This window comes from Malus domestica, chromosome 14, assembly GCF_042453785.1.
Source record: "Malus domestica chromosome 14, GDT2T_hap1".
Lineage (NCBI taxonomy): Eukaryota > Viridiplantae > Streptophyta > Magnoliopsida > Rosales > Rosaceae > Malus > Malus domestica.
This window is the reverse complement of record NC_091674.1, coordinates 1,203,895-1,339,620: the sequence shown is the minus strand read 5'-3', so window position 1 is coordinate 1,339,620 and position 135,726 is coordinate 1,203,895. Positions and strand designations below refer to the sequence as shown.

At 39.2% G+C, this 135,726-nt stretch overlaps 16 protein-coding genes and 1 long non-coding RNA gene across 30 annotated transcripts; 12 read left to right on the top strand and 5 right to left on the bottom strand.

The window, feature by feature from the left end:
* Positions 1-6,556: 6,556 nt before the first annotated feature.
* Positions 6,557-7,159, top strand: LOC108175232 (uncharacterized). The gene is made up of 2 exons (XR_011575344.1): positions 6,557-6,656; positions 6,857-7,159. It is a non-coding gene; the product is annotated as an uncharacterized lncRNA (long non-coding RNA).
* Positions 7,160-8,032: 873 nt separating this feature from the next.
* Positions 8,033-12,462, top strand: LOC114821002 (uncharacterized). Its single transcript, XM_029092551.2, has 2 exons — positions 8,033-8,278; positions 9,751-12,462. Exons 1-2 carry the CDS (start codon positions 8,272-8,274, stop codon positions 11,838-11,840), a joined length of 2,097 nt encoding a protein of 698 aa, XP_028948384.2. The 5' UTR covers positions 8,033-8,271; the 3' UTR covers positions 11,841-12,462.
* A 12,906-nt stretch (positions 12,463-25,368) lies between these two features.
* On the bottom strand, positions 25,369-54,205 carry LOC139191514 (vacuolar histidine transporter YPQ3-like). Its single transcript, XM_070812398.1, has 13 exons — positions 53,906-54,205; positions 53,371-53,419; positions 52,922-52,948; positions 52,713-52,799; positions 52,349-52,398; positions 51,731-51,902; positions 51,535-51,642; positions 51,048-51,167; positions 50,925-50,945; positions 50,729-50,787; positions 50,463-50,553; positions 50,167-50,271; positions 25,369-25,548 (listed from the first exon to the last, which is right to left on the bottom strand). The coding sequence occupies exons 1-12, from the start codon at positions 54,157-54,159 to the stop codon at positions 50,197-50,199; spliced, it is 1,113 nt and encodes a 370-aa protein (XP_070668499.1). The 5' UTR covers positions 54,160-54,205; the 3' UTR covers positions 25,369-25,548; positions 50,167-50,196.
* On the top strand, positions 26,919-30,166 carry LOC139191515 (uncharacterized). The gene is made up of 5 exons (XM_070812399.1): positions 26,919-27,117; positions 27,322-27,808; positions 28,667-29,122; positions 29,783-29,904; positions 29,991-30,166. The coding sequence occupies exons 1-5, from the start codon at positions 26,919-26,921 to the stop codon at positions 30,164-30,166; spliced, it is 1,440 nt and encodes a 479-aa protein (XP_070668500.1).
* On the top strand, positions 33,354-38,110 carry LOC139191356 (uncharacterized). Of its 3 annotated transcripts, none has more exons than XM_070812120.1 (4): positions 33,354-36,978; positions 37,062-37,159; positions 37,424-37,521; positions 37,697-38,110. In XM_070812120.1, the coding sequence occupies exon 1, from the start codon at positions 35,611-35,613 to the stop codon at positions 36,283-36,285; it is 675 nt and encodes a 224-aa protein (XP_070668221.1). In that variant the 5' UTR covers positions 33,354-35,610; the 3' UTR covers positions 36,286-36,978; positions 37,062-37,159; positions 37,424-37,521; positions 37,697-38,110. The 3 variants fall into 3 exon arrangements, with proteins under 3 accessions (XP_070668221.1, XP_070668220.1, XP_070668219.1); XM_070812119.1 differs by having other exon boundaries at positions 37,243-37,521; XM_070812118.1 differs by having other exon boundaries at positions 37,062-37,521.
* On the top strand, positions 40,372-41,398 carry LOC139191357 (uncharacterized). Its single transcript, XM_070812121.1, has 2 exons — positions 40,372-40,471; positions 40,552-41,398. Exons 1-2 carry the CDS (start codon positions 40,451-40,453, stop codon positions 41,203-41,205), a joined length of 675 nt encoding a protein of 224 aa, XP_070668222.1. The 5' UTR covers positions 40,372-40,450; the 3' UTR covers positions 41,206-41,398.
* Positions 54,206-56,386: 2,181 nt separating the features above from the next.
* LOC139191355 (protein PLANT CADMIUM RESISTANCE 10-like) lies at positions 56,387-67,376 on the bottom strand. The gene is made up of 4 exons (XM_070812117.1): positions 67,209-67,376; positions 66,414-66,630; positions 57,398-57,624; positions 56,387-56,817 (listed from the first exon to the last, which is right to left on the bottom strand). Exons 2-4 carry the CDS (start codon positions 66,583-66,585, stop codon positions 56,650-56,652), a joined length of 567 nt encoding a protein of 188 aa, XP_070668218.1. The 5' UTR covers positions 66,586-66,630; positions 67,209-67,376; the 3' UTR covers positions 56,387-56,649.
* Positions 67,377-68,266: 890 nt separating this feature from the next.
* LOC103421046 (chaperone protein dnaJ 72-like) lies at positions 68,267-70,220 on the top strand. The gene is made up of 3 exons (XM_008369089.4): positions 68,267-68,901; positions 69,585-69,654; positions 69,842-70,220. The coding sequence occupies exons 1-3, from the start codon at positions 68,498-68,500 to the stop codon at positions 69,902-69,904; spliced, it is 537 nt and encodes a 178-aa protein (XP_008367311.3). The 5' UTR covers positions 68,267-68,497; the 3' UTR covers positions 69,905-70,220.
* A 524-nt stretch (positions 70,221-70,744) lies between these two features.
* LOC103430928 (membrane steroid-binding protein 1-like) lies at positions 70,745-72,593 on the bottom strand. Its single transcript, XM_008369073.4, has 2 exons — positions 72,001-72,593; positions 70,745-71,469 (listed from the first exon to the last, which is right to left on the bottom strand). Exons 1-2 carry the CDS (start codon positions 72,357-72,359, stop codon positions 71,190-71,192), a joined length of 639 nt encoding a protein of 212 aa, XP_008367295.1. The 5' UTR covers positions 72,360-72,593; the 3' UTR covers positions 70,745-71,189.
* Positions 72,594-72,960: 367 nt separating this feature from the next.
* Positions 72,961-76,876, top strand: LOC103430926 (C-type lectin receptor-like tyrosine-protein kinase At1g52310). Of its 2 annotated transcripts, none has more exons than XM_008369072.4 (5): positions 72,961-73,508; positions 73,624-73,675; positions 74,341-74,760; positions 74,843-75,413; positions 76,081-76,876. In XM_008369072.4, exons 1-5 carry the CDS (start codon positions 73,419-73,421, stop codon positions 76,604-76,606), a joined length of 1,659 nt encoding a protein of 552 aa, XP_008367294.3. In that variant the 5' UTR covers positions 72,961-73,418; the 3' UTR covers positions 76,607-76,876. The 2 variants fall into 2 exon arrangements, with proteins under 2 accessions (XP_008367294.3, XP_008367293.3); XM_008369071.4 differs by having other exon boundaries at positions 73,112-73,508; positions 73,624-73,681.
* A 1,611-nt stretch (positions 76,877-78,487) lies between these two features.
* Positions 78,488-81,546, top strand: LOC103413479 (uncharacterized). 2 transcript variants are annotated; one of them, XM_029093213.2, is made up of 6 exons: positions 78,488-78,739; positions 78,872-78,993; positions 79,265-79,441; positions 79,812-79,910; positions 80,000-80,242; positions 80,926-81,546. In XM_029093213.2, exons 2-6 carry the CDS (start codon positions 78,928-78,930, stop codon positions 81,367-81,369), a joined length of 1,029 nt encoding a protein of 342 aa, XP_028949046.2. In that variant the 5' UTR covers positions 78,488-78,739; positions 78,872-78,927; the 3' UTR covers positions 81,370-81,546. The 2 variants fall into 2 exon arrangements, with proteins under 2 accessions (XP_028949046.2, XP_028949047.2); XM_029093214.2 differs by lacking the exons at positions 78,488-78,739; positions 78,872-78,993 and adding an exon at positions 79,000-79,166.
* A 591-nt stretch (positions 81,547-82,137) lies between these two features.
* LOC103453983 (uncharacterized) lies at positions 82,138-85,939 on the top strand. The gene is made up of 3 exons (XM_029092952.2): positions 82,138-83,758; positions 83,910-84,078; positions 85,534-85,939. The coding sequence occupies exons 1-3, from the start codon at positions 83,699-83,701 to the stop codon at positions 85,728-85,730; spliced, it is 426 nt and encodes a 141-aa protein (XP_028948785.1). The 5' UTR covers positions 82,138-83,698; the 3' UTR covers positions 85,731-85,939.
* A 3,155-nt stretch (positions 85,940-89,094) lies between these two features.
* Positions 89,095-94,627, top strand: LOC103453982 (uncharacterized). The gene is made up of 2 exons (XM_008393573.4): positions 89,095-89,490; positions 89,592-94,627. The coding sequence occupies exon 2, from the start codon at positions 89,644-89,646 to the stop codon at positions 94,333-94,335; it is 4,692 nt and encodes a 1,563-aa protein (XP_008391795.3). The 5' UTR covers positions 89,095-89,490; positions 89,592-89,643; the 3' UTR covers positions 94,336-94,627.
* Positions 94,628-95,204: 577 nt separating this feature from the next.
* Positions 95,205-98,054, bottom strand: LOC103453922 (uncharacterized). Of its 2 annotated transcripts, none has more exons than XM_070812116.1 (6): positions 97,800-98,054; positions 97,530-97,700; positions 96,964-97,134; positions 96,590-96,679; positions 96,137-96,251; positions 95,205-95,452 (listed from the first exon to the last, which is right to left on the bottom strand). In XM_070812116.1, the coding sequence occupies exons 1-6, from the start codon at positions 97,989-97,991 to the stop codon at positions 95,376-95,378; spliced, it is 816 nt and encodes a 271-aa protein (XP_070668217.1). In that variant the 5' UTR covers positions 97,992-98,054; the 3' UTR covers positions 95,205-95,375. The 2 variants fall into 2 exon arrangements, with proteins under 2 accessions (XP_070668217.1, XP_008391737.3); XM_008393515.4 differs by having other exon boundaries at positions 96,132-96,251; positions 97,800-98,053.
* A 1,525-nt stretch (positions 98,055-99,579) lies between these two features.
* Positions 99,580-109,782, top strand: LOC103453921 (uncharacterized). The gene is made up of 8 exons (XM_008393514.4): positions 99,580-99,802; positions 100,385-100,494; positions 101,489-101,736; positions 102,183-102,338; positions 102,445-102,601; positions 105,720-105,859; positions 105,963-105,998; positions 108,560-109,782. The coding sequence occupies exons 2-8, from the start codon at positions 100,413-100,415 to the stop codon at positions 109,409-109,411; spliced, it is 1,671 nt and encodes a 556-aa protein (XP_008391736.3). The 5' UTR covers positions 99,580-99,802; positions 100,385-100,412; the 3' UTR covers positions 109,412-109,782.
* Positions 109,783-111,750: 1,968 nt separating this feature from the next.
* Positions 111,751-122,529, top strand: LOC103430925 (uncharacterized). Of its 4 annotated transcripts, none has more exons than XM_008369069.4 (11): positions 111,818-112,067; positions 112,499-112,654; positions 112,763-112,865; positions 113,352-113,464; positions 114,047-114,115; positions 114,694-114,809; positions 114,922-114,976; positions 121,484-121,604; positions 121,765-121,907; positions 121,993-122,106; positions 122,258-122,529. In XM_008369069.4, the coding sequence occupies exons 2-10, from the start codon at positions 112,520-112,522 to the stop codon at positions 122,092-122,094; spliced, it is 957 nt and encodes a 318-aa protein (XP_008367291.3). In that variant the 5' UTR covers positions 111,818-112,067; positions 112,499-112,519; the 3' UTR covers positions 122,095-122,106; positions 122,258-122,529. The 4 variants fall into 4 exon arrangements, with proteins under 4 accessions (XP_028949054.2, XP_008367291.3, XP_008367290.3 ...); XM_008369068.4 differs by having other exon boundaries at positions 122,241-122,280; XM_029093221.2 differs by having other exon boundaries at positions 111,751-112,067; positions 121,993-122,280.
* A 265-nt stretch (positions 122,530-122,794) lies between these two features.
* Positions 122,795-127,998, bottom strand: LOC103453920 (protein DETOXIFICATION 21-like). 6 transcript variants are annotated; one of them, XM_008393513.4, is made up of 9 exons: positions 127,576-127,998; positions 125,778-126,091; positions 124,634-125,175; positions 124,366-124,452; positions 124,221-124,277; positions 123,798-124,036; positions 123,465-123,583; positions 123,169-123,255; positions 122,795-123,056 (listed from the first exon to the last, which is right to left on the bottom strand). In XM_008393513.4, the coding sequence occupies exons 2-9, from the start codon at positions 126,057-126,059 to the stop codon at positions 122,985-122,987; spliced, it is 1,485 nt and encodes a 494-aa protein (XP_008391735.3). In that variant the 5' UTR covers positions 126,060-126,091; positions 127,576-127,998; the 3' UTR covers positions 122,795-122,984. The 6 variants fall into 6 exon arrangements, with proteins under 6 accessions (XP_008391735.3, XP_008391733.3, XP_017177972.3 ...); XM_008393511.4 differs by having other exon boundaries at positions 127,430-127,915; XM_017322483.3 differs by having other exon boundaries at positions 127,378-127,904.
* Positions 127,999-135,726: the final 7,728 nt, after the last annotated feature.

Below are 135,726 nucleotides of genomic sequence, written 5' to 3'. Positions count from 1 at the left end.
TAGTTAATTATTTGAAAACAAAGTTTAAAAAAGGGTGATTTTATGACCTAAATTAAGAAAAACGAAATTAATTTAAAAAGTTAACTGAAATCTGCAATTTTAAAGAAGGAAAAAGGAAACAATTTTTAGAATTCAAAGTGAGAAAGTACTAGGGTTCCGCCGTCATCCTAATAATCTTGTGTAGTTCTTCTAATTTCTTATGAATTACACATGCATATTTTGAAGGTTAGGTTTTCGTAAAATATATCCTACTTGGAACCTCCAACATAGAACATATATCTAACATGCAATCCGTCCGTGACGTCGTGCACATGTAAGACTTATTAAGTTTTGTGAAAACCTTTTGAAAAACTATGTAACCCTTAAGATGTGTTGTCCATCCTAAGAAGTTACACATATTAACCACAATAAGCCATAGTCAATTTTAGGGACAGCCCTCCGCCAAAATTGCATCAAATTACTTTTCGAAATATCCTAATGGTCGTGAATCACTAAGACAAATAGATAGTTTAAACCGATGATTAACAATCCAAAACTTGCATGCATAAATTCATAAGCAAATTAAAAAAATACTTCATATTCTTGCTAAGGATCATGGTCTCACCCTAGCAAAGAGAATTAGTTACGCATATTTATAATTAAAAATCACAAAGTCTTTATTGAAATAGAAAAAGAATGAAAACACCTTGAAAATATAAGTCTTGAAATCTCTAAGCTTTGCCCAAAATCTTCTCCCAAAAATTGCATGATAAAAACCCTAGGGCTAGCCAAAAAGGCTTATTTATATGCTAATTAAATCCTCCTAGTAAAATGTCTTAGAATAAGACTAGGAAACCAAATAAATTTAAATAAATTAGGAAACATAATTCTAAATTGACTTGGTAAATTTGCTCAAAATTCTGCACAACCACATTTTGGACCTATATCAGCTTCAAAAATGGCCCAAAATAGCTGGATTTAAAGCTTGGACTATTATGAACACTTCTCCAGAAGGCCACGAACTCATTTGAGGTCATTTTGAGCTCCAAAAATTGCATTTAAGCCAAAAAACATCAATTTCCAGCAACTCGTACTGCTTCTTTATTTAATCGCCAGAAAATAACCGCTTCGTAGAAATTGCTAAAATTTTGATACAAACAAGCTAAGGAACACACGAATGTCCTCCAATTTGAATCACTCCAAAATTCATCCGTTTGATTACGTTTCGCTCCGGATGAAGTCGAATGTCCAATGTTGAAAATATAAAGCACAATATCAAAATTCTACCAAAATAATTATCAAATTATACTAAGAATATGATAAAACATATAATATAATATTAACTCATCAAAATACCCGCAAACTCAGCTTTTTGCTTGCCTCAAGCAAAACAAAACTAGAAAATAAAAGAAAAACTAAAAAACTTAAACAAAATTAACTAAGACACACAAAAAAATTCACCTTCAAATTGTAATCCATAAAAAGCGTTAAAAATTAAAACATCTTTCCAAAAGTTCCAACCAATCCCACTACAAAGTCTAAGCCATTTATATTCAGTTAGAATTCATGAGCTTCCCTTGGTGTAGAGTGAACCAACATAGTTAAAGAGACTCGACTAAAATTCTTACCTCTTGTCCTTTTTATTCACTACTTCACACATACTAACCTAAAAAATATCTATTATCATTGGATCACGATTAATTTTTTAGTCAAATATGTCACGTCACAAAAAATGAGTGGCATTTTTCAAGTCATTCTCGTCTTTTTACTCGACTAAGGTATCCAAAGCCATTTGAAAGACCATTTTTCTCTTGACTCTTTGGTTTTTGCCACCATTTACTCGATAAACATATACAGAAGCTGAAAAGCCAACAGTCTCTTCTTCCTCTATAAATTGACAGACAAACATTTACAGAAGATGAAAAGCCAGCAGTCTCTTCTTCCTCTATAAACCGACGACACCATATGTTACTCGGCAAAATTGCTACTTGTTACGTCATTGCTTTGAACAATGGCTGATGAAAAGTTATGTAAAAACGAGCATCAATATGACAGGGATGACGGCGACGATGATGGCAACGAAGACACCGGAAGCGATTGCGGCCTTTCTCTGGAGAAGCTAAACATAGGATCAAGGAAGAAGCTTGTAATCTTTAGCCTCAATGGGTTTATAGTCCACAGGGTTTCCATCCACAACAAGACAAAAATTCCGAGTCAATCGTGCTCCTGATGGCACATATGGAAGCTATCTAGGTACGTACCACAATCTTTGAATTAGAGTGTTGTTCATAGCATTTAAAGGTAATTTACATTATTTTTTGTAAACCTACAGTGGTTGATGACGGTTGATGACGTGTCACTCCAGCGGTCAAAATATACTTAAATTACTTGAAAATTCAAGATTACAACAATGTAACGGATACTGCTGAATTTAACTGCTAGGCATTTATTGCAGAATTCCAGAAAATTTAACTAGTGAAACTGCACCACGTAAAAGACAATGCATGCTATACATCGATGTTTCGTAAAAATCTTGTCCTTGTTTAATTGAAATTCACAAAAATTCAAGATTAGAAAAACACTTTCAAACAAACGTGCCAAGAAATTTGGATTTTCAACGAAATTTGGTGTTCTGAACAAGATGGTCAATGTCACTTAATACTACGATCTAATAGTATTCTTCTTTACTTCTAAGTGAAAGGTTCTAGGTTCGATTCTTGCCAATGATAAATTTGAACCGCATTATTGCTAGTCCATTATGAGGTTAAACTTATCGTCTCTCTCTTAATGTACATAATATCATTTGTTATAAAAAAATAAAAAATAAAATAAAAAAGGTGGTCAATTACTAATCTTAGCTTCAGATAGGGAGTCCAGATATCACGAAAACAAAATACTGAGACGATGATGAGTCAGACACTTAATCCATAAGATTTTTTTTGGGGTGAAATAATCCATAAGTTTAGAATACGGAAAGTGATGTAAAAAAGATTATAGTGTGGCATTAATTGGCTTACTTTTTGCATATGGTTCAATATTTTAGTGAATGAGTTCCAAGTTAAAAATTTTTTCTTTTTTTATTGTTGTAATAATTTTGACTTTTCTATTCTCTTTAATGATAATAATCATATAATAACAACAACAACAACAAAACTTTTTCCCACTAAGTAGGGTCGGCTATATGAATCTTAGAACGCCATTGCGCTCGGTTCTGTGTCTTGTCCTCGGTTAAATCCAAGTACTCTAAGTCTTTTCTTAGAGTCTCTTCCAAAATTTTCCTAGATCTTCATCTACCCCTTCAGCCCTGGGTGTGGCATTACTCTTGAACTTCCATGTTGGACAAGTTAATGCTTACGAAACTGTTGCATGGGAGTGATGTGATGAGCTGGGTCACCATTTGGGTTTTATCAATTAAATACTAGAAGATCGCTTCATTTGATTAAGGCCTTAGCTATTGAACATGATCTTTGTTATAGAGTATGATTCTCACTTCTTCAAAATTTTATTTTCTTCGGTCTCCACCTATTTGAACTGCCACAATTAAGCCGTCAACATCTTGTGTTGACTTTTTTATAGAGAGTAAAAGAAGAAAGTGAGGAGAGAGGAGAGAAGGGGAGGATAAGGCAATAGGAGGGGAGGAGATTGGTTGAACAATTTCTTACATGACCCCGTTAACCCGACAATAAATGACATAAAAATAACAAATTTTGAGTCAACCTAATGAGAAGTTAGGCCCTTATCAAGTAACCCATTAAGAACCTGTTAACATATTGAGTTACTATCATGTCACCGGTTAAAAGCCGAATAAGATATCATTTGTCAAATTTAAACATCAAGCATGATAATTTCTCACACAACCCGTTAACCTGACATAAAACAACACGACCCGTTGAATAAGATCCTTATTAGGTCACATGTTAAAAACACATTAAACCTATTACGATAACAATTATAACATGAAAATAACACAAATAAAACAAACACAACTCGTTTATCAAACCTTAAAAAAGGCATCTAGACAAGCATAAAATCAACAAAGAGGCTTGAGGATGATTTTAAAGGTCCACATGATCTGTATAAAGACCATATGGGTGCCTTAGGCCGAATTTCGTTGTTTAAAAGCCCAAAGCAGCATATTTTAAGTTTTAAGTTTTTCATTCAATACTACATTTAATAACGTTCTTCTTTTTGTATGCGAAAAATCTTAAATTTGAAGTTTTTTGTATGCGAAAAATCTTAAATTTGAAGTTTTGATACATTGTTACTAACTTATTATGAAGCTTCTTAATATAAATAATATCGTTTCTTTATAAAAAATAAAAAATAAAAAAAAATAAAATAAAATAAAGGAGATGGATGTGCAACACAAACCCGAAGGCGCAGAACATGCTTAATATAAGCCCACACAATTTGATCTTCCACAAGATTAGGTACCAAAATTTAGAAAGTGAAATGTTATCATAAAATTCAATACAAAATTAAAGCATATTTATTAAAAGAAAGCATACATAATTTTTCATGCAAAACCAAATAATTACACGCCAGACAGGTCACAACATTTTAATTTTAGTAAGCTCTTCTAGTACACCGTTGCGTTACAAAGACTTAGGTATGGCGAGAATTTGATACATTTATTATTTTGGAAGTGATTACCGCATTTTCATTTTCTCCTCTTGTACTGTATATTTTTAGCACACAATGAACATGCGTGTTCGGATATCATCTCCCTTGAGAATTAATATCTGAAATTCTACCACTTGCTTAACCTAAAAGCCGATTTTTCTTTTTTCTTGGACTGTTGGAAATAGATCCAAAGGGGGAACTTGGGAAGTATTTGGATGGCCTTGCAGATGCAAAAGATGTGCAAATTTATGTGAAGGGAAGCCCTTTTGGACAGCCTGCAATTTCACCTACTCATCCGGATTGGAAATTCTACTCGAATGTTCTTCGTAGACTCCAAAAGCGGCACAAGCGTTGAGAGACTCGGCTTTCATGTTTTAACATGAACTGTTGTCAACTTTAAATTTCAACATCTGCTTTTTGTTTGCAGCACCTGAACTGAACATGTTTATCTTCTGCTACCTTCTGTGTTTGTCTAGCTGTTACTCTTGTTGCAATACTTTCTGTTGGATCGTTCGACGCTTTCGCGTCCACGGAATCTTTCTTTGATAATTTTGTTCCAAGTTATTTCTGATTCATCAATGTATGTACAAAATCGCCAGTGTTTATTAACAACTCCGATACGAAGGGATATACCTCTTTTTAAATTTCAGAAGAAATAAATTGGGAAATTACAACGAAAGGTAACTTGAAGAGAAAATGTAGCCTGTTGCCAAGCAGTATGGGCGTGGCAGAAGTATAGCAGCTCAAGCAATGTCGTTTTTTACAGGATTGAATGAATAATTTATTTTAAAATCAAATCTTAGTTAATTATTTGAAAACAAAGTTTAAAAAAGGGTGATTTTATGACCTAAATTAAGAAAAACGAAATTAATTAAAAAAGTTAACTGAAATCAGCAAATTTAAAGAAGGAAAAAGGAAACAATTTTTAGAATTCAAAGTGAGAAAGTACTAGGGTTCTGCCGTCATTCTAATAATCTTGTGTAGTTCTTTTAATTTCTTATGAATTACACATGCATATTTTGAAGGTTAGGTTTTCGTAAAATATATCCTACTTGGAACCTCCAACATAGAACGTATATCTAACATGCAATCTGTCCGTGGCGTCGTGAACATGTAAGACTCATTAAGTTTCGTGAAAACCTTTTGAAAAACTATGTAACCCTTAAGATGTGTTGTCCATCCTAAGAAGTTACACATATTAACCACAATAAGCCATAGTCAATTTTAGGGACAGCCCTCCGCCAAAATTGCATCAAATTACTTTTCGAAATATCCTAATGGTCGTGAACCACTCAGACAAATAGATAGTTTAAACCGGTAATTAACAATCCAAAACTTGCATGCATAAATTCATAAGCAAATTAAAAAAATACTGCATATTCTTGCTAAGGATCATGGTCTCACCCTAACAAAGAGAATTAGTTACGCATATTTATAATTAAAAATCACAAAGTCTTTATTGATATAGAAAAAGAATGAAAACACTTTGAAAATATAAGTCTTGAAATCTCTAAGCTTTGCCTAAAATCTTCTCCAAAAAATTGCATGAGAAAAACCCTAGGGCCAGCCAGAAAGGCTTATTTATATGCTAATTAAATCCTCCTAGTAAAATGTCTTAGAATAAGACTAGGAAACCAAATAAATTAAATAAATTAAGAAACATAGTCCTTAATTGACTTGGTAAATTCGCCCAAAATTCTGCACAACCACATTGTGGACCTATATCAGCTTCAAAATTGGCCCAAAATGGCTGGATTTAAAGCTTGGACTATTTTGAACACTTCTCCAGAAGGCCACGAACCCATTATGAACACTCCTTTTTTTTCGGACTCCCGTTTTCTCCCTCTGCACTTCATTTTTTCCTAGGTTTTGGATTGAATTTTTAAGGGGAAACAAATGACAGAAACGGAAGGAGTGCAGAAGGGGAAAATGAAAGTGCGACAATGTCTATCCTTAATCATTCTAAAGTTGCTTTCTTTGTTTGATGTCGCAGCCTAACACAGGTATCTTCTTGGAGTCATATGATGCTGAGAATGACAACGACAAAGAATTAGGTAATGATGAGAATTTGATACGTTTATTATTTTGGAAGTGATTTTCGCATGCTCATTTTCTCCTCCTGCATTATATATTTTTAGCACACAGTGAACTGGCATATTCGGATATCATCTCCCTTGAGAATTAACATTTGAAATTCTACCACTTGCTTAACCTAAAAGCTGATTTCTCTTTTTTCTTGGACGGTTGGAAATAGATCCAAAGCGAGAACTTGGGAAGTATTTGGATGGCCTTGCAGATGCAAAAGATGTGCAAATTTATATGAAGGAAAACCTTTTTGGACAGCCTGCTGTTTCATCTACTCATCCTTATTGGAAATTCTACTCGAATGTTCTTCGTAGGCTCCGAAAGCAGTACGAGCGTTGAGAGACTCGGCTTTCATGTTTTAACATCTGCTTTTTGTCTGCAGCACTTGAACTGAACATGTTGTCTTTTGCTTCGTTCTGTGTGTTTGTCTAGCTGTTACTCTTGTTGCAATAAATCCAGTTGGATAGTTCTACGCTTTCGCTTCGACGGACGGAATCTCTCGTCGTTAAGTTTGTTCAAGTTATTTCTAATTCATCAATGTATGTCGTACAAAATCGCCAATTTATATTAACAATTCCGATACGTAGGGATATATCTCTTTTTAAATTTCAAAAGAAATAAATTGAGAAATTACAACGAAAGGCAACTTGAAGAGAAGAATGTAGCCATTGCAAAGTAGTATGGGCGTGGCACAAGCAGATGATGGCCCTAGGTTCTAGGTTTTTGAATGGAAATAACGCATCAGTTTGAAGTTAGATTCTCTATAGATGTCGAAAAAATATATTGAAGAATTGGCAAGAAAAACCTTTTTATAAGTAGTTGTGGGAGTGCTTTTGCATCCCTAGTAGCATAGGCAATTGGGTGAGCTGAGTCAATTCTAGAGTTTCAAAATTAGGTCATTTTATGATGAAGATAGTTTAGATTTTTCAATAACTTCTTAAGAGCATATGAAAAATTTAATAAACTTTATATGTAAGAACACCTTGAACAAACTAAGTGACGTGAAATATGTATGACCGTTGAAAAAGTTTAAGATTCCATCATTCACAATAAATAAAATAATTCAAATACTTATAAGCACGTACTTTTTGTAAGAGATATTTCTTCGCCGTCGCTTATAGTTTTAAATTCTAGGCCCTAGCCGGCCGTATTCGTACTTATTATTTTAGTTTTATTTGAAGAAAAAAGATTGACAAATAAATATAAAAAAATGTAAAAATGTGCAACCCAATAAAAAGCAAATGTGAAAAAAATGGCAGTAAAAACAAAAGATAAAATAAAAATACGTGTACATGGTGCGGGCGGGGGCGGTCGAATAATCCAAGGTCGGCCGGCAAATGAGGACATTTTCCAAAAAAAAAAAAAAACGATCCCAAAAAAAAAAAAAAGCCTTGATATTCGGATACCCGATTAAAAAAAACAAAACCAAAAAATAAAGAAAAGCAAAAGAGAAAATTACCAGCAGCGAGCGTTTGATCGGCGCAGGAGGAGGAGGCGCAGACATGGTCGGTCAATGAGCTGCTGCGTTGCACTGGACTGCGTTGGACTGGATTGCGTTGGATTGGACTGTTAGCCCTAACCGCAATGGAAGGTCAGCCTTTCATCTCTTCCATTCTCTCTCTCTCTCTCTCTCTCTCTCTCTCTCTCTCTCTCTCTCTACTCGGAAAATTTGGCTGTTTCCTTTAGTCTTTGTCATCTCTAGGGTTTCTGTGTTAGGCAATTTCTTATTTTTTCAGTGTTTTTTTGTGCTCAATTTTGAATTTTGAGTAAATTCAAGAGCTCGATTTTGTATTTTTAAAGTGAATTCAAGAGGTTCTTCCTCAAAAGGAAGTAACATTAATGTGGCCAGCTGAGTGTTTGGTGGATGAATTATGGGTTTCATTGCACAATGACCCCAATTGTGTGACTGTAAAATTTATGAGATGAATTGAATGTCCAAAGGCAATGGGTGATGGGTTCACAATGTCATTGTTGCAACTGCTCGAGAAGTTGGTGGAACTAAAGCCGGCCCTGTCGCCGTAAGGACTTAAGATGGGTTTCCACTTCAAGAATGTTTTTTTTTTTTTTAATTTTAAATTTTCCATATCTCTAATGTGTTTGTGGAGTATATTGGATCGGTGAAGGGGCACAATGGGTGATGAGAATATTTTATCTGAAATGTTAAGATTAATGAATTCGCACGTTCGATCATTTGATTGGTGTATTCTAATCCGAATTAGTGGTGGTCATGTTTATGATTCTCTTGTATAAGCATTTGGTTTATATTATACCTAATTTGTTATGATAAAAAAAATGATCGAAATGAATATGCGGATGGAATGTACATGGCACCTTGTTGTCACTGCAATTTGTTGCAGAAGAGAAAATAGCTAAGATGTATAATAGAGAGACAATTATTTATTGGGGAGATTTGGAACCATGTAAGTCTGTTGTTGGAGGAGGAGAAGGAGGACATGGCTAAGTGAGGAAAGGTATTTCTTTTGGTAGAACTTGGGGATAGAATAGTGGATGAAGATGAAATGTAAAACTAGTTGGAAATTGAAATACAGCATACTCGAGAAAGTCAGCAAGGATAAAAATTAGGAGAGTGGTGTGAGAGTAGGAGTAGGGCCCAAGGAATCACAACCATGAGAGAATGCATTACATATGTCATATAAGGATGACCAAGAGCGAAAAAAAGAAACAAATATTAAGTGCTAACGCGGATTTTAGTAGGGTACGAAAAGTCTTATGAGTCTTTGATTTTTTGGATTTATGATCAATTTTATTTCTATTGTTCTCCGTTCTTCATAATAAAACTTGTGGTTCTTATAAAAAGTGAATAGAAAGAGGTACAAATGGACTGATGGTCAAATTTTGGTAACTGCACAGCTTTTCTATAATTTTTAAAGTCAATCAGTAACAATTGTTTCTGTCATTGGTATATATCAACTGTTTGGTATATATCAACTGTGTGGATGCACTTGTTAAGAAATAGTACACAAACACACACGTAGATTCATGTGCATATTCTTGTTTCGGACCCCATTTTGCTGATCTACATTATTATACTTTCTTTGGCAGCTGTGTCGCCAGACCAGGAATCAGTTGGGTCTGGGACAAGGAGGTCTAGTGCATCATCTGGCAGTAGGTCTCGTAACTGCAAGGAGTTTCTTCATAGATTTGTAGACAGTGGCATGCTTACTACACAATTAGAAGACTGGTTTGAATCTATATCCAACAAATCAGAACCAATGAAACCGGCCTTTGATGTGCCTTTTGAGTTGATAGAACTTCAAAAGTTTGACTATGCATTGGAAGGGATTTCATTTCAGCAGGTGATTAGGATGCCCAATTCCGTTTATGCTTCAACATCGGATGCTGTTGAAGCAACTGCTTATCTTGCCATTGAAGATTTTTTACATGCCGGTGCGAAGGGATTGTGGGAAGCATTCTGGAATCAAGATGAGCCTATGCCTTTCTCTGTTGCTTGTCTATACAATGAAAACTTGAAATTCTACCAGGCTGAGAAGGCAATTGGGGATGGTAAGCTTGGAGGTCTTTGTGCTACCGGTTTATTGCTTACAAACCCTAGACATCCCCGCGGGAAGTGGGATCATATTCTTGAACTGTCTCTTTTAAGGCCTGATATCAGAAACTTTTCCATGGATAGTGACAGGCAGCTTTCTCTATCTGTTTTAGGCGAGGCCCTTTTCTATGCTCTTCGTGTACTATTATCAAGAAGCTTGAGCAGAATGAACTACTCTCAGAGTTCAAACTCTGTGTTTATTCTTCTTGTTGATTCTCAGTATGGTGGGGTAGTAAAGGTTGAAGGAGATGTAAATAAGATGGTGTTTGATGTCAATAATGTTTACGAATGTGCAGCTGAATGGATTACAAACCATTCTAGGATTGCAGTCTCGTCCATTGATAGGATCTGGAACAAACTTGGAAATGCCAACTGGGGAGACATTGGTGCTTTACAGTTACTCTTTGCTACCTTCCATTGTATTGTGCAATTTGCTGGATTTCCCAAGCACTCAATAGAGGATTTAGCTGCTGACCATGGTCCTCGCCTCCAAGCAAGAAGGACTGAGAGGCAGTTGGGGAATTCCCGGGCAAATGGAAATGGTCTGTGTCGGTTCCAGCAGCGCAATGTATCCCCAGAAATCGTTGAAGTTGAGGATGATTCTGCTAAAATTGAGACCGAACAGTTAATGAAGCTAGAAGCAGGATCTGTATTATGGTTGGAGGATTCTAACTGGCAAAAAGGTTACCAGATCAATCAAGTCTTGAATAACAGTGAACATCCATATTACATTGCTTCTCCGGTTGAAGAACCTCAGAAAAGTTTGTTTCTATATGTTGGTTCTCATCCTTCCCAGCTGGAGCCCGCGTGGGAGGATATGAATCTGTGGTATCAAGTTCAGAGGCAGACGAAAATATTGACTACGATGAAACAGAGAGGTCTATCTAGCAAGTATCTACCTCAGTTAAGTGCTTCTGGCAGGATTATTCACCCTGGTCATTGTCAGAAACCCAGCTCGGGTGGAAACTGTGATCACCCCTGGTGTGGCACCCCGATTCTTGTGACCAGCCCAGTTGGTGAAACAGTGGCTCATATGACAAGTGAAGCCAGATTTGGTATGGAGGACGCGATCAGATGTTGCCATGATTGCTTATCTGCACTTTCAACTGCTGCTTCTGCAGGAATTCGCCACGGAGACATCAGGCCTGAGAATGTGATTTGTGTCAGGTCTGCCGAGAAGCAACCTTATTTTGTTCTTATTGGTTGGGGACGTGCTATTCTTGAAGATAGGGACCGCCCTGCAATGAACCTTCATTTCTCTTCTACTTATGCTCTCCAGGAGGGAAAGCTCTGCTCAGCTTCAGATGCAGAGAGCCTTGTTTACATGCTTTATATTTCGTGTGGTGGGGTTCTACCTGATCTGGATTCCGTTGAGGGGGCACTGCAGTGGAGAGAGACTTCTTGGTCCAGGAGATTAATTCAACAGAAGTTAGGTGAGGCCTCAACTGTGTTGAAAGCATTTGCCGATTATGTTGATAGTCTATGTGGGACACCATATCCCATGGACTATGATATATGGCTAAGAAGGTTGAGGAGAAACATTAATGAGGATGATTCTGGGAAGGAAATTGATACGTCGGGGTAAGACTTTTTTCAAGGGCCACTGAATTAGAAGTGATCCCTTGTGGATCATCTGGGTCATAAACGGTTCTTGGCTGCAATAACGTGAAATTTTGTAAGAAGTTTTTGACACCTGATGTCGGTTGTCCAATGTGATGGTCATCTGAAGTCTTTTGTTTGGAAGTTGGAACAGAATATTTGTGTAAAAGGACGGTGACATACGTTGGAACAGAATGTGATGTTTGTGCTGTTCCTTGCTCTGGAAACTATTTTGGGACTGCTTCACAGAATCTGTGCAGGTGAGCATCATTTTCGCGAATTTTCTGAGCTTTTAGGGTTAGAGTGTGTTCATGGCGGACCTGAGTATTTAAAATTATATGGATATGTTTGCATACAGCTCCCTAGTAACAGTAGGGGATCGAAAAAAATCATTGATTTCTGGACTCGGAAAGAGTTTTGGTTAAAAGAATATTTGCTGTATCTATTTATTACCATTCCTTTGTAAAGATAGATTCGAAGTTCGCCGGAATATTTTCGAATGCTAAGGCGCGAGTGGACTGAAGTATTCCATTGTGTCCAGGGAATCACACTTTTGTGTAAATGTATGAGCCTTTTTAAGTGTGTATTGAAATGTCATTTTAATGCAATTATCTGGTATTTTGGTCTTCCTCTAATTTCCACTAGTGGCTTTGGTCCCTCTACTCCTCACATCAACTAAAACGCTACCAAAACGACCAAAATTATTGATCTAGTGGTACTTCTGTTCTCAATGTTGGAAGAAGTTCCAAATTGACTCGTTCCGGTTGATTAAAAATGGCTGGGTGGGGATTCTCCCAAAATATGCTTGACAGAGATCTCAAAGGAGTTAGCCAAATGGTGGATGTCTCAAATAATTGCGCGGGTTTAGGCGCCTCGCAAATTATGGTTGCCTAACACTGTTTCCTCTCAACTAGGGTGGTTTAAAACATGCCGGGCGCAACAAAGGGTATTCGACAACATGTTGCTGAACTTTACATCAACCGTTAAACCTGTGTGTTCGGACCAAGTTGGTTGGGACAATGTGCCTCTCTTCTTGGCATTTGGACTCACACTTCCTGCAATTTGTAAGAGTTGGCAATTCGTGCATTACTAAGTATGAACATTTGTAGCCACTTAGTATTACGGTTTAGTGATATTCTTCTTTACTGATAAGAGATCTTATATTCGATTATCGCCAAAGGCGAATTTGAACCACGTTATTGTTAGGCCATTGTGAGACTAAACCGGCTGTTTGGGTTAAAACTTAAACTTTGAGCTCAGAAGGGAGTTGGCCCAAAAAGAGGAGAAAAGCCCGAAGCACAGCCCAAGCCCAGAAGGCAGAAAAGGCCTTTCCCGACTAGGTGCAGAGCATTTGCACCACTTGCTCACCTACCCAAGGGCCAAGTGGTATAGACCAGCTAGTTAATCAGCCCAAAAGTACTTTACAGTGGCAGTACAAGTAAATAGCTGATGAGTCACTATCCTTTAAACTACATTCGGGCATGATTATTGCTACAGGAGGCCAAGCCAAAGTGTCTATAAAAGAAGAAAGAGAAATCAGAGTTAAGGACACTCAAACAAACCAACAAATACAAGCACAAACTCTGCTCAAAGCTAGATTTGCCTTTAAAAAGAAGCTGTAGTCAGCCCAAGCCTTCATCCCTTTCGGGATAAACCCTTTGTAATAGCTCTGCTACCCTATTCAACTCTTCTTTCTGTAAACTCATCTCCCAACCCTTTTTCTAAGCTTTCAAACCTCCTGATAAACCACAAAGATAGGAAGTCGCAAGACGATCAACCTTGCCCGACCCTCTTTGTTTTTGTCTTTTCATTCATTAGCCTAGCAATATGTTGTATACTACAAGTAGTATCCAAGTTATTTTTAGTAATATGGCTATTAAAAGACTCTCTCAGCGCTTGAATCTGATTTGAATATGTCTTCACAGTTCAAGCCAGATCTAAGTTCTAAGCCCTCGGGCATGTAAGATTTGATCACTCAAAAGTCCTTGGCCTCAAGGCATAAAAAAAGAACCTTATGTGGACTTAACCTATCCACGACAAGCTTTGATAAACAAGAGGTCCGAAGTTACTTGAGGCGCAAGTAATCGACCTGTCACTTAGTTTTATTTCTATTATATTATGATTACCATAGAACGTTTGAGCACAGAATAAATTCTGATGGGAAGCCTCAAGGCCTATTCAAGGCCCTACAAAGGCACCTATTTGGATTCATCCTGTTCCTCGGGCTAGAACGTTGAGTATAGAAGGAGTCTTGATGGGAAGCCTCAAGGCCTATCTAAGGTCCTACAAAGGCACCTATTTGGATTCATTATGCTCTTCGGGCGCAGGTAATCAGAAGTATAATGGTTATAAGACTCATATAACCAAGAAAATGAACCTTATGTATTCGAGTACTAAGTTAGTTATTAACGGGAAATCTCAAGGCCTACACCTAAGGCCCCACAAAGGCACATGTCATAACTAACGTAGTCTCTTGAGTATATATATAATTAAAACTCAACATCCGTTTTACATCTGCCATGCTGAAGATGGCAGTGGCACACCTGAGCACTGAAAAGTTAATCTTGATTGTGAGCCTCAAGGCCTACACCTAAGGCCCCACAAAGGCACATTTCAAAGTTAACTCTGTCATTCTCTTTCAGCCTTGCCCGACAAGCCTGTCAGTAAAGCAGAAGCCCGACAGAAAGCATCAACCGGTACCGACCTCTCGGGGAGCTGTGTGCTCGTCGGCTAGGAAGCATCCCCGACGGAAATTCCTGCCACGAACATAGTTTTGGCACGCCCAATGGGACTTCATTTGTGTTGATCTTGCATGTCCAAGAAGAAAGGCCATAAACTTTGCAGAAAGAATACGAAGGACGGTTCTTCTCAACTTTTGCTACCAATGACAGATCAATCGGGAAATCCTTCTTCCTTATCAGGACAGGTGGTCCTAGAAAGCCCATCTTCATCTGGAAAGTCGGAAAGGAAAGGAACTAATGAGGAATTACAGGCTACTATGATACAAGTATTGAGAAGTATGGAAAAAATCTCTTTGGAGACCAAGGAGGAAGTTAGTAGACTATGTACCTTAACAGGGAATTTATAGAGAAGACTAGATTTGGAGTTTTCCACTCCAAAAGGCGCTCAAAGGAGTGGGATGAGCTAGGTTACCATCAGAAGTGAGCCAGTCACTCCCATATTTCCATTATTAGAAGAAGAAAAGGATAGGGGAAAGAAGAAAGCAGTTCCTGAAGGAAGTCAACCCGTGATAGAGCCGGTCATGGAGAAAGAGTTTCCTAGCTTCGCATTATTATCATTTAATAACAGGAAGCAAAGCGAGCAGGAAAGGACAAAGTATGGGATGCCTATGATAACAGGAGAGTCCAGCCAAAAAGAAAGTTCCGCAGCTTCGGATAAACCTCTTCCTTATAGGCCACCCTCATTGGCACATAAGGGAGGGGGAACCAACTGGAGAAAGCTTGAATCAAAGAAAGAAGCATTCACAGGCAATGACCGAAGCCTGAAGAACGAGTCCGCCCTTCTCTTCCAGAATAATAATACAGCTACTCAACAACTAAGGGATGAGTTGGCTGAATTGAGGAGGGCAATGGTTCAAAATGCTCAACCACGAGCTCGCCCAGTGTTTAGGATTACTTATCAAAAACCTTATCCTGAATACATTGATAAGCAGAATCCATTTCCTCTCAACTTCAAGATGCCCGCATTCCTAACATTCACAGGTGAAGATAGCAGTGTGTCATCCAGATATCACATTTTCAAATTCTCTAATCACTGTGTGGCATATGAAGACAACCCAAACTACAAGTTAAGGTTGTTTGGGAATTCGTTGGCAGGACTAGCATCCCAGTGGTATTCTCTATTACCCCCTAACTCTATTGCCAACTGGGGGCAAATGGAGATGGCTTTCCATGAACAATTTTACAGAATAGAACAAGAAATGACTATTAATGATTTGGTTGAAGTCAAACAATACGAGCATGAGTCCACAGAAGACTTCATGATGAGGTTCAGGAAGATAAGGATGAGGTGCCAATTCCATGTTAACCAAGCTCAGCTCATATCAATTGCTCAAAGGGCTCTGAGATTACCTTTGAGGAAAAGATTTTATGATACACAATTTAACGAGCTACAGGAATTAGTCATTGCTGCCACAAAATATGAAAGGCTATTGCTAGAAGAACAGCAAGTGAAGCATACTTCCAAAGCTCATCCCTTCTACAAAAACAAAGCTGCAATTCATCGTGTGGAAGTAGGAGAAATTGGGCCAGAGCAGGAGGATGGCCATGACAGAGAGGAAGTCGAGGTGTGTGCTGCTGAGATGATTACGCCTTTCAAACCATTGACGGTGAAATGATTAGTTCAACCCATCAAGGACCAGAAGATTGCAATGAACGATGGAGGCTTTGTTCCGATGAAACCTCCCAAGTACCAGAGCTATTTGTTCGATCTGGCCAAAGCACCTGAGATTTATGAAGAGCTGGTGCGGGCAAGAGTGATTGTGCCCGACAGTACGAAAAAGATGCCCAACTAGAAGAGCTGAGGGGAAAGAAGTATTGCAAGTTACACTATACCTTCAACCATTCTATAACCAATTGTGTCCAGTTCAGAGACTGGATACAAGACCTTATAGTGAAGGGAAAGTTGTTACTTGACAAGCCACAAGCTAGTATGATGGTTGATACCAATCCTTTCTCGGAAGCTCCTATCAACGCGATCCATCTGGTTTAGATGGAGAAGCCAGTGTCATCAATTGTTACGACGGAGGGGAAAGATGGATCTCAAGTTGTCATAACACCCTCGCTCAAATAAAGAAGAAAGTAAACAAGGGGGCAAAGAGTTGCCCGAAAGAAGTTCAGACAAGGGCCAGAAGCAAAGCAAGCAAAAGACAAGTACATGTTCATTCCACTAAAAGAGGGATTACAAGTAATCATAGTCTAATAATTTTACATCTTCACTCAGGGTGATTATTCGAGAATGATATGTTTGCATGATTGTAAAAATCCTACTAGGTTCGGCCAGGACAGTGTGGCTATTTGCAAGTTGAGATCTAGAATGCTTTAACTCCGAGTTTGTCTTCTTCACTTATTCGATTTGATTTTTGAGGGTGTCAAGAAGAGTTGCTTGCTCAACCTTGAGAACAACCAGTTGTTCCTCCAGTTTTTGGATTTCAGAAGTCACCACTCCAATCATTTCTTTCGTTAGTGAACCATCATTCATCAACCTTTCTACCTGAGCAGAAGTACTTGATTCCTTCTCCTGGAAGCATCTTACACGATTGGCTTGTCTTTCTGCTCTCTTATGTTGGTCCCGAAGAGCCTTCAAATTCTCAAAGAAAGAGAGAAAAGAATCATACTGGGTTTTGACAGTTGGCCGGCTTTGAAAAGCTCACTCGTAACCTTTTCCAGATCACAAAGAGCCTTAAGGTTAAATGAAGCGGAGAAATCCTTCCTTGCCCATTCTTGGAAAACTCGTTTCTGCTCTGGAAAGCCGGAAGGTGAAGAATGCTTCGAAGATTTCAGCCTTGTCTCGAGCTGCCCGAATTCTTCAAACAGTTCGGGCAACTTAGCAATTTTTGAAAATGGAGAAGCAGGAGGGGGATTTCGCACTCCAGTTTCCTCTAATGAGGTAGTGCCTACTAATGGGGCAGTTTTTAGCTCCCCGGCCTTCTCAATTTCAGGATGAGCAATCCTGGCACTCCCAATAGTTAAATGAGGTCGGGGGAGCTTTGACTTACGAACCAAGCGAGGAGGAGAAGTTTCTTCAAGAACTTGCTGCAAAGACCAAAAGAAGATCAAATTGTCAAATATACAGTTTGAAGTGAAGGGAAGTTTTGGGAGGAAGAAATATACCTGACTAAGCCCTAGAGCCTCACAAGGAAGAGTACCAATTCCTGGTTGAGGAGAAGACTCCCTACCACTGACAGGGGAAGAAAAAGTTGCGCCTGAACCTTCACCAATACCTTGGAAGTGCCCAGGAATAGCAGCAATTGTTAGTAAGCAGATGGTAAGAGAAGAGCAGGAAGAAAATATCTCCTTACCAGAGTTCGACCCTGAGGAGATGAAGGAGGTTCATCAAGGGTAACTATCGGGCAGGCAAACACATGCAAAGTAGTTGCTTCTGAAGTCACAGGAATCTCAGGGACTATGGGTTCGTCACATGTTGCCACTGATGGATGTTGTATTGAAGAAGGCTAAGGAAGAGGTAAATAGAAGTTGATATCGAAACAATGTACGGGAAATCAATGTAAGGATGGTTACTCACCAAATTACTGTCCTCATTCACGAAGTGCAACATTACTCCCGTGGATGGATCAAATTGAGAAGATGGAGTTGCCTCCAGGACAGAAGGAGAAATCAAATGAGAGTCTTGACTAGGCAAGGGGGCAGATACCCCGACCTGGATGAAGTCAGAAGAAGAAAAAAGAGGCATTAGGCCCAGAAATTATAAAAGTTACCTAAGGTTCAAGAAGAAAGGGAATGTACCTCCGAAGGATTAACCTGGGGGGAGAGAGGTTTGTTTCTCGGGCAAGTGGTGAAGAGCCCTCGGGCGGATGAAGCTTTTCCTTTCTTTCAGCCTGACTCAAGTAATCATGCTCAGGGTTTTGTGAAAACAGGAAAGACTATGCAGATATAAAAGTAGACTATACCTTAAATTCTTTAAGGGTGATATTTCGCAATTCTGCAGCCTTTTTATACATTTCAACTCCTAATGGTTCATCCTTGGAAGCGATGGTTGGTTTCTTTGATGCTTGAGGTCCTGTGTTCAAGAAAAAACATAGGTAACTAGATAAAGAAGAAATGTGGCAATCTGACAGAAAAGAACACAACTCACTTGAAGATTTTTGCTTCTTTATACCCACCTCAGAAATTGGAGCAGGTGGGTCTGAAGACTTGAGAGTTTGGACGGTTCTGGTTCTTTTACTCTTTCTAGTAGGAGTAGGAATTCGTCGTTTAGTCTTGGGTGGGGATGCAGGATCATAATCTGAGTTCTCAATCACAACTGCTTTCCTTCGCTTAGACACTTGGATGGTGGCTTCAGGCGCTTCTTTTTCAGCTCCTGAATCTTCTAAAACATCCCCACCTTCTCCAGCTTCTCGCCTTTCAGCCTCCGCCACAGCTCCATGAAGAACTGCTGCATCAACTGAGTCATCCTCAGACTCAGTAGGTACCGATTCAACATCTACTTGGGCTGCAGGGTTAAGTAGGGAAAAAGTTAAAAGGTTTCAAGAGAAGGGTTACAGAATCAAGATAAGAAGAAGAAATACCTATCAAAAGAATCCGATTCTTCTCTTGAATAATCTCCTTCCAATTTTCAAGTTCGCCCGAACTGGGGTATGATTTGAGAGAAAGTTGATTGAAAAGGCGATCATGAGTCTCTCTCAAGTCTCCTCCATATTTCTTGGTCCATTTGTCTTCCCACCAAGAAGAGAAGAGTGAAGTGCATTCAAAATTAAGGATGATGGACTTTCGGGCAGCCTGACTCATGACTTCAAGACTGCGTCGGGCAGCTCTAAAGGTCGCATAAGAGGGAGATGATAAACGAAAGGAAGTGCCACAATGAACATAGTCAAAAAATGGGATGGGGGATGGTTTGCCTAAAGCCTAATTGCCTGCTGCAAAAGTTAGGGTGATACACCTTCAACCCTCGATCATATCGATTGCCCCGAACTCCCCATGCCATATCTCTCGATTGAATGCAACTAATAAATTTTTCCCAACAAGAGGAGGTGGCATCTTCCCCAGGAGCATCTTGAAAGGCTTGATCAGAGAACCAAGGATATCTTCTCAAGACTGACGCACCCCATTCCAGGTCTGATCGAGTCCTACAAACCTTGAAGAAATAAAAGCAGGCGAAGGTGGAGTGATCAGTAGGAGCAGTTTCGGCTAGGATTCGGGCGGGGGCCACACCTTCTGGGAACTCTAATTTGGCAGCCCGAAACTCTGGAAAGTACCATTGGAGCCATGTTTGTATCATCCATATGGGTCTATTCAGGTTAGTCTCAAATGGCTCACTTTGAGTCATTTCGAAAAGAAGATGGTAAAGATGAGAAAGAAGGAATGGACCTATTGCTACATCATCGAAGTTATGAAGAGCTTCCACCAAGGGGATCCGTTCAACCTTCACTCCTTTAGATTTATTAGGGAAGACATGTTTGTTGAGCCAGTATAAGAGGAAATACATGTGCTCTTGATCTCTATCAACACGGGAAGAACCTGCTCCAAAATTTTCTTTTACAAAAGGGATGAATCCCTTGAACGAGGTCCCGTAACTCTTGAAGGTTGCAAAGTTATATTCCAGGGAGAGGAAGGATGTGGATGAACCTGAGCTTTCAACAATTGAGGGGAGAGCCCAGTCTTGAGTAACATCTACTATCCTGCCCGATGGCCTTAGCCCGAAGACTTGAGCCATATCTAGAATAGTCGGAGACATGGGACCCATGCGAAAGTCAAAAGTGTTTGTGCCCGAATTCCAGAAAAGAAGAGAAGAAGCAAGCAGTTCGGGCTTGGGAATAATGGTGGTTTTTGAGCGCATTATCAACTCGTAAATGCCATTATTCATCCATTTCTTCTTAAAAGTTGGCTCTAGTTCGTCAATCCATTGAGCCCAAGCCAGATCATTCATCAATGGAAAGCCTCGGCGATATGACGACCACTTGGATGAAGAAATGCCTGACTTAGCCAAAAAGGGATTTGGGGAAAACCAGTTATCCTTGGGCATATTGTCCTCTATCATTGCAAGGACCCGAGAAATCCATGCGGGACCCAATGATTGTACCCTATGTACTTCAAAGAAAAGCTCAGAATGCAAACCTGCTCGAGGGCGATGCAGGCCGTGAGTAAACGGCGCAAAGTGGTGATGCCTTCGCCAGATTCGTATGATAGTTGGATTTGGCTGGATCCTGAAGCCATTTGATGAAGTTTGGAAAAGGAACGGCAAGGAAGACGACAAGGATAAAAGATGTCGGGCAAAAAACAGCGGAGAGTTTAAAAGATTTAGAAAAGAAAAACGACTGGGGAGTTAGGAAGTTTTCGATTACAAAGATAAAGAAGAATGCAGGAGATTCGGAAATGATGGGAATAACCGTATAAATGCGGTGATTTCTTTTGAAAAGTGTGCAAATTCCGAGAACGAAAGACGTGGGTATTAATAGAGACCTATTCAATCAATATTGGCGCTAGGGGTGGGTTCGGTTTAAATCGGTTCGGTTCGGTTCAATTTTTTTTCGGTTCGGTTTTTTCCGGTTCGGTTTCGGTTTTTTGTTTTTATTTTTTTTTTCAAAAAATGAAAAACATTGAAATTTTAAATTTTAACATATCCAACACAATCATAACATAAACATTCTAACTAGAATCAAAGACAATGAAAATAAACATTTAAAGTTGAACTAAAATCATCAATCAAGTCTTTCAAAGTCCAAACTAACAACCTCACAACACAAAAATCACACAAAAATCGTACAAATGACTTAGAAAAGGTAAATTGTATGATGTTGTTCAAAGATCAGTGTTGTTTGCTTGTAACTGCATGTTGACAACTTGATTAGTAAAGGTAATGCGTGGGTGGATTTATTTAGTGTGTGTTGGATTCTTTTCCATCACAAATTACCCAAGTAATCTACCCGAAATTAATGTTTATGGATTATGTTACATGTTATATGAGAGTAGATTTGGAAAAGAAAGCTGGCGCAGAAGTAGACAGTGCTATGGAGATGGATGTAAGTACTTTGGGAAGAGGTTTGGTTCCGGAACCTTATATGGGGGATAAATAATAGGTTAGGGTTTAGAGTTTTTATAGGCCTTTTTTTAATATTTTGAGCTTAAAGTTTGGCAACACATTGGGTTAGCACATTTTAACTTACAAATTGGGTTTAGAAAATAATACCCAAAACAAATAATTAAATAAAAAAAATAATTTAATTAATTCGGTTCGGTTCGGTTTCTAGATCACTAAAACCGAACCGAACCAAAAGAATTCGGTTCGGTTCGGTTTTTTCGTTCGGTTCGGTTTTTTCGGTTTCGGTTCGGTTTGGTTTTCGGTTTTTTGAACCCACCCCTAATTGGCGCCTGGAATTCCAGTCTGAATATTGATTGAAGGGGGCACTGTTTGGGTTAAAACTTAAACTTTGGGCTCAGAAGGGAGTTGGCCCAAAAAGAGGAGAAAAACCCGAAGCACAGCCCAAGCCCAGAAGGCAGAAAAGGTCTTTCCCGACTAGGTGCAGAGCATTTGCACCACTTGCTCACCTACCCAAGGGCCAAGTGGTATAGACCAGCCAGCTAATCAGCCCAAAAGTACTTTACAGTGGCAGTACAAGTAAATAGCTGATGAGTCACTAACCTTTAAACTGCATTCGGGCAAGATTATTGCTATAGGAGGCCAAGCCAAAGTGTCTATAAAAGAAAAAAGAGAAATAAGAGTTAAGGACACTCAAACAAACCAACAAATATAAGCACAAACTCTGCTCAAAGCCAGATTTGCCTTCAAAACGAAGTTGTAGTCAGCCCAAGCCTTCATCCCTTTCGGGATAAACCCTTTGTAATAGCTCTGCTACCCTGTTCAACTCTTGCTGTAGTATCGATTTCTTTCTGTAAACTCATCTCCCAACCCATTTTCTAAGCTTTCAAACCTCTTGATAAACCACAAAGATAGGAAGTCGCAAGACGATCAGCCTTACCCGACAAGGTTAAACCTTGCCCGATCCTCTTTGTTTTTGTCTTTTCATTCATTAGCCTAGCAATATGTTGTATACTACAAGTTGTACCCAATTTATTTCTAGTAATATGGCTATTAAAAGACGCTCTCAGCGCTTGAATCCGATTTGAATATGTCTTCACAGTTCAAGCCAGATCTAAGTTCTAAGCCTTCGGGCATGTAAGATTTGATCACTCAAAAGTCCTTGGCCTTAAGGCATAAAAAAAGAACCTTATGTGGACTTAACCCATCCACGACAAGCTTTGATAAACAAGAAGTCCGAAGTTACATGAGGCGCAAGTAATCGACCTGTCACTTAGTTTTATTTCTATTATATTATGATTACCATAGAACGTTCGAGCACAGAATAAATTCTGATGGGAAGCCTCAAGGCCTATTCAAGGCCCTACAAAGGCACCTATTTGGATTCATCCTGTTCCTCGGGTTAGAACGTTGAGTATAGAATGAGTTCTGATGGGAAGCCTCAAGGCCTATCTAAGGTCCTACAAAGGCACCTATTTGGATTCATTCTGCTCTTCGGGCTCAAGTAATCAGAAGTATAATGGTTATAAGACTCATATAACCAAGAAAATGAACCTTATTTATTCGAGTACTAAGTTAGTTATTAACAGGAAGCCTCAAGGCCTACACCTAAGGCCCCACAAAGGCACCTGTCATAACTAACGTAGTCTCTCGAGTATATATATAATTAAAACTCAACATCCGTTTTACATCTACCATGCTGAAGATGGCAGTGGCACACCTGAGCACTGAAAAGTTAATCTTGATTGTGAGCCTCAAGGCCTACACCTAAGGCCCCACAAAGGCACCTTTCAAAGTTAACTATGTCCTTCTCTTTCAGCCTTGCCCGACAGGCTTTGCCCGACAAGCCCGCCAGTAAAGCAGAAGCCCGACAGAAAGCATCAACTGGCGCCGACCTCTCGGGGAACCGTGTGCTCGTCGGCTAGGAAGCATCCCCGACGGAAATTCCTACCATGAACACCCGCCCATTCCCCTTAGTGTAGATAATATCAATTGTTCAAAAAAAAAAAGTACGAAGATTTGTAGTTTTTTTTTCTTGGCTTATTAATTGAATTGTCCCCATAAACTACCATTTAGTCTCAATTTACTCTCTGATACGAGAAATTTGGATAAATGACCAAAATTTGAACCCTATATAGAATTATAGCTTCACTTTTAAAATTATGATAATTATAATCAAAAGTTGATGAGAAAGTACTAATATACCTTATTTAACCATATGTGTTTGCAATGTCTCGAGCTTTTCTTTTCGTGTCAAGTGTTGTCGCTGCGTTGCTCTGCACTCGCACTGCAATGGAGACACAAACTTCTTTCTTTTTATTCATCAAACACAAGGACAAGTTGCAGTACCAACAGTAGCACCTTCTTCCATATAATTTCCTCTTCAACCAATAACGATGCCATTTCATCCCCAAACCACTGCAGGTAGCCTCTTTCTTGAATTTTCTCCAAAATCTGACTGCATTTTGTTTAATTTATGGTGTTTTGGGATTGAAATGGTAGTTGGGTCATGATCCTTCCGAAGACTCAATCGTGCTAGAGGCCAATTAAAAGCCAAGGTTTGTAAATTTGTAAAATTTCCAACTCCTAGGCTTTCATTTGTTTATAGTATCTCACTGGCTGCTATGGCGCTTTAAGTGTTGGTACGATGGCGATACGGAGTAGGAGTTGGTCAGGGCTTCTTGTAAAGGACCTGGATTGTCTACTCTCTTCCATCCCATACCCTTCTCATCCCCTCTTATTTATGTGAACACGGTTAAACCATGTCAACATTTTATATTGATTTTTTATTATAGAAACTTCTATTTCTATGATCACGGATAAGCCACACCAACATTTTATATTGATTTTTTTATAGAAATAATAAGACAAAAAATAATGGAAATATAAAATGTTGACGTGGCTTAACCGTGATTACAAAAATAGGATTGGATGGGAAGGGTATGAGATGGGGAGCCCATGATTTGCTCCATAGCCGCCACAAATTGCTGCGTTTTTTGCAATGGTTGGACCGTACAATCTATATGATGGAAATCATCATTTGCGGATTTTTTTTGTATTACTTTTTAAATTTAAATTTTTATGGGTTTTTGTTGGGTTTGATGAGACTGGAACTTGGAGACTAGTACTAACTTGGTTTTGAGTCTGAAGCACCTGTTGTCTTTTTGGATCTTCTGAAAACCTTATTTTCAGCGTATATTAGTATTTTTATCTCAACTTTTGATTATAATTATCATAAACTCGAAGGAGTGGCTATAATTCTATATGGGATTTAAATTATGGTTATTTTTCAAAATTTCCCTCGTGATACTGGTTTTGTCTCACTTTGGTCTTTGAAACTACTATATTCAACTCATTTGATCTCACTTGACCCCATTCTATTAAAGAAACGTTAAATTCAAACATAATAAATTATTAAATTCCTTTATCTTCTTCCGTGAACCCTTATTTGTTTCACCAAGATGATCAGTCAACTAAGGTGAAGCGCATGAAAGAGGCAAGACGAAGAGATGTGTAAAAAGTGAAATGTCTAAAATACCCTTGAATTTAACATTTCTTAAAGAGAATGGGGTGAAGTGAGACAAAAAAAAGTTGAAAATGACAATTTCAAGGGGTAAATTGAGGCTAAATGGTAGTTTCATGGAGCAATTCAATTAGTTTTTTTTTTTTTTTTTTTTTTTAAGATAAAAAGAAGTTATGTTCTTTGTTGTCAATTCACACCAGGGTAAAACTGGAAAGTCTAAAGATAAGTAGCAACAAAAATAATATTGTATCTAACTGCTCAAAATTCCAGACACCGATATCGTTTGCTAATGTAAGGGTGCAAAATCGAAGCACAAAAATGGCATGTTGGTTGCTGAATACTTCATATGACTGGATTAGATTAGTTCGGATGAAATCCTGAAAAGGCAACGACGAAGATTCATTTACATGCCTGGCTCCCTGGAAAATTCTGTATCCTGATTCAGAGAAAGTGAAGTAAATTAGATTATAGCATTAACATATGGACAACAATGAGATGAATACTATTCATATCTTGAGGAATTCCACGTGAAAAACAGAGTGCTGGCTGTCGTATCTATCCAAGATTCTTTCCACCATACATGTGCATGATTCAAAGTTTCTAACTTGTATGGGAAGCAACATATTGAGAATTTAGGACAAACGGTTTTGTTTCCGTGAACTACAGAGGTTTCGTTGTCTCAGCAAATATTGCAAACCTAGAACCTCTTATGAACGTCAGGTTCAAATCTCTGTCTTCTCCTACAAGAACTATGTAACACAACATAATGATTTGTAGAATATCTAAGTCAACCCCGCTAAAGACCAATGTTTCGAGAAGAAAATAAAATCTTCATCTAAGGTTTCTACCATTCTTTATACGAACTTGTTGGGGTTGTATGTTTATTTAAGATTTAGGATTAGTCAGATAGGTTAACGTTGGATTCCTAATTTTATGGAGAATCCTTTTTTTCTCCAACATAAAGTTTTGTTTTATTTAGAAGACCTATTCTTTCTCAACTAACTGATATTGCTTCCTGATTTAATGGTCGGATTTTGTGAGCATTTTCTCCTCAATTATCCCAACGTTAATATCTCTCTAAGTAGTATATAAATGCTAGGGTTATAGTCTGGTATATAACACTGAAAAAACCTAAGAAATACTTGGAGAACATTGAGTTGTTGAGTGAGTGAAGGCTTTGGATCTTCCTCAGTGCAAAGGAAGATCTATTCAATGGTGATACTGGGCTGTTTTATCTTGGGGACGACGTGGCATTTGTGACTGCTTGCACACCTTGGGCAGAGTCGCGAAACGTCTTAAAGAAAGCGACATTGTCCGCGACTCAACCCAAGATATTTTTGTGTTCTTTAGTTCATCAATTTTCCTGGTAAACTCATTCCCTATCTTTGAGTTTGTGAAGTGTTTTCATCAATTTTAAGACGATTATTTTTTGCCATGGACACTAAAATCACTCTCTTCGTCACTGATTTGAACAAACCTGTCAAGTTTGAAGGACTTCACTTTAAACGCTGGAGACCAAATATGTTATTTTTCTTAACCACCAAGAAAATTGCTTCAAACTGTACTTCTGAGATGCCACTACTACCTGATCAACCAACTGCTGAACAATTCAAACTATTTCAAACATGGAATTAAAATGACTTTCTCTGCAAAAACTATATCTTAAATGATTTATGTGATGATTTTTATGATTGCTACTATTCCTGTAAAACAACTAAGGAACTCTAGGATGCACTCCAAAAGAAGTATGATACTGAATAAGCGGGAGCCAAGAAATTTGTAGTCAGTCGTTACCTCAAGTTCTAAATGACGAATGACAAGTCTGTGGAGGCCCAATCACATGAATTGCAAAAGATTGCTCATGAGATCATATCTGAAGGAATGAATCTGGATGAACAGTTCCAGGTTGCTGTGATCATTGACAAGTTGCCACCAAGCTGGAAGGAGTTCAAGAAGGATCTGCGACACAAGACAAAAGAGTTTTCTCTTGAAAGCTTGATTACTCGTCTTTGAATCGAGGAAGAAGCCAGGAAGCAAGATATGCGAGAAGAGGTCATTGTCATCTCGAATACCAACAAGAAGTCATACTTAAATAACCATGCTGCTGTTGTTCTCAAACCTAATGGTAAGAATCTGAAGAATGTCACCAAGACTCGCTCAATAACAAGAACCCTATGAAGGTACAAAACACTTATCGCAATAACAACAGAAAAATACCCATACTCAAGAGATGAAACAGTTGAGCCATTTTTGTGTTATAACTGTGACAAGTGTGGACACCTTGCTTGTAACTGTCGCAACAAACGAAGAACTGCTCCTCAAGCCAATCTCACAGAGGATCAGCTTGTTGCAATGGTCTTAGAGATCAACTTGGTTGATGGATCCGAGGGGTGGTGGGTGGACATTGGTGCTTCGCGCTATGTCTGCTATGATTGTGGACTTTTTAAGTCCTACACTGAAGCGGAAAACAGAAGGGTTCTATTGGGTGACTCTCACTCAACACATGTTGCTGGAGTTGGAGAAGTGGAGCTCAAGTTCACTTCAGGGAAAACTGTAATATTGAAGGAGGTGATGCATGTTCCAGAGATCAGGAAGAAATTGGTCTCAGGTTACCTTATCAATAAGGCTGGGTTCACACAAACTATTGGGGCTGACTTGTATACTCTCACAAAGAATGGTGTCTTTGTGGGAAATAGGTATGCCACTGATGGAATGTTCAAACTCAATGTTAATGTTATGAATAAAACTGTTGTTTCTGCTTACATGTTATCTTCTTTCAATATGTGGCATGCTAGGTTATGTCATGTAAATAAGAAGTTAGTAAATTAGATGAGTAGTTTAGGACTAATTCCTGAAATCTCAGTAAAGGATTTTGAAAAATGTGAATATTGTAGTCAGGCAAAGATCACGAGAAAACCACACAAATCGATACATAGAGAAACTGAACTACTTGACTTAATCCACTCTGATATATGTGAGTTTGATGGTGTAATCACAAGAAATGGGAAACGTTACTTCATCACCTTTATCGATGATTGTTCAAACTATTGTCTTGTTTACCTGATGAAAAACAAAAGTGAAACACTTGACATGTTTAAACTTTTCTTAACTGAAGTAGAGAATCAATTTAATCGAAAAGTTAAAAGGCTTCGTAGTGACAGGGGACTTGAATATGAATCTGCTCCTTTCAATGATCATTGTAAAAATCTAGGCATATTACATGAAACAATTGCACCCTACTCCCCAGAAATGAATGGCAAAGCAGAAAGAAAAAATAGGACACTTTGTGAATTAATAGTGGTTGTGCTTCTTAACTCTGGTTGTGCTTCATATTGGTGAGGTGAAATTATTTTAACTGTCTGTTATGTTCTCAATAGGGTTCCCTCTTCAAAAACTAAAATTGTATTGTATGAAATTTGGAGAAATAGGAAGCCTAATGTGTCCTACTTAAGAACATGGGGTTGCTTAGCTTATGTACGAAAACCTGACCCAAAAAGGTCAAAACTAGATAGTAGAGCTTTTGAGTGTATTTTTATTGGTTATGCATTCCATAGTAAAGCATATAGATTTTATGATTTAAAGAACCATGTTGTTATTGAATCTAATGATGCTGATTTCTTTGAGAACAAATTTCCTTTTATGTCAAGGAATAGTGGGGGTTTAACCTCAACTAATTTAAGTAAGGATGGAACGAGCAACCATGCTCTAAATGATTCAGTCGAAACTAGTTTCGAACCAAGGAAAAGTAAGAGAACCAAATTCACCAAGGATTTTGGGGGCGACTTCCAAACTTATGCACTAGAAGAAGATCCTACAACACTCCAAGAGGCATTGACTTCATTGGATACAGACTCATGGCAAGAAGCCATAAACGATGAAATGGATTCACTAGAATCGAATGGAACTTGGCACTTGGTTGAGCTACCTCCAGGTTACAAAACCATTGGCTGCAAATGGGTGCTGAGGAAGAAGCTAAAATCCGATGGCACAATTGACAAGTTTAAAGCTAGGTTAGTAGCTAAAGGTTTTAGGCAAAGAGAGAATGTCGATTTCTTTGACACTTTCTCACCAGTCTCTAGAATTACATCCATTCGAGTCATGTTTGCATTAGCTTCTTTACATAATCTTGTTGTGCATCAAATGGACGTTAAAACAGCTTTTTTAAATGGAGAATTAGAGGAAGAAATTTACATGGATCAAACTAATGGTTTTGTAATACCTGGGCAAGAGCATAAAGTTTATAAATTAAATAAGTCACTTTATGGTTTAAAACAAGCACCTAAACAATGGCATGTTAAATTTGATTGTTTACTTCTTGATAATGGCTTCAAAATTAATGAAAGTGATAAGTGCATGTATATTAAAACTGAGAGTAATCTATGTGTTGTAATATGTTTATATGTTGATGACATGCTTATTTTTTGCTCTAATATTCACCTGGTAAATGAAGTTAAAACCATGCTATGCAATAACTTTGATATGAAAGATTTAGGAGAGGCAAATTTAATTCTTGGAATAAAGGTTAACAAAACTGAGAAGGGGTTTTCTCTAAGTCAGTCACATTATTTAGAAAAAATTCTGAAGAAGTTCAAATATTTTGATTGTAAGCCTGCTTGTACACCATCTGATCCTAGTATGAAGTTGTTTAAGAACACTGGTTAAAATGTTAGACAAATTAAGTATGCGAGCGTCATTGGTAGCCTCCGATATGCTACTGATTGCACTAGGCCAGACATAGCCTATGCAGTTGTGTTCTGTGTAGGTACACAAGCAGTCCCAATATGGAACATTGGTATGCAATTGAAAGGGTAATGAGATACCTTAAGAGGACCATCAATTTTGGTCTATGTTATGAAAAGTTTCCCGCTGTTCTTGAAGGATACAACAATGCTAATTGGAATACACTATCAAAAGACTCTAAAGCCACGAGTGGCTATATTTTTAATATAGCTGGAGCTGCAGTCTCGTGGAAGTCTAAGATACAGACCATACTTGCTCAATCAACAACAGAATCTGAAATGATTGCCTTAGCAACAGCTAGTGAAGAAGCATGATGGTTGAGAGATCTTTTGTCAGACATTCCATTGTGGGAGAAACCAATTCATGCTGTGCTTATTCATTGTGATAGCACAACAGTCATTGCAAAAGTGAACAATCGATATTATAATGGAAAGAGACGACAGATTCATCGAAAACATAGCACGGTAACATGGTTTCTTTCCACAGGGATTGTCAGAATAGATTATGTCAGGTCTGAAGATAATCTTGCTGACCCTTTGACGAAAGGATTAGCATGAGAAAAAACTTTGGAAAACCTCTAGCGGAATGGGGTTAAAGCCCTTGATAAGTTGAGTCACTTGTGATGGTAACCTAACCTTTGGACTGGAGATCCCAAGAAATTGGTTCAACAGGTAATAACAAGTTATGATGTGATATGGACTCATGCTATACTTTTTGTAGAAGTTGTCTATAAAGGCATGAAATCTTGTAGCACAAGTAAAGGATGGGTTATGAAACTCTTAATGAAAACTATACTCTAGTTGAGTAGGATATCCAGTTATAAGAGTATCCTTGATAGTTTCACCTTTGTGATAGTAAAGGTGAGGCTGCCTACTATGAAGTTCCTATGGCTAACTTCTAGTACTATCACTAAATTGGGATACAAGTAGGGGTGGAAATTTTTCCCGAAAATCTCGAACCGTCTTGAACCCGTCCCGAAATTTGATCGAAAAATGCCCGAACTGAATTTCCCGAAAAATTCAGTACCTGAAACGGAACTCGTTCTGAAAGTTTCGGTTTGGGATTCGGCCACAGCTTTGAAAACGTTCGGTAATCCAGAACCGAACTGAATATTATATATATATATATATTTATTTATTTATTTATTTATTTTTAATTTATAATTAGAATTTTCTTGGACCGTTGGATTGGTTAAGATCTAATCCAACCGTCCATTAGTTAGGTAATTGCTTATCCTCACAAGCTCTCTCAGTCGCTCACTCTCACTCAATCTCCCGAACATTGCTCGTGCTCCCGCCGCTCGCTTCTCCATCGATTCGAGTGACGCCACTCCTCCATTGAGTCACGCCGCTCCTCCCGTCCTCCGTCCACTTCAACGACGCTCATCCAACCAGCCACACACATAGAGACGCAGGAAGACGCGAATCTAAGACCAATCGAGTCCCAAAATCCAGGTAAGGGTTTTTTATTTTCACTGGGTTTTTGTTCTTTAGTGTTTATAGTCAAATTTCATGTTGATTAACTTGATTTCTGAGTATTTTGTCGAATGTGTGAGGGTTTGAGGACTGTGGGTTTCGAATTAGGGTGGGTGCAGTGCAGGACCTGCATGCCTTTGGGAGGGTGGGTGCACGAATTTGTATATGCATTTATTTTCATATAAGGTGCAGCGTGCATATAAGTTTGTATATGCATGTCTATGTGGCGGGGAATTCTAATTTTACATTCTTGTATTGTTGATAGATTTCGCTTCAAGCATAATGGTATTGGTGTTTGTTCTCATAGACACATCCTTCTCTCATAAAATTAAATTGATTTGGCTGTGCTTGCTAGTTTTGTGAGAAAAGACATGTGCATATCAATTGTAGGTGGTTGAATAATATATTTCGTAATGGTATGCTTAATGTCTTAAATGTGGATAGACGAGGCAAGCCAAGGAAAAGAAAATAGGGGACAATGTAAAATTATGATCTGCATAAGTCATAACGTGTCTGTGATGTGCTTAGATTAGTTGGTTGTTTGCAGGAAGCTCACCATTCCTTGATTGATGATTCTAAAGTTATTGTTGATTACAACAGACAGCAGTTGATGCCTATAGAGGTTGATGCCTAAAGTTAAGTTTTCGTATTCTTCTACCTTCAGTTTGCATATGCCTATAGAGGTCTAGTTCATGTGATTTTTTTGTTTTACCAGGAGGTGGTTTCTGTGGTAAGAAGGAATCTGGACAACTTCGTTTTGGAGGACGGGAAAAACCATTTCAAGCTCCCCTGTATGCATAACTTTCTTAATTATGTAATATATTTCGTAAACTTGCAGTGAATTAGATGTACCGACTCTATACCTTTTATTTATCTTGGTAACCAGGTGTCCAATCCTGTATGACGAGCTGGAGAGACTTGGGAATGAATTGAGGCGAAAGGGAATGAACTTACTTAAGCTTCATTTTGGTTGCATGCACTTTTTTGCTTATAAACTATGATTTGCTTTTGGTTTGTAACTTAATCTAAATTCATTCAGAAGTTTGGTTTGTAAAACTTAACTTATTTCATTTTGGTTGCATGCACTTTTAATTAACTAGTTTGGTAGACAATTGTGAACTTAAGCTTAACTTGTTAGTTGTTGCTTGCTTGGTATGAAAATTGAAATTATGAGATGAGATTGTGGTGAACTTTGATTGAATTGAATTTATGGGATTGTGAAACAGGTGGGCTGCGGGCTGTGGGCTGTAAGCCTGCAATTGTTAACTTTTTTTTTCCTGAAAAATGGGTGGGCTTACTGTTTAAAGGCTTAAAATTGTAAAAAGTTTAAAAGCCCAACATTTTGGGCTTCAAGGCCCAATCCCAAAGTGACCCGCAAAATCCCGAAATAGTTTCGGGAATCCCAAATTTCAGGAAGTGAATAGTTTCGGTTCGGTTTTGGGATATAAAATTCCATCCCGAAATGTTTTGGTTTGGGATTCGGGTTGGGGGTTTTGGTTCGGGATCCCGACCCGAACCAACCCTAGATACAAGCACAAGGCCGAATTGTGCTGGCTTCGAGCTTCACCCAAGAGGAGTCGTGTGTGCTTTGTTGTTAAAGATTGTGTTGATGCACAAAATCAGCGAAGACTTTGGTACAACAGAAAGTGTCAGGTTTTGTGACCTTCGCTTGGTTGCTTCGGTCACTAGTGAGGATAAGTACGTAAATGAATAGAGACAGAGAAGCAAACACAGGATGTACGTGGTTCACCCAGATTGGCTACGTCCACGGAGTAGAGGAGTTCTTATTAGTAGTGAAGGGCTTACACAAGTACAAAGGATCAAGCTCTCAATTTAGTGAGTTCTTGTGAATAATTTAACACAAATGGCATTAGGCAATATTGTGGGGGAATGACCCCTATTTATAGAAAAACTTGTAGCTTTGTCACATTGACATGTGTCATGTTATGATTGGTTCTTGATGTTGACACGTGCTGCGCTCTGATTGGCTTCTAATCTTGACACGTGTCGAGTAGTGATTGGCCTCCTGGTCAGCGGGGAACTCTTCTGGGTCCTTGACAGTATAGCGTTGGCCGGTGCTCGGTAGTTTCGGGATTGGTCAAGTATGGTACAAACAGTGCTCCCCTAAGTTCCCGAGTGAGGGAAACTCCTCGGTTGGGGACTTGCAAGATCCAATCCCTTGAGTAATCACGAAACTTCTAAGTACCGAAGTGTGGTCTGATTTTCATCTGCCCTTCTCTGGAAGTACCTTTCCTCCATCCGGGAATGGTGTATTTAGCTGATGTTGACGCACAAGGTAATGTATCAATTTCACTTGAAGCTTAGTTGTAGTTTCGGGCTTAGTCAAGTGTGATACAAACCCTATAGTAGGAGTCCCCCAAGTCGCCGAGCTAGGAGATCTGCCGAAAGAGGTGACAGACAAGGTAAGCAGTCAAACTTCCAAGTAAGCAACCCAGGATCAGAGGTTTGACTTCGGCTTCCGGTTGATTGTTCTCCTTCTCCTTGTCTCTCATTCAACTGCCAGGATAAGGAGAAGCAAATGGATAAGAGATGATATGAGATACTTTTGCTTTTGAAGAAGTAACTTTCCACAGGCTTATTCTTGAACTGTGCTGGAGGGTTTTCTGGTGCCCTTCAGAGTATAAGGCCGATTCAAAAATTTGAGGGTCAAAACAAGTCCATCAAATCTAGAGTACGTTCGACCTTGATGATATGGGATACTTTTGCTGTTGACGGAATAATGAATGTGGTATGGAAAGGTGTCGTGTTGTAGTGATCTGTTTCAGCTCACCGTTGAACCTTCTGCTTCAATCTTTTGCATGGCAGAAGTGGTGTGCAACCTTTGCATTTAAATGGTCCTTCAGAACATTCCTTCATAGTGACTCATCCACGCTTGGCAGCTTCAGTGTAAAGAGCCAATATCTGATCAACTGTCATGAGGTATTTGCCGGTGGAATTCGTGACCTTGACAGCAGTTGAGGATGAGTACTCGAGAGCAATGCTAAGTAAGCAACCAGGCAAAGGCTCCAGGCAGTCAGTTCCAAATTGGAGGTTTGATTTCAGGTTCCGACTGACTGCTCTCTTTCTCCTTGTCCTGCAGGTGTGGACAAGGACAAAGACAAAGACAGGGAGAAAGCATGATATGGGATACTCTTGCTTTCGACCCTGATGATATGAGATACTCTTGTTCTTGGTGTGGCTTATTTGCTGAGGTATTATCGGGGGGAAATAAAGCTGAGTATTTCGAGAGGTTATGTTGAGGGTGTCTTTTCGAATGCGAGAAAGGGTTGAGCATTTTTGCAGGTTTGCCTGTCCGTTGAGGAGGGAGGTCAATATATATAGGGATTTCCCAATAACAAGTAGTAATGCTATTCCTTTACCCTTCTTGGTCACAGCAATGTAGTGGGAGCTGCCAGCTTCACGTGTTTTAATTTTGTCAGAGCACTTTGAAAAAGTGGTATGTGGTATCTGGAAAGCTGATATTACGTGTGAAGATTACAGACAAGCTTTATCTAAGGAAATCTGGCTCTCGAAGTTCTGCCTCTTCGGTTTTCGAACAAGCAATCCCGTCGAGGATCTGACTCTCGAGATTCGGAAAGCGGTGCTGCTCCGGTTTTTGAGAAAGTAATTATGTTGAGAGTCTTTTCTCGAATGTGAGTAAAGGTTGGACGTTCTTGCCAACCTGTCTTGCCGCAAAACACGGAGGTCGACACACATAGGGACTTTCCAGTTGTCAAGCAGTGGTGCTGTTCCTTTACCCTTATGGGTAATAGTAGGGTAGCTGGAACTTCGAAATTCTCGTGCCTAAACTTTGTCAGAGATCTTTGACAAAGTTATATGTGGTACCCGAGGAGTTGATGGTGCATATGGAGAGCGGTGATTGAACAGTAAGATTCACGTGCTTTCTACTTCACCAGAAATCTTCGACAGATTGCCCGTAATTTCCGCAAAGCTGATTGTGCATGTGACAGGTGCTGACGAGGCTGCAAAAGCAGGTGCTTCTTCGATTTCTGAGATCGGCCCTCGTGGTCTCTGAGCAGCCCAGCTTTTGAGAAAACAAACGCCTCTTCGATTTCTGAGATCGGCCCTCGTGGTCTCTAAGCAGCCCAGCTTTTGAGAAAGCAAACGCCTCTTCGATTTCTGAAGCTCCGTCGAGTGCAGATTTTTATAGAGGCTGGCATTAAGTTCCACAGCACACTTGAATCTCTACCAGTAGAAGCTCATTTCTTGCACTTCTAAGATCTTGATTTGTCTGACCTCTTCCTTCTTCAACACATTTGAAAATGTCTGGACCCTCTGACCGTCGTTTTGACTTGAACCTTGGAGAAGAGACAGCCACGCCTTCTCCAGACAACATATGGCGCCCATCCTTCATATCCCCTACTGGTCCTCTTACCGTTGGGGATTCTGTGATGAAGAATGATATGACCGCTGCAGTGGTAGCCAGGAACCTTCTCACTCCCAAAGATAACAGACTACTTTCCAAACGGTCTGATGAGTTGGCTGTTAAGGACTCTCTGGCTCTTAGTGTTCAGTGTGCAGGTTCTGTGTCTAATATGGCCCAACGCCTATTTGCTAGAACCCGCCAAGTTGAATCATTGGCTGCTGAAGTGATGAGTCTCAAACAGGAGATTAGAGGGCTCAAGCATGAGAATAAGCAGTTGCACCGACTCGCCCATGACTATGCTACAAACATGAAGAGGAAGCTTGACCAGATGAAGGAATCTGATGGTAAGGTTTTACTTGATCATCAGCGGTTTGTGGGTTTGTTCCAAAGGCATTTATTGCCTTCGTCCTCTGGGGCTGTACCTGGTAATGAAGCTTCAAATGATGAACCTCCAATGCCTCATCCTTCTGGGGTTTTGTCAAGTACTGAGGCTCCGGATAACCACCCTCCGGTGCTTTCTCTTTCTGGAGCTCTACCGACTGCTGAGACTTCCCCTAAGCAACCTTTGTGAAGGCTCCCTTTTGTTTGTTTATTTTGACTCATGTATATGTACATATTTGTGGCTTATCGAAAATATTAATAAATAAGCTTTGCTTCATTTCAACATATTGTGTTAAATACACCAAAGCCTTCTTCATAAAGTTCTTTGAATTTTTGCTTTTGTTGAAACCTGTATTGTTGAAGCTTTGTGAGTGAAGCATGTAGTTTGAGGTAGTGTTCCCTTAATTTCCCGAGTGAGGAAAACTTCTCGGTTGGAGACTTGAAAAATCCAAGCCACTGAGTAGTCACGAACTTTTGAGTACCAAGGCGTAGTAGCATATGGTGGGAGTCCCCCAAGTCTCTAGTCGAGGGAGTTGACGAATGAGGTGTCTTGCTATAGGGAGATACACACACATACTGCTATGATAGAGGGTGTAACCGTTGGTGCATTACAATCATAATGGAAGCATCACAATGATGGAAGCATCACAATGATGGAAGCATCATAATGATGAAAACACCATAATGATGAAACATCATAATGATGTTTCTTTGGTGGAATTGTTTTTCATTTCCCCTAACACCCTGAATTGGTTTTCAATATAAGACCATCATATGTAGCTCGAATCACAAAGTTGTCTTCATGAAAGTTGTTCTTTAATTCCTTAACTACAACATATCCAAATTTGAGAGCCATCAGATCAGTACAACTCCAGAAATCCAGGTATGATGAGTGACTGTTTATCATTTGTCTGTCAACCCGTCAGATTTGTTGTGAGCTTTGAAACTCTATTTTCTCTTGCTCAGATCAGCATGCTTTCTTCATTGAAGTTGTTCCTCAGCTTGTGAACTACAACATATCCAAATTTGAGAGCCATCAGATCAGTACAACTCCAGAAATCCAGGTATGATGAGTGACTGTTTATCATTTGTCTGTCAACCCGTCAGATTTGTTGTGAGCTTTGAAACTCTATTTTCTCTTGCTCAGATCAGCATGCTTTCTTCATTGAAGTTGTTCCTCAGCTTGTGAACTACAACATATCCAAATTTGAGATCCATCAGATCAGTACAACTCCAGAAATCCAGGTATGATGAGTGACTGTTTATCATTTGTCTGTCAACCCGTCAGATTTGTTGTGAGCTTTGAAACTCTATTTTCTCTTGCTCAGATCAGCATGCTTTCTTCATTGAAGTTGTTCCTCAGCTTGTGAACTACAACATATCCAAATTTGAGATCCCTCGGAGCAGTATAACTCAAGAAATTCAGGTATGATGAATGACTGGTTATTATTTTTCTGTCAACCCGTCAGATTTGTTGTGAGCTTCGAAACTCCATTTTCGATTGTTCAGATCAGCATGCTTTCTTCATTGAAGTTGTTCCTCATCGTCTCTTTCATAACATATCAAAAATTTAGAATGAACTAATGGTTAAATATTTCCAGATCTTCGAAACATCACAGCAACTTCGAAATCTGCAAGAATCCGACTGTCATGCTTGGAGCTTCAACACTTTAATTTCCGTGGCTCAAACAGAAATGGTTCCTTCTTGAAAGTTGTTCATCTGCTCAAGAACTAGAGGGTGTCCAAAATTCAGCTCCATTGGAGAAAAGCAGCAGCTGCAAAAATTTGATAGAGAAAAGGAGGCGAAGCTTTGTTGGATTTCTAGGCTGGGGAAGATTTCAGTTTTTGTAGCAACTTCAGTACTGGTGAATTGCTTGTATTTTTGTCCACAACTAAATTTTGGACTTTGAATTATTATTTGATCTATCATAATATGTTTGGGAACATATATAAGTGAAAAAATAAGAAGGAAAATTTTGGGCCCTTGTGGGTGTAAAACAAAAAATGTTTATGTTTACCCAAGTGTTTTTGTACAAGTTCAAGGGCATCTTGGGTTTTGTGAACAAAATTTGTTTATTTGGAGCAAGGTTTTGTGTTGAAGCTTTCTAGGTGAAGCTTTGATGGTGAAGCTTTGATGGTGAAAGTATGTAGAGGGAGCTTTCTAGGTGAAGCTTTTTTAGGTGAAGCTGTGTAGGTGAAGCTTTTTTAAGTGAAGCTTTTCGGGTGAAGTTTTTTGGGTGAAGCTTTGTGGGTGAAGCTTTTTAGGTGAAGCTTTGTGGGTGAAGCTTTTGTAGGTGAAGCTTTGATGGTGAAGCTTTGTGGGTGAAGCTTTTTAGGTGAAGCTTTGTGGGTGAAGCTTTTGTAGGTGAAGCTTTGATGGTGAAGCTTTCTTAGGTGAAGCTGTGTAGGTGAAGCTTTTTTAAGTGAAGCTTTTCGGGTGAAGTTTTTTGGGTGAAGCTTTGTGGGTGAAGCTTTTTAGGTGAAGCTTTGTGGGTGAAGCTTTTGTAGGTGAAGCTTTGATGGTGAAGCTTTGTGGGTGAAGCTTTTTAGGTGAAGCTTTGTGGGTGAAGCTTTTGTAGGTGAAGCTTTGATGGTGAAGCTTTGTAGATGAAGCTGTTTTTTTTTTTTTTTTTTTTTTTTTTTTTTTTTGGCGCTTGACACGGTCTTCATTTGCTTGTTTTGTAGTGACTGTGGAAGACGGATTGCTTTCTGATTGAGAAGGGTTCCGGCATCGCTTTGCACCATCTTCATGTGGGTAATATAGGAATTTCCTTATGTGTTGATCATGCATGTAGTGATAGAATTTGTTTCTTCTTATTGTAGATGTCAGAGCCTGGAAGTTCTAGTGATGAGGGCTCTTCTAGCTTTAGCTCTAAGTCTGAGTCTGCAATGTCGGAGTCTTCAGGGTCTTTGTTAGAGTCCTGTACTAGAGAAACATTGGATGATCTTCCCAACCGTCGAACTTTAGCTATTGCTAGTTCTTCCTCCATGGCGTTGGGTGAGGGGGTTGTTTTTGATGCCATACCCATAGTTCGCTCTGAGTTCACAGCAGACCATCTAAAGAATAACTTGTTAAATAATGAGAAGCAGGTTGAGGCGCTAAGGCAGTCATGTAATATCCCTCGTAGTGTAGGGATACGCTTGGTACATGATGAAGAATGGCCTTCTGAGCCTCCCCAGGGTCATGTTATGTTCTACACCCAGATATTACTGACTTTAGGGGTGAGACTACCTTTACATCCGTGGTTGCAAAAGATGTTATCTTTGATCGGATATGCACCTGGGCAACTCAATCCTGGTTTCTGGGATACTTTGATTGGATTTTATATCATTTGGATGGAGTGTGGGTTGTGTGAGCCTTCCTTCCATCAGTGGCGTTACTGTTACAAGATGCGCCCAGCAAAATCATGCACTGGTTATGCCGAGTGTGCATGTCGGAGTGAGAGAGAGCGTATTGTGTATGGTAAGAAAAAGGCATACTACACATGGAAAAACCGTTGGTGCTTTCTGTATAATGATTGGGAGTATGATAAGGGTGTCACGCCTGAGCGACGTGTGCTTACTCACTTCCAGACTGTAGGTTGTAACGTATCAACCGTTCGTACTATTTGCTATTTGTTGTGGTCTTTTCTTGCTTCTAACACTTTGTTTCATGTAGTGACGCGGGGCACCATCCAACTGTTTGGGCAGGAGCTATCTGACATAGAGAAGGTGTTGAGGGTGCCCAAAGAGGATAGACACTTAAGCAAGCTACGACCCTTATTTCGTCGGTACGGTTTCCAACCCTTAGTTTCCGAGAGCCAGGGACGGTCGAGTAAGTTGTATCCTTCATGTAAACTTAGCTCAATTCCTTACTTTATTTGGAAAGTTGTATTTCTTATTTTGATTTTCCTTATGCAGTGGAGAAGGTAAGCAAGAAAACAGGGACTAGCACCCATAAAAGGAGAGCACCAGTGTTAGTTCCTTCGGAAGACATCCTACCGCATAAGAAAATTCATAAGTTCCGAGGGGAACCATCCGTTAGACCTAAGTCCCAAGATGGGGTCCTTAAGGGGCCTGCCTTTAGGAAGACTGGAGTCGAGGCCGTTGAAAATGCTGCTGCCGTAGTTGTAGGAGAAGGGAGCCGACTGTTGCCTCATCCTCTTACTATGGAGCACACTGTCCAGGAAAATGATCCCGGTTCCCGCCATGAGGGGAAAGGCAAGGAAAGAGCTGGCAGTGTCCCGTGGAAGGACTTGAGGGTTGCCACGCGGCCAAAGGATTTTGGGGATATCAACAATTGCTTGGCAAGGCGTCGATTCGCCTTCGATGAGCTCGGAGAGCCCTTAGCTAAGGATGAATCGGATTGCGACCGGATGTTGAAGCTGTCTTCATATGTGAGTGTTACTTTGTCATTTCCTTACTTTTTCCTCTTTATTATCATTATTTAGGTAGTGATGATCGTCTTGCCATGCAGGTCATGGCCGAGTATCACGACAGACTGCAAGAGGTTGAGCGGTACAAGGCAAAACTGAAGGAGAATAAGCAGCTTGTGGACGAGGCCCGAAGGAATAAGGGACTTTTGACTCAGGCTCTCCAACTGAAGGACGAAACCATGGAGAGCTTGAAAAGGCGAAATGGTGAGAACCTAAGGCTTAAGAAATTGTTTGAGGCAACTAAAAAACAGTTGGAGGTGGCTACCTTGGAGGTATCCAAGGTTAGGGGAGAATTGGATGGTGCCTTAGTTGAGATTTCTGAACTGGAGAAGAGCATTCCAACTGAAAGGGAGGCTGCTGTGCAAGAATACTTAAGTTCTTCGACCTTTCATCTTGCTATTAAACCCCACTGTGCTCAAGAAGCTCGCTTTGAAAAAAGGAAATGGATGGCCGTCCTTGATCGTTATGATGATGGGAGCATTCTTCGAAAATACCACGAAGATATAGATGAGCATCATCGAAAGGGCGAGACATTTGTCCTTGCTGTTGATCCTAGCAGCGAAGATGAGTCTGATAATGAAGGTAGTGCTGATGCACAGACTCAGCATGGTGAAGAGGGTCTTGGGGATGCAGAGGATGATGGTAGGACGCGGAGTGATACTGCCAGGGGTTCGGCTTCAGATGAGAATGAATAGCAGTGTCTTTACTATCTGCATGTATTCTGGATGTAGTAGTCTGATGTGTGTATAACATGTGCCCATGTTATAAGCTTGAGAGTTTTGGATTTTAGGTGTTTATGAGTGTTTGCACTATTATTAATGCATGTTTGGCTATGTATGAATAGATCTATTGTTTGGATATAAGCCCTTGTTTGGTTGTTCCTTTCTTTGTATAGTCTTGTCGACACATACTTAGATTTTGTTTCGTGTTGGATATATCTGCTTTGAGGTTTCAACACTTGAGTGTTCCATTGCTAGGAATGTAAAAGAGTGAGGGCTGAGTTGGCTAAATTACCTCTTTATTGAATTCATTGCCAAATGGCCTTCATTACATAGGATGCCGAACGGCTATAGCTCAACACTTGTACATCGTGAGTCTATTTGTAGTAGTACTTCAAGTGATCAGCGTTCCATGGATGGCCAAGGGTCTTGCCATCGGAGCTTCTAAGTGTGTAAGAGCCAGGGCGACTGATGCCAATGACTTCATACGGTCCATCCCAGTTTGGACTAAGTGTGCCTTCACTCGGGACTCTGTCGCAGAGTAATCTTTTCTTTAAGACCCAGTCTCCTATTTTGAAAGAACGAGGCTTGACCCTAGAGTCATAATAGTTGGAGATGCGCTGCTTGTAGGCGACATTCCTCAAGTGAGCTTGGTTTCTGTGTTCCTCGACTAAATCCAAGTTGAGGGTGAGTTGCTTGTCATTTTCACTTTGAATGTAGTTCTGGACTCGGAATGTTGCTTGCTCGAGCTCAACAGGGACAACCGCCTCTGTGCCAAAGGCAAGTGAGAATGGAGTTTCTCCTGTTGAAGTCCGATATGAAGTGCGATATGACCAAAGAACTTGGGGTACAAATTCTGGCCAACAACCTTTAGCTTTGTCCAAGCTGGTTTTCAAAGTGCGCTTGATTATTTTGTTGATGGCCTCAACTTGTCCATTAGACTGGGGATGAGCTGGAGAGGCAAAGCATAAGTTGATGTTGAACTTAGAGCAGAACAACCTGAACTTCTTGTTGTCAAACTGTCGCCCATTGTCAGTGACTATCGCATTGGGAATGCCGAATCTACAAAGGATGTTCTTCCACACGAAGTCTTCTATCTTTGCCTCAGTAATGGTTGCCAAGGGTTCTACTTCGGCCCACTTTGTGAAGTAGTCCACTGCAACGACTGCGTAACAGACTTTGCCCTTCCCTGCCGGCATTGGGCCGATCAAATCAAGTCCCCACTGGGCGAAGGGCCAAGGGCTGATCATAGGAGTAAGAGGCTCTGGAGGGGAATGAGGAATAGTTGCATATCGTTGACATTTGTCACATGAGCGGGATACTTTGATGGCATCCTGGTGGAGTGTTGGCCAGTAATATCCTTGGCGAAAAGTCTTGTGTGCTAGGGACCGAGATCCAGCATGATCTCCACAGACTCCCTCATGTATTTCCCGAAGGACGATTTCCGCCTCGGCAGGCGTAAGACACCTTAAGTATGGCAGGCTAAAACCTCGCTTATAGAGTTGATCATTGATGATCAGGTAGCGGGTAGACTTGTATCGAATTTGCTTAGCCTGGACTTTATCATTTGGGAGGGTGCCATGAGCAAGGAAATTATAGATCGGGGTGATCCAACTATCCCCCTGTTGTAAGTTGCATACTTCTGCGGCCATGGTGCTTGGTGTTGTCAACAGTTCGACATGAATTTTTCTTCCAATCTTGTCTTCCACAGCTGAGGCGAGGCGAGCCAGGGCGTCTGCATGACTGTTTGCCGCTCGAGGAACTTGGGTGATCTGGTAGTGGAAGTGCTTGAGCAAAAGTTGTGTTTGCGCAAGATATGCTGCCATGGAGCTGTCCTTAGCATCAAAGTTGTTGGTAACCTGGTTGACCACTAATTGGGAGTCACTGAAAATATCAATTTGTTTAACCCCGAGGTGTTTGGCCAAACGTAATCCTGCTAGAAGGGCTTCATACTCGGCCTCATTGTTTGATGCCTTGAATTTGAAACGAAGAGCATACTCCATTGCTACTTTGTCGGGCGTAGTCAAGACTAGTCCCGCTCCACAGCCCTGTTGGTTGGATGAGCCATCAACATACAGACTCCATGCTGAGGTCGTTGATTCTACTTTCTGAGCTTCCGATGGTAATGAAGCTACTGCTTCAGGTGTAGAAGCAATGTCAACAGGATATGTGAAGTCGGCGATGAAATCTGCTACTGCTTGGCCTTTTTCGGCTGGTTTTGGTTGGTAGGAGATGTCAAACTCGCCCAATGCTATCGCCCATTTGATCATTCGTCCAGACGTGTCAGGACTCTGGAGTATCTGTCGAAGAGGGTGATTGGTAAGCACGATGATGGCGTGTGCTTGGAAATAAGGGCGAAGTTTCCGAGCAGACATGACCAATGCTAGAGCTAATTTCTCAATGTTGGAGTATCGTGTCTCCGCATCTTGTAGGGCCTTGCTAGCGTAGTAGACGGGCCGTTCGACACCACTGTCCATTCGAATAAGAACAGAACTGACTGCTGAAGCCGAAACCGATAGATAGATGATGAGAGTGTCACCAACTTCTGGTTTGGAGAGCAGAGGGGCTTTACTCATGTACTCTTTGAGGTTCCTGAATGCCTTGGCACACTCCTCCGTCCATGTAATGTACTTCTTATTTCCCTTGAGTGCTTTGAAGAAAGGAGCACATCTGTCCGTGGCCTTAGAGATGAATCTGGTTAAGGCTGCCACCTTGCCAGTAAGGCTTTGGATGTCTTTTGAAGTTATTGGCTCTTTCATGTCGAGGATTGCTTTGATCTTTTCAGGGTTAGCTTCAATGCCTCGTTGGCTAATCATGAAGCCTAAGAATTTGCCAGAGCCCACGCCGAAGGCACATTTGTTGGGGTTCAACCTCATTCGATACCTCTTTAGAATGGTGAAAGTTTCAGATAGGTCGGTGATGTGTTGGTCAGCATGTTTGCTTTTGACTAGCATATCATCAACGTAAACTTCCATGTTCTTCCCAATTTGTTCGGCGAACATTGAATTGACCAGTCTCTGATAAGTTGCTCCTGCATTCTTTAGGCCGAAAGGCATGACTTTATAGCAATATAGTCCCCTGTCTGTAGTGAAGGCCGTGTGTTCTTGGTCTGAGGGGTTCATGAGGATTTGGTTGTATCCTGAATAAGCGTCCATAAAGCTCAAGAGCTCACACCCTGCCGTAGAGTCTATAAGCCTGTCAATAAGAGGAAGAGGGAAACTATCTTTCGGACACCCTTTGTTTAGGTCGGTGTAGTCAACACACATCCTCCACAAGACCTTTTGAAGCGAAAGACTTTCTTTGGTCGGATTTTTCCTAACAAGGACCACATTTGCTACCCATGTTGGGTAATTGACTTCGCGGACAAAGCCTATGCCTTTGAGTTTTTCAACTTCTGCTTTCATTGCCTCGTATCGTTCAGCGTCATAAGATCTTCGCTTCTGTCTCACCGGCTTGATCTTGGGGTCAATACTCAAACGATGACAGATGACATCGGGAGAGATGCCTGGCATGTCCTCGTATGACCAGGCGAAGACTTCAGTGTTCTCTTTCAAAAAAGATATCAATGCTAACCGAAGGGGTGGTGACAATGTGGTGCCAATATTCACCATGCGGTCTGGATGATCTCTTGAGATAGGTACCTTCTCCAACTCTTCAGCAGGTTGGGCTTGCCGGGTGAAAGAGTCATCTCGAGGATCATCGGGTTGATTGTTGCTATCAGGAAGATCCAAGGTCGCTTCATCTAGGCTGGTCTTTGTGACTTGGTCATGTACAGACAGGGTTTCCTTAGGTCCGGGCAAGTGTTGTTGCTTAACTGAAGTGTTGTAACATGATCGTGCACTAAGCTGATCTCCTCTGATGTAGCCGTTGCCATGGGGGGTTGGAAATTTCATCAACAGCATATGCGTGGATACCATAGCCTTGAGATCATTGATGCCTGTGCGCCCAAAGATGACATTGTATGCCGTTGGGCAGTCAACCACTAGGAAGTTAGTGGTAATGGTAGCCGTGTAAGGGCCTGTACCAATAGTAAAGGGTAAATGTATGCTCCCTAAGGGTTGCACGATATCACCGGAGAAGCTTATCAGAGGAGAAATCGAGCGATCGAGCAAGTGTTCAGCTACACTGAGTGCCCTGAAAGCTTCGGCAAACATGATATTGACCGAAGCCCCTGTGTCTACGAGGATTCGTCGAACATCAAAGTTGGCTATGTGAGCCTCCACGATCAATGGGTCGTTATGAGGGTAGATGATGCCTCTTTCTTCCTCAGGGTAGAAACATATCGGATCCCAGTTAGGTTTTTGATACTTCCCTCCCCTGATGTCTTCCACGTGAAACACTTGGTGACCAGGCCTCAGACTTCGTTCACTGTTTTTCATGGCCCTATTGGAAGATTCAGATATGGGTGTGCCGCCGCTTATGGAATATATGACATTCACCTGGCGTTGGTTACGGTTATCCCTTTGAGGGTGAAGAAGGAATTGATCAATTTTTCCTTCTCGTGCCAAAGCTTCAATACGATCACGGAGGATGATACATTTCTCGCTATCATGGCCGTTATGCTCATGGTAGCAACAAAACGTGCCCGCGTTATTCGGGGGCGTGTAATCTGGGTGCCTCGGCTTTGGCTTTGGTATCAGGTGAGCTATGCTGGGGTAAATGACCGCGCATGTGGCATTCAAGGGCGTGTATGTCTCATACCTTGGGGTAGGGGGTATCTTGACGCGGGTTTGACCCACTGCATTGACTGCCTGGGGGCGAGCGTTATTGTGGCGATACCCTTGGTTATCGGGATAGTGTCCCTTACTCTTTTTACTGAAAGGAGAGTGGTGAGGATGGAAATCCTTCCTCTTGCCTTGAAATTGATATGTCTGTTGATTCGGTGAAGCATTATGCAAGGCATGGGGAGGTGCCACTGCTGTTTGGGAAGTCGAGGTCTTCTCATTTAGGTGAGTCTGGCTTCCACCTCCCACTTGTTGATAAAGGATGGTTGTAGGGGGTTTCTCCTGATATGTATTTGCCTCGGCGGAGGCATGGTTATAAGCCTGCGCCATCACCTCAGAGTAAGTCTTCCAAGTATTGGCATTGATCATGTATTTAAAGAAACAATCACGTAGGCCTGCCGTGAAGGCTTTGAGGGCAGTCTTGTCGTCTGCCTCGGCACACCGGGAGTATTCATGGCTGAAGCGGCCAGCATACATACGTAATGACTCGTCTGGCTTCTGGCGGATAGTGTACAAGTCATCTGCAGAGTGCAAGCGATCGGTTTGGAAAATGTGTTGGGAAACAAATAGTTTCCTCAATTCCTCAAATGAGTCTACCGTCTCAGGTGTAAGACGACAATACCAATTTAGAGCTCCGCCAGAGAGGGTGGAGGGGAAGAGAAGACATCGCTCTTCGTCGGTGTGCATCCGGTATGCCATGGTGGACTCAAAGAGGTTAAGGTGCTCAATCGGGTCCTCTTTCCCAGTATAAAGTTGCAAGCCAAGCTTCTGCTTTGTCTTTGCTTGAAGGGGGGTGTTGAGGATCCTCCTTGTAAGAGGGCCAGGCCTGGGTTGGTTCCAGTCAGGTATTTCAGCCTGACGTTCAGCCTTCAACTTGTTTACTTCCTCAAGAAGTTGTAGGACAAGGGGGTCCTGAGTGGAGTTATGTGTCACTGGAGCTTTCTTTCGTAAATCTCCATCTCCTCTTGGAATTAGGAAGGTTTGATTAAGGGCATGTGATTTTTCCCTGGACTCGCTGTACTGGCTTCCAGGGTATGTCTGTCGGAACACCTCTGAGTCCCCTGTACCCTCATGTCTCTCTAGGACTTGTTGCCCATTCCCCAAATTGGTGGCCGGCTTGGGCCGTGGCAGGGGACCGAGTCTCTCAGAAATCCTTGGGTCATTAATCTTTGAGCTTATATGGATGGAATTCTCTCGACGTTGCTTCAGGAAATCCCGACAATCGCGAAAGACGGCTTTCGATCCTTCTGCCCCTTCAGCAAAGAGGTGTCTCCCTCCACTTCTCATGGTTCGGGTCGAAGCAACTGGGTTAAGAGAAGCCTCATGTTGATTATCAAGTCGAGGGGTAATCTGTTCCCTATCAGGGATATCTATGTCGAATGCATGTGACCCTCCATGTTGGAGGGCACCCAGTTGATGGTTGACTTCCACGGGGGCAACAAGCTCGCGTGTTTGAGCTTGCCTAGCTTCGTGGAGTGTCTCGAAGAGCTTCTCATATTGCTCCTGGAGGACCTCATTCCTCATTGCTATCTTGTTGTTCTGAGCTTCCAACTCATCGACTTTAGCTTGAAGAAGAACTCGTTTTCCTTCCTTCTTTCGTTGTTTCGCACTATGTGCAAGGGGGGTGTCATTCTGTGTGCTGTGGCTTCCTTCGCTTCCCATGTTGGAGAGGGATGCCTGGTCAAAAGAAAGTGTACGAATGATAGAAACCAGCTTGACACAGCTGAAGAGAGTAGGAATAAGTGTCGGTTCCCACAGACGGCGCCAAATGTTGATGCACAAAATCAGCGAAGACTTTGGTACAACAGAAAGTGTCAGGTTTTGTGACCTTCGCTTGGTTGCTTCGGTCACTAGTGAGGATAAGTACGTAAATGAATAGAGACAGAGAAGCAAACACAGGATGTACGTGGTTCATCCAGATTGGCTACGTCCACGGAGTAGAGGAGTTCTTATTAGTAGTGAAGGGCTTACACAAGTACAAAGGATCAAGCTCTCAATTTAGTGAGTTCTTGTGAATAATTTAACACAAATGGCATTAGGCAATATTGTGGGGGAATGACCCCTATTTATAGAAAAACTTGTAGCTTTGTCACATTGACATGTGTCATGTTATGATTGGTTCTTGATGTTGACACGTGCTGCGCTCTGATTGGCTTCTAATCTTGACACGTGTCGAGTAGTGATTGGCCTCCTGGTCAGAGGGGAACTCTTCTGGGTCCTTGACAGTATAGCGTTGGCCGGTGCTCGGTAGTTTCGGGATTGGTCAAGTATGGTACAAACAGATTGAGTTCAAAACTAAGTGTTACTCTTGTTATTATGAAGCGATGTCACTATGTTTTGGTTCAAGTTGAATAACACCATCATTTATGCACGACTCTATTACAGTTTACTTAAAGTTCCAAGTTTAAATAACCAAGTGGGGGATTGTTGCGGTTGTATGTTTATTTAAAATTTAGAATTAGTCAGATAGGTTAACGTTGGATTCCTAATTTTATGGAGAATCCTTTTTTTCTCCAACATAAAGTTATGTTTTATTTAGAAGACCTATTCTTTCTCAACTAACTGATATTGCTTCTTGTTTTAATGGCCGGATTTTGTGAGCATTTTCTCCTCAACTATCCCAACGTTAATATCTCTCTAAGTAGTTGTTTGGACCCAAATTTTCATCATCGGCCTATGTAATCAAGGTCGTTGAGTAAGCATAGTTCTCAACCGTCAGATGGAAAAATGGAGATAATTTTTGTTATTGTTAAAGGATAATATTATGATTTTTATCATAATATTATCTTTTAATATGAATTATCTTGGCATATTCTTAAACGGGATAGATAGGATGCAGATTATATCCCCAAGCAAGTGGTACAGTTCAAATTGATTTGAGATATCTGGCGTGTGGTGATGATGACAGATTGACAAGTAGTTAGAAATGAATTTAAAATGGTTTGAAATTCATTAAATGGGATCAGGATGCATGGATGGGTGATGGAATTATGACAAGAAAAGAAAGCCTAGCTAGGCTAGGCTTTTAATTACGATGGGATAAGTCAAGATGGGCTTTTATTATCTTTGAAAAGCCAGCCATATGGAAGATAGGCTTTAACCTATGCCATGGATCAGCCTTAATTTTATGAGTTTGAGTTTCAGTTGGTTTCTACGGAATTATGCTATAAATACAGAGTCGCAGGCAACAGAAAGTTCCCCTCCAATTCAACATACAAACTACCTTGTGCAAACTCTCGCTCTACGCGAAGCTTCTCAACAACCTTGAGATTTTTATTTTCTTTTTTGCCAACACATCTTCAGTTTGGATAAACAGCACTGTGAAGGCAACCGACGAACACCTTCAGTTTGGATAAACAGCATTGTTGCCGTAGAATCAGCCGAACGCGAAACACCTTCAGTTTGGATAAATAGCACTGCGACGAGACCGACTGGTTATCTATCCAAGTCTCGGTCAAGAAGGATTTTCAAATCCTTATTGGCAGAAGTCATCTCATTAGCCTTCTCGGCGAAGTGAGGTGTTACAGGTTACTACATTTGGCACGTTGAAAGCCGAATTTGATAATGAACTTCGCAGAACTAGCAGCCTTGTCTTCAGGCTTTAAAACTCGAAGGCCGAGACATGTTTCTTCCTCAGCCGTAGTCGCAAGATTAAGAAGTCAGCAGCGCGCTCAACGCAACATCAACTCATTTTACTCACTAGCCGAGATCGGCCGTCGAGTTGGCACGCCCCGCACATAACCGAATGACGTAGTTAGCTCATTAGTTACACTGCCTGAGCGCCATGTAGGCTTGGTAGTTTTTAGGGTCAACAATAGTATATAAATGCTAGGGTTATGGTTTGGTATATAACACTGAAAAAATTGGAGAAATACTTGGAGAACATTGAGTTGTTAAGTGGGTGAAGGCTTTGGATCTTCCTCAGTTCAAAGGAAGATCTATACAGTGGTGATACTGGGTTGTTTTATCCTGGGGACGGCGTGGCAGTTGTGACTACTTGCACACCTTAGGCAGAGCCACGAAACGTCTTAAAGAAAGCGACATTGTCCGCGACTCAACCCAAGATATTTTTGTGTTCTTTGGTTCATCAATTTTCCTGGTGAACTCGTTCCCTGTCTTCGAGTTTGTGAAGTGTTTTCATCAGAACCTAACAAAGTTTAAGCGAAATGATGCAACGAGAGAGAGAGAGAGAGAGAGAGAGAGGGATAGGTACCTTCAAATTTTTATGGTATTCCTTCATTCACTAGGCTGCATTGGAGTGTCTATCCGTACCCTCTACGTCTTGGCGTCTCCAGTATCGGAAGAACTGAAATAGTATCTAAATGACATTAAGGTACAAGAATTTCATATTGTTCAAGATACTGCACTTGTTCTGCAAGAAAAAAGTTCAACGTTCGAAGGAAACTGTAATAACGAATCTTTGCAGTATGTAAAGCATGTACTATGTAAAAAAGTATGCTATATTTGTTTGAAGAAACATATGAAATAGTGACGATATAATAAGGATACAAAAATATCCAGAAGCATGCATCCTCCAGCATCCACCAGCCACGCAAGGTTCGGTCTGACATTCGACCACTCCATGCTGTTCACCAAAATGCTGCACAACAAGGAACCACAATCGTTCGTGAAACGGACTAAAACTAACACTTGAAATATTCCCACTTTGGTAAGAAAATACATCAGTAACTTTCGAGCTTACGCTAAAGTTAATGGCTGTAAACCAAAAGGCTAAACAGTAGAAAAAGAACTATGAAGGGTTAAGCAATATTCACCTTGCGATGTAAGTGGTATTGCCAACAATAGCAATGATGAACATGAAAGGATTAAGTCCCTGCAAATTATAAAGGAAAATTATATCCCTCCAACGATTCTCATAACCCTGATGCTCGATCTTATGCCTAACATAAACACAGATTAATTATTTTTCCACCCATTACTGACTCCAAAAAAGAAGGTGAAAATGCTTACGTCAACATTGCCCTTCCGGATCTGCAAAAAAAACAATTGATCAAGAATCAGAAGTTAACATTGCTCAGACAACTAAGACAGAAGACGCAGAAGAAATTAACTACTGTTAAGGATACTACTCACATTTAAGTAAATTTGAGGAAGCCGTCCGCCAATGTAAATAGCTGTCATTCCCCAGCCAAGGAAACTTCCTATCCCACCGCTATCTTTAGTACCCGTTTCTCGCAGCAGCCCACTACTCACCTGAATTCAAATAGCAGTTCAACAGAAAAGAATAGAGCTTAATTTTTCAGTCTTCCACGTTGGAAAGGTTTATACAAAAAAAAAAAAAAAACCTATCAGAAAACTGGAAACATAAGTATAATGAGCAAGACATTGACCGAAGCTTAAACCTTTTGTCCAAACTCGAAAGTTGAGAAACATAATGATGACGATGATGATGAGAAAAGATAAAGTGGCAACCGAAAGCGAAAACTGCTTAACGATAAACTGTCTAATGGGAAACACTAGTGCTCTGTGCAACAAGAACAATGCTGCTTAACCTGTTTTCTTGATAGAATCTTAAGATTAATAAAATTGAAGTAAATTAATACTTTGGAATGTCAACTACCTGCAACCGCCGTCTTCCTACTTGTATCACTACTCCTCGATTTGGATTCTCAACACTTAAATCAACTGATCGGTGATTAAAAGTGCCAAATAAGGTCATCAGCGAGACCTAAAGTCAAATAGACAAAAGTTTACATCGTAAGATCAATATTATAACAACAGAATATAAATGTTACAATCAGCAGTATAGAGCTCACCACACATAGCGTATTCTTGACATTATTAGATGGTGCAGATTGTGTAGATGCAAGTGCACCAAGCAAGGGCTCTTCATTGGGATTTCGATTGTGATTCAATGTACGAGTTGTTCTTTGTGCCGCATGAAATTCTTCTGTAGAGGCGTAACTCCTTGATAAAGATCTTGCCGATCTGATGAATTCATAAGAAAAAAGTATCCAATTACATGATCATGATTGTCAACAATGAAAAGTTGATAGATCACTACACTGCAAATTTAAAATTTCATGTCAGAATGCATCTGATTATTGTTTCAGACGTTCTGTAAAAATGTTGCCAACTATTTCAGCTAGCAACATTTTGTTTCAAGTTTTTAAGCTTGTATATGTAGCAAGGGTGAGCAATTGACCAAAAGCTCTATCATGAAAATCAGACGCACTTGAGAAAATGCACATTTTACTTTAGTGAGCCAAATCGAATTCTCCATCAGTTAAATTATTAAAAGCAAGACTATAAGAGAATAATTTATGACTGATGGGAAAAATCAGTTACATGTAGTATGATTCTCGTCCGGGAGAAATATTGGGACAAAGAATGGGTGAACTTGAAACATTTCCTGCAGAGGGGGTGTCAATCACATCCTGCCACTAGCTTTTCCTGGAACCTCAGCCGGATTGGACTTGGAACCCTAAATTACAGATAAGTACATTAGATGTATTCGCTTGCTTTTTGATATAACGATCGTAGGTAAAAGGAAAAAAGAAACCTAAATCATAAAGTAGTTCAATAAGCAAATATACCGGTCATAAGTAAATTACGTGCACCAGTTATATAATACTGTTGTATACTTCAGGGATTAGGATATTCAAGTCTCTCTGAGATGAACTTGAACATCTCTCTGAACCCGAAGTAATAAACTTGAAATGAACATAAAAGAAAACATGAAGGAGTGCCTAAAGACTGCACATTATATAAGAGGAGACAAGGACGCCAGATTCTAACCTTTTTCAAATTGTACTTAAGATGAGGATATATGTAACGATAGTATATGGTCTGTGCAGAAAGAACTGATGTGGTTGCTGTATAAAACTGCATACCAAGAAAACAGTGAAAGATCACATCAACTTATTTGTTAATGACATGAAGTAAATTTTAATTAAAAAACCTATGTTGGTTGGTTATCAAAGTGCAGCTTGAGTCGACATTCCTACCATTGCTGTATAGTATTGTGTTGGAAGCTGCATAAGCAAGTATACAAAGGCAGTTAGTCACCAAACGAATATAAACTGCCCAAATGAGCGCGCATTACACAACGCCGAGATAGACCAACACAAACTTGTCCCTGAGTTAATCGTGACCATAAAGAAAAACCACGACGCTACCACACCAATGGAAAGGAAAACAAAATGTCGTCTTCTTTGAAGCCATGTCACAAGTATTGGTCTTCCCATCAGCAATTAACGAAACTAATAGTGACTAAAGGAAACATGTCTACCGCATAAGTCCTAACGAGCACTGGAGAATGTGTACTGCATATGTGCTTTGGTCGTAAAGTTGACACAAAATCATCAAGAATCATACATTTCCATGCCAACATTAAGTAAAAGCTAAAAACCTTAAACAAAGTTTCGAAAGCTATGAAAACAATGAAACATTAAACACTCATAGTAGCTGGTTCTAACAGGCAGCCAAAAAGGTTAAACAGGTCTCTGCAAAAGAATTTGATATAAAATTAGTTACAGGTCCAAATAAGAAATTTAAATTCCGGTTTGATAATGTAACGAATGATCCAAACACATTCAAAAATTCAAAAAGTATACAAAATCATCAAGAACAAATGGATTGGTGAGAGTGAGATACTCTTGGACTATTACAAAGCAATTAATCTTACATCAATATCAAAAGTGCAAGGACCTACGAAAAAGAAAATCGTAGAAAAACACAATCCCAGGTTTGTCATTTGGCCAAAAAGATAAACTACAAGAACTTCAAGGTTGCATTTGGATAGTATAGTTTGACAAAAACACTTATAATTCAAGTGGTAAATAATATTTATGCATACACCGAGGTTTTGTGTTCGAAAGTATTTGGAATGACATTGACGTAACTAGTAGATAGACCTGCGTTAAGCTAGTTGGTTAGTACACTGTAGTCCGCCTCTTAAACCCTACACCCTAAACCCATTAGAATATTACCCGAGAATCCAAGTCATCAAGAAAGCAAGAGAGAGGCCGTGAGTGGATTTGACTTTGTAGTTGGTGATGATTTGGGGAATCTCAGCGACACCCCAAGTAAGGACGCTGATTACACCCAGCGCCAACGACATGAAGTCCTTCACGCTGCAGAGTTCGTACCCCAAGTACTTCCGCCCCCATTCCCAGCAATGCTCGCTCACTACTCCTCCCATTCCCAGTCCCAATGGGATCGTTGAGCTCCCAAGAAATCCCATTCCCGTTGCTTCTCTCTCTCCTCTTTACTTCTCTCTCACTTCCCAGGGTGTTTGAGTGGTTCTATATGTTTGAGTGGGAGAGAGAGCTTTTTTTATATTAGGGAGAGAGAGATTATATTAGAAGGAAATTTTAGGGTTTTAAAAGATTTTAAAAGATTTATAAATTTATGGTGTTTAAGGGAGTTTTATAGATTCCATGTGATGTAAATTTTAATAGAAATATTTCGAATTTTAGGAGAGACCTCATTTCTTGAAGTCTAAAAAAACACTATAAAACCCTTAACCAAAAAAAAAAAAAACACTATAAAACCACTCCACATTCATTAAAATCCTCCACCTTTTAAAATGCTCTAAAATCATATTTTATTGAATATAGAGTTTTATGAAATACTTTAAAATCTTATAAACTCTACGCTCGGAAATTTATAAACTCTTGTAAAATCTTGATTGAATACCCATAGGCTTCCACATATTTAATTAAAATCTTGATTGGATAATTATGAATTTGTACTCTTTTAAAACACTTTAAGCTCTTACTTGAATAATAATTTAGGAAATAGTAAACATTCGTCCCATAACTTTGATCTTATTCCACTTTATCCTTTGAATTTTAAATTTTGGTCTTGATTTCCGGTGAACTTTTAATTTGTGTCAATATCTTTCTAACCGTTAATGCTATCACAACCTACTCTTAGGAACGTGATATGTCAACGAAATGCTCTATTAACTTAACAAGACAAATTAGGAAAATATGGTGTTTTAAACTTTTAATACTTGATTTGGGAGGAAAAAATGTACACATCTGCAACAAACTCAAAGTTGTATTGTACAATACTGGCAAAGATAACTCTAAATTCAATGAAAGATAGGTTTATAGTTTAAACTAACATGAGAAAATTTGACACGATTTGAAAGTTTAGAGACTCAAAGTGGAATGTCTATAATTTGGGGGCATTCATAAAGCTTCCTTTACAAACTGGGATATTGATACTCCTGAATAATCACACACAAAAAAGGGTTGTTATTCAAAAAGTTTATGTCAATCTTTGTTTGCTTAAGAAAAACATATCTTTGAATATCTTTTTATTTATTGAACAAAAAAACGAATATCTTTTTTATTTAAAGAATGATTGGAACGGAAAGTTACTGGCAATTTTTGCCGGTTTTGCGAAACGTTGAATCGCTCGAAAATAAAGGGAGGATATTATTTTCCCTCTTAAATTGCAAATTTGCAAAAATTGGTTAAATCGTCCTTGTAATTATTATTCTTTTTTTTTTAATAAAAATTATTATTTATTTTCCGTTTTGTTTTATTTGCCATCACTCTAAAATTGTCTTCACAATCAATACAGACACCAACTGTGTTACATTACATAGTCGTTTGGAAGTAATTTTAAAATAACTAAAAACGCTTTTGGTAAAAATATTTTTGAAACTAATTCTTAGTAAAAATGTAAATGAATCCAAGAAAAACACTTTAATTAGTGCTTCTTGCACAAAGCGCACACTTTTAACCAAAACTAGTTTTTTCTAAAAGCGCTTACGGTCGTTTCAATTAAGTGGTGCATTTCAGTTTGATTTGAGCTAAAAATCGAGAGAAGAAACCAAATCACTATTGGGCGGTCTGATTCGAGGGTCTAGGAGTGTCATACTGGCTCTCCTAACGCAGCACCAGTACAAAACAAAACCAAAACGAAAACGAAAACGAAAACGAAAACTAAAACGAAAGAACATGAAATATTGAAATGGCAAAGTTGATCCCAAGTTTCGCTTCGTCCCAATCCACAACAATGTCTTCCATACTCAAGCAAAGGGTTAGACAACGAAAAACGAAACGAGCTATAAAGAAGTAAAACCTGTAGCAACAACATCCGCGAGAGAAACCTTTGCCATCACTTCAAACTTGGATGCAACTAACCTTTCTGGAGTAAACCAACAAAAATCATGCTCATAAACGTTTTCACATATAAAAGTATGGAATGAGACGGTGTGCGGGCAGACAATGGGAGATTAAACTAAATACATGACGGATTCCGCCCCTCGTTCCAAAGAAGCCACATCCTTAGTTGAGGTGCTCATGAAAATAACTAGTATCTTCACTATAACAGAAATATAACAACAATAAAATACTCTGTAACCATGTGTAGAAACAATCCGTGAAACATGATCACAAAAAGCGTGTGTGCTTGCACGAAGAGTGAGAGAGAGATAAACAAATACAGGGAGAGAGAGCAATGTTGTTCATTCCATAATATTCATCCTGCACTTCATAATGGAAAGTAGCATAGGTTCCAGGTTGAAGCAAAAACACCGAAAAAAGTACATCATGCTGATAACGTAAAAAATCAACCCAGGAACAGACCAAAGAAATTAAGTGAAAATAAAAAATAAATTGTGGAAGGCTTCAATAACATTACCCACTGAAGAGCACAAAGAAGGTTTTGTAACCTAAACCAAATGCTGATCCTACAAGAGTATTAAAATTGTGGTTTACTTTTGGAGACCTGGTTCCATTGTCTGGACTGGTGGGGCTGTAACTACAGCCAGACTCAGGTCAGGAGGGCTGGAATCCAACTTTTCGCGGATCTCCCGGTACTCTTGACAAAGTGCACACAGATGGCAGAAAAAATGAGTGACGAAGTCTCCACATGGTGCTTCCTACAAAATTCATGGACAAAAAATGATAAGCCCTAGTGAAGTAATAAAACTAAGAATAAGCAGTTGTCCCACAAAAAGTTTCGGGTAGTTCATGACCTCCCGCAAACAAATATTTCGAAGTAATCAAATAAATTATTTTCCACCAATGAGCACAATATAAAGTCACATTCCCTATCACATGAATGATAATTACATCTTCCCTTAATGATATTATAATCCCACATCAGCAACTTGAAGCCTTTCATTACTATATATGAAGAACCCTTTTTTTTTAATCTTAGAGTGGTAAGCCTTATATATGGTGTCATGCAGGGGCATGAATTGCGGTTGGAAGCTCAAACTTTAACATGGTATCAAAGCACTCAATCGACGTGTCAAACCCAACTTCTACACCAATAATTAATCACATTTTTGGTAGTCATTTCTATTTCTCAAACAGTCAAACGCAGATTGAAACTCAGATGAAAAGTAAAACAAAATTCAAGAAGGAACTGAAAGAATAAAAGCACAAAATCAAAACTTTTCTACTCTTATAAAGTTAACAGACTTTAAGCCTGTAAATTGAAAAACGATGTTATACCTGAAGATTATACTTTGTTCTTAGGGCACTGCGGTAGCCACAAGCATAACATGCAACAAAGCATCCCGGTATGCCCAAAAACAGGCCCTCAGTCAATAAGCAGCAGGCGGTATTAACAAGTGCCCACAAAATAAAATGAGTCATGCATGATCCTAATAATGTCCCAGAACCCAGAAATTCTGCATTCTTACCAAACAGAAAGCAAGGACAAAATAGACCTACACAACCTGTAAAAAAAAAATCAGCAATCAGATGGTCGTTATTGGTTTGAAAGTCATAATCTGGAGACATGATGAATGAAGCTGCTGCTACTGTTACGAATATATTTAGCAATGGTTGTGTACCTAACAAGCAAATGTTAGGACTTATCATGATAAACAAACACAACAACAACAACAACAAAGCCTTTTCCCACTAAGTGGGGTCGGCTATATGAATCCTAGAACGCCATTGCGCTCGGTTTTGTGTCATGTCCTCCGTTAGATCCAAGTAATCAAGTCTTTTCTTAGGGTCTCTTCCAAAGTTTTCCTAGGTCTTCCTCTACCCCTTCGGCCCTGAACTTCTGTCCCGTAGTCACATTTTCGAACCGGAGCGTCAGTAGGCCTTCTTTGCACATGTCCAAACCACCGGAACCGATTTTCTCTCATATTTCCTTCAATTTTGGCTACTCCTACTTTACCTTGGATATCCTCATTCCCAATCTTATCCTTTCTCGTGTGCCCATACATCCCACGAAGCATCCTCATCTCCGCTACACCCATTTTGTGTACGTGTTGATGCTTCACCGCCCAACATTCTGTGCCATACAACATCGTTGGCCTTATTGCCGTCCTATAAAATTTTTCCTTGAGCTTCAGTGGCCTACGACGATCACACAACACGCCGGATACACTCTTACACTTCATCCATCCAACTTGTATTCTATGGTTGAGATCTCCAGCTAATTCTCCGTTCTCTTGCAAGATAGATCCTAGGTAGCGAAAACGGTCACTTTTTGTAATCTTCGCTAGATTGCTCCGGTCATTAGTGTGGATAAGTATATAAATGGATAGAGATAGGAAAGCAAACACAAGATGTACGTGATTCACCCAGATTGGCTACGTCCACGGAATAGAGGAGTTCTCATTAATTGTGAAGGGTTTACACAAGTACATAGGTTCAAGCTCTCCTTTAGGGAGTACAAGTGAATGATTTAGTACAAATGACTTTAGGAAATATTGTGGGAGAATGATCTCGTAACCACGAAACTTCTAAGTCCCGGAGTGTGGTATCGGCTTGACTTTCCTTATCTGTCTCATAGGTAGATGTGGAATCTTCTCTGGAAGTACTCTTCTTCCATCCAGGGGTGGTATCTGTAACTGGTGGAGATGCACAAGGTAATGTATCAATGTCACTTGAAGCTTACTTGTAGTTTCAGGCTTGGTCAAGCGCGATACAAACCATGTAGTAGGAGTCCCCCAAGTCGCCGAGCTAGGGGATCTGCTGAAAGAGGTAACAGACAAGGTAAGCAATCAGAGCTCCGGCTGATTGTTCACATTCTCCCTATCTTGCAGGCAGCATGAAGGATAAAGAGAAGAAAAATGAGAAGAGATGATATGGGATACTTTTGCTTTTGAAGAAGTAACTTTCCACAGGCTTATTCTTGAACTGGGCTGGAGGGTTTTCTGGTTTCCTCCAAAGTATAAGGCCGACTGAAGAATTTGAGGGTCAAAACAAGTCCATCAAATCTAGAGTACGTTCGACCCTGCTGATATGGGGTACTTTTGCTTTTGACAGAGTAGTGGATGTATCGGCACATGTGCTGTTACGCTTGTCTCCACATGCTTCCTTGTATCCTTCTCACTTGCCCTATCTGTTCCTCAGGCAGATGCGGTATCTTCCTTGGGAGCATAAGATGTTGAAGATGAGTACTCGAGAGCAATGCCAGGGTAAGGGGTTCCAGGCAGTCAGTTCCTGGTTGGAAGCTTGATTCCAAGTGCTGACTGATTGCTCTCTTTCTCCTTGTCTTGCAGGTAAGAACAAGGCCAAAGGAAAAGACAGGGAAAAAGCATGATATGGGATACTCTTGCTTTTAACCCTGATGATATGAGATATTCTTGCTCTAGTATAGCTTGTTTACAGAGGTATTATCGGGGGGAAAGAAAGCTGAATATTTCGAAAGGCTTCGTTGGGAGTGCCCTCTCAGATAAGAGGAAGGGTTGAGCATTTTTGCAGGTTTGCCTGTCCGTTGGGGATGGAGGTCGACATATATAGAAGTCTCCCTAACATCAAGTAATAATGCTATTTCTTTACCCTGCTTGGTCATAGCACGGTAGTGGGAGCTGCCAGCTTCACAAGTTTTAACTCTGTCAGAGCACTTTGAAAAAGTGGTCTGTGGTATCTGGAAAGCTGATGTTGCGTGTGAAGATTACAGACAAGCTTTATCCAAGGAGATCCGGCTCTTGAAGTTGGGAAAGTGGTGCCTTTTCGGTTTTCGAACAAGCAATCCTGTCGGGGATCTGGCTCTCGAGATTCGGAGAACGATGCCTCTTCGATTTTTGAGAAAGCAATCATGCTGGGGGTCTGGCTCTCGAGATTCGGAGAACGGTGTCTTCGATTTTTGAGAAAGTAATCATGTTGGGAGTTGGGAGTGTTTTCTCGAATAAGAGTAAAGGTTGGGCATGTTTGCTAGTCTACCTTGCCACGAAGCACAGAGGTTGACACACAGGGACTTTCCAATTATCCAGCAGTGGTACTGTTCCTTTACCCTCTCTTCGATTTTTGAGAAAGTAATCATGTTAGGAGTCTGGCTCTCGAGATTCGGAGGGCGGTGCCTCTTCGATTTTGGAGCAAGCAATCTTGTTGGGGGTGTTTTCTCGAATGTGAGTAAAGGTTGGGCATGTTTGCTAGTCTACCTTGCCACGAAGCACAGAGGATGACACACAGGGACTTTCAAATTATCCAGCAGTGGTACTGTTCCTTTACCCTCTCTTCGATTTTTGAGAAAGTAATCATGTTGGGAGTCTGGCTCTCGAGATTCGGAGGGCGATGCCTCTTCGATTTTGGGGCAAGCAATCTTGTTGGGAGTGTTTTCTCGAATGTGAGTAAAGGTTGGGCATGTTTGCTAGTCTACCTTGCCATGAAGCACAGAGGTTGACACACCGGGACTTTCCAATTATCCAACAGTGGTACTGTTCCTTTACCCTTGTGGGTAATAATATGGTAGCTAGGCCGTCAAAATTTATGTGTCTAAACTTTGTTAGTGTTGTTTCTTTGCTATTCTTTTACCCTTCTTGGTCAGAGCGATGTAGTGAGAGTTGCAAGCTTCACGTATCTCGACTTTGTCAGAGAACTTTGGCAAAGTTATATGTGGTACCCATGAGCTACTGTTGCGTGTGGGAAGTGGGTGATTGAACAGTACGATTCCTGTGCTTTCTACTTCGCCAGAAATCTTCGATAGAATGCCCATAATTTCCGCAAAGCTGAGTGTGCGTGTGACAGGTGCTGACAAGGCTGGAAAAGTAGTCTCAACTTTGTCAGAGAACTTTGGCAAAGTTATATGTGGTACCCATGAGCTACTGTTGCGTGTGGGAAGTGGGTGATTGAACAGTACGATTCATGTGCTTTCTACTTCGCCAGAAATCTTCGACAGAATGCCCATAATTTCCGCAAAACTGAGTGTGCGTGTGAGGTGCTGACAAGGCTGGAAAAGTAGGTGCCTCTTCGATTTCTGAGATTGACCCTCGTGGTCTCTGAGCAGCCCAGCTTTTGAGAAAGCAAACCTCTTCAATTTCTGAGATCGGCCCTCGTGGTCTCTGAGCAGCCCAGCTTTTGAGAAAGCAAACCTCTTCGATTTCTGAGATCGGCCCTCGTGGTCTCTGAGCAGCCCAGCTTTTGAGAAAGCAAACCTCTTCGATTTCTGAGATCGGCCTTCGTGGTCTTTGAGCAGCCCAGCTTTTGAGAAAGCAAACGCCTCTTCGATTTCTGAGATCGACCCTCGTGGTCTCTGAGCAGCCCAGCTTTTGAGAAAGCAAACGCCTCTTCGATTTCTGAAGCTTCGTCGAGTGCAGATTTTTATAGAGGCTGACATTAAGTTCCAAAGCACACTTGAATATCCACCAGTAGAAGCTCCATTCTTGCACTTCTAAGATCTTGATTTGTCCGACCTCTTCTCTTTTCTACACCTTTGAAAATGTCTGGCCCCTCCGACCGTCGTTTTGACTTGAACCTTGTTGAAGAGGCAGCCCCGCCTTCTCCAGACAACATATGGCGCCCATCCTTCGTCTCCCCTACTGGTCCTCTTACCGTTGGGGATTCCGTGATGAAGAATGATATGACCGCTGCGGTAGTGGCCAAGAACCTTCTCACTCCCAAAGATAACAGACTACTTTCCAAACGGTCTGATGAGTTGGCTGTTAAGGATTCTCTGGCTCTTAGTGTTCAGTGTGCAGGTTCTGTGTCTAATATGGCCCAACGCCTATTTGCTCGAACCCGCCAAGTTGAATCATTGGCGGCTGAAGTGATGAGTCTCAAACAGGAGATTAGAGGGCTCAAGCATGAGAATAAACAGTTGCACCGGCTCGCACATGACTATGCTACAAACATGAAGAGGAAGCTTGACCAGATGAAGGAATCTGATGGTCAGGTTTTACTTGATCATCAGAGATTTGTGGGTTTGTTCCAAAGGCATTTATTGCCTTCGTCTTCTGGGGCTGTACCGCGTAATGAAGCTCCAAATGATCAACCTCTGATGCCTCCTCCTTCTAGGGTTCTGTCCAGTACTGAGGCTCCGAACGATCCCCCTCCGGTGCCTTCTCTTTCTGGGGCTCTACCGACTGCCGAGACTTCTCCTAAGCAACCTTTGTGAAGGCTCCCTCTTGTTTGTTTATTTTGACTCAAGTATATGTACATATTTGTAATTTATCGGGGATATCAATAAATAAGCTTTCCTTCATTTCAACGTATTGTGTTAAATCACCAAAGCCTTTTTCGCTAAGTTCTTTGAATTTTCTTTTGTTGAAGCTTGTATGTTGGAGCTTTGTGAGTGGAGCATGTAGGTTGAGGTAGTGTTCCCTTAATTTCCCGAGAGAGGACAACTTCTCGGTTGGAGACTTGGAAAATCCAAGTCACTGAGTGGGATCGGCTATATGAATCTTAGAACGCCATTGTGTTCTGTCCTGTGTCATGTCCTCCGTTAGATCCAAGTACTCTAAGTCTTTTCTTAGGGTCTCTCTCAAAGTTTTCCTGGGTCTTCCTCTACCCCTTCGGCCCTGAACCTCTGTCCCATAGTCGCATCTTCTAATCGGAGCGTCAGTAGGCCTTCTTTGCACATGTCCAAACCACCGTAACCGATTTTCTCTCATCTTTCCTTCAATTTCGGCTACTCCTACTTTACCCCGGATATCCTCATTCCTAATCTTATCCTTTCTCGTGTGCCCACACATCCAACGAAGCATCCTCATCTCCGCTACACCCATTTTGTGTACGTGTTGATGCTTCACCGCCCAACATTCTGTGCCATACAGCATCGCCGGCCTTATTGCCGTCCTATAAAATTTTCCCTTGAGCTTCAGTGGCATACGGCGGTCACACAACACGCCGGATGCACTCTTCCACTTCATCCATCCAGCTTGTATTCTATGGTTGAGATCTCCATCTAATTCTCCGTTCTTTTGCAAGATAGATCCTAGGTAACGAAAACGGTCGCTCTTTGGTATTTCTTGATCTCCGATCCTCACCCCTAACTCGTTTTGGCCTCCATTTGCACTGAACTTGCACTCCATATATTCTGTCTTTGATCGGCTTAGGCGAAGACCTTTAGATTCCAACACTTCTCTCCAAAGGTTAAGCTTTGCATTTACCCCTTCTTGAGTTTCATCTATCAACACTATATCGTCTGCGAAAAGCATACACCAAGGAATATCATCTTGAATATGTCCTGTTAACTCATCCATTACCAACGCAAAAAGGTAAGGACTTAAGGATGAGCCTTGATGTAATCCTACAGTTATGGGAAAGCTTTCGGTTTGTCCTTCATGAGTTCTTACGGCAGTCTTTGCTCCTTCATACATATCCTGTATAGCTTGGATATATGCTACTCGTACTCCTTTCTTCTCTAAAATCCTCCAAAGAATGTCTCTTGGGACCCTATCATACGCTTTTTCCAAATCTATAAAGACCATGTGTAAATCCTTTTTCCCATCTCTATATCTTTCCATCAATCTTCGTAAAAGATAGATTGCCTCCATGGTTGAGCGCCCTGGCATGAACCCGAATTGGTTGTCCGAAACCCGTGTCTCTTGCCTCAATCTATGCTCAATGACTCTCTCCCAGAGCTTCATTGTATGACTCATTAGCTTAATACCCCTATAGTTCATGCAATTTTGTACATCGCCCTTATTCTTGTAGATAGGCACCAAAGTGCTCGTTCGCCACTCATTTGGCATCTTCTTCGTTTTCAAAATCCTATTGAAAAGGTCAGTGAGCCATGTTATACCCGTCTCTCCCAAAACTTTCCACACTTCGATTGGTATATCGTCTGGGCCTACTGCTTTTCTATGCTTCATCTTCTTCAAAGCTACAACCACTTCTTCCTTCCGGATTCTGCGATAAAAAGAGTAGTTTCTACACTCTTCTGAGTTACTCAACTCCCCTAAAGAAGCACTCCTTTCATGTCCTTCATTGAAAAGATTATGAAAATAACCTTTCCATCTGTCTTTAACCGCGTTCTCTGTAGCAAGAACATTTCCATCCTCATCCTTGATGCACCTCACTTGGTTTAGGTCCCTTGTCTTCTTTTCCCTTGCTCTAGCTAGTTTATAGATATCCAACTCTCCTTCTTTGGTATCTAATCGTTTATACATATCGTCATAAGCCGCTAACTTAGCTTCTCTCACAGCTTTCTTCGCCTCTTGCTTCGCTTTTCTATACCTTTCACCATTTTCATCGGTCCTATCCTTGTATAAGGCTTTACAACATTCCTTCTTAGCCTTCACCTTTGTTTGTACCTCCTCATTCCACCACCAAGATTCCTTTTGGTGTGGGGCAAAGCCCTTGGACTCTCCTAATACCTCTTTTGCTATTTTTCGGATACAACTAGCCATGGAATCCCACATTTGGTTAGCTTCCCCCTCTCTATCCCACACACACTGGGTGGTTATTTTCTCTTTGAAAATGGCTTGTTTTTCTTCTTTTAGATTCCACCATCTAGTCCTTGGGCACTTCCAAGTCTTGTTCTTTTTTCTCACTCTTTTGATATGTACATCCATCACCAACAAGCGATGTTGATTAGCCACGCTCTCTCCTGGTATAACTTTGCAATCCTTACAAGTTATACGATCCCTTTTCCTCATTAGAAGAAAATCTATTTGTGTTTTTGACGACCCACTCTTGTAGGTGATCACATGTTCTTCCCGCTTCTTAAAGAAGGTGTTGGCTAAGAAGAGATCATATGCCATTGCAAAATCCAAGATAGCTTCCCCATCCTCGTTTCTCTCCCCAAAACCATGGCCACCATGAAAACCTCCATAGTTGCCTGTCTCCCTGCCCACGTGTCCATTTAAATCTCCTCCTATAAATAACTTCTCCGTCTGAGCAATTCCTTGCACCAAGTCTCCAAGGTCTTCCCAAAATTTCTCCTTCGAACTCGTATCCAACCCTACTAATCTTGATTGCCATGATTCTATCTCCTACCCTCTTGACATCTACAACATCTTGTGTCAATGTCTTGTCCACGATGATGCCAACACCGTTTCTCGTTCTATTTGTGCCCGAATACCATAGTTTAAACCCTGAGTTTTCTAGATCCTTTGCCTTACGCCCAACCCACTTAGTTTCTTGTAGGCACATAATATTTATCCTTCTCCTCACCATAACTTCTACTACTTCCATAGATTTTCCCGTCAAGGTTCCTATATTCCACGTTCCTAAACGCATTTTGCTCTCTTGAACTCTACCCTTCTGTCCTAGCTTCTTCACCCTTCCCCGTCTAATAGGATCAAAGTACTTCTTTTGTGTGTCCCGTGTAAAGTTGATAGGAGCATATGCTCCCAAACAACTTTGAGTGGAGTCGTTCGAAAAGAAGTTTCTATAGCCCCCTTGCTCATTTAACACTGCATCCGGGTGCCGATGGAGATACAGCGACCCTTGCTCACTTATCACTGTGCTCGGGCCACACAGCGCGCCACTTACGGGTGACGCCCTAGCTTTAGCGCGATTTCGTTCTGGATTCATTTTCATAAGGATTCGACGTGATCATGGAGTGCCGACTGTCGACTACCTGACGCCCTCCCCCTCCTCCTTTATCCTGACTTTTTTTTTTTTTTTTTTTTTTTGTTTATCATGAATATCATTATCACTTATCATGATAAACAAAAAAAAAAAAAAAAAAAACAGTCAGATTAGCCTCTTCCCATGCACATCCTCTAACGTATTCAAAACATTATCATCTATTTATTCACCACTAACAACACAGAGTATATACCAACAACCAATGCTTTACCTCACATCAGACTGGATATCGCGTCCTTAAAATGAGGTTTAAAGTACTTAATATATGGATCTTTATCCAAATTTTGTCCATGAAAAATTCAAGGTGTTAGTTTATCAGTGTAAACTTCATAAGTTCTGTTATTCTAACCTACTGTTCTCTTCATGTTCTCGTCAAGTTTGATGGGATAGTATATACTGTTTGATCTATAAAAAAAATCCGCGCATGGTTACTCGCCTAAAATCTAGATATTGCAATGGCTTCTAACTAACATAGAATGAATACCAATCACAAATTCAGACATAAAAGAGGTCCCCCACATATTGAAGAATACTCAGAGAACATTAATGCATAAAAAATAAGAGGCAAGCATATAGTAACCTATAGGGTTAGTTAAATAATTCAAGTCCTCTCCTAGCCTTGCTTAAAGAATCCTCGTAAAATTGATGTATAATGACAACAGGCTAATTCTCGTTTTCCCTACTCAAGAAGGCACCTTCATAATTTTCCTTCTGATAAATCAAGGTCACAAAGCAGAAAGTAGCGTACAGCTCTGCATATCGTCACAGCAAGCGCAGATTCCAGAAGACCATTGTTTGGGCCCATCAACGCTGTTCTGCTGATTAGGCGGGTCTTCATTTCGCAAAACAATCGCTGATTCAGAATCTGACATTCCCAACGGAATGTAAGCAGGTGGAGCGTAACTGCTTTGGCCTTTCATCTTCTTTCTGGTTACGCAAATGATCTATACCAGTGCCCAAAAGCACTAGAAACAGATAAAAAAGAAAAAGTAACAGAGTCAATGAATGTGCAATCCCATAGATCTCAACCAGTCACAAAAACACTTCTATTAAGAATTACCCAACAAACACGAAAGCGAAACAAACACAATGTGAGAGGGAGAGAAATCATCGGTGGGGCAGCGACGCTTTTGTCAAGATTTCGAAGAGTCAGACCAGCGGCCCACTACTAATCACGCAAACTTATGGGGCTTCATCACAAAAAAGCCCCGGTATCATTAGGAGCGGAAGCATTCGTTACATACTGTAATTTATTTTGTCAATTTTCGATGTGGGATTCTTGTATTCTTCAACACATACAAATGCTAAGATTGAAACTCTTGAGTAACAAATTCAACGAATTCGAACACAAAACAAAGCATCACATCAAAAGTTCGGATTTTGGACACAAAATTTGAGATTCAGAGCTAGGATTTAGATAAGAAATCAAGCTATATGCCATGCCCAACATAATTACAAATTAATTAGGAAAATAAATAATTAAGAAAATTGAAAGCGAAGAACAATGAAGAAATGGATAGAAATCGGAAAATAAGATTCTTACCGGGCCGGCTGAGTTGGTGGTGGAGGAAGGAATAGTAGCGCCGAAGATCCGCCTGTTTGTTCGGTGGTTGAGAGAGTGGAAATGACGGGAGCTAACCGGGTCCGAGTCGATTGGAAGAGAACCACAGGAGTTGATCCGTTGCTTAAATTAACTTTTTGGGCTTTGACTACATTAACCTTTTTTCTTGATTGAAATTTAGATATACGGCCGTACTATTTTTTAACGAAACTCTTCATTTTTAAAGAAAATGATATTTTTAGTTTTCGGTACTCTTCATTTTTAAAAAAAATGATATTTTTAGTCTAAAAAGTTACTCTGTACTATTTACTTACAACATTTTTATTTTTTTTATATTAAAATTCAAAGTTTTCAAATCATTTTCATTAGTTTTCCTTATAGCTGTGTTTTTTGAAATATTTTTATTATCTAGTTGTATCATCAATTATAACATTTCTCTAATAGAGATAAAACATGCGTTGATGAATTATATATGATAAAGATGAAGATCTTAGTGATTCATCAATCATGTCTGTTTATCATATATTAGAAATTATTTTAAGCATTTTATCTAAAATTAAACACAACCAGTACTTGATAAAAATTGACCACATGATGTACAATGAATAAACACGATTCACGATTCACGAATCCCAAAGTACTTAGAAACAAAGATAGCCTTCATGTTCAAGATAGGTTTTGACACATATTCACATATCCCGTCAAGTAAGTCAAAATGAAAACAACGAACTTTTCAGGAAAACAAAATAATAAACACACAAAAAAAAACATGAATATATAAAAAGAAAAAAAACACGTATTTAATCATCATTTGTCATGCATTCTTTTATGGGCACTAGAGTAATTAAACCCTTCTTTTATTCTTCTCTTTTTTTTTTAATTTTTTTTATCAAAATAACCTTCTCTTTTTCCCTCTTTACATAGAAGCGAGACTTCTTTAGATCTAATTATCTTCAAAGTAAACTTGATATCTTTTGTTAAAAAAATAATAATAATTAATAAATAAATAAATAAAAAGGAGAAAATTCGGGAGGGTATAATGGGGAAAGGGGAATTTTCTCCTGAAAATGAACTGCGAACCGCGAAGCATGAAGAGAAAGCAAGCGGCTATGGCGATGCCAAGACGTTGAATAACCCAACCCTTCATTCACCAAGACGAAACGAATTTATAAACCCTAATTCCTCAATCCCCAATTCCCAACTGAAAAATCGAATCCTAATTACAAAGAAACCGAATTGATCGATCGAGAAAAATTATCAAAAACGAAATCATGGATCACTACAAGGTATTGGGGCTGGCGAGGAACGCGAGCAAAGCCGAAATCAAGGAAGCGTTCAGGAAGTTGGCGGTGAAGCTGCACCCAGACAAGCACTCCGCATCCCCCAAGGCGGAGAGAGACAGAGCCACCGTCCGATTCAAGCAGGTCTCCGAGGCCTACCAGGTCCTCATCGACGATCGCAAGCGCGCCGACTACAATTTCCAGAGCTCTCACCGCCCCCACAACAATTACAATACCTACACTCGCACTTACAATTACGGTTACGGATATAGTGGTGGTAATAGTTACAGAAGAGGCGGTGGCTCCGGAGCCGCCAGTGGAGCTTCCTCCGCCTTTGAGAATTTTCTCCGATATGTCACCACGCGCGCTTTCCTTCTCAATGTCTCCGTCGCAGGGTAGGGTAATCTTTTTTTCCTATTCACTTGTCTGTAAATTTCCGCGGCTGATTTTTACAGTTTTTCTATTGAATTAAAATGATTGAAAACCTTTATAGATAAAATGTTTTTGAGTTCTAAAAACATTAATTATGTGCTTTTTACTGAAAGTATTTAAATATTTTTTCAAGATTTACTTGCATTTTAACTAAGAATTGATTTCAAAAATATTTTTACTAAAAGTATTTTCAGTTATTTTAAAATATATATAAAGTTCATTTGAAACAAATATAACGAATGTGAAAAGAGTGATGGTTGTGCACTACCTAACTGTCTCCTTTTTTTTTTAATTCGGTTTAAGATCGGCAACATAAGATTGTACGGGCAGAGCTTATTTGTAATATTCTATGCTATAAAAAAAAGAACTTTAACGAAAAGTTCTGGTACGGTTCACTTTAACGAAAAACCATATTTTTACACTAAAAAGTCAATCTTGATACTATTCACTTTATTCTGTATTTTGTTCTTATCATTAAAACTCAAAGTTTTCAAATCATTTTAATTAGTTTTCGTTAATAAAAAACCATACATTTGCCCGATGAGGTGAACATGGTATTACACAATTCGGCATTTGGTTAATCAGTGCAATATGTTGGGTAAATTTCTCTTTGGAAATGCTTCATTGGAAGATAAATCTTATGCAGGGCTTGCTTAGGTGGTATAGCAGTTGTTAATTTGGGCTGGGATGCCTTATGGAAGATGCATAATCATGAGGTACGTTGCTTCTTCTTGTTCCTCTTTCGCCCTGGTCTTTCGTTTTCTCAATTCAAGCTTTCTCTAATTTTCGTTTATATAATGCTGTCGGTATCCGTCGATTGTATGTCTATAGAAATTGAGCCTAAAATCGTCGAACGAATCATTCCAACATTGTGTCACTGACATGCTTTTAATTTGCATTCAGAAATCATTTGAAGAAGCCATGAAATCCGTTCGAAAAGCCAAAGCACGTACAGAGAAGCCGTAGGAGCCGTTTGCTGAAATCACCACAATTACGTGCAGATAAAATCAGAGTTCTGATTAGTTTTTGAGGCCAGAGTATGTCTCATTCAAAGTATTTGTATGATATATCTATGCTTGATTCGTTATTTTTTTGTTCTTCTCCGCGATAATGTACTTTGTTCGTGTCGATAGAAGATACATTACAATAATCGGAACACTTCAGTTATGTATTCGGGTTATGTATCATATATAGAAAATTTTCCTGAGGTATCATTGTATGCATAAACCAAAGTGCTCTTGTACAAGCACAAATAAAAGCAAAGTTCTTGTTAGTTTCTGAAGATCAAGTATGTCACTTTAAGGTAGTTGCATAATCTATCGACGCTTGATATATTGTTTCCTTCGATTTTCATTTTTACTCTTCGGTGTTGAATTTATTTCCGTTCATCTTTAGTTTATACCAATCTTTTATTTGGTTGTACTGGTGTAATTAGCTTGTTATGTTATTACAATTGTATGAGGATTGGTGGACAAGTGATGCCAATTTTGCCGCTGGCGGCCTTGCACTCTTGGTTTCTTGGGGTACAAGAGTCACTGATGTCACAGGTATCCAGTAGATCTTATTTGATGCATTCTCAAGGTTAGTGTTTTTAAGTTTAGTTCTAATCGTCCTTTTTCTTTCTTATTATCTTCCCAGCCAACCCGAGAAGGATGAATATGTAAGGATCGAGGCAGCAAGAGTCGAATGGACACTGATTCAGGAGACAAGGTTTTTACTTACCATGTACTGTTATCATTTCTTGTGCTTGTACAAAAGACAGGAATGGGATACACAGGAAACTTTAATGAAAAATTCCTGGTACTATTCACTTACAACACATTTTTGTCATTTTCATTAAAACTCAAAGTTTTCAAGTCATTTTCATTAATTTTTCTTACATATTTGTGCTCGGCTAGAAGGAAACCCTAGCCCGAGCACGTGCAGTATCTTGACAGACTATGCTCTCCTCTGCTCTCCTGTATTCTGCTTGTCCAATCGTCCTTTTTCTTTCTCCTTAGTCCTAGTCGTCCTTTTTCTTTCTTGTTACTTTCCCAGCCAACCCGAGAAGGATGAATATGCAAGGATCAAGGCAGCAGGAGCCGAACGGACACTGATTCAGGAGACAAGGTCTATATTACCTTACCATATACTGTTATCATTTCTTGTGTTTATACAAAATACGGAAATGAGATACATATTTGCGCTCGGCTAGAAGGAAACCCTAGCCCGAGCGCGTGCAATATCTGGACAGATTATTCTTTCCTCTCCTCTATTCTGCTTGTCCAACTGCTTGCGGTTGAGCGTCATCGGCAGCGACCTCAGTTTTCTCATCGGCATTTGTAGTTGTTTGCTCTGCTACAAGCTGCCCGACCTTGTCATATTTTTCGATGAATTTATCTTCCCAATCCTGTAGTATGCCAAGTTCATCAGGCCCCAGACCTTCGAGATTGCCGTTTATGTCTTGGGGTTTAAAGGACAGAAGAGCCAGCGCTCTGCTTGCTTCCCTTCCAGCAAACATGGCGTACGCTCCTCCCGGTCCGTAAAAGTTCCTGCATTGCATGTTGTAATTTGCTTCAAATTATGATCTTCATTTGCACTGAAATTGCCAATTTGTGTTCGCTTTTCTAAAATCTGAACAAGCTATTAGAGGATAAATAATAACAATATCTCCATAAAATTTGGATACTCGGATTAAAAATCCGTAAAATTTGTTCGAATTCAACAAAGGAAGTGATTTTTGCACTCTCTTTTATCTTCATGCTGAGGAAATTGGCGAAGTGCGAAAATCAATTTCCTTTGACTAAGTGTGTAGCTTTGGCCGTTGACGTTAATACGAATTTCCGTCAAATTAAGCACAAGTTGTCACATGATTAAAAAAACATGTGCAGTTATAAGATTTGACCGCTTGGTAACTATTTCGTTTTCAATTTTTATGTGTACTGTTAAATGGCGAGTTACTGTCCTTATTTTTGACGAAAATTCTAGCGGAATTGGCGTGAAAGACCAAAAGGTCCCGGTTTGTTTTTATAAATTTCAATTAAGTGCAAAATGAAGGAAGGAAAGAGAAGCAGGGAAATTACCTGGAGGAAGAGACGTCGTATATCTGAGCTCTGATAGCCATAAGCAGCGGCTTATTGGGGTCGGACCCGTCGTACTCTCTCAGCTGCTCCTCCGTCATGTCTCCCATTTGGACCGACGAGCCTCTCGCCGCCCCCGCGGAATTGAAGTATTTATTCACAAAATTGGATTTGGAATCAGAATCGACGGTGTCGATGGTCGCCGCCACCGGAGGCTTGTTGTAATCTTCGGGACCCACAAACATGCCGGTGACTATTCTGTAAACCACGACCATCATCCCGGCGATTGTGAAGAAGGCCGCCGGTGATAGTCCGGTGTACCGCCCTATCTCCTCCATCACTGCTCCGTATAATCCTTCCATTTCTTTCTCCCTCCTCTCTCTCTCCTTCTACTTGGAATTTGTGTTTGTGTTTGTTGCTGCTCCAACTTCTTATTTTTGGCCAATTTACTACTACAACTTCACCTACCAATTTCAGGCTCACCCACCTACTCCTCTACTCCTGTACTTTTTCTTTAGTTCTACTTTATTGTAGATTGGTGGTGTTGAAATCAATTTTCTTTTTGAAACTTAAAATAAAAGAAACCGGATTTAGTACTACTATATAATGATATTCTTCTTTATTTATAAATGAAATGTCATAAATTCGATTCTCGTTAAAAAACGAATTTAAAACATATTATTAATATCTTACGCATCTCATATTCCTTAATATAAATAATATCGTTTATTTCAAAAATAAAAAGTCGAATTATCTATTAATATTGACCACAAGCTACATTCTATACTAATTTAAGTTAACGGAAATTGATTTCAACTTAGAGCGTAACGGGTTGAAGAATAAAATCCTAACTAGCAAGGCAATCCACTTGTTGCTAACTTTATTACTCAACGAACCAAATTAATTTAGAAATTCTTACACTTGGTTGATTACTAAAAGAAAACTTTTAGTAAATGAATTTGAATAATAATTGTAATCGTTGGATCAAATTTCAACAACCTAAATCATTTAATCATGAAACTCAGATTTTTTAGATCCGAAAAGGATCTGATTCCATTTTTACCAAACCTATTCCATCCTTCATAAATTCTATGAAGTAAATTACCAAATTTCCGTCAAATTGACTTTAAAAAAAAAAAAAAAAGTTTTCGAAAAGAAAAGTCTAGGGAAAAATCAGAAGTATACAAGTACATGGGTGTTTCCACTGTCTACTCTAAATTGAATGAAGAGGGAGAGGGACAAGCTCACAGATTGACTTGGCTCGGAAGAAGAACAACTTCCTTGCTGCTGCGTAGGGCTGGGACGACGGTCTGAAGTGAAAGGCCTCAAATTTACAGAGCATGGTGTGGTGTGAAAAGGGGCCGTGATATGTGAGAACTGAAATTTTACCTACTTACCATTTTTTCTAGGGTTTATGAAAAATGGGTTTGATGGAAGGGAATCTGATTGCTCTGCAATTGGTTGCGCCTCTGATTGTTTGGTTTCTGCTGGGTGCATGCGATTCACAAAGGGTAAGAAAAGTATGGTAATTTATTTATTTTTTAAATATTTTTCTCTTTAATTTCAACTGTTAAGATGCTTTACGTTGTGGATTCACGTATTGAAAGCTACACTATCATTGTTTAGGTGCATAACGAGCCGATTCGCAGGTATTTGGTTACTTCTGGAACTGAAGAAGGTAAAGGTGTGAGTAACCCTTTTCAGCTCAAGTTCTAAATTTTATTTTAGAAATCCTAATTGTTTATAGAAATTTCACTTTTTCGCTTTGCGGAAATGGGTATTTTGAGTAGATAGTAGACGATAGTTGAACAAAAACCAGCCTTCATTTGTGTATAATGTGGTACCTTTCGAAGGATGGAATATTGTTTATCACCGTTAAAAGTAAAAATGCTTCTCGCGAACCTCTAACAATGCATTTGGTTGACGAAGTTTAAGATTCTAACGAGGCATTCAATATTATGTTACTTGTATAGAACAATTGGAGCTGTGACTGCTGAGGTCTGAGATGCATAAAACATGCTATTCTGATAGATAGGATACTTAGGATATAGAAAATCAGCTGAGTTATGCAAGGCACAAGAAGATGCATGTAATTTGTCTCTAGAGACGAATAATCTTAATGCTCCTAAAACCGACAGCGTACTGTTATACCATGGAAATTAAAGGTGTTGGATATATTGTTACCTTATAAGCTGCGTTAGTGAGCATTCTATTTGACAGCATGCTGGTAGTGAGCATGTTGATCATGTTTCGTTGTGTCAAGGGTGTTATTGTTAAAAGAGATTGCATTATAGTCTATATGCGTTTATAATCAATATATTATGTTCAATTGCTTGTGAACAGAACCATGCCCTGCTGGTTGGATTCTTGGACCTAATAGGAGGAAGTGCTTTGGTTATACGAGAAGCCCCCAACCATGGAATGAGTCAGAAACCCATTGTAAAAGTTATAATGGCAACTTAGCAGCATTCAAAACATCTCAAGAACTTGCGTTTGCCCAAAATCTATGTGCTTCCAGTGGCTGCTGGGTTGGAGGCAGAGGTGTGAACTCTACCATTGGTCTTGGCTGGAATTGGTCTGATAATACTTTGTATTGGAATGGGTCTCTCTTTCATGTGCAACCTCTTCAGTCAATTTGCAGTAACATCTCTTGCCACACCAATAGTTCGGTCAATGTATGCATATTGGTGACTAATAGATCCACGTCTCTCTTGGCTGAAAGCTGCAATACGTCTCATGCTTTTATATGCATGGTTGATTTAGGTATATTTTGTAATTTTTTATTACGAACTCCAATCTTGAATTATCTGTCCAGCTAATTTAATTTTGCTCCTGTTGCTTTCAGGGAACAGATGTTACCACATGCATTGCCACAGAGAATATCTTATTATCCTTGGAGTAGTAAGTGGGTTGATTCTCTTCACAACATTAGCTGTAGTGATTTGGCTTCTTGCATACAAGCGTAACAAGAAGCGCAGACGTTCCCGCAAACTATCTAATCCAGCAGAAACTGCATTAGTCGCTCCGTCATGGAAAGTCTTCATGAAAGAGGAACTAAGGTCAATTACAAAGAACTTTAGTGAAGGAAACCGTCTTCTGGGAGATGCCAAGACGGGAGGCACGTACAGTGGAATTCTTCCTGATGGCTCAAGGGTGGCTGTTAAGAGGTTGAAGAGATCTAGTTTTCAAAGGAAAAAAGAGTTCTACTCTGAAATTGGAAGGGTTGCAAGGCTTCACCACCCAAATTTGGTGGCTGTGAAAGGCTGCTGTTATGATCATGGTGATCGCTTCATAGTTTATGAGTTCATAGTTAATGGACCCTTGGATAAATGGCTGCACCACATACCTAGGGGTGGTCGAAGCTTAGATTGGGCCATGAGAATGAAAATTGCCACAACTCTTGCTCAAGGAATTGCGTAAGTTATACATCACTTTTTCCTCTTGGTCTTAGGTCAAACAAAGATCTAAAATCTGAGACTGATTTGTTCACTTAGATCTTTTATCTCTGTTGCATCTATTTCAAGGCATCTTATGTTCGTGATAGTTCTCATTTCTCCGAGAGGTCACTATCATTGTTCACGTAAATTAGAAATCATAATATTGTGTAGATTTAAATCAAATGGGAAATTCTCAAATTACCTCCTGAACTTTTGATCGAGTTGCAATTTTTCACCTGGAAAGGAAAAGATCTGTTAAAAATATATAAAAAATTGACATAGGTTATTGTTTATTAGGGATTTTTCATGGTTAGATTAGAATATATCTCGACTCTCGCATCTATTTTTTTCGGAAACATTTTGTTTCTGATATGGCTTTCCCATGGCTGCTTTCATACATTAGTGTTAGCTTGGACGTTTGCCATACATTTCTGATGTGGATTTCCCTTGCTAGTTTACTTCAGTGCCTTTAGTGTTGGTGGTTATGCCATCATTGTCAATCCTCATTTTTGTTTCTTGTTTCGCTGAAAATTGTCAATCCTTATTTCATTAGTACATTTCTACCTTGGAATGCAATGGGAAGGATTTGAATGATGCAGAATGGATTGTGTTTAATTGGTGGTTCATCCGTTCATATGTCAAACAGGTTCTTGCATGACAAGGTAAAACCGCATGTCGTGCATCGTGATATCCGTGCCAGTAATGTACTGCTTGATGAAGATTTTGGAGCACATCTAATGGGGGTTGGTCTGTCAAAGTTTGTACCATATGAAGTGATGCACGAGAGGACAGTGATGGCTGGTGGCACTTACGGGTACCTTGCTCCAGAATTTGTCTACAGAAATGAGCTTACGACAAAGAGTGATGTTTATAGCTTTGGTGTGCTGCTGCTTGAGATTGTGAGCGGACGTAGACCTGCACAGGCCGTTGATTCGGTGGGTTGGCAGAGCATTTTTGAGTGGGCAACACCTCTGGTGCAGGCTCATCGCTACCCGGATCTCCTGGACCCTCATATAACTGTTTCTTCTCCTGAGATTCCGGAGGCTGGTGTCATTCAAAAGGTGGTCGACCTCGTCTATGCCTGTACACAGCATGTCCCATCAATGCGCCCGAGGATGTCTCACATTGTTCATCAACTTCAACAGTTAGCCCAGACTCCTGTTCTAAAGTAGTTTAATTTAGCTTCGGGCTAGTATTTATCCGTAATTCTGTACAATAATGAGAGTTTGTAATTTGTAATTTGTAATTTTTATTCTCCAGTTGGTTAGGAGCCATAACCGGAATATAAGGTTTAGGGTTTAGCACTCTAGAGGCCATAAGTTCTATGTATTCAGTATTTAATCATAATTATCTGTCTCTGGCAAGTTTTGTTGATATTTAACCAATGTCGGAAATATCGACAAAATCTGTCGATTTTAGTCGAAATTTAAGAGTTTCTCTGACGTAGGTGTGAACACGAATTTTTCCTAAAACGAAAGAGACAAGAACAACGTGTACAAAATAATATTTGTATTAATGATTTAGGGGTTACAATCTCTCTCAAATTTGATCCTCTAATTCGATCTCCTTAAGGTGTTGATTTGTGGATTGTGATGCTGATCCAAGAGCCGTCGAGGCTTGATCTCGAATAAATGGTTGGAAGTTTCTTCAAGGGGGCCTTTTGGGCTTGATCATGAAGGTTGATGGATGGATCTTCAAGGGGTTTTGGGCTTGATCTTGAAGAAATGTTGATGAACGGATCTTCAAGGGCCTTTGGGGCTTGATTTTGATGAATAGTTGATGAATGGATCTTCAAGGGCTTTTGGGGCTTTATCTTGAAGAACGGTTGGATGTGTGGATTTGTTGATGTTGTTAATCTAAAGGGCCGTTGGGGCTTGATCTTAGGATGAACGGATGATGAACGATGAACGCTTTCTTCAAGGGCCGTCGGGGCTTGATCTTGAATTGGTGGAAATTCTTCAAAGGGCCGTTGGGGTTTGATCTTGAAGGTTGGGTTGACGAAGAACGAAGAGAGCTTTCTTGATCCTTCGGGATTTGTTTGGGAGCTTTGGAGTTTCAAAGCTTCAAGGTTTTGGTGTGAGGTGAATTGGTTATCAATTCCTCCCCCAAATGAATGCATTGGCTTCCTATTTATAGAATTTTCCAAGGCCTAATTTTGAATATAATATGCAGATGAAATAAATCGTTTCTGCCAGGTGTTGACATGTGTCCTATTTGATGACTTTTTCGATTTATTTTGATTTTTCGTGTAGTCACGCGCTACGTGTAAAATTTATGTGACACGTGAGCGTTGAAATTGTAACTATTGGTCAACATTTATTTCACCGAAATTTCGATGTCTACAGTAAGGCTTAAGTCCCTTTTCATATCTTTCTTTAATTTTTCCAAAATTTCCTTAGCAATGTTGACCGTTTCAATGAAATTTCGAACATTGCTTGCAACAAAACAAGAACTAAGCTTATTCTTGTATTGTAGTAGCAGGAAGCCCCTAACGTCAATCCACGAGGAAATTCGACAAATCAAACTAAATATGTAAATGAATGTTTCCACTCCTATAAACACCAAGGCTTTTTGCATAAAACCTCATGCCTGACTATGGAAGCGATTCGGTTTGCGACAATGTCGGTGTTGGACTAATTAGCAGTTGGTGGCTAGATAGCCTATGTGAAAGTAACTGTATTCCAAGTCTATGTTGTCACGTGTTTAATTACCCACATGACACCACAAAATAAACCATCATTTTGACATTTCAGTTGCATGTAAGTTACTTACGTAATTACGAGGTCACAATCGCTAAATTTTGGATTATCAAAATGTGGCCACTCATTCCCCTAAAGGAAAAAAAGCCGTTAAAAAAAGAGAAGAAATTGTAATATTGAGTTTGCTTGAGGAAAATTTCAACTAACGGTCCTAAACCTGCTCTCCGTCCACCATCGTAAATCCCAGACGCTCGTCTCCAATTCGTCCACGTACTCACCTTTCTTCTCACCTGACATCTGCTGGTTAATTTATAATAATTCAGGCCAAAATAATTCTTTAGAAATAAAATAAATAACTAATTTGAAAAGAAAAAAAAAGAAGAAGAAGAAAAGATTAGAAGGGATAATGCTAATACGTTATTGTTCCTTTTTTTCCCCTTATTTATCGAATCCAAATCTGTTATTTTGCCATCATTCTATAAATAATATTATTATTATTAAATAAGGAAAAAAAAGAGTGATAGGAATTTTCAGATGGGGGAAATATTAAATGGATACTGATTTCGATATTTGCCATGAGCTCTGAGTATTTGCCCGGCAAAACAGGTACTAGTTCTTTTATTTCTGTTTTAATTTTTATATAAATTTTCTTATCGATCAATTTCTCCTCCTCGTTGTTTTTTTTTTTTTTTTGTTACAATTTTATATAATTTTTCTTATTTGTTTTGAATTTTGCAGTTGATTTTTGGTGATCGATTGCGTTAAAATTTAGGGTCATTGAAATTTTTTAAAAGATGTCATTCAAAAAAGGAGAAAGCACAACAGATAAAGCATTGTCACATGGAGAGCAGCTAGCCAAGGTATAGATGAGGTTATAAGATTTTGATTCATGGGAAAGTTTTCGCGCAACCCTATGCATGACGTTTTGATTGAAGCGAGAATCGACGGAAAATCAAGGGGCAAAAATAAACAGGAGCGTGCAGAATGGGAAAATGATGTGCAGAAATTATTTTCTTTTTGTTTCATTGTAGCGGTGATTGGGAACGTGGATATAGTAGTAAAGTTCTATGTATTTTTGTTTATTTTTTAACCTTTTTTCATGGGAAATAATTTGGCCCTTCTGTTCTTCAGATTTATGAAGTAAGGAAGATGATGGGTCCTATTGCGGATAGGCTACCAGCCATTTGTTCAGAAGCTTCAATCTCAAGGTACCTAAGAGCGCGGAACTGGAATACGAAGAAGGCGGGCAAGATGCTGAAAGAAACCATAAAATGGAGGTTGGAGTTCAAGCCCGAGAAGATCCGATGGGTAAGCAATGTGCATGCATCTTTCAAAGATCTGAACCGTCAATTTCTGAAAGTTTTGATGCATAAACTGTTCTTGCAAAAAAAAAAAAAAAAAAAGCCAAATTAATAGACGAATGTAGCGTTTCCATGAATATGAAAATGCCGTGCTGATAATCATATGATTACATGATTTTTAAATTGATAGATTTTTAGCAGAATGATCTTTGAGCGAAACTTTAAAAAAATAGGCAGTTCGGATCTTAAAAAAATTGGTTCATTCTCGTAAAGTTGCATGTTGTTTGTACTTTGTAGTTCAACGGTTTAAACCGTCTATTTTTCAAAACTTCATGGAATAATCCCATTTGAAAGTGATTTATTCTTATCTTATATAGGAAAACATTACTCAAGAAGCGAAGACAGGAAAAATTTACAGAGCCAATTACCATGACAAGTGCGGAAGGACAGTTCTTATCCTGAGGCCTGGTTTTCAGGTAGTTAAATCAAACCAAAAGCATCTACGTTAATGTTAGTAGTTGTTAGCATTTGTCTGTTTGACTGTGAAATTCTTTCCTCGTGTCAGAACACAAATGCGGTAAACGAGCAGATGATGTATTTGGTATACTGCCTGGAGAATGCCATACTGAATATGAATCCAGATCAGGAACAGATGGTGTGGCTAATTGATTTTCAACGGTGGAACACGTCGAGCATATCGTTGAAGGCGACTAGGGAAACAGCTAAGATCCTGCAAAATCATTACCCTGAGAGATTGGGAATTGGCATCCTCTATAATCCACCAAAAATATTTGAGTCCTTTTGGACGGTATGTCATTACGCATCTATCTGCAATTGTTATTGTTTTCTTGTCTAAACCTAATAATTCTTCAAGTTTTATGATATTACTCATTGCATTTGATATTAGGGTTAGTGTAGTGAGGTATGTTGGAAACTTGGAACGTAAGCAAGAGCTTCACGATTAACGTTTTGTTCAATATATATGGTATGAAGACAATAGTAGGTCCGGGTTTCCTTATGGATTTTCTGGGACTAGAGTAGATACCGGGGTAGTTGGATGACGAAGAACAAGAACAGGAAGGTAGAAAACTACAGAGAAAAACCGGGGCGCGGATAATCTGGCCACGGAACTAGTTTCTGTAACCAGATTTATCTGCCAGCAGACTCTAAAGACGAAAATAAACAACTCAAACTAGGTTTTTAAAGACGAAAATCTCTTGCCAACTGTTTTATGGCATACTTGGTTTATTAGAATTGTCTGTCATTTGTCACCAGTTTTGCGATTTAAGAAGATCACATCAACTTTAAGTACTCATATTCTTTCCCTTGTGTTTTCTGCGTAAAAACCGACCACAATGCTCCTCCTAATTTGGTTTGAAATCGTTATTAAATGATCGTTTGCTTAGCTTTATCTATATTGGTTTTTAAGTATTATCGAAACCTCTTTGTAGTAAGTTCGAAAAATCTGGTGAAACTTTCTTTGAATTGCAGTTGGTAAAACCATTTCTTGAGCCAAAAACACACAAGAAGATGAAGTTTGTGTACTCGGACAACTCGCAGAGCCAGAAGATAATGGAAGATCTTTTCAACATGGACAAGTTGGAATCCACATTTGGCGGGAGAAGTTCAGTTGGTTTCGACTATGAAGCTTACGGACAAAGAATGCGAGAAGATGACAAGAAAATGTCTAGTTTTATCGATTCAGGTTGTTCGCCAGCCTATTCGCCAGCCTATTCGCCAGCTTATTCGCCATCAATCATGTCCGAGTTGCAGCAATTGACTTCTGACCATTGTTCTGAGGTCTCCGATGAAGGCGGCTGCTCGTCGTGCGATGAAGCAGCTTCGTCGAACTTGGAGGTCGTCGATGAGAAGGTACAAGGACAACCGCACGACAGCAAAGATGTTGCAAATGACGGCACAAAAGTGGCTGCATGATGAGCACTAGGTTTTAGGGTTTGGTTTTATGATATTTCACCTTATGTAATGAAACATTTAACACAGTTACTTTTACAGCTCCTTTTTTTTTACCCTCTTTGGTTGAAAAGGTTTTCTCTTGTTTGCTGACACGTTGTTTAACGATCAATATTTCTACTGAGATTGGAATTTCGAGAATGTGATGCCTTGAATCCCACACATCAGCAATGCACTGAGGAAATCTTGATAAGACATTCATACAAATATTGTCTTCAGCGTCGGAGTACCTTTCACGAATTCTCTTATTTTACTAATCCTTGGGGAAGTTTTGCAACCACATATATTTTGTTATCAAACAATCTCAAGAGATTTGCAACCACTTATGTTTTGTAATTTTTTATTCACACACCAATACATTATCGGATCGGGATGTTATGGTGGAATTGTTGCCATGTAAGTCTTCCTCGACATGGAAAATCAAATCGGGTGTGAACTAGAATACAACATATTATTCGAGAATTTATATTACGGGGGTGAAGAATTTAGATTAAAAACAATGACCAACTATAATAATTTGAAATCGAATTTCCCACCCACAAAAATCGAATTCAAAACGTTCTTACTTACGAATTAACGAATAAAGCTAAATATCACTAGATCAGCAACAAGCTGGATATCAAATTGATCTTATGGATCAAATTCAAACCCGAGAGGTAGGAACCTTAAAAAAAAAAAAAAGATTGTGCAAATAAATTGGTAAGCTCTTCCTCCAACCACAAATCCTAACTTTGCAAAGCTTCAACCGCCGGTTCCTTGCTTAGGCTTGGGCCGGCAGCAACCCCTCCCACCCCATTCTAGCATCCCATTCCTCCTAGTCTCTCCACCCCTTGCTTCTTACCCTCTGTCCTCTTGCTGCGACCCACACATTTTTTTCCTTTCTTTCTGCGGCCCCAACCCTCCCCTCGCTGCTTTCTCTTTTTCTTTGTTCCTTGGTCTGCCCAGCACCTTCTCCCCTCACTCTTCTGTGCGCAACCTGTTTTCATGGCTTTGTTGCGAGCCTCCGACCCACTTCCCTGATTTTATTGCCATACAAGGCTCTTCCCTTGTTTGGAGCTTAGATATGCGGTTTTGGGTTGGTCTTTGGGTTGTTTTTGTGGTATTTGACTTACTTTTTCTGGTTTTTTGCTCTTCTTGCCTAGTTGGTGGCTGTCATGCCTACCGGAGGCTTCGTTTATTTGGATTTGTGCAGCTTATGCTTCCTGGGTGGGGTTGCACATGGAGTGTTCTCGGCAGTGGCTTCCTGGGCACCCACAGTGATGGTGTGCATATTTGCTAGCAGAATTTTCTCTAGGTTGTTTGGACTTTTCCGAGGGCTTTGCCCTTGGAACTATTGTTTTGTCCTCTTTGGGTTTGTGGTGGTGGTGGGGATGGCAGTGCAGTCATGTGGGTGGTCTTGGCTTGGCAACCCCTCTACCATCCATGTCATTGCCGCTATTTCTTGCCATAACTGTGACCAACACCGATCAGAAGAATTTCTGGCAACTCTTGGTGCTATCATGTTTTATGCAGGTTTTTAGATTGTGGTGGCGTTCCGACGACTTTGGTGGCTCTGGCTAGATCCTCTTCCACTCACCCCTTTGAGTTTGTCCCGACTACAGTTGGCCTCGCACACCTCTTGACATTTTTGCATGTGCCTCTGCCTCTGCTACCCATGCCTACTACCAAATTGCAACCGCATCTCCATTATGGACACGTCACCTTGTTCTTTTGTTCTTTTAATTTAGTTTTTATGACTGGTCTGTGTTGCTTCGGCAAGTGGTTTGTGTCATTTATGAGATTTTGTAGCCTCGCTGTCTCGTAATGGTTTTGGTGAGGGTTTCGATGCTTTGTATGACACTTCTTGTCCATGGGACATATCAATATCGGGATTCCTTGTTCTAATGGTGTGATTTGAGTGATGGCCGTATAGGGTTTAAAATCATTTGTAATTTGAGCTTATTATCTCCATATCAAGAAATTGATCATTAAAGCATATGTACCATTTGACATTCTTGTAAGTGGTTAGTTATGGTAATGAAAATTATATCTTTTTGTTATATTAAAAAAAAAAAACCCGGGGAGGTGCGAACTGCGAAGTGAGTGCCAATTGCGACCCGGGTTGTGCCTTTGAATCTCTCGACCCACCCCGATCAGACCTCCCTACTCCTGCCTCCTCTCTCTCTCGCTCTCCTCCGCCAATCTTCGCTGCCTCCGCCCCGATCTGCCCTCGGTTTCAAAGGTTTCAATTACCTTCTTTGAATCAAGAGCCTCTTCCTCTTCATTTTTTCGTTTTCCGAAATAGTCCTCGGAAATGGCAGCAATTTACAGCCTCTACATCATTAACAAATCAGGCGGCTTGATCTTCTACAAGGTAACAAAAACCCCAAATCTTTCAACTCACTTTCTGTTTGTTTCTCAAAAAAATTCAAGGATTTTGCGTCCATTTTCCTCCGTTTTCTCGGCAACCAAACAGGAAATTAACCGATTTTGATGTGCCTCTTTGTTTGCTTGGACAATCTTAGGACTATGGGTCGGCGGGACGAATGGACACGAATGATAGCTTGAGGGTTGCAAGCTTGTGGCACTCAATGCACGCCATTTCTCAGCAGCTGTCGCCAGTATCAGGCTGTTTCGGCATCGAGCTCCTCCAAGCTGACACTTTCGATCTTCATTGCTTTCAATCACTCACCGGTACGATTCGAACTTTGATTTTATCAGTTTTCAAAGAATTTGTACTTTAGTTTAATCGGTATCAATCGAAAATTCGACAATGCACTGGTGTATAGGATGCAATACTTCAGTGGATGACTGGATTTGCGTGCTTTAATCTAGATATTCCAATCTAACTGTTGATAAAACTGGTGCATCACATACACCGGTGTATTGTAGGACTCGGGTTTCAGTAACATTCGTAGAATTTGGAAAAAGCGGGTGTTGAACAAGCTGCAGAGATGATGTAGGTGATTTTGTAACTCAAATAGTTGTTGTGTGTTAAATATTGTTAGATATCCATATGAACTATTGCAGCCAGCATTTTAATTGTAAACTGTAAATTTGGTGAAGTTCTGAGGAGGTTTGTCAGATTAACACAACTCTGTAGCTTTTCAATCTGGTGAGATTAATTTGTGTTCCGAAGAGATAAATTGGGGATCGATCTGTTGCTAACCTAGTAAGCCTCATCTACTTGGTTTGAACTTTTGAAGCGAGTCTTGTGAATTGCATTAGTTTAGGCTGTAATGTAGTGAATGACAGATAGTTATTACGGAGGGATAAAATGATATCTGAGGTGAGTGCTAAAGATTGTCATTGAGCGAGTTGATGTTTGAGACTAGTATTAAGGGTGGCGTTCTTAACGTATAAGCAGTTTCTGTACGATTTAGGCAAGAACTGTCTCACTCTCAGCTCACAGTTCTATGTGTTTTTGTATGCCTCAATGTTTGAGACAGGGTGGTGTCTGTAAAGTTTTAGGCAACAGCTGTCTCGGGGTTACGTATTTTTGAAGATGGATTACACAAAGAGAATTTCGGTCTACTTGATTTGGTGTCATGTTAATGATTTCCATACAATTAGGATCTTGTTGTTCTGGTTAAACAAAGTATGAACGGTTTGTTTCCTCAATCTGGTCATCATATGTAGCAATCCCCTTGTTCCCTGCATCACATTCTTGCGGTAAATGTAGGAATTTTTAAGTTCTTTACTTTCTTCCAGCGAAGAAAATATGCTAGATTTTAGCAAATGGCTCAAATAGTACAAGGAATACGATATGCCAGATTCAACACTGTACATAGTAGTAGGCATTTTGACAAGTGTTATTACTTGAGTTGCATCACTCGGATGAGTTGTTTTTATAACCTGGATGGCAAGTCAGATCCATTTGCCGGTCTGAGATTTCCCCAGCACGAAGTTAATGTTTGTTTCAGCGTTAATATCTTTTGCTTTTCATTTTCACAGAGTAATTGTGTCTGCTTTTTCTGGTTTGGCCTTTTTTCCTTCCGAATTGAACCAGTATTTTAGAGTTCGACGTTGGTTGCACTTTTTCCCCCCTCCCATGACAGTTCAAGAAGCGAACCCTGTACTTGAAATTTTGCAATAATGCATGGGATTGCAAAAATGGTGCTTTTTGATAAGATAGTTTCGGTTTTGCAGGGACAAAGTTCTTTGTTGTGTGTGAGCCTGGGACGCAGCACATGGAAGGTCTCTTGAAACATATCTATGAGTTGTACACCGATTACGTCTTGAAGAACCCCTTTTATGAGATGGAGATGCCAATACGATGCGAGCTCTTCGAAATCAACCTAACGCAGGCAATACAGAAGGATCGTGTTGCCTTGTTGGCCAGATGATCAATTTACCTTCATTCATACATACGAGATACATACGAGATACTCTCTGTGTACGAAGTCCAAGAAAAAGATAGTGCGGGGAAGAGTCTCGTTCTATTAGTCACTCAGTAATCATAATCAAAATACAGTCACCTACCATTGGATTTTTTATGACGTGTTATAATTTGAGAAGACTTGCAATTATAGATCGAATGTCGTGTGGTTTTACACTTTTATTGTCGCCAGAATTAACCTTACGAGTAGCCAATTGTAGATCGAAATTACAGAGATTACTCCGATTCCGAATTTAAAAAAATAAACGTTGTTTCTAATCTAGTCTGAAAATCACCCATATCCTTGACCGTACCAAACATAGGACTATAGTCCTAGCCGAAGCTAGTCCCCTCTTAAAAAGACGTAACAAACGGGGTCCTATATCTAAACAAGAACTCTATATACTCCTCTCATCACTAGTCTATTCCATTTCCTACTCCCATCATTACGAATATACTTGTAAATGAGTCGGATTTATCGAGTTTGAGTCGGGTTCAATCTGACCCGTTAAGTTAACGGATCATCCGAATTCAACCCGTTAAGCTAACAGGTCATCCATTAATAATAATAATTATTATTATTATTATTATTATTTTTGCATAGTGTTTATTTTTTGTTATTAAGACTTTACTGAAACTATTAAAACATCCTCAATTAACGGGTGCTAACGGATTGACCCAAAGTGATCCGTTATTTAACGGGTTCACCTGTTAGCGACCTGACCTGTTAAAGCATCCACCTAAATACTAATATTAACGGGTCGGGTCGGATCAGATTGGGTTAATGGGTCGGGTCCAAAATGCCAAGTCTAATTACGAACCCTCCTAGAGCCACCAAATTCCCCATCCAGTCGAGAAGGTCTCGTGCGAGGTCACCGTTTGATGGTGAGTCGTAAGTGTTATGTGAAAAGGGGTAAGACGCAAATGAGACGGATGAATCTTGCAAAATCAAAAAGACAAGTTAGGGGAAATTTTTGTGTGCCTTGTTTTGTAGGAACATCTGATTTGGCATTCGGACCGAAGAATTTCCCCATCAGGCCGTTCATGACATTTTACCATCAACATTCTCTTTTTTAATAATTTGTTTTTTTTATTCGAATTTTTAATAAAATAATTTGTTAAACAGAGACTATGAGCTCCCACGACATGTGAATATGATAAAGAGATGAACGGTAGGGATAGGGGTATCACAAATGTCAATGAGCGGTCAAGATGTCATAAATTTTGGGATGTGATATTCACACACATTTTTTACTTTTTACACACTCTTATAATTTTTAGCCGTCGAATCAGATGGATAAAAATTAACAAGAAGTGTGTGAGAAGTAAAAACGGATGTGTGGATAACACACCCTTAAAATTTTAATATAAAATTTCCAACATGCTTATGCCGCTGTAAAACAGAAACTCCAAGAAATGAGAATATCATAATACAAATTACTTACTACTATAATTTGGTAACATATTTCTTTGTTTGTAAATGAGGGATTTTTTATGTTCGAATTAATAAATAATAAGTTTGACAACATATTAAGTCTTCTAATTTAATTTGAACTATAGGGGGAATTAAATTATGGTGCACAAGAGAATTTTGAGTATGGTAGTTTGACCAGCTTCCAAGAACGACTTCTTTGGTTCTTCCAAACCTATTTTTTGGTTGTCATCGCTCGATTACTTTTTATTGTCACGGGTGATTGTTATAATGGACGATCGAGATAAATAGAGAAAATTTTAAATAGAGGAAATGGGAGGAATGGTCCCTGAACTATGCTCGAATTGTAGATTTGGTCCCTAAACTAAAAAATCATTAGATTTGGTCCCTGAACTTAACAAAATGTATAGCATTGGTCCCTCTATACTAACACCGTGAGATTTTCCGTTAGTTTGATGACGTGGTCTTTGTGAGCTCCATATTTTTGTTCACTAAATGCCATGTGGCTTAAAAATTCAAAATAAAAATAAATACAAACATAGAAAAAGAAAAAAAATAAAAAAGTAAAAGTTATCTCTCTCTCTCTCCCGTCTTCCCTTCTGCCTCGCCTCCTCCAAACCCCAGCCACACGCCATTGATTCTGGTGCTTCCGTTTTTTTTTAGATTTCATTTTTAGTTTTATTTTCTCTTAAGATTTTCTTGAATTTTTTGTCTAGTTCTTCGCCGACGTCGCCGATTTCAACTGGGTCCGGATTAGAGTTGGGATTGCGGATCTAGATCGGGATATTTGAATAACGGTGTACCAGTCAGGTGGGTTTTGATCGGTGACGGCAAGGAAAGAAGATGGAATGTCGCCGACCTCACCACCGCCGAGCGCCGTCTCTGGGTGATCACCACGGCGACATCATGCCATTTGATCTGGGCGCCAAACTCCCTCGCCGACTTCACCACCGCCGAGCGCCGTCTCCTCCAAATTCCAGAAAGCTCCAAGAAACCATGGCGTCGGACTTCTTGGTCTCCCTCGCCGCCATCCTCTTCGCTCTCTCTCTCCTTCCCGGGAGCACCTCGCTGTTCACCACCTAGCCATGATCCGCGCTCTGACTCGACGCCTCCGACCCAGCCATGATCCGCGCCTTCCTCCTCTCCTTCTCCCTCAAGGCGTGCTCGATCGATGCGACCTCCCTCTCCGTCGCAGTTCGTCGTCGCAGAAGGGAAGAAGGGAAGACGGGAGAGAGAGAGAGAGAGATAACTTTTACTTTTTTATTTTTTTTTCTTTTTCTATGTTTGTATTTATTTTTATTTTGAATTTTTAAGCCACATGGCATTTAGTGAACAAAAATATGGAACCCACAAAGACCACGTCATCAAACTAACGGAAAATCTCACGGTGTTAGTATAGAGGGACCAATGCTATACATTTTGTTAAGTTCAGGGACCAAATCTAATGATTTTTTAGTTTAGGGACCAAATCTACAATTCGAGCTTAGTTCAGTGACCATTCCTCCCATTTCCTCTTTTAAATATGACAACCTAACCCTTAACAATAAATTGAATATATGCATTAAAAGTTACACTTACGCAAAGTCAAACGTTACTTTACTTGCAGCGAAATTCATTTCTTTGCAAGAGTAACAAATGATATTTAAAAAATTCACGTATATTACTTTGTGGGAGTACAGTGAGTATTTAACTATCTAACTAGTCAAACTACCTTACATAAATTTCTCTAAAGCCTACGAAGAATTTATTAAATAGCACGGATATACCTACACGAAAGAGTTGATTTACGTACCTTTATTTTATTGGTACAAAACGTCACGTACCTAAGTCGTTCACCCCATGTGTAGGAGTGAGACCGTTATCTGCTATGTATTTTATTTCAGACAAAGAAGTTGGTGTCGTGATTGCGATTGACTTTATTGACTGGGCAGGCTTCTTTTCTTCTTCTCTTTCTGTGCCGCCCCATTTTCCTCTCTGTGAACACTAAAAAGTCATATCAAATATACCCAAAAACACAGGCATACATTCATGGAGATATAGAATTATAGATACATACATACATACATACATACATACAGCTTTCCTTAGCTGCTTTCCTTCAAAAGAAAAAGCTCAAGAGATTCCCATTGCCCTTTACTTTCTATGGTTTTTCATCTGCCCTCTCAGTCTCCATTTCTCTTTCCCTTCCAAAAAAAATCTCAACTTTTTTCCATTTTTTTCTCCAATTTTTCTGCTTTCAGGTTCTGGATTGATCTTCATCTGATCGCTTTGAATTCCCATTTGGTTCTTCTCTGAGGTGGGTTTTTCTTTTCTCTGATTATTTCCTACTTAATTTACTAGTTTTATGCTTTTGCTTTTAGTATGTTGATTGATTGGTTTAATTTTCTGTTCATACAGATTGGAACTGCGATTAGTATTTATACCCATAATCCACTGAGAAAGTTAAAAAATGGGGTTGGGGTTGGAAATTGTTGTTAATTTCCGGAAAATTGTGATGATTTCACTCAGAGCATGTTACAGATCAATTTGCAGTCATCCTTTTCTTGCTGGGTTGCTTCTTTTCCTGCTATTTCTGTACAGATCGTTTCCTTTTGTGTTTACCCTTTTGGTTTCGACGTCCCCGGTTTTAGTCTGCACTGCGGTTCTTCTAGGAACCCTTTTGAGTTTTGGCCAAACCAACATACCCGAAATCGAAAGGGAAGAGAAGGTTACCTGTGATGATGTTGCTTCTCTTAGGACTAGGAGTATAGGGGATGACACTGTTGTGCTTGAGAGAGATGGGAGCTTTTCCGCAGAAAGGTTCATGGGAGAGGCTAGGGATGTTGTTGATGCATCCGTAGACAAAAGTAGCAATGTTGAGGATCGTGATGGTTTGGGTGTTTATATGCCACTTATTAGTGAGGGTTTGCAAAACACTGATAGTGAGAAGAGAGTGAATGAGGATCGCGATGGTTCGGTTGTTTATATGCCACTGATTGATGAGGATTTGCTAAACACTGGTGGTGAGAAGAGAGAGATTGAGGATGTGGAGAGAGAATTAGAAAGTTCTGACTTAGGAGAGCGGAGAAAGATTGATAATGATCACTTGGGGATAGAAGGCATTGACTGGGATGTGGGAACTGTTAATCAGCAGTACACTTTTTTTCAAAAGATTCGAGATGAGATTCGTCGAGTGGAAGGTGATCATATATCTCCTCGAGGGCCAGGCTATGCTCATGAGGGTGATCGCTTGTATTCTTCACTGCTTGGCAGTGGTGGTGGTGACGGTGAGGCTGTTGAGCAGCAATATACTTCTTTTCAAAAGGTGCGAGGTGAGATTCATCGAGTCAAAGATGAAAATATATGTCCCCGAGAGGCAAGCTATGCTCACGAGGGTGATCACTTGTATTCTTCGCTTCTTGGAAATGGTGGTGATGATGAGGCTGGTGAGGATGTGGATGACGATGCTTCAGATTCTGAGTCAGATCGAGCAGAGAGTTCCTCACCAGATGCTTCAATGGCTGACATCCTTCCGATGCTTGATGAGCTGCACCCACTTTTATACTTTGAAGCTCCACAGCCAGCTCGTGTGTCCCATGATCATGAGCCTGATGCTGCTTCAGACCAGTCTAAAAGGAACAATGCTGGCAGTGTTGAGTCTGATGTGGAAAGTGAAAACCAAGGCGGAGAAGTAGCAGAGGATGGGAATGATTATAATGACGGTGATGAGGAAGAAGCACCGGGTGGGAAGGATGATGAAAGCAAATCTGCGATCAAATGGACAGAGGATGACCAAAAGAATCTCATGGATTTGGGGAATCTGGAGCTCGAAAGGAACCGACGGTTGGAGAACCTTATTGCAAGGAGAAGAGCAAGAAAAAGCTTCAAAATAACTGCAGAGAAGAATCTTATAGATTTTGATAGAGTTGATCTTCCGTTTAATGTTACACCAATCTCTACCGCAAGACACAACCCATTTGATCTGTATGATCCCTTTGACAACTTGGGTTTACCCATTCCTGGGTCTGCTCCATCAGTAATGTTGCCAAGGCGAAACCCCTTTGATCTTCCGTATGAGTCAAATGAAGAAAAACCTGATCTAAAGGGAGACCCTTTCGAGCAAGAGTTTGTGCCATTTCACGCCAAGGATGCAATCTTCCGAAGGCATGAAAGCTTCAGTTTGGGACCGTCAACCTTAGGGCAGGCCAGGCAAGAGAGGCAAGATTTTAAATGGAGACCTGTTTTTGTATCAGAACGGTTGGCTTCTGAAGGACCAAGCAGTTCCTTATTTCAAAGACAACTAAGCGAAGTTAGTGAATCAAAGTTGAGTTCTGTTCCCGATACCGAGTCAGTGAGTTCTGCAGCAAATCTGGATGAAAGGAAGTTCAATGAGCAGGACTTTACTAAAGAAACAGAAGCGATATCCAACATTTACCATGCTACTGATGATCTTGTTGTTGAGCACGGAAGTCAATCATCTGAAGACGTAGATTCTCTGGAAATGGAACAGGCCGGAAAAAGAGATAGTCAACATGATGAACTTGAAGTAAAATTGCTTGAATCGCAAGACCTGGAACCGAGCTTGTCTGGTGCAACGGGTTTAGCTACTCATGGGGAACATATTACTAATGAAGTTCATGTCAAACAAGATCCGATTGAAGAGGACAACAGCAGTACGTCAAGCTTGTCATCATTGACAGAAGAGGATGAAAAGATTGCAGATGCAGTGGAAGGAGAATCAACCAGTTTGGAGGCTAGACGTGATATCGCCAAGGAGTTTGTAATTTCGCCGCAACCTTCACTGAAGGAGTCAGAAGTTCAGTTTATGAGCAGGAGGGTGAATGAAGATGAACATGATGAGCCAGTCTATGACTCAACCCCCCTACCAACTGAAAAGATCCTTTCCTTCAATTCTATTTCTTCTGATATACAAGCAGATATATCTGAAATGGTTACACCTCCAGGATTAGCTGAAGCGCAAGTTCCGTCTGTAGACCGGGATTCTGAAGTGTATGGTGAAAGCACAGACAAAGATACTCCAGGTTTTGTAGAGATAAGTGGTGCCACCTCAAAAGTACATGCATCAGATGAAACTGATAGAAGCTTGGGGACAAGCAACCAAGTTGGCTTAGTGGGTTCTCATTCAGAGGATGATATCTATCTCCCTAAGATTTTTGACACGAAGACAGCAGATTGTAGTCATCAATCCGTTCTTTCTGAAGAACTGCCGCCGTCAGAGCACGGAAAAGTCCTTTCCTGGTCAGATAAATCCATGGTTGAACCATATGTTGATCATGTCGAAGCACTTATTATTAAAGAAGAAGTAGGTGAAGTAAAGGAGATTGATGCGGGGCTGCTGTCGGAGTTAGATGCAGTTGGGGACTTCAGTGTGAATGAGGTTATCAGCGAGCCATTCCATACAGATGAGCTGATACCAGAGGAAGCAAATGTTTCAAGCACTGAATTTGGTGATTTAAACCTGTCAGAATTGAACCAGGAGCTACCAGTTCTTGATATTGACACGTATTTTAAGCAAATTCATAAGGGACTATCTGGTGAGGAAGTTGTTCTTCCCAGTGTGGTTGACGATCAGCTAGAGGTGGAAGCGCCTGAAAATACTGTCCAGACCCGTTCAGAGTTGCCAATTGTTGAAACAAGATGCTTGGAAGATTCCGAGTTGCCAACTGTTGAAGAGAGATGCTTGGAAGCATCCGAAAATACTGCCCAGACCAGTTCAGAGTTGCCAATTGTTGAAGCAAGCTACTTGGAAGATAATGTCACTGGTTTAAAGCAAGATTCAAATGGGAATGTTAATGAGCTGCCTCAAGTGTTGGAACCTGAGGATGGATCAACAGAATTACCGCTGGAATTTAATCATACTCTCTTGAAGCAAGTCTCGGATCATAATAATGTTGGTGAGCTTTCCAATGGGTCGGAAGAAGTAGGAACTACTGCCGTGGATTCTACAGAGGAGATTGCATCAAGCAATACAGTATCAAGTGTTAAAGAAGATATCAATGCAGATACTGCTTTGGAGCAAGTCTTAGGAAGTCATGTTGATGAGTTGCCAAAAGCGACATCAATTTTAAATGATGGGTCGGAAGAAGTACAATCAAATGCCATGGGTTCTGCGGAGGAGATGGCATCAAGCAATATACTATCGAGCTTTCAACAAGAAAATATCATTACTCCGAAGCAAGTCTTAGACAATCATGTTAATGATGGGTCGGAAGAAGTAGGAACTGGTGCGGTAAGTTCTACGCAGGAGATTGCATCAAGCAATACAGTACCAAGTATTCAAGAAGATATCAATGCAGATACTGCGTTGGAGCAAGTCTCAGAAAGTCATGTTGATGAGTTGCCAAAAGCGGCGTCAGTTTCAGATGATGGATTGGAAGAAGTAGGAATTGGTGCAATAAGTTCTACGGAGGAGATTGCATCAAGCAATACAGTATCAAGTGATCAAGAAGATACCCATACAGATACTGCTTTGGAGCAAGTCTCAGAAAGTCATGTTGATGAGTTGCCAAAGGCGATGTCAATTTCAAATGATGGGTTGGAAGGAGGAACTGATGCAATGGGTACTGCGGAGGAGATTGCATCAAGCAATATGCTATCGAGTGTTCATGAAGATATCACTCCTCTGAAGCAAGTAACAGAAATTCTTGTTCATGATGGGTCGGAAGAAGTAGAAACTGGTGCAAAAGGTTTGGTGGAGGAGATTGCATCAAGCAATATACCATCAAATGTTCAAGGAAATATCACTACTCCAACGAAAATCTCAGAAAGTCATGTTAATGATGGAGCTGAAGAAATAGGAACTAGTCCAATGAGTTCAACGGAGGAGAATGCATCAAGTGATATACTATCAAGTGTTCAAGAGAATAGTACTTTGGAGCAAGTCTCAGAAAGTCATGTCGACGAGCTTTTAAAACCAACACCACATTTGAAGGAGGGATCGGCAGAAGTAGGAATTACTGCAATGGCGTCGACTGTGGAGAAGATTGCATCAAGTACTACAGAACATGGTGTTCAAGAAACTATAACTAGTCCTATTGCTTTAGAGCAAGTCTCAGGAAGTAATGTTGATGGTGAGCCGCCAAAACCATCAGTTACACAGGACAGATTGGCAGAGGTTGAGAATATAAAACACGAAAACTGAAGAATGTGTTTGGTGGATTGCGACTTCAAGCTCTTTGTTTTCTCCGGTCTGGTGTGGATATAATCATATTTTGGTAAGTGGCAGTTTCGTTTGCTGATTTTTTATGGATTGGTTTCTTCAAGAATGAGTTTTTGGTTTGATTTCTTGAAGTGTGAATTTTTCGTGTTTTATCCTACATTTTGTGAGAGTTGGGTGAAAGATTGGCTTTGATCATCAGCATTGTACATTATGTTTTGGATGTAAAAGTTGAGGTTCTCGTATTGTTTTAGCTATGAATCCGGGTAGTTTCTTCTGTCCCGTTTTCTTTTACATTTCTTATCAGATCTCGCCATCGATTCAAAAATTTTCAACTACTAGGCTGCCTTATGCATTCTGCAAGTATCCGAAAGGGAGCCGTTTTTCGTTTGACACTCCAAAAAACTCATCATGTGCTTCTTTCTCGCGAAAGAAAACAAGGGGGAAGAAGTGCGTGATGATTATTTGTAGCGTTAATAACAAATCCCGTTTGAAGTTGTAAATCAACTTTGTTAAAACCGACCAACCTGTCACTAGCAAAGCATCCGAAAAAATGCACAAGAGTGGAAGAGTTTGTTGGTCTCTTTTCAAGTCGTCTGCCGACTTAGCTACTTTTTGGATCAGCTGACGTTGGTCGGTTCCTTAAAGAATAAGAATAATGAATACATACGAGCGTATGAACGATTGTCAATTGTAGATGTGTGTGAAACTTACACGCATCAACTGAATGCATTTAATGGTTTGATTTCACTCCAACTTCTAAATAACGGAAAATGCTAGCTACCTTCGCGTTTGTGAATGGAGACGGCAAATGCGTCCATCTTACTAATGTTTCTAAAGGACCAAAAAATAAATAAAACAAAATAAAATCTTATACACGAATCCAAAACTCTCACTTAGTAGCTGACATATAAAAGTGTATCACAAAAGAAAGTACAGTAAGAGTTTTGTATTCACTGGTCACGGTGAAGAACAAAATCTATTTCGCTTAGTATCCAAACATATCGGGATGTTAGACGTGTTAGCTATACATTTAACGATATCAAACCAAATGATCCGATTGCTTTTGCTTCTTCTGTGATGGCCCCGAAGTTCCTCCGACCTGAAATAAATTTTCGACAACAGAAGCTCAGATATATCGTTCTGCAATAAGGTAAAGAAGCGCGACACCTAAAATTCTCACATCAATGTTGATGTACAACTATTTGCTGAACTATCTGTTAAAATATTTCGTTTGATTAGCAGAAAAATACCTTCTCAAAGAAAAAATATACATCTAAGAAAATAGATGCGTTTTCTCGGCATTTCTAATGTTTCCAGTATAAAGAAACTTTCGTATTTTCCACAAATTTTGGAAACTAAAGTTTTCCGGCAACCAGCAGAGGGTGGTCAGTTCTTGGCAGCACCAACCAAAAGGTGACCACTTATAGGAGTATTTGGGAGTTTTATATGAAGCCCAAATATGGCTCTCTTATAAGGCAAATCAGGTCCTCGATGTTTTTTGACGCTTGTTGCTTATGTCCTTTACCTTCTCGTCTCTTTTCTCTTCCGCATTCTTCTCCATCTATCTAATTCCACAAAAATCAAACGAATCCTAAAACTTCTGTTCTATATACATATCCTGTTTGCTAAAAATTCTACCATCTAAAGCTGCCTGTGATCCTAAGGGAACAAGGACCTTGTGAAATCTTTCATCATCCCTATATCTCTAAAGTTCAGATGAAAATTTTGGGTAGAACGAAGGCCAAATGCTCAAATAAGTTAGAAGAAAGCATGCCTACCATGCTTGAGAGTTGTTCCTTAATGTATGTCAGTGATCTCAGCATAGCTTCCAGAGTGTCCCTAGTCAGTTGAAACTTCACCTCCGTTTCATCTAACGGAGATTTGGTAAAATCTTGCAACTGCAAAAGTAATAGTAAAAATAATTAAATAGAATAAAATCATGTGGCCGAACAAAGCCGATTGAACAAATTTATGAGACTGTGAAAGGGATGAGAAATAGATATGCACGCACTGATGCGCGCACACACACGCATAGATATTAACATACATCTTGCAGTTGATTAGATTTCACTAGTCTTATCAAACATGAGATTTTAAGGGCTTAAATTTTTATGTGTACCTTACGTCTGGCATATATTTATACGTATATACACAACACAATTGAAACCTTCATAATGTATTTCAACTGACTTGTTCAAAACTCTTTTGGGAAGAATCCTTCTCAGAATTTGCCTACCTTTAGAGTGATGACGGCCACTTTATTAGCCGGCCCTGAGTTACAGTTCTCCATGGTCCAAGTCATTGACTTTAGGCGAGGTAGAATTCCCTATATATTGAGGAAATCCATTAGTTATATCATTTACCCCTAAAGGGAAGGGGAGGAAGAAAATGAAAATAATGTTCCGCGGTTTAAATGTTCAGTGATATATTTGAAAGATAAAACAGGTGCATACTTTCCACAACAAAAAACAGCTTTGGTTTGGAATCTGTTGAGAAACCAAGATCATATAGAAAACAAGAAACTTCCCAAATCCTACGAAATATCATTAGAACAAAAGGTTCCAAGCATAAGTAATTAATTATAACCAATGAACGCCAAAGTATACCCACCACCAGGTTTGCAGGAGGCATGGAAGTGAGTTGAGATGCATCAGTAGCAGAAACAATCGGCGTTGTTGAAGCTCCAAAATCATTTAATGAGCCAGAGGTACCCAAAGAGGTGAAGGTCGGCGGCACATTCGCCTTGACCTGATATGCAACACTAGCCCTTGGCAATGAACGCTGGAAAACATCAGATATATGAATCAAAACACAAAAGAGAACCCGGAAAAAATATGCAGTAAGCGATCAAATTGCAATAGTTTTGAGATTGACAGAAATTTCAGGGTCAAAGTAAGGGCTCGGGATATGCTTATGGAAGAAGCTCTTCTGCTCGTAAGTGCTTTTACTATAAACATGTAGAAAGCAGTTCTACGCGTAAGGGATTCCAAAAGAAAGTCCATTGTCAAAGCTAGGGCTCGGAATGCTTATGGATGAAGCACTTTGCTCGTAAGCACTTCAACTAAAAGTGCTTTTACGACCCATGAGGGCTTTTAAGGTTTTTCTAAGCACTTTTGGTTGTTAGAAAGCACGTTTAGCCCTTCTAAGCAAACCCAAACAGTCCCTGAGTGTGTTACCTGTTCTGTAGCTACTTCGTCCTTCCACTGAACCTGATACTTCTGGAGCAACAACACCAAACTGCTCTGCAAATCGAGCGGCAAATCGGGCGGAAACAGCTTCAAAACGTCGTCGGCGGTGAAGTTCTCGTGTACCCATTTTCTGATAAGCGATCGAAGGCATGCCAAAACCTGTAATTTTTCAATTTATCACTAAAAACAACAAATTGGTATGCAAATTTGATAGCTTTTGTTGCAGAAATTTAGAGAGAGAAAGAGAGAGAGACGAACAGGGTCGAGTTGGGAGAGAGAAGGGAGATGGAGGAGAGATTGGAAGTGGGATTTTTGATGGGGAGAGTGGAGGCCGGTTTTCCTGGTTTGCCATAGAGTGGAGAGCAACTGGTCGAGTGCCGCTTCCTCTGTGGCGGAGAGCTTGTGCAGCTGCAGGTACAATGTATCTTCCACCGTCGTCTCCATTTGCATTTGCTCTGAGATAGTTCACATGCTGATGCTAATAGCACAAGAGCATTCCGGCGGCAATGAATCTTTAGGGGCTTGGGCCTAATTAGTATTGGATCTTGAGGTGTCAAACACGGCCCAAGCACGTCACGGGCACGACTTTGTTTTCATTTGATTTACGGTAATTTCTTTCTACTGATTTTTTTTCAATTCATTCGAATCTGACAACTAGAAATTGAGATAAGAGTGATAAAAATAAAAATGAGTATATAAGTTGCACCACTCAACTCGATTGATTTAATCATACTTGTTGGGTGAAAATAAGATAACCTTCCATTAAAAGATATTTTTTACTCAATTTAATTCTGAAGACATGCTCAAATGAGTAATGAGACCCGAACAAAACATATCTAAAAGTGGTCACAAAACAAGAGAATTATAAACACACGTTCTTTTTGAACTTTCACATATCTCTGTTTAATCATGTTCGTTGGTTCTATTTAGGGCTGGTTTGGTATTGTTGTGCTTTGAAAAAAAGCTGCTGTGAGAATAAGCGGCTGTGCTGTGAGAATAAGCGGCTGTGAAATAAAGCAGCAGAGCGTTTGGTAAACTTTTTTGTAAAAGTGCTTTTGAAAAAAAAAGCAGTCTGATAGTGGGTTTTTTCATTAAAGGAGCACTGTAGCTCCATGTGCTTTGAAAAAAAGCCAGTTTTCCAAAGCTGCAAATAGCAGCTTCAGCTTTTTCCTTTGATTTCAGCTTATTCTCACAGCAGCTTCCAAAATAAGCCCTTTTTTTTCAGTTTACCAAACACCTAAAACCCTCACAGCTTTTTTTCATAGGTGCTTTTTTTTTAAGCACCTCACTTCCAAACTAGGTCTTAATTTATTCAATCCAGTGACAAAGGGTTATAACAAGTTACGATGAATTTTAGTCAGCAGGTCTGGAGGCTGATCATGGGGTCCTATATTCTTCGCTGATGGTAAAAGTTAAGTGGCCAAGTCCAAGACAAAAGACCCTAAATGCCGACTGTTTAGATTAAAGTATTAAATGTTTTGTGAGGTAAATTGGTTGATAGATAGAAATGAGGATTGGTTTGGTATTGCTGTACTTTGAAAAACAAAATTACTGTGAGAATAAGCTAATTTTTGTTGCTTCACGTTTTCAGCTTTTTTTTTTTCACCCAAAATTGTGAAAATAAGCTGTTTTTAAGTGTTTATCAAACATTTTTTTGAGTTTAGCTTTTTTTATACTCACTTTTTATAAAAACATCTCAGTACCAAACCGGTAGTAAGAAAAATAAACTTAGAATGGTGTTGAGAGAGTTCTAGACTTGCCATTTAGTACTAAGGTCTAATAGTATTCATTTACTTATAAGTAAATGGTTTTAGATTTGATTCTCGTCAAAGGAGAATTTGAACCACATTATTGCTAATCATTGTGAGTTAAGCTCACCCCTCTCCTTTAGTGTAAATAATAGAAACAAAACTTAACCTTTTTAACCAAAGGTACTTAAAAGCGCATATGCGATTGAAAAATACATTTTTGGTGTTAATTCGAGTTTTATGTACTCATTCGTAACACATTAAAAGGTAGTGGTTAAATTTAAAAAAATGGGCAAAGTTCGGGGCTAACCCATATTTTTACTCTCTCTTTTCTTGACGACTCTAGTTGAAGGTTTTGGGAAAGGGAAGAGTATAGCAAATATCGTATATAGCCCGGCGTCGTTTCAGCCCACAGAGGGAGGAGAGCCAGAGAGGGACCGAGCGCACTCGGGCCTTAGCAAAAGTTGCCGGAAGAAGAGAGAGAGAGACTGACGTCCATCCGCTGCTGCTCCGGTAAGTCTCCGAACCATGCCATCCCTCCTCCTTCTTCATTTCCGTCCTTCTCTCCGATTCGATTCCCTAACTGCGTTTCGGTTCGAAGCTGTGCGTGGACGTTTTTTGTCTAAACCCTAGAATTTGGTAAATTTCAAAATTTTATCTAGGAAATGGGTTATCTTTTTTATTTATTTTTAGCTCTGATTGCATTGAAATATGTAGCAGGATCAGTGTAAAGATTGCTTATTCTGTTGATTGAATCCCATACTTGAATGGGTCGAAGAAAGTTAAAAGCTTTACAAATTGTACATACATTTTTAGTTTTTTTGCGTTTATTTAATTTCAAAATTTTAGTTTAGGAAATGGGGGATTTTTTATTTATTTATAATTTATGTGTTTATCTCACTGTGATAGCATGTAAATATGTAGCAAGACGGGACGATATTGAGTACCAGGATTTGTGTAAATAATTGTTTATTCTGTTAATGCAATCTTGTACTTAAATGGGTGAAAAAAAAGTTAAAAACTTTACAAGTTCGAAATGCATTTTCCGCATTTATTTTTATTTTTTTTAGCATAACAATACAGTTATTGTGGCAGGGGATGTAAAAAACTGAGCAACAGGATAATGAGTAACGTTGAAGCATTTGACGGACAGATATTGGCTGACAAGCTTTCGAAACTCAACAGTTCACAACAATGCATTGAATGTATCCTCTTAAGAAATCCCCTCTGTATAGTACTACATGGTTTAGCTAATTTATTTTGTGATACAGTGATAGTCATGTTTACAATGAGGGTATCATATTTGTTTCTGTGTGGCTGTATTACGCACCTACTCATTAACATACTTTTTTATAAGAATTTTTTGTTAGAATAACATACTAACATATGTACATTTTATATTACTTGGATCTTGCTAAATCTAATTCAATACAAATTTAAACTTTTCCCTAATTTTAGATTTGTGAAAAAACTTGTAATGTTAAAGTTTTTACCTTTTCTGTATGCTCTTGTTTTTGGCTGTATCAACATTGCATTAATTGGTGACATTTCAACTGTATCTATGTTCTCATTGTGCTATAGTTTACTAGCAACTGTCACACATATATTGCATGTCAGAATGACTGTTATTGTAGGAGGGAAAAAAGAGATAAAGAGAGAGTGCTGAAAAGATTGTGTAGAGATTTTTGTATTTTTATTTTATTGAATGAATTTTAGTTTCTAGTTATCGATATTATATATTTTATTTTCTTTTATTAAGGGTAAAATTTGTAAAAAAAAGCATGTGGGAGGTCCGTTTTATATTATAGTGCCTATATATTTTATTGTAAAGTTGGTCCTTTTTATATCTTCCCTTAGTAATAGTATAGATTATGTAAATAACTTCTGTAATTCACTTTTCAATAGATACTATTTTGGTGTCATAGAATGTGATTCTTATTAAGTTTGACTGTACTGTGATGTATGTTCTAGGGTGATATCTTGTCCACTTTGTTTGCACTTTGTTGAGTAGCAGTAACATTTCTTTCTTATAAAAGGAAACATAACTTTTAAATTATGTGGAGGACTATTTTTGTGCATATCTATGCTTCCACCTTTTCCTCCCCTTAATGATGTATTGTTTCTTATATAATGTACTACCTGATCACTTAGCTTCAACTTTGATGTTTATATTATGTGCTTCTTTAATCATTTAAACAGCTCTGTCTCGTTGGTGTATTTCTCACCGAAAGAAAGCAAGGCAAATTGTTGAAACATGGGATAAATGTTTTAATTCTGCCCAGAAAGATCAGCGTGTGGCTTGTCTATATTTGGCTAATGACATATTGCAAAACAGTAGGCGAAAGGGCAGTGAATTTGTGAATGAATTCTGGAAGGTCCTTCCTGCAGCTCTCAAGTATGTTTATGAAAATGGTGATCAACATGGAAAGAAAGCTGCCACAAGACTGGTGAGCCATTTATGAATGTTCTCTTTTGTTTTACAATTAACAGTAGTAAATAGCTGTATGATTGATTACCATAGATAGATATTTGGATGTGTGCATGCATGCATTTGCATGAACTTAGACTTCAATGTTAAGTGACTTAAGTCTATAGCATGGGCCTGAGAAATTTTAAAGATTCTGCAGTGTTTGTAATTTCATCGAAGTGGAATCTGAACTTAAGTACTTTTTAGACTTCAGAGGATTTCACTACCTAACTGAGTTAGCACCTTCTATTACTCCAAAAAAATCTTAGTTTGCTCCCACTCTCCAGAAGACAATCTCCTTTCTTTCCATGTAATGGACTAAAGGGAACCATTTTAGTGTCCACTCTTATTTATGCTTCCTTTTGATAATGTGTGCCTAGCAATCTAGTCTCATTATTTCATCTGTAAGCTATCTCGTTTGTTCAGGTTGACATTTGGGAAGAAAGGAAGGTTTTTGGGTCTCGAGGGCAGAGTCTTAAAGATGATATGATGGGAAACAATCATCCCGCTCCACCTGTAAGCAATGGAAAGGGTTCAAATCCTATCAAGATAGTGAAGAGGGATGCACACTCAGTTAGACTTGTAAGCACTTTGGGCAGTCTTTAATGTTGATTTATATTCAATGCCTATAATTGTATTCTTATTTAGAGTGAGCTTGTACATGCCTTATTATTCTTCTAAACCTCAGAAATTGGCTGTTGGAGGTCTGCCAGAAAAAATACTTACCGCATTTCAACCTGTTCTTGATGAACATCTTACCGAAGAAGCTGCTTTAAACAAGTGTAGTGCTGCTGTACTTTATGTGGGTAAAATTGATGAAGATGTTGAAAACACCTTGATTCATGGTAAGAGTTAGGACATGTGGTTAAGTTCACAAATTTTGTTTATATGTGACTTTGTTTGATGAGTCATAGGATTAGATGACAAAACAGAAGACTCTTACGGTGTGAAAACTAGGTTCTGTTTATTTTGACTTTAATTATTGTTTGTTTACAATTCTAATTCTACAAATCAGTTGATCACCAAAAGTATATTTTATTGCATTCTAATGTTGTGGAGTGGAAGTTATCTTCAATGCCATAGGAAATACGTTTCTCAGGGCTATTTCTAGTCTCCTAGTTCAAAATTTGTGGTTCGTAATTGGACTAGAATCCAATTCTGGAGGATACTAGGGTAGGTGATTCATCCCTTCAATTTTCTTTCCTTGATGATTATAGATATTGTGTGATCATAATCCAGTTTTGTCCACCTTAGATCCATATTTTCCTTCTTTGCCTTGTCTTGGAACTTAAATCATCCCAAGAAACCCAAATGACAGGGTGTTCGTGGATGTTTGAAATTTGTTGTCTCGTACGGTCGTACCAATAATATATCTTTGAGTTAAGCTTAGCTTGATAGAAGGCATTGTTCTATCCATGTGTCTGGGTACTTGTGCTACGCTTTAAAAAGATCCTATGTTTCCTTATCTCATTGCTGTGGCCGTTTAAATTAGCTGGTGAATAAACAGGGCACATCTTTTTACATTGCTCCTGTAGTTCACAAATATGTTGTAACTTGTTAGTTGTTGCATGATTTTTCTAAGAAATAGCTATGCATTGTTGACGGGGGTCTTTCTGTGGGTGGGGGCCAGTAAGAGATCCTTTAAACTCTGGCCACTAGGAGAGAATTTAAACTCTGCCCACTAAGAGAGCTTTTAAACTCTGGCCAATAGGAGAACCTATCTACATGGTTGTAACGGAAGGGAAAATTTTTTGAAGATAGGGAGGAGTTGACTTTTATGTCGGACGAATTAGATTTTTTGCTTCCTCTTCTTAGCATTTTCGGATGCTATATTTAGTGTACTGTGTAACCCATCTGGATTGGTTGCATTTATAGTTGATGTGATCTAGGTGGAATGTATTGAGTGTGGTATTGCGTGATTCTTATCTGAAAGAAAAAAAAAATTGTATATTTTTACTAAGATGGTCATTATATTTTGATCAGTTTGAATGAACTCTCATGTGGCTTTATTAAGATGGTCATTTTATTTTGATAGTATGAGAGTGAACGATATTTTTGGTCCTATTTTCTTTTGATAGTTTAGGAAAAAGATGTTTTGACCCTATTTCTCATTGTATAGTTGGATTATGTGGTGTTTGTGAGGGAGAGGAATGCTAGAAGTTTTGAACCTATGAGGATACTTTGCACCAGTTTTTGGCCATTTTTGTTTCGTCTGTTCTTCAAATGGATGTTAGTGCATACTTTAGAGTTGTACATTATACGAAGCAAACAGGAGCAAAGCTTTTAAATATAGCTAGACAGTACAAAGCATCAAAGAAGGAATAGCATCATTTCCCGTTCTTTGTATAGAATTTAGATCTTAGTTTGCCCCCTTCCTCACCTTCTCCCTTCTTCCATCTTGATGCTCATTGCTTCCCTTCTTCCTTCTTGGTGCTTACCTCCTCCCTTCTTCCTTCTTGGTGCTCACCTCCTCCTTAGACCTCTCCTTCTTTGACCTGTTTGTCCGTTCAGCTAGTTTCTAGTTAAATTAAAATTAGCAACTTATCTTATTTCCAAGTCTTATAGAGGTTTAATTAATCTTTGCCAAGTGATTGAAAAGTCTCACATCAGTATGACAGGCTATCTGTCTCTTTTTTTAATCACATTATTTCGTTCTTAATAACTTGAGAACTATGAATAGGCTTTGTATTGTACCATTGGTTCATGGTCAAGAATGTTGTCCAAGTTATTTTGTGTGAATTTTCATTTTTTTTTCACGAGTTGTATCTCAAAAGGCTCTGTGACTTGTCTATTTTTTGGCTCAGATGCAAATACGTATCATTAATAAACTAAAAAAGGTCGTACCCAGTGCACAAGGCTCCCGCTTTACGCAGGGTTTGGGAGAGGTGAATGTCGGCTAGCCTTACCCCCATTTATAGAGAGGCTGCTCCCAAGTCTCGAACCCGAGACCTACCGCTCATGGGCGAAGGCACTTGCCATCACACCAAGTGCGACCTCTACGTATCATTAATAGACTGCTAGGGGAAAATTGAATTGGTTTATATAATTGCTCAAATGGTCTCATCTTTGTCTTTTACAATGTCGGTTTCGATTGTAGTTCTAGGAGTAACAATTGCAAGTTTCAGACTGCGTGTAGTTCTAGGAGTAACAATGTCAGTCTCGGGTATTACTATTTAGGAATGACCATATAAATAGAATACGAAGTTGCTAACCATTGAATCTACACCTCTCTTTGTGTATGTTTTGTTTCCCTTCTGTGATTTAAGTTAATTGAGGAACCTTAAAACCGTTAGTTGCTATGACCTTATGATTGTGATAACTAAAAGGTATTATTTGATAACATCAATGTATTATTTAAACAGTAAGTCACAAGCCATACCCAGGGATATGAACAACCTGGATACTGAAAATCATTATACAAGCCATACTTAAGGGGAGAGAGTGCAAGTTTACCTTCACTCTTTTGTCATTATCACAAGCCATACCCAAGGATAGCAGCAACCTAGATATCACCAGTTCAAGTTTCTATTACTAGTGGTGAAACACGACTTGCAATGTAAGTTACAGGTTGCAAGTTGCGTTTCATCAGTTACAGTACCTGACAAGCAATACCCCACAGATAATGAGCTACAGTCATGGGCCATGGTTCACTGTTCTTGGGTTGTGTGGGTCATGAGCAATAATTTTTAAATTAATTGAATTGCTTATTTGAAATCCTATGTCAAGTTAACCAAATGGATCTGAAAATCTAAATCCATCCAGACCCTTGAGATCAACGAAAAATCTTCATTTGATAGGTATGCTGATATATACAATGTTTTGATTTTCATGTGTGTAATTTAGTGAAGATGGTTGAACTCTTTGATGCTTTCAGTAAAAGATAATACTGTCTCCTGAGGTATATTGTCTTAGTGCCATGTAGAATGGTTTTGTTGATTTTTCGCTGTTATAAACTGTAATCAGGAACTCAGCCGGAATCCACATTGTTGGATGATTTGAAAGAGCAGGAAGATGTACTTAATCAATCTGTTGGGCAGCTTGAAAGTTTGGAGGCAACAAGATCTGCCTTGGTTTTGCAGCTTAAAGAAGCACTCCAGGATCAAGTACAAATCTTTTTTCTATTCCACTTATGTTATCACTTCTGCTTCTGTGGTTTTGTTTAAGATTTCAGATACTGATGTATACTTGCTAATATAACTGTTACAGGAATCAAAGCTGGAAGTTGTTCGCACTCAAGTGCAGGTAAGAGTACCTTACTAATCTCTATTTAGCCCTCTTAAAATTAAGAAGTCTATGTTTATTGGAAATGGTGTGCATTTACAAAGCCTTTATAATTTCATTTACGAAAGTTTTTATCTCTGAATGTTATCGAGATCAGCTAGTCGTCAACACCAGTTCCTCATAATCTTTTCTAGCTAACAGAAATTGTGGTATTATAAACCCAGCACCTTGATTCTGTTGATAATGAAATCTTGAGTTTGATTCCTGCATCCCTCAAATGTCGATATCTATTGATTGAAAGGGCTAGATGATGTTTGTATAAGAATTAATTTGGTTGTGTTTTGTAGGAAAAAGTTAGCTTGAAGGTAAAGTAAACTGTGGGAAAACTGAATCTTGATGTGACTCCCTTCTGTGCGTGTGTATATATTGTAGCTGAGAATGGAATATGATACATTTGTATCAACTTTAGGTCTTAATTACCATATGCATTTAGATGTGCATATATCCAAGACAATTAATTATGATGAGCTGTCAAGAGTGTTTAGTTCGTTAGTGATGCTAGTTTGTATTTTGACGCATATGCTCTCTCTTTTTCTTTACTTTTGTTTGCTTCAAATCTTTCCTATGTCAGTTCTAATTTCTAATTTTAACCCAAGTCAGTTTGGTTCAAATCTGTCCTGTATCAGTTCTAGGTCTCTCTTCGATGCAACTGATCTATTGAGCGGTTCTCTTTTCAGTATGTGTATTGTCTTTTGTCCTTTTGCAGATGGGTTTTTGCGTGAGCAAGTTTTAGAAATCATAATCTTGAGAAGAGTTGAGAAAACAAACTTATTTAGAAACATATTAAGTCCCAGAATAGAAGTAATATTGAATTGAAAGACAATTTTAAATTTTGATTAAAAAGTTCTACGATTTTAAATTTGCCCGGAAAATTTTAATTGAATTTGGGTCTGTAATAATGTCATCAACATGCATCAATTTTGGCTTACTCTCAGACTGACTCTGTAAAAGAAAATAAATAAGTAAAATGTTTAAGGCATATAAATTTCTAAGATCTTTGATTAATAAGCTTTTCCCATCTGACCGTATGTTCATTCTTTACGACTTTAAATAGAAATATTATTTCGATGAGTGTTTAGGTTGATATAAAATGATCTCTAAACTTGTTTTTTAACTGTACATTAAAATACGGGCAATACCTTTCCTCATAATTTACAATTTGTTTTTTTTTTTTTTTCGTATGGCCTCTCAGGCGTTGGCAGTGATAAAGATGTAAGAGTTTTCCACTCTAAGTTGAAAGAGATTTTTGAGTGTACCTGGAATACGAGACGGTACACCACATGTCATAATATATGTGGAGGGACATGAGAAATATACCCTAAAAGTGGGACATATCAACCATGTCGTCCACTTATATTATGACATGTGGTGCACCACTTTGTGTTCTGGGTACAAATAAAAATCTCTCCTAAGTTGGGACTTAGCTGGGGTTGGGCAGTAATTATTTTGCTGGAGCTTTTAATATGTATGTGTTGGGGGTAAAGCTTCCCTTGACTGCTCCTGCATTCTCTGAGAAGCAAATGCAATCTTTTATTTTTGTTCTTTGGAAACAACCCATGGATGTAGACAGTCTGCGAAGTACAAAAATAATGTGAAGAAATAGTTAGTGTAGGTCTTGTAAACACCCTACTGTTTACTATTTAAGGATGATTGAGTTAATTTACTGATTTTTAGAAGAAAAAAAAATCTGGCATCACACCGGCCTAAGGCCTCACACCGAAGGTGCCTTGGAATCACTCCAAGGTGGTTGTGCCTCACAACACAAGCAGAAACCCAAAGTTTACTTATTTTCAAAAGCTTACAAAGTAGCCCTTGAAAGTTGAATCAATGAAAAATATGATCCTTCCCCCCACCCCCTTCTTTATTATCCATCAAAGATAAAAGAAGTCCTCAGGAGTGATGTTAGAATCACAGAAATTTAGTGTTCCTGCCCTGTCAATAGTCTAATAGTCCTTTTTCTTGAGAAGCATTATGGAAGCTATATAGTGAAGCTCTCGGAGCTCCATGTAGTTCCAGTGCCTTGGCTTCTAGAACTGGCCATGCAAGGATGTCAAATGGAGACACTGATTTAGGTAGCCCTCATTTAACTCCAAATAGCAAGCGAAGTCCCAAGGTTCCCAGGAGACGGATGAGGCAACAAGTACTCTTGGACACTAACACTTGCAACATCAGTTAAAGTGATACGTCCTCCCCTAATTAAATCTTCTAGTTCCAACGTTACGAATTTGAGCTAATCTTACATGGAGAAATCTACACGCTGCTTTTTACAGTGAGGTTGATCATTTATTGTTTCCAAGTTATAAATCTACTCATCGGGTTTGAATATCTGCTGAAAGGTGTAACAATATCAACAATATCTTTTCTTTTTCCTTTGTGGTGATGCACTTATTAGGAGACTCAAATGGTTTGTCTGTTTATAAAGTTGGTCCGGAGCAAAGCGTATCAAACCATGTCTTATAATGCAATTCCTTTATGTGCTAGCTACTCCCTGTGATTAATAGGAACTATTTGTTTCCATGCAGGTTGCTCGACATCAGATTGAGAGGGTAGGTAATATTAAAAGGAGACTGAACCCCGAAAGCAATATCGTTAACATGACACCTGAATCTACCAGGGGTTTAGAACCAAATATACGATTACTTCAACAAACTGGCATCCCACCTCAGCCTCCAACGCAGTCCGTGGTTTCTTTTGCCCCTGTCAAAATTACTGATGAAGAGAACAAGAAAGCAGCGGCAGCTGCTGTTGCTGCTAAGCTTGCTGCGTCTACATCTTCTGCACAAATGTTAACGTCTGTTCTTTCATCTCTTGTTGCTGAAGAAGCTGCCTCGATGACCGGTAGCCTAACATCAGCTGGATTTACATCGGGATTATCCATGTTTCCTCCAGAAAAACGGCCCAAGCTTGAGAAACAAATGTCTGATGTTAACAATCCTGATGGCGGCAATGCAGCCTATTTTACGTCTCTCCAGCAGGCAATGACCAGTGTTCCAATTGTGTCCTCAGCAACGATGCAGCCCATGTCCCAAAGTAACCAGATGCAAAATCCTTTTGGTCCGCCGCCACCACCTCCAGCGCCATCACCATCTACTGCAACTCCACCAGCGAATCAATACGTCCAATCCTCTGGTCTTATGGTGGGTGGAGTTCCTTACGGATATGGATCAAATACTTTACCGCCTCCACCCCCCATACCTCCACATATTTCAATGAGCATGTCGAGGCCCAGTCAGCAGCAACAGCAGTCGCAGCCTCAGCAGCAGCAACAACAGCAGCAGTTGCAGCCGGCCACTGGGGGTTATTATCGGCCACTGGGTATGGGGTTCTATGGGCAAAGTAATCAGTCAAATACGCAGCCAGTACCTCGACAGTAAGTTCTGTTTATTTCACCTAGTCAGAATTTCCCATCCTGGATCTCGGGCAAAACCAGCGTAGGTACCCAAAACTTTTGGTGACAACATCGTCATGGAAATCTATGGAGCCGGTGGAATTTCTCAGAGGCATTGTGTTATTATGTAAATTAGTAGAGAGTAGCGTCTGGTCTTTTTAAACACCTAGGTCCACCTCCCCCTTGCCAATTTATGCACAGAGTCCTTTGATGTGTCGTAGAACACGTAAATTTTCGCGGTAGCTATATTTCATATTGACATGAAGTGCCTAACTTGAAGGTACCTGTGCAAACTTCATTGGCGTTGTAAACAGCGTTTGGGGCATATTACTAAATGTGTACTTTAAATCTTGGATATGCCTTTACCTTGTTAGTGTTTCTTCAGCTGCTTCCGGGAGGTTGCGTCCCGATCGACATTCAGAAGATGAGTAGTATTGGGAGATGCATTTCGTCGACTCCCCTCTCGAGTGGGATGATGCTGCTTTCTTGGCTACATTTGTGCCTTATACACTAGTTATAAATTTGTAGCATTCACACTTTCTTTTATTCTTTTATACACCGTGTTAATTTTAGGCGGGGTGTGGATAGCATCTCCCATAAAAATTGGGCTGAGCCGGCCTTGAATTTTTTTGGGCTCTTGTCGGGCCTCGGTGTCAATCAAGAGGACCTGAATTTTATTAGAAAGAGGAAATTGTAGTAATGGTCATTCAACTTTAATTTAATTGGTACAATGACCATTCAACTAAAATCTATGACTATTAGTCCCTTAACTCATCAAAATGTGCAGCTATGGTTCTTTTTGTCAACTCTGTATAACTTTTGTCAAAATAAGTCACATGCCACATAGGCTGAAAAAATGGGCAAATATGGAAAACCAAATGAAAAAAAAAATTGTAGCAATGGTTCATCAACATTGACTCAATTGAAGAAATGGCCCCTTAACTTTAACCTAATTGAAGCAATGGTCTTTCAATTTTAACCTAATTATAACAATGGTCCTTCCAACATGAGTCATTTTGATGAGTTGACAAAAATGATCATATCTGCACGTTTTGATGAGTTTAGGGACCAAGGGTCATGGATTTGTAATTAAGGAATCATTGCTTCAATTAGATTAAAATTGAAAGACCGATGCTATAATTTCTTTTCTTTTAGAAAATATGAAGAAATTAAGGGCTTGTGGTCTCCAATCTGAAAACATATCACATTTGTAAGATAAATTAGGTAAATTGGGTAGCAAGAGTGCATCACTATAAGATGTGTACATGCCAACTAGGTTGGCTATTGGCACCCACACACTTCATTTTGTTGGGAAATCGTCTTGCTATTGATTTTCTTTGAACAAAACATAATGGAGTAATATGGGAGACTAGATGACGGCACACCGAATAAAATTAGACTTTCGTCCTATATAAATATTTTTTTACGTGTATTGAAAACACTTACCACATGGTGTATTGGGGCTCGTTTACAAATGTTTTTAAAATAACTGAAAATGTTTTTGGTGAAAATATTTTTGAAACTAATCCTCAGTAAACAAGTGGATCTTAAAAAAACACTTTTAAGTGTTTCCTGCAAGAAACATATATTTGATACTTCTTCCAAAAAGCACTTAAAGTGTTTTTCGAACACAAAGTCAATTTCACCAAAAACTCTTTCAGGTATTTTAAAAAGCACTTCCCAACGAACTCTTATTCCATATGTTATGTATATGTAGGCGACAATGTTATACACTCCATTTTTAAATACTCATACGTTATAATGTGAGTGGAATAATAACACTCATGATGATGTTATCCGCACTAAAACTATTTACTTTTCGTGTATAGCGAAAGATTGTCCAAATGCATGGGCATGTAAACAAGAAAAGAATTTAAATTGGTCTACCGAAGATGAGCAAACGAAAGGCTTTCTTAAAAATTCTCCTAGAATCAAGAATGAGTTTTCGTTCTATACATGCTAGATCATGAATTAGTAATTGCATCTAATTTCTAAAATAATCAATTTTTTCGAACCTTCAACTTTCCAAAACTGAATACAATCATCATTCAGACAATTATAAGCTAAATCCCTAACCTTCACTTAATTTATCGAGAAATAAATAGTTAAGATTAAAATTAAAGAATCTAATCTAAGATAAACACGATTACTTCTGAACATTAAAATAAAAATTCTGAAAATCAAATCTAAGATAAATACGATTACTTCTTATAACACGATTACTTTATACATTAAAATAAGAGTTCTAAATCAAATCTAAGATAAACACTATTCCTTCTGATAACACGATTACTTCTGAACAAGTAAGAACAAAAAAAAAATACAAAAACAAAAACAAAAACAAAAAAAAAAGCTGCAAGCTTTAAAACGTTATAGGCACGTCACCTCGGCTGTGCTCGCATTGAATTGGCGTCAAACTCTGGATTCAGAAAGTCGTCTTCACCAATACAATACTCTGAATAAACACACACACACAGAATCGATAGATATACAATTTTTTGATTTTTCAGAATTTTGGGTTGAAGAATAAAGTCACATATAGAAGAGCAAGCTATTCGATTCGATTGTCAGCACAAAAATCACCGAAGAACGAAAGGCTATTCAGTTTTGGGGTCGTCTGCGGAAGCCATAGGTAACGTAAGGTGAGGCGTCAGCAATCCTCTGTCTTCTCCTTCTTCTTCAACTTTTGATTTGTTGGTATTTCTTCGTTTTTGCTAATGTAAACTTGATTTATGGGCCTGAATTGGAAGATGACACAAACCCATTTGATATTCCGAACTGAATCCGAGTTTTTCCAGTGTTAGGGTTTATGGAATTGAAATTTGTGGGTGTATCTCAGTAGCTCTGGGACTGTATGCAGTAGTGGATTAGTCTGAAATTGCACTTATTTAGTGGTTGGGATGTAAGTAATGTGCTTAAGGGTTTGTGATTTGGTTTTCGATTGGGTGGAAAGTTGTTAGCTTTAATGGAAGTTTGGAGAGAATGTAGTATTGGGTTGTTTGCCAGTGTGTGAAAGATGCTGCATTTGGCTTGTAACAACGCGACTGATGAGATGATTTGTTTGAAAATGCAGTCTGATTATATACGAAGCGCCATGGCGTCGGCAACTTTGAGGAAAAGGCTTCATCATGGGGATGTGGATGGGAAAAAGATGGAGCATTTGGAGACGTCGGAGTCAGATGAACTTAATGTGCCTCTACTGGGAAATTATTCAGATAGGCGTGCAGAGGTGAGGCTTTTATTTGTTCATTTAAATGGAGGATAGGATTTTTATTTTTTTTCAGTAATAGTTATTTTTGGCCTTTTGTGATTGATATCTTTTTGGGATGCACCACAGGAAACGACGCTTGAAGAGATCTGGGATGATGAGCGGAGAAAGGAACACCTCCATTGGACCCTTCTGTTTTCTCAGTTGATTGCGCAGTGGGCACGGTGGTTAGGTATTCAAGATTTTTGTTGTCAATAAGACTTTACCGTTTTACTGGAAAGCTTTTCTCAACTTTGCCCATAAGTGATGGGGCATTATACAGCTAGATTTTTAGAACATGATCTAACCAAATAAACAGCAACTATGGAATCATTCTTAGAAAGGTACCCACTTGATAAGCAACCATTTAATTAAGTGATATGATTCCTGGTCAGTCGTTCTATGATTTCATCAAATTTCAAGTGTTAGGTTACTGAAATGTCCTAAAGGTTGGCAATATTTTCATTGGACGAGTTAAAGTACCCTGAGGATCATTCAAAATTCTGTTGAGGAGTTTGATATAGTTAAATTTGATAAGAGTCAAGACACAGCTCATTCCACATATTTCGGATCGTGATCATTATACTGTTCATACTATGTGAATTTTGTTCTGTATTTTATATAGTGGAAATATACTTATAGTTTTGGAACTTAATTTTTCTGGTTTTCTCTTTTGTAGCAAATATTGTTCTTGGATCTGGATCACTTATTGGTCGGCTTTTGACCTTCTCTTCAACTACACAAAATGGAGAAAGTGCTAAGTTGTTTGCTCCTCCCCTTAGTCCTCTGCAAGTATGTCCAATGAAATGATATGATCTTTATAACCTTTGAGAAATGAAATGTCTTTACCTTTATGATATTTTTTTCTTTCTCTTGGGTTATATTCAAGGGGTGTGGTCTCATTTAAAAGCTCTCTATCATCTTACATTTTCAAGGAGTGTGGGCTGGTTTAAAATTTAAGTTTATGAATTTGGAACTGTGAAAGTTAACTTTGGCTTACTAACTCTGGGGAGTCAGAGTAAGGACTGTAGAATACTTCATCACTAATGGGTGTGCTTGTGATGAAAATTACAATCTGTTATTAGAAGCTGGTTTCCAATTGCTTTGCAAGCTGGTAGTTTCTTATTTGGCTTTTCATTTTTCTTTTGATTCTGGGCTTGGAGGATGGTGTAATTCCTTCTAGTAGATCTCTTCTTTGATCTTGACCCTCCAATTTGATTTTTAGTTGTTAGGGGAACATGTCCGTAATATTGATGTTTGGAACAACGGAATGACAACGGTTTATACTGTTTTTTCATCACGGATGTGTATATATGGTATAATATATATTTTTTTAATATGAGGTTCACTTGTGTGGGTGTTTGTGCCCTCTAGGAAGCAAGACTCAGATATCTACGACAAAGGCTTCAAGTACCCTTTGATGGTTCTCGTGTGGAGCATCAAGTAGGTCTTTTTTTCCCATTTCACAGCATTTTGATCATTTTTCTGTTTGTGTTACTAGTACTACTGTATCACACTTACTGTGGGCTATTAGTATCATTATTTTCTTTTATTTTGGTTGACTTCATGCCCAAAATGTCTAAACTTGTGCTCTTTGTTCAGACAAATGTAAGTATTTACAGTTAGTTGGTTTTTTTAACTTTAGTTCCATCCCAAGATGTGCATGCATCCCTGGTATTATTTTCATACTAATTCTGGATGCAATCGCCATGAAGAAATTGGGAAAATATTGAACAATGTTTTTGTAATGATACTATTCTATATATTCTTTATATTGTACCTTAGGATAGCCTCCTCCTGTGAGTTTAATGGAAATTTTGGATGCAGCCATACTGGTTTTAAAACTTTACAAACTTCTCATAGTTGATTTTTCTAGACTGAAAATTGATTATGATGATAAACAATGTCCAAGTGATTTAAAAAAAAATAGAAGAGTTGTTTGTACTATTACTGGACATTGAATTAATCAATTTAGTTTTGTTGTTTCAATTTTAAACACAAATTGAGTTTGTTAATTGCAGGATGCGCTCTTACAGTTATGGAGGTTGGCTTATCCGGATAAGGAGCTCCCACCTCTTAAATCAGACCTTTGGAAACAGATGGGTTGGCAAGGTTCAGACCCTTCAACAGATTTTAGGTGTGTAGTTTAAACGAGATGAAAGTATAGTGATGTGAGTCACATATATTTTTGTTTCATATTTCCTTTGTGAAAGAAAATGATAACGAGAAATTTCAAACTTTATTTGCAGAGGTGGGGGATTTATATCATTGGAGAATCTTATCTTTTTTGCCCAGCAGTATCCGGTTTGTCTCTTTCTAACTTAATTTATTTTTTCAATTATAATAGGCTGGTAGGTTCTATTTCATTTTAGCAAATAAATCTCTCAATAGTAGATAAAAAAATTGTATGCCTTTGATATATTTTTCTGTTACTTCAAGATTTATCCCGTGTTTTCTTTTTAAACCTTTAATTTATTAAGCTTGAGCCATCCAAATTCTTTGCCCCTTTCACTGTTCTGATGAATGTGATTTTTATGATTTACAATGAACACTGATTACTACATAAGTAAACTTTCATTGCAAGGCTGAGTGGAGAATCCTTGCTGCATTTGAAGTTTTGGGTTCACAAATATTAATGGTTCTGAAGTTGGAAATTTTCCTCGGTGCTTTGACTTTTAGATGCGTTGGTAATGGATGAGTTAACATGACATATTCAAGGTGATATTCCTTGGTGTATGCTTTTCGCAGACGATATAGTGTTGATAGATGAAACTCAGGAAGGGGTAAATGCAAAGCTTAACCTTTGGAGAGAAGTGTTGGAATCTAAAGGTCTTCGCCTAAGCCGATCAAAGACAGAATATATGGAGTGCAAGTTCAGTGCAAATGGAGGCCAAAACGAGTTAGGGGTGAGGATCGGAGATCAAGAAATACCAAAGAGCGACCGTTTTCGTTACCTAGGATCTATCTTGCAAAAGAACGGAGAATTAGATGGAGATCTCAACCATAGAATACAAGCTGGATGGATGAAGTGGAAGAGTGCATCCGGCGTGTTGTGTGACCGCCGTATGCCACTGAAGCTCAAGGGAAAATTTTATAGGACGGCAATAAGGCCGGCGATGCTGTATGGCACAGAATGTTGGGCGGTGAAGCATCAACACGTACACAAAATGGGTGTAGCGGAGATGAGGATGCTTCGTTGGATGTGTGGGCACACGAGAAAGGATAAGATTAGGAATGAGGATATCCGGGGTAAAGTAGGAGTAACCGAAATTGAAGGAAAGATGAGAGAAATCGGTTACGGTGGTTTGGACATGTGCAAAGAAGGCCTACTGACGCTCCGATTAGAAGATGCGACTATGGGACAGAGGTTCAGGGCCGAAGGGGCAGAGGAAGACCTAGGAAAACTTTGGAAGAGACCCTAAGAAAAGACTTAGAGTACTTGGATCTAACGGAGGACATGACACAGGACAGAACACAATGGCGTTCTAAGATTCATATAGCCGATCCCACTCAGTGACTTGGATTTTCCAAGTCTCCAACCAAGAAGTTTTCCTCACTCGGGAAATTAAGGGAACACTACCTCAACCTATATGCTCCACTCACAAAGCTTCAACATACAAGCTTCAACAAAAGAAAATTCAAAGAACTTAGCGAAGAAGGCTTTGGTGTATTTAACACAATACGTTGAAATGAAGGAAAGCTTATTTATTGATATCCCCGATAAGTTACAAATATGTACATATACTTGAGTCAAAATAAACAAACAAGAGGGAGCCTTCACAAAGGTTGCTTAGGAGAAGTCTCAGCAGTCGGTAGAGCCCCAGAAAGAGAAGGCATCGGAGGAGGATCATTCAGAGCCTCAGTACTGGACAAAACCCTAGAAGGAGGAGGCATTAGAGGTTGATCATTTGGAGCTTCATTACGCGGTACAGCCCCAGAAGACGAAGGCAATAAATGCCTTTGGAACAAACCTACAAATCTCTGATGATCAAGTAAAACCTGACCATCAGATTCCTTCATCTGGTCAAGCTTCCTCTTCATGTTTGTAGCATAGTCATGTGCGAGCCAGTGCAACTGTTTATTCTCATGCTTGAGCCCTCTAATCTTTTGTTTGAGACTCATCACTTCAGCCGCCAATGATTCAACTTGGCGGGTTCGAGCAAATAGGCGTTGGGCCATATTAGACACAGAACCTGCACACTGAACACTGAGAGCCAGAGAATCCTTAACAGCCAACTCATCAGACCGTTTGGAAAGTAGTCTGTTATCTTTGGGAGTGAGAAGGTTCCTGGCCACTACCGCAGCGGTCATATCATTCTTCATCACGGAATCCCCAATGGTAAGAGGACCAGTAGGGGAGACGAAGGATGGGCGCCATATGTTGTCTGGAGAAGGCGGGGCTGCCTCTTCAACAAGGTTCAAGTCAAAACGACGGTCGGAGGGGCCAGACATTTTCAAAGGTGTTGAAGAGAGAAGAGGTCGGACAAATCAAGATCTTAGAAGTGCAAGAATGGAGCTTCTACTGGTGGATAGTCAAGTGTGCTTTGGAACTTAATGTCAGCCCCTATAAAAATCTGCACTCGACGAAGCTTCAGAAATCGAAGAGGCGCCTGCTCAGAAATCGAAGAGGCGTTTGCTTTCTCAAAAGCTGGGCTGCTCAGAGACCACGAGGGTCGATCTCAGAAATCGAAGAGGCGTTTGCTTTCTCAAAAGCTGGGCTGCTCAAAGACCACGAAGGCCGATCTCAAAAATCGAAGAGGCTTGCTTTCTCAAAAGATGGGATGCTCAGAGACCACGAGGGCCGATCTCAGAAATCGAAGAGGCACCTACTTTTCCAGCCTTGTCAGCACCTGTCACACGCACACTCAGCTTTGCGGAAATTATGGGCATTCTGTCGAAGATTTCTAACGAAGTAGAAAGCACATGAATCGTACTGTTCAATCACCCACTTCCCACACGCAACAGTAGCTCATGGGTACCACAGATAACTTTGCCAAAGTTCTCTGACAAAGTTGAGACACGTGAAGCTTGCAGCTCCCACTACATCGCTCTGACCAAGAAGGGTAAAAGAATTGCAAAGAAACAACACTAACAAAGTTTAAACACATAAATTTTGAAGGTCTAGCTACCATATTATTACCCACAAGGGTAAAGGAACAGTACCACTGCTGGATAATTGGAAAGTCCCGGTGTGTCAACCTCTGTGCTTCATGGCAAGGTAGACTAGCAAACATGCCCAACCTGTACTCACATTCGAGAAAACACTCCCAACAAGATTGCTTGCTCCAAAATCGAAGAGGCACCGCCCTCCGAATCTCGAGAGCCAGACTCCCAACATGATTACTTTCTCAAAAATCGAAGAGAGGGTAAAGGAACAGTACCACTGCTGGATAATTGAAAAGTCCCTGTGTGTCAACCTTTGTGCTTCGTGGCAAGGTAGACTAGCAAACAGGCCCAACCTTTACTCACATTCGAGAAAACACTCCCAACAAGATTGCTTGCTCCAAAATCGAAGAGGCACCGCCCTCCGAATCTCGAGAGCCAGACTCCCAACATGATTACTTTCTCAAAAATCGAAGAGAGGGTAAAGGAACAGTACCACTGCTGGATAATTGGAAAGTCCCTGTGTGTCAACCTCTGTGCTTCGTGGCAAGGTAGACTAGCAAACACGTCCAACCTTTACTCACATTCGAGAAAACACTCCCAACAAGATTGCTTGCTCCAAAATCGAAGAGGCACCGCCCTCCGAATCTCGAGAGCCAAACTCCCAACATGATTACTTTCTCAAAAATCGAAGAGACCGCTCTCCGAATCTCGAGAGCCAGACCCCCAGCAGGATTGCTTTCTCAAAAATCGAAGAGGCATCGTTCTCCGAATCTCGAGAGCCAGATCCCCGACAGGATTGCTTGTTCGAAAATCGAAGAGGCACCACTTTCCCAACTTCAAGAGCTGGATCTCCTTGGATAAAGCTTGTCTGTAATCTTCACACGCAACATCAGCTTTCCAGATACCACAGACCACTTTTTCAAAGTGCTCTGACAGAGTTAAAACATGTGAAGCTGGCAGCTCCCACTACCGTGCTATAACCAAGCAGGGTAAAGGAATAACATTATTACTTGATGTTAGGGAGACTCCTATATATGTCGACCTCCATCCCTAACGGACAGGCAGACCTGCAAAAATGCTCAACCCTTTCTCTTATCTGAGAGGGCACTCCCAACGAAGCCTTTCGAAATATTCAGCTTTCTTTCCCCCCGATAATACCTCTGTAAACAAGCTATACTAGAGCAAGAATATCTCATATCATCAGGGTTAAAAGCAAGAGTATCCCATATCATGCTTTTTCCCTGTCTTTTCCTTTGGCCTTGTTCTTACCTGCAAGACAAGGAGAAAGAGAGCAATCAGTCAGCACTTGGAATCAAGCTTCCAGCCAGGAACTGACTGCCTGGAACCCCTTACCTGATTACTTACCTGGCATTGCTCTCGAGTACTCATCTTCAACATCTTATGCTTCCAGGGAAGATACCGCATCTGCCTGAGGAACAAATAGGGCAAGTGAGAAGGATACAAGGAAGCATGTGGAGACAAGCGTAACAGCACACGTGCCGATACATCCACTACTCTGTCAAAAGCAAAAGTATCCCATATCAGCAGGGTCGAACGTACTCTAGATTTGATGGACTTGTTTTGACCCTCAAATTCTTCAGTCGGCCTTATACTCTGGAGGAAACCAGAAAACCCTCCAGCCCAGTTCAAGAATAAGCCTGTGGAAAGTTACTTCTTCAAAAGCAAAAGTATCCCATATCATCTCTCCTCATTTTTCTTCTCTTTATCTTTCATGCTGCCTGCAAGATAGGGAGAATGTGAACAATCAGCCGGAGCTCTGATTGCTTACCTTGTCTGTCACCTCTTTCAGCAGATCCCCTAGCTCGGCGACTTGGGGGACTCCTACTACATGGTTTGTATCGCGCTTGACCAAGCATGAAACTACAAGTAAGCTTCAAGTGAAATTGATACATTACCTTGTGCATCTCCACCAGTTACAGATACCACCCCTGGATGGAGGAAGAGTACTTCCAGAGAAGATGTCACATCTACCTATGAGACAGATAAGGCAAGTCAAGACGATACCACACTCCGGTACTTAGAAGTTTCGTGGCTACGAGATCATTCTCCCACAATATTTCCTAATGTCATTTGTACTAAATCATTCACTTGTACTCACTAAAGGAGAGCTTGAACCTATGTACTTGTGTAAACCCTTCACAATTAATGAGAACTCCTCTATTCCGTGGACGTAGCCAATCTGGGTGAACCACGTACATCTTGTGTTTGCTTTTGTGTAAACCCTTCACAATTAATGAGAACTCCTCTATTCCGTGGACGTAGCCAATCTGGGTGAACCACGTACATCTTGTGTTTGCTTTCCTATCTCTATCCATTTATATACTTATCCACACTAATGACCGGAGCAATCTAGCGAAGATCACAAAAAGTGACCGTTTTCGCTACCTAGGATCTATCTTGCAAGAGAACGGAGAATTAGATGGAGATCTCAACCATAGAATACAAGCTGGATGGATGAAGTGTAAGAGTGCATCCGGCGTGTTGTGTGACCGTCGTAGGCCACTGAAGCTCAAGGGAAAATTTTATAGGACGGCAATAAGGCCAGCGATGTTGTATGGCACAGAATGTTGGGCAGTGAAGCATCAACGTACACAAAATGGGTGTAGCGGAGATGAGGATGCTTCGTGGGATGTATGGGCACACGAGAAAGGATAAGATTGGGAATGAGGTTATCCGAGGTAAAGTAGGAGTAGCCAAAATTGAAGGAAATATGAGAGAAAATCGGTTCCGGTGGTTTGGACATGTGCAAAGAAGGCCTACTGACGCTCCGGTTCGAAAATGTGACTACAGGACAGAGGTTCAGGGCCGAAGGGGTAGAGGAAGACCTAGGAAAACTTTGGAAGAGACCCTAAGAAAAGACTTGAGTACTTGGATCTAACGGATGACATGACACAAAACCGAGCGCAATGGCGTTCCAGGATTCATATAGCCGACCCCACTTAGTGGGAAAAGGCTTTGTTGTTGTTGTTGTTGTTGTTGTTGTTTGCTTTGACTTTTAGAGAAAGCCTCTGTGATAAGGATGAAAATATCGGCCTTGTCTGAGATATCAGTAGATTCAGTGCTCAAAGTTATAAAATATCGACAAATATTATAGCGGGGGTAGAGTTTCAGTGTCCCACATTTGTAGCGGTGTTATCAATGCAGATATTGGTGCTATTTTGGATGCCAGCCCTTTGATAAACTGGAAGTCTTGCCCTTTTTTATATTTTGGTGAATTACTACCCTTCATCATCTTCGCTTCAAAGAAAAGAAGGGTTTGAGGTCATTCTATTACTTACATGAGAGGAATGCTTTTGGTTTTTGATGCTGGGATTGTTGGGTTAAGTGCTCAAAGGAGATGCATTTTTCTTATTGTTATAACTTATAACTAGAATAATACCACTCCCTTCAGATTTACTTTCTTAGTCTGTCTGTCTATCTTCTTTGTTTCCCAGCATCATGCATGCAAGACATTCTGTCTTACATTTCTCTCGTATGTTCAAAACTTGTAGGTTATTGCATACATGATGCATGTGCATAGAAAGATTGTCCTTTCAATGCTTTAATGTGTATGGGTGTCAAAATATTGCTTTCTTTTGAATGTAGCGTGCAAGACTTTCTATTTTAATTAAGTTTTCATTTTGTTCCATGTTTCTGCAGAAGTCATGAAAGGGTTGATGAGTTTCTGATTTGATCATCTTACAGGAATCATTCCAGAGATTGTTGCACAAACAAGATGGAACTAGAGCTGACTGGGAATATCCCTTTGCTGTAGCTGGCATCAATATTTCTTTTGTCTTGGCACAAATGTTGGATCTTCAATCAGGTACCGTTAAATTTTTAAGCGAGAGGATGGACGATCTTAACCATTTGACAAGAATGCATCAGCTTAGCATGTTTATCTGAAGAGTTCTTTGTTTCCTCCCTCAAATTCTGAACGCTGATGCTGTGTTTATAAATAAATAATCGGATGTATTTTCTTGCAGCAAAGCCAACTACTTTGGCTGGAATCCGTTTTCTCGAACTGCTTGAAGAAGATGAGATGGCATTTGACAACCTTTATTGTGTAGCCTTCCAGATGATGGATGCTCAATGGCTCGCAAAGCGTGCTTCTTATATGGACTTCAACGTAAATCATTGTCACTCCGCTCACGAATTTAAGATGCAAAGCACTGTATTCTTCTTATTCTGATTCTGTTTTTAATTTTTTCCAGGATGTTATGAAGTCTACAACAAGTCAGTTGGAACGCGAGCTTGCACTCGAGGATGTCTCCAGTGTAAAGGATTTACCAGCATACAATCTGTTGAGTAGATGATCCCTCTCTTTTGTAAACTTCTAACTTTAGTGCTCTCACCATCTGTAATTCTATCTGAGAAGTTACATATGCAATTTTCTTTCGGCCAAGTGCCATATCATCATCAAGGTTATGACATATTAATATTTCCCTTCTCATTGATGAAGGGGTCGGTAAATTTCAGGTTCCCCGCCCTGTTCGGTTAAAGTCTTGTCTCGTGATGGTTTACCCTGTCCTCCGGCACAACGGGGTCGGAGGATGGGCCATTTTTTTTCTCCCCCTTTCTTTTGGAAGCCATTTTTAGCTATGATGGAGCTGCGAGCCATCTGGGAGGATTATACCTCTGTGTTTTGGTCCAAGTTTCATGTGTTTCTTTCTACGCCTCACCTATGTCGGATTTTATTGTTCAGCTGTGCTGCTTCCCGCTTTTTAAATAAATTTAGTGTAATTATCCTATTGCTTGTCGACACAAAAATGCCAACAGCCATTTTGTTTACCACCCAAAAAAGGGCCAATGACTATTTGGCTTAGCGGTACCTAGAGTCCATGACTCTACTTTGTTAAGAATGCTCTCATAAATGAAACTTGTTTGAATCAAAGAAAAATTTAGTGTAATTATCCTATTGTTTGTCGACAAAAAACCGCCAATGGTCACTTTATTTACCGCTGAAAAATGCAAATGACTATTTGGCTTAGCGGTATCTAGAGTCCTTGACTCCACTTTGTTGAGAATGCTCTAATGTCCCTCAATTTCATAACGAAAGTCATTTGAATCAAATAAAAATGAAGGGCAAAATGGAAAACACAATTAACCCTCAAAAGATCCTCTGCTCGCACGAAGTGTTACTTCTGTGCGTCTTTCTCGTGGTGGGACTAGAACAACTGAAGGACGATAAAAATCAGACATTTCTTCATGTGTCGGGGTTCGACTCTTCGTTATTTGTTCGACCCCACCTGCTAACGCGGTTACGAGCTATATCTACCTGTAGATGTTGATACGTGTCTTAGTTTCTTGGTTCTGAAGAAAGGTTCTTTCAGTATGTCATGTTAATTTTAGTGAAGGATGCATAGAAAACAATCAAATATTAATTCTACCTGTTTATCCCAATCAGTCTTGTAGGTGAGTATCATTAGCACAATAGTTTGGACTAATGTTCCAAACAACATTCCAATCCAAACACCCTGCAGAAGAGGATTGATAAAATGAGTTATTGCAAAGAGCAAATCGAAGAGAAAACACGAATATTGAAGTGATTTGGTAGGGGGCTCGTTCGATAACCATTTCAACGTCACAGAACATGCATCGGACTCCAGTCTCAAAACCCAGTATCGGGGACCCCAAACCCTAACAAAAATTAGACTGAGTGAGAAGAAGATAGAGAGTAGCTTACTTTGACTTGCATTTTTAGAGGCCAACCAAGCACAACTCCAACAGGGATCCCTATAACGTAATAGCAGCCTAGGTTCACATATGCTACATATTTCTGCCATCCAGCTCCCAGAGCAACTCCTGTCGATGAAAGATTCGTTACGTTATGAACTCTTCAAGATTTATAATACGTTCCTTCGGAAACAAGAAATGTTCATGATAATTGCAATGTACTAAGTTAACTAATCAACTGGTACTTGAAGACACAGAAGGAAATTGTTTTCTTCATGGTATCGACCTACCTAATCTAGGCGAAATAATACGATTACGTATTTTAGAGAAATGGAAACAGTACCGGAGAGCACGGGTTGAACGCTGTTCAACAGTATGGAGAAGGCCAACAAAGGAGACAATTCAGCAACCATGTCAGCTACAGCCTCATCGTTGGTGAAAACGTATGCAAGTTTTTTCCTCAAGAATAAGAAAAGCACGAAAAGCACCAATCCAATGGAGAGTGATACCGACACAATAACTACAATCGCGAACTTTGCCGCCTTTGAGCTACCTCCTCCAAGCTCGTTCGACACTCGTACACTAGTGAAAGATATCAAGCACACTTCAGTACAACAGTACATTACATAAAAACATATGAAGTTCTAAGAATATGTCAAAGAAAACAAAGCGTATATTCAAAAGTGAGGCATTGCTCCGATGAAGATCTTATATAATTTTCATCGTGTTCGCAGAGAACAATTTTCTGAAGAACGAGAATAAGTACCTTGCTGTAGCCAGGAAACCGAGAGATATCATCATTTCCCACCCCACGATGTTGAGGCTGCAATTATGTCGGAAAATTTAGCATTGAAAACAGTTGGATGATCAGAGATTAGGATCACAAGGAAGAGGAAGGCTCTAAAACTTACCAAATAGATAGGGCATCGATAGAAACTTCAGCGTTTTCCATGTTTCCCGTTAAAAGGACCAAGATTGTGTTGTACCAAAGCTCAAGACTGTAAATGAATAACAGTTATGTGATTTGTGTCTATGTGAAAGCACCTAGTTCATAAGGCCTCCATGCAGATACTATCAATGACCGAAATCAATAAATTTATAACAACTTATACGTGCGCACTTAAAGAAACCTATGGAATAAGGGACAAAATAAAAGCCGAAACAAATAGAAATTCTTACCAAAGCATAACGCCGGATGACAGAGAAAGCTTGACGACATCCCAGAGATCAGTAAAAGCTAACATTGAGAAGCCTGTCCATGTTTCGGGGCATCCACCACACAGAATAAACAAAAGCTGACCCACGTTGGGTAACCAATATGATATAATCGTCGACACCAACACACCGGGAACCCCAAACTTAAATTTCACACTCAAAAGCCAGCAAAGAAAGATGTGGATTCCAATTGAAACCGCTGACACATATGCAACGATCATATTTTTGCTTTGCGCTTGTAAGTACATTTGGCAGGTAAATGATACAACAAAGGCAAAAAGCACAGGGATTACCCATAGAGAAATATATCCTGCAACTTCTGAAATATTGTCTGCTTGGCCCAAAGCCTCAAAAATGGGGGTTGTAAAGACGAAAAGAGGAATAAGGAATAATGTGCCTACACACAGTACTATCCATGACCTCTGAAGATGTATCCCGAGCATGTTGTACTGTTTTGCACCATGCGATTGACCACAGAGAGTTTCCAGCGCACTTGCCATGCCAAGCTGTAGAGTAACAGATTCAGAAACATCGATCAGTCAGATCACACGGAAAAGCCTAGCTGTTATGGTTAAGTTTTCGTAGAGCAGATAACTTCGTGAACTAATTGGTACAGTAGCCATTAGAAAATAACGCTTATTTCACATTTGCCTCTAAAATTTGGAAAACAGATGACAAACCAGAATGTAGTTGGGGTAATACATTTTTCAGCTACAAGTTGGGGTACATAGATCATATGCAAATGCAAGTTATAAAGTAAAGAAAACTTGACGAACACTCAATCGCCGATCTTCGAAGCCATTATTATGAATTCATTCATTTGAAGTACATTAACAACAGAACTAAAAACAGTAAGTGAACACGATCTTGAACTAGTCTTTGAGACAAGCACGAACTTAAAAACTTTATCTGCTATAAATTGAAGATTTTAGCACTAAACAAAACTATATCTGCTTTAAATGCAACTTCTTTCAAATTAATTCACTGTGGAGTTCAAAAACTGCGAAAAGAAATTGAGAGTGGTATGCCGATTGCAATTTGTCCCCAAGAACATGTGAAAAACAAGATCAAATAAAAGAAATAGTAAAGGGAGCCAAAATAAACATACCAAGATGCCGTTTCCGAACCTGACAAGTACTGTGAACACGAGTGAAAAAGCCGCTAACTCCAGAGAGCCAATGTGACCGATAAACGCTTGACTGACGACATTTGTTCCGAATGACGCAACTCTGGTGAATATAGCAGGGCCAGCCACCAGCCACATCTTCTTGATTTCAATCCATACCCTTCTTTTCAGTGACAATTCCTCTTCGCCATCAATAACTCTAGTCTCTTCTTCCCCGGCACTTGTCTCTTTTACCAAGAGACTCCTTTTAATGTCTTCTCCCATGTGATGTGATCAAGTGAGTCTAGTTACTTGATCTGCAAGGCAAGTGCCAAATATAAATACAACTGCCTTCAGAAAAAAGATTGGATATTATTCTCATGGAAATTGTTTTAATTCATTCTTGCACTACAAGGAGAAAATTTTGGAGACTGGGTTTCTAGTCTGTAAAATTCAGGTCTCCAAATTTGAAGGCTCACAGCCGGTTAACAACGGTGAGAGTGTCAATTCCACATCGGGGAATTACAAACATTTAAAGGTCTTATAAGGAGTTGGACTACTCATTTACTGCGTATTAGTTTTAGAGTGAAATCTCAACTACCGTTTTAGTATCAAATGAGGTTAACTGACATGTTGAGCTTAACGGCCCACATGATTTCATTTTTTTTACCGTACAAAATGATAAATACAACAACAACAACAAAACATTATCTCATTGAATGAGATCGGCTGTATGAATCCTAGAACGTCAGTTCCCTCGATTTTGCATCAAGTCTTCAGTTAGCTGCAAATACTTCATGCATGTTTTGTGACGTAGAGGGTGAAGTACACTACTTTAATTAACTTGACTAAACTAAGGTTTGCGTTCCCACATTTTATGAAATAGGAGAATTATATTAATATATTTACTCATTAGTAAGTGAAATGTCTAATACTTTATTGAAAGACATTGGGTATACTTCTTTTCGCGCCATTGCGGATACGAACTTGAATTCACTTGGCAACTGTTCCTATCAGAATCGGAAAATAGGATTGATGACCAACAATAAAAAAACAAATGCAAAGCTAAATGATGATGAGCTATATCAGTTAGAGAGATGGAGAGAGATAGAGAGAGATAGGGGTACAATGATCAGTTAAATGCAAATTATCGTGAAGCTAGATATGCCACGTAACAACTAGTCAACAGAAACGACAGCCGCACATTGCTTATCAAGTTTGAACCCACCTAACTCCTACCCACCTAAGTCCTTCATTCACAGCAATGTTCCTCAAGTTAGTGAACGTATTCTTGTAATTAATCGACTAGTTACAAATAGTAAGAAGTAACTTAATCACCATACTGAGCAGTTGCTAAAATAACTAGACATCCGCCCAGAACTCGGGTTTTACGTCGAGCTCTGTTCAACTCTTACAAAATGCAGATCGACAGAAAACCAACTATATATCTATACAGACATACGTATAGAAAAACTAAAGCGCTAACTTATCAGTAGCTTAATACGACAACAACCACTCATCATCCGATAGTTATGAATCATTTCATATTCCTGGTATCCAATCTATATTATCCAACCAACCAATTATGTTTAGAAAATCATACCCAAAAACTTTGCAGCATGGTAAAACAGAGAGAGAGAGCGAGAGAGACTAACATACTGGAGTTGCTTGCAAATTAACCCAATGACACTCCCCAAGCGATGGATGAGTTGGAAGACTAACAGTCGGAGAGAGTTGGAGAGAGAGAGAGAGAGAGAGAGAGAGAGAGAGAGAGAGAGAGAGACTCATATACTGGAGTTACCTGCAAATTAACCCAATGACAGTCCCCAAGCGATGGATGAATTGGAAGACTAACAGTCAGAGAGAGATGGAGAGTGTGGAGGAGATGTTTACAGAGAGTATGGAGCTGATGAATGAATAAAATAATTGGCCATCACCTCTATTTTGTTGGAATTATGGGCTCTCATTAATATGGTCTATTTTTTTCTGGGAAGTCCAAAATGAGAAAGTAAAAAGAAGAAGATTTGAGTGACGTCGATGGGGTTGAGGGGTGGAACGGCAAGAGATGTTTTGAACGGTCTGAAACCTACCACGTCCGATTAAACCAGTCGCGTCAAAACTGGCCAGAGTAAATGAACCTCATGGGCTATCTACCTTATATAAAAGAAATTATATTTTTCAACTAACTTGATTTTTTTGGACACTTTGGACTTTGGAGTTTGAATATGGGACGGGTTCACCAATTTGGAAGAATGGTTGTTGGAAACTTTGATGTTAAATTAGGAAGTTGACGCAATTCGGACTCACACAATAGTGCAAAGAGTCAGACTTGATATTCGTGTTGTGTTTTTTATGTTATATCTGATATCTTAACGGATCGTGTCGTGTAACATCCGTTAAATTAAACAGATAAAACGATCTGACCCGATAATATTACCAGGTAATATGACCTGACCAGTTACCAGTTAAGGAAAATATATTTTAAACCAATAAATAATCAAATGAAAAACATAATACTAAATAAGTATATAGAAAAAATATATAAATGTTCGTAATGACAAACTTTATAACTTTCATGAAGAGCTTAACTTCGAAATTCGCCAATATAATCATATAAATCATAAATCAAAATTTAACCGTTGATTGTTGTTTACATTTACGCTTCATTGTTCTCATCAAATTTTTTTTTTCAGATTTTGTTTTTTGAAAACATGATCTATTAGAGTATGCAGAAAGATGAACGGTTTAGATCGTTGATATTATATTCAAAGTTTTACGGTTAGTGAAAATATTCTTATTGTTATAAAGTTTCTACAAACTATATGACATCGACTCATATTTTAGTTAACCGTAAATATCGAAACGTGATATATATGAACCGTTCATCTTCTTACATCTGCCAGATGATCATGTTTTAAAAAAAAATTAAAAAAATGATATTCAATAAGAAGAATAAAGCGTAAAAAACAATCGACGGTTAAATATAAATTTAAGGTTTATGGATTATAGAGTTGGATTTCAAAGCTGACCTTTTCATGAAAGTTGTAAAGCTTGTCACTATGAGTAATTGTATATATATATATATATATATATTATATATATTTTACATTTTTTACACTTCTACAATAATTATTATTAATTTTATTAATTTTGCCCTCAAATAAGAAACATTATTCATGAGAGTTTGAAGGATGTTAAAAATCTAAATGATAATGTAAGTGTAACCATTATCTACTCGTGGAGGAATACTGATGAATCAAGAGTGTTTATATATTCTTTCATATTTTTCATACTTGTATGTATGTTTTCTTAGTTCTTGCCTATACAAATATTATACTAGTTTATTTTAATTTGGACAACAACAAGTTAAGTAAAATTTATCCTAGTAATGATAATAAGGAACTCTCATAATAAAAATAAATAATAAATAAAACTTTTTTTTTAACTTATATAGAATAATAATACAAAACTATATATTTAATATAGAATATATTGTATATATTAATATGGCTATTGTATTTTTTTAATAAATCTTTTAGTACTTAAAACTTTAAAATTATCAAAATAAATTTTTTTTTTAACGGGTCGAAACAAGTTACCCACGTATTACCCGCGTGTATACCCGTTAAGAACCCATTATTAACGGGTTCTTAACCGGTCACCTGATAATGAGCCGATTGGTTATCGTGTTGATCCGAAACCCGTTATTTTCGTGTTGTTTTTGTGTCATGTCAAAAGCTACCGGGTCTAGCAAAGACAATACTCATCTTCACTATTGTGATAGAAGATCACTTGTTAAAAGATTTCAACTTTACTCGTTTAATCTAGGGGAACTTTAACGAAAAACTCCCAGTACTGTTCACTTTAACGAAAAATCACATTTTTACACTAAAAAGTCAATCATGGTACTATTCACTTTACTCTTTATTTTATCTTTATCATTAAAACTCAAACCCTTTTCATTAGTTTTCCTTTTAATCTAATACTTCTGTCAATTTTTTTTTTTTTAATAAAAGGTCTCGATGTAGCAATTAGTTTATAATTCAACATGAGCTATCATTAATTAGTAAGGCTTTTCACACTTTTTTAGACTACCCGTGAAATTATTATTATTATTAAAGAAAGAGAAGAGTGTTGGAAATTATTACATAAATTTAGGATTTAGATAGCTTCAAACCCACGTTTAGATTGAACCCAAAATCTAGAGTGGTTTGATCACAGTGAGCACACATGTTCTAACCATCGATATTATTATAGAAGACTATCAGTGAGCACACACACACACTTTGTGTGTGTGAATAATTTCTCTTAATAAGTACATAATTTTTTTAATATTACATAATTACTGTTTTGTCCTCCTTATGTAAATATTGTGTATCAAAAGTGAGGGTAAAATTAGAAAAATAAGTATAAAAAGGGTAAAATAGGGATATGATTGTCATTTTGTCAAAAGGTACAAAATTACTATTTTGCCCTCATTGTGTCACTAGTGTGTATCAAAAGTGAGGGCAAAATAGGAAAAAACGTGGCAAAAAGTTGACAAAGAGGGTTCTCTTAATAAATAAATTAGCATATGGGCACATACAAAGTATGTGAGAAATTTTTTTATTTTTTATTTTTGAAATAGAAGGAGAGAGGAAGAGAGTGATAGAAAATGTGGAAGTGAGAAGTTTTTTTTTTTTTTTATATATTTTTTAAATTAAAGATATGTTAGGATTACATGTAGGTAAGGCTTTGAAAAAAAAATAGCAAAATTTGATTGTGTGAAATTACATTTCTGTCTCATATTTCTTATTCATATTCTGTTTTAATTAAAAAATTAAACTAGTAATTTAAAAAAAAATTTGGTTAACAATGAGTGTTTTTATTAATTAGTAAAGATAAATAATAGTATAGATATCCTATGTTTGAAAATCTAGTAATAAAAAACATGCGTGGTTTTTTTTCGTCCAAGTTAATTGTCATGTTTTTGTTTTTATTTATTTTTTCCAACTCATTTGTCCTTTCTCTCTTCAGTGATACGACTATTCCTCCCCGTCCTTTTTATGGAATGCGATGTCCATACACGACACGCATCTGGTACAAGACCCCATCTGAAATACTGTATTTGTTGGTTACTTTATGACCAAAAATACAAAAGAATAACAAAAATAAAAGGAATTCACTGGAATGTTCACTTAAAATGTCTAAATGTCTTTTTAATGAAGTTATACAAATCCAAAAAATATTGGTAGGGCAGAATGTCAATGGGTTGCCAATTTTGAAAGAATGGTAGGTGGCATAAGCTTATTTGTTTGGCAAAAATAGTCCTCCAATATTATGTTAAAATTTTATACACGTTTAGCCGTCTACTACTTGTCAACATTGTTACAAAAAAAAAAAAAAAAAAAATCAGACTACGATATTCATGTGCCATAATTTGTTAAAAAGATTATTTTAAAAGTGAGATTTTTTATAGATTTTCTGTCAACTTAGAATTTAACATCTATTTTTATTCCAACTTTATAAAATTTATACCAAAAATATAAAGTGATAAAAAACTCTGCAAAGAGTTCTACTTTTAAAAAAGTAACTTTAACATTTCTCTTTGTTAATCATTTTGTTTGAAACGGGCTCCATCGAGCTCTTTAGAGAGTGCCCCAAATAACTACAACTCTATTATTGTACTGCAATTGGTGCTCTTTGCCACCTTAACGCTCTTGGGGTGAGAAATTTCTTTCCTTCTTTTCTTCCTAAGTCGAGGTGAAAAAAAATACTATTCTACTAATGTTAATCAATATTGATGTTGTCTCCAATTTAATCATTAGTGCAATTCCGTAAGTGTGGGTTTTGTTTACAAAATGTTTGATACAATAAGTAGTGAAACCAATTAACATAAATTGTAGTTAATTAAACATGATGTGAAACTTTACACTCTTCAACATATTGTGTCCTTAAATTAATGACGAATTTATTATCACTGAAGAAATTCTTTCTAATCTAGTTAAAAACTGTTGATCCACTGGCCATCTAGGTCTCATCTGGTTGAAAGATTTCAATCAGTTAACTCAATCATAAATAAATAAACCGGCGAGTGAAATAGAAACCTAATTCTCCACCGATAGACTTTACCTTAACATAAGTTATCGAGATCTACTAACAAAGATTAAGCAGCTACTAAATCTCTGTTCATGTGTAATTATGCACGTTGCTCTTTTCTTTTCCTTTTCAACTTATTTGTCCTTCCTCTGCAATGGGATTCCTATATCCTTGCTAACTAGCTTCTAGCATTGTAATATTTTTCATTCTCACCACGGAAATGTGAACGTAGAAATTTTCATTATCGTTGATATATATATATATATATATATATAAAATAAAAAAATAAAAAATAAAAATGGCACACTATGTGTCATAATACAAGTGGAGAGATACTAAAAAAATGCATTATCTTCCCACTTTGCTATAAAATATCATGACTAAGTTTGAATCCGATGAATAAAAGCTAGTGAACTTTAGGTATAGATAGGACATCATGAAAAAATTATTTGGTTAGAGTAGTACTACCAACTTACATGCATCGGATCTGATTAAAACTCCGAAACTAAGCGAGTTTGGATGACAATAGTGTTGCGAGTTATACATTAGTTAAAATGTAAATAGTAGTTTATTGTCCCACATTGGTGAAGTACATATGTAATACCAATTGTAACTCCTATATATACTCCACTTTGGAGATTAATGAATATATAAAAAATTCCCAAATATTGTCATATATATTTTTGGTATTTACCATGTTTAGTTTAATATTGGTATTTACTATGTTTAGTTCGATATGGCATCAGAGCAGTTCGCTCTTGGTGACCTGTGTGCTTTAAATTTTGTGCCCATATTTTTCGTGATTTCCTCCGTGTGAAAAAAAAAAAAAAAAAAAAAAGTGTCGTGCTACAGCGCCGTGAACAGTGGTCTTCTACATTTCGTGAACAGTGATTGCTACATTGCCATGAATAGTATTTGCTACATTGCCGTGAACAGTGATTGCTACAGTACTCTAGTAAATTGTTTTCATTCCGCTGCGTATCTTTTATGCCTTTATTGTTCGTGATTTTGTTCAATGGCTCAATATAATCATATTGGTATTTACTATGTTTAGTTCGATATGGCATCAGAGCAGTTCGCTCTTGGTGACCTGTGTGCTTTAAATTTTGTGCCCACATTTTTCGTGATTTCCTCCGTGTGAAAAAAAAAAAGTGTCGTGCTACAGCGCCGTGAACAGTGGTCTTCTACATTGCGTAAACAGTGATTGCTACAGTGCCGTGAATAGTATTTGCTACATTGTCGTGAACAGTGATTGCTACAGTACTCTGGTAAATTGTTTTCATTCCGCTGCGTATCTTTTGTGCCTTTATTGTTCGTGATTTTGTTCAATGGCTCAATATAATCATAGTGTTGTTATGCATCTTGGTGAAACAAATAAATGGATAATTGATACTGGGGCCACTGATCATGTGACGAGTGACCCTAGAGTGTTTGATGAGTTATGTGATTATGTTCGTGATCCGTATATTACTTGTGCAAATGGAGCACTTTCCCCTGTGAAGGGTTAAGGCACTATCTCTTTGACTCCAACCTTATCACTGGTCCGTGCTTTACTTGTTCCTGATGTTAAGTGCAATCTTTTGTCGGTAGGAAAACTTCTTGATACTTTATATTGTTCTGCTCACTTCTATCCTACGTATTGTTATTTTCAAGATATTCAAACTCAGAAGATAATTGGTTATGGTAAAAGTATAGGGGGTTTGTACATCTTGACTATGGAGGATACTGTTGTTTTTTGTTCAAATAATCATCAAGTTTTAAGTGCTAAAGTGGATAACAGACATCAAATTTGGTTGTGGCATCGACGATTAGGACATCCATCATTCAGTTATATGAAGCATCTATTTCCTTCTTTGTTTCGCACTTGTAATGATTCAGAGTTCAAGTGTGAAACATGTGTCATGGCTAAGAGTCATCGTGCTTCCTTTCCTGTAAGTGATTCTAAAGCTACTTTACCATTTGATTTGATACATTCTGATGTGTGGGGTCCTGCAAAAGTTACTTCTAATGGATTCCTATTGGTTTGTTACTTTTATTGATGATTGTACTCGGGTAACTTGGGTGTTCTTGATGAAAAATAAGAGTGATGTTCCGTTACTTCTTCAAGAATTTTGTACAATGGTATCTACTCAGTTTCAGACCAAAGTTAAGGTCTTCAGGTCTGATAACGGAGGAGAATATGTGAATCACACTTTGGCATGTTTTTTCCGTGATCATGGTATTATTCACCAGACGACTACTCCGTTTACACCCCAACAAAATGGTGTGTCCGAACGGAAGAATCGTCAAATAATGGAGGTTGCTCGCTCATTGATGTTAGATAAATGTGTTCCTAATCATTTGTGGGGTCATGCTGTTTTGGCTGCTGTGTATTTGATCAATCGTGTTCCAAGTCGGGTTCTTGATTTTCAGACACCGTTTGATATGCTACAAAAACATGTTTCTCTTGTTTCTGTCTCAAAGCTTCCTCCGAAAGTGTTTGGGTGTATTGCGTATGTGCATGTCTACTCTCATCAGCGGAGTAAACTTGATGCATGTGCTCTCCGGTGTGTCTTTATTGGGTATGCTAACAATCAAAAAGGCTATAAGTGTTATCATCCTCCGACTCAAAAAACTTATATTACCATGGATGTCACATTCCATGAGGAAGTTTCGTATTTTGTGAAGCCCTCTTCCGACTCTCCACTTCAAGGGGAGAGGGGGAGTGAAGTGCAGATTCGAAGAGATGATATGGATGATGTGTTACAGACAGAGTTGGGAACAGAACCTATTATTTTGCGTGATACTAATCAGTCGGCTACAGATGATGATCGGTTGCCTGCTGCTGATATATCTGATGAATTACCTTCTGATGATCGGTTGCTTGCTGCTGATATGTCTAACGAGTTGCCTGATGATGGTTCGTCCAGTGATGATTCTTCTAACTGTTTGGTACAAGATGGTGGCATACATGAGGTAAATTCTGACGATTCTTCTACTTATCAGTTGCCTCCACGAGCTAATCGTGGAAAACATAAAGTACAATATGAGCCTGATATGCATGCCAAAGCCAAATATCCTATCAACAATTATGTGTCCTCTCATCGTTTGTCTCAACCATATGCATCTTACATATGTCAGCTATCTAGTGTATCAATTCCTACAAAATTGCAAGATGCTTTGTCTGACCCTAAGTGGGTTAATGCTATGAAAGTTGAGATGGAAGCTTTGGAAAAGAATTCTACTTGGGATTTGGTTCCGTTACCAAACGGGAAGAAAGCCGTTGGATGTAGATGGGTGTTTACTATTAAGCACAAAACAGATGGTTCTATTGATTGGTATAAAGCCAGATTAGTTGCTAAGGGTTATACTCAAACCTATGGGGTAGACTATCAGGAGACCTTTGCTCCTGTTGCCAAACTTAATACTGTGCGTGTTCTTCTGTCCTTGGCAGCAAACCAGGATTGGCCTCTGTTGCAGTTTGATGTTAAGAATGCTTTCCTTCATGGTGATCTTAAGGAGGAAGTGTATATGGATCTCCCACCTGGTATTGGAACATCTCCTGGAAAATGTATTGTATGCAGGTTACGAAAGGCCTTGTATGGTTTGAAACAATCTCCTAGAGCATGGTTTGTGAGGTTTACAGGTTCAATGAAGAAGTTTGGGTATATCCAGAGTCATTCAGATCATACTTTGTTTCTAAAGCGACAAAATGGTAAGCTAACTGCATTGATTATTTATGTTGATGACATGATAGTGACTGGTGATGATCAAAGGGAGATACAGCACCTTCAAAAGTACCTAGCTACTGAGTTTGAGATGAAAGAATTGGGTGAATTGAAGTATTTTCTTGGAATCGAGGTTGCACGATCCAAGCATGGTATTTTTCTATCTC

What these genes read in the sequence shown, in the direction of transcription:
- LOC103453921 (XM_008393514.4), top strand. Translation starts at nt 100,413, where the DNA reads ATGAGTAACGTTGAAGCATTTGACGGACAGATATTGGCTGACAAGCTT. An exon ending in AGAAAGCTGCCACAAGACTG is followed by an intron (nt 101,737 to 102,182) that starts GTGAGCCATTTA and finishes TCGTTTGTTCAG; the next exon opens with GTTGACATTTGGGAAGAAAG. An exon ending in ATGCACACTCAGTTAGACTT is followed by an intron (nt 102,339 to 102,444) that starts GTAAGCACTTTG and finishes TCTAAACCTCAG; the next exon opens with AAATTGGCTGTTGGAGGTCT.
- LOC103430928 (XM_008369073.4), bottom strand. Translation starts at nt 72,359, where the DNA reads ATGGAAGGATTATACGGAGCAGTGATGGAGGAGATAGGGCGGTACACC. An exon ending in TACGACGTCTCTTCCTCCAG is followed by an intron (nt 71,470 to 72,000) that starts GTAATTTCCCTG and finishes CATGCAATGCAG; the next exon opens with GAACTTTTACGGACCGGGAG.
- LOC103453982 (XM_008393573.4), top strand. Translation starts at nt 89,644, where the DNA reads ATGGGGTTGGGGTTGGAAATTGTTGTTAATTTCCGGAAAATTGTGATG.
- LOC103453922 (XM_070812116.1), bottom strand. Translation starts at nt 97,991, where the DNA reads ATGCAAATGGAGACGACGGTGGAAGATACATTGTACCTGCAGCTGCAC. An exon ending in CTCTCTCCCAACTCGACCCT is followed by an intron (nt 97,701 to 97,799) that starts GTTCGTCTCTCT and finishes GAAAAATTACAG; the next exon opens with GTTTTGGCATGCCTTCGATC. An exon ending in CATTAAGGAACAACTCTCAA is followed by an intron (nt 95,453 to 96,136) that starts GCATGGTAGGCA and finishes AATTTATTTCAG; the next exon opens with GTCGGAGGAACTTCGGGGCC.
- LOC139191355 (XM_070812117.1), bottom strand. Translation starts at nt 66,585, where the DNA reads ATGAAAGGCCAAAGCAGTTACGCTCCACCTGCTTACATTCCGTTGGGA. An exon ending in CTGTGACGATATGCAGAGCT is followed by an intron (nt 57,625 to 66,413) that starts GTACGCTACTTT and finishes TTTTTTTTACAG; the next exon opens with GTTGTGTAGGTCTATTTTGT. An exon ending in GAACAAAGTATAATCTTCAG is followed by an intron (nt 56,818 to 57,397) that starts GTATAACATCGT and finishes TGAATTTTGTAG; the next exon opens with GAAGCACCATGTGGAGACTT.
- LOC139191357 (XM_070812121.1), top strand. Translation starts at nt 40,451, where the DNA reads ATGTTGAAGCTGTCTTCATAT. An exon ending in TGTTGAAGCTGTCTTCATAT is followed by an intron (nt 40,472 to 40,551) that starts GTGAGTGTTACT and finishes CTTGCCATGCAG; the next exon opens with GTCATGGCCGAGTATCACGA.
- LOC103430925 (XM_008369069.4), top strand. Translation starts at nt 112,520, where the DNA reads ATGGCGTCGGCAACTTTGAGGAAAAGGCTTCATCATGGGGATGTGGAT. An exon ending in TTTTTGCCCAGCAGTATCCG is followed by an intron (nt 114,977 to 121,483) that starts GTTTGTCTCTTT and finishes ATCATCTTACAG; the next exon opens with GAATCATTCCAGAGATTGTT. An exon ending in AATGTTGGATCTTCAATCAG is followed by an intron (nt 121,605 to 121,764) that starts GTACCGTTAAAT and finishes ATTTTCTTGCAG; the next exon opens with CAAAGCCAACTACTTTGGCT.
- LOC103453920 (XM_008393513.4), bottom strand. Translation starts at nt 126,059, where the DNA reads ATGGGAGAAGACATTAAAAGGAGTCTCTTGGTAAAAGAGACAAGTGCC. An exon ending in GGTTTCCTGGCTACAGCAAG is followed by an intron (nt 124,037 to 124,220) that starts GTACTTATTCTC and finishes ATCTTTCACTAG; the next exon opens with TGTACGAGTGTCGAACGAGC. An exon ending in CTCTAAAAATGCAAGTCAAA is followed by an intron (nt 123,256 to 123,464) that starts GTAAGCTACTCT and finishes CCTCTTCTGCAG; the next exon opens with GGTGTTTGGATTGGAATGTT.
- LOC139191515 (XM_070812399.1), top strand. Translation starts at nt 26,919, where the DNA reads ATGACGAATGACAAGTCTGTGGAGGCCCAATCACATGAATTGCAAAAG. An exon ending in TCTTGAAAGCTTGATTACTC is followed by an intron (nt 27,118 to 27,321) that starts GTCTTTGAATCG and finishes CAATAACAACAG; the next exon opens with AAAAATACCCATACTCAAGA. An exon ending in GGTGTCTTTGTGGGAAATAG is followed by an intron (nt 27,809 to 28,666) that starts GTATGCCACTGA and finishes TGCATTCCATAG; the next exon opens with TAAAGCATATAGATTTTATG.
- LOC103430926 (XM_008369071.4), top strand. Translation starts at nt 73,419, where the DNA reads ATGGGTTTGATGGAAGGGAATCTGATTGCTCTGCAATTGGTTGCGCCT. An exon ending in GTGCATGCGATTCACAAAGG is followed by an intron (nt 73,509 to 73,623) that starts GTAAGAAAAGTA and finishes ATCATTGTTTAG; the next exon opens with GTGCATAACGAGCCGATTCG. An exon ending in TGGAACTGAAGAAGGTAAAG is followed by an intron (nt 73,682 to 74,340) that starts GTGTGAGTAACC and finishes GCTTGTGAACAG; the next exon opens with AACCATGCCCTGCTGGTTGG.
- LOC139191356 (XM_070812120.1), top strand. Translation starts at nt 35,611, where the DNA reads ATGTCTGGACCCTCTGACCGTCGTTTTGACTTGAACCTTGGAGAAGAG.
- LOC103413479 (XM_029093214.2), top strand. Translation starts at nt 79,023, where the DNA reads ATGGGAAAGTTTTCGCGCAACCCTATGCATGACGTTTTGATTGAAGCG. An exon ending in CTTTTTGTTTCATTGTAGCG is followed by an intron (nt 79,167 to 79,264) that starts GTGATTGGGAAC and finishes TCTGTTCTTCAG; the next exon opens with ATTTATGAAGTAAGGAAGAT. An exon ending in TATTTGAGTCCTTTTGGACG is followed by an intron (nt 80,243 to 80,925) that starts GTATGTCATTAC and finishes TTTGAATTGCAG; the next exon opens with TTGGTAAAACCATTTCTTGA.
- LOC103421046 (XM_008369089.4), top strand. Translation starts at nt 68,498, where the DNA reads ATGGATCACTACAAGGTATTGGGGCTGGCGAGGAACGCGAGCAAAGCC. An exon ending in CTCAATGTCTCCGTCGCAGG is followed by an intron (nt 68,902 to 69,584) that starts GTAGGGTAATCT and finishes AATCTTATGCAG; the next exon opens with GGCTTGCTTAGGTGGTATAG. An exon ending in GGAAGATGCATAATCATGAG is followed by an intron (nt 69,655 to 69,841) that starts GTACGTTGCTTC and finishes ATTTGCATTCAG; the next exon opens with AAATCATTTGAAGAAGCCAT.
- LOC139191514 (XM_070812398.1), bottom strand. Translation starts at nt 54,159, where the DNA reads ATGGGATTTCTTGGGAGCTCAACGATCCCATTGGGACTGGGAATGGGA. An exon ending in TTAAGTACAATTTGAAAAAG is followed by an intron (nt 52,399 to 52,712) that starts GTTAGAATCTGG and finishes TCTGTAATTTAG; the next exon opens with GGTTCCAAGTCCAATCCGGC. An exon ending in TCCGGAAGGGCAATGTTGAC is followed by an intron (nt 50,788 to 50,924) that starts GTAAGCATTTTC and finishes TATAATTTGCAG; the next exon opens with GGACTTAATCCTTTCATGTT.
- LOC103453983 (XM_029092952.2), top strand. Translation starts at nt 83,699, where the DNA reads ATGGCAGCAATTTACAGCCTCTACATCATTAACAAATCAGGCGGCTTG. An exon ending in GCGGCTTGATCTTCTACAAG is followed by an intron (nt 83,759 to 83,909) that starts GTAACAAAAACC and finishes GGACAATCTTAG; the next exon opens with GACTATGGGTCGGCGGGACG. An exon ending in TTGCTTTCAATCACTCACCG is followed by an intron (nt 84,079 to 85,533) that starts GTACGATTCGAA and finishes TCGGTTTTGCAG; the next exon opens with GGACAAAGTTCTTTGTTGTG.